Source organism: Orcinus orca, chromosome 9 (assembly GCF_937001465.1).
Source record: "Orcinus orca chromosome 9, mOrcOrc1.1, whole genome shotgun sequence".
Lineage (NCBI taxonomy): Eukaryota > Metazoa > Chordata > Mammalia > Artiodactyla > Delphinidae > Orcinus > Orcinus orca.
In genome coordinates this window covers 39,401,490-39,545,668 of record NC_064567.1, presented here as the reverse complement: position 1 = coordinate 39,545,668, position 144,179 = coordinate 39,401,490, and the positions used below count along the sequence as shown (strand labels likewise).

At 37.0% G+C, this 144,179-nt stretch overlaps 1 long non-coding RNA gene across 1 annotated transcript; it reads left to right on the top strand.

Moving 5' to 3' along the window:
* Positions 1 to 45,802: 45,802 nt before the first annotated feature.
* Positions 45,803 to 121,781, top strand: LOC117201344 (uncharacterized). Its single transcript, XR_007479438.1, has 4 exons — positions 45,803 to 45,900; positions 47,005 to 47,171; positions 58,382 to 58,469; positions 121,707 to 121,781. It is a non-coding gene; the product is annotated as an uncharacterized LOC117201344 (long non-coding RNA).
* Positions 121,782 to 144,179: the final 22,398 nt, after the last annotated feature.

The window sequence follows — 144,179 nt, the reverse complement described above, 5'->3', positions numbered from 1 at the left end:
AGTCTTCTGTCATGATAATTAACAAAGTCCATAAAAAAGAGAAAAAAAGGTACGAATTGCATTCTCTTAATAGGTAAGAATGAAGTCTTACAACATGTGACCCTGAGACTAATGGGAAATTGTATAAAAGATGTCAGCTCTGTTTCAGTTCAAGCTAATTTGCCAAAGTTGACAGATTCAGTGCAATTGAATTGTTCATAATCAATAAGACATGAAAAATGTTTTGAGGTCTATTGCTTAGCCAATTGGAAAATAATTAAAATGATTTTGCATTCATTCCACAGATATTTACTGGTTGCTTAGCAAGGTGCTAGGCTTTCTGATAACCATTCAAGATCTAGCTGGAAACAAATGGTCTTTGCCTTCATGGTCATGAAAACAAACAGAAATATAAAATGAACTACACTGCTAAATTTGCATGAGTTTTAAAAAAGAAATTGTTTTTAAAGAAATTTTAAGCATTGCTTTAGGCTATATCTCCAGATTCATAAATTGCCCATCTTCACTTTGCTCTGTGTTAAGCACACTAAATTAATACCCCATGAACTCAAACACAGTGAAACACTGCTTCTCTATTAGTTGTCACTAGTATTCTCTATGGTCCCATACCATTCACATAGAGTAGAAGCCCAGATCTCTTGAGTTTCTGAAGAAATAGAAGTCCCCACTAGTTGTTCAGTTCCTATCCCTGACTCTTTTTTTTAAATCTTTTTTTCCTCATTATCTTGTATTTTTGATGTCTAGTGTTAGTAACATGTATAACATCTACAGTGTTTTGTATCATATAAGAAAATACTGATGTAAGTACTGACAGATAATTCATCCTGTAAACAGACAATGCAAATTCTCAGTATCAATAATTACAGTACCGTACTTAAAATGTATTTTCTCTTCCTTATGACTTTTCTTAATAACATTTTCTTTTCTCTAACTTACTTTGTTGTAAGAATATGTATATAGCACAAACAACATACACAATAAGTGTTAATTGACTTTTTTTAACATCTTTATTAAAGTATAATTGCTTTACAATGGTGTGTCAGTTTCTGCTTTATAACAAAGTGTATCAGTTATACATATACATATGTCCCCATATCTCTTCCCTCTTGCATCTCCCTCCCTCCCACTCTCCCTATTCCACCCCTCCAGGCGGTCACAAAGCACTGAGCTGATCTCCCTGTGCTATGCGGCTGCTTCCCACTAGCTATCTATTTTACGTTTGGTAGTGTTTATATGTCCATGACACTCTATCACTTTGTCCCAGCTTACCCTTCCCCCTCCCCATATCCTCAAGTCCATTCTCTAGTAGGTCTGTGTCTTTATTCCCATCTTGCCTCTAGGTTCTTCATGACCACTGTTGTTTTTTTTTTTAGATTCCATATATATGTGTTAGCATACGGTATTTGTTTTTCTCTTTCTGACTTACTTCACTCTGTATGACAGTCTCTAGATCCATCCACCTCACTACAAATAACTCAGTTTCATTCCTTTTTATGGCTGAGTAATATTCCACTGTATATATGTGCCACATCTTCTTTATCCATTCATCTGTCGATGGACACTTAGGTTGCTTCCATGTCCTGGCTATTGTACATAGAGCTGCAATGAACATTTTGGTACATGACTCTTTTTGAATTATGGTTTTCTCAGGGTATATGCCCAGTAGTGGGATTGCTGGGTCGTATGGTAGTTCTCTTTTTAGTTTTTAAGGAACCTCCATACTGTTCTCCATAGTGGCTGTATCAATTTACATTCCCACCAACAATGTAAGAGGGTTCCCTTTTCTCCACACCCTCTCCAGCAATTATTGTTTGTAGATTTTTTGATGATGGCCATTCTGACCGGTGTGAGATGATACCTCATTGTAGTTTTGATTTGCATTTCTGTAATGATTAATCATATTGAGCATTCTTTCATGTATTTGTTGGCTATCTGTATGTCTTCTTTGGAGAAATGTCTATTTAGGTCTTCTGCCCGTTTTTGGATTGGGTTGTTTGTTTTGTTTGCTTTTTTTTTGCGGTACGCGGGCCTCTCACTGTTGTGGTCTCTCCCGTTGCGGAGCACAGGCTCCGGACATGCAGGCTCGTCGGCCATGGCTCACGGGCCTAGCCGCTCCGCGGCATGTGGGATCTTCCCGGACCGGGGCATGAACCAGCGTCCCCTGCATCGGCAGGTGGACTCTCATCCACTGCGCCACCAGGGAAGCCTGGGTTGTTTGTGTTTTTGATATTGAGCTGCATGAGTTTCTTGTATGTTTTGGAGATTAATCCTTTGTCAGTTGCTTCATTTGCAAATACTTTCTCCCATCCTGAGGGTTGTCTTTTGGTCTTGTTTATGGTTTCCTTTGCTGTGCAAAAGCTTTGAAGTTTCATTAGGTCCTATTTGTTTATTTTTGTTTTTATTTCCATTCCTCTAGGAGGTGGGTCAAAAAGGATCTTGCTGTGATTTATGTCATAGAGTGTTCTGCCTATGTTTTCCTCTAAGAGTTTGGTGGTGTCTGGCCTTACATTTAGGTCTTTAACCATTTTGAGTTTATTTTTGTGTATGGTGTTAGGGAGTGTTCTAATTTCATTCTTTTACATGTAGCTGTCCAATTTTCGCAGCACCACTAATTGAAGAGGCTGTCTTTTCTCCATTGTATATTCTTGCCTCCTTTATCAAAGATAAGGTGACCATATGTGCGTGGGTTTATCTCTGGGCTTTCTATCCTGTTCCATTGATCTATCTTTCTGTTTTTGTTCCAGTACCATACTCTCTTGATTACTGTAGCTTTATAGTATAGTTTGAAGTCAGGGAGCCTGATTCCTCCAGCTCCGTTTTTCTTTCTCAAGATTGCTTTGGCTATTTGGGGTCGTTTGTGTTTCCATACAAATTATGAATTTTTTTGTTCTAGTTCTGTGAAAAATGCCAGTGGTAGTTTGATAGGGATTGCATTGAATCTGTAGATTGCTTTGCCTATCCCTGACTCTTGGGCAAGGGGAACATCTATCATTTTTTCTGAGACAGTAATTAAAATCTCTACATTAGTGTCAACTTTTAGAAGATCCATCTTCAATGTCTTGCTTTTCTATTGGCCTAACTGCTCTCTGTCTTTCACATTTAGTCTGCAGTATTACTTGCCTTGACCAAGTATTGAGTTAAGAATTAGTATCAATGAATCTAATCACTCATTCACAAAAGTTATTCATCAAATTTTGTTGAGCATATACTACTTGTGAGTCAACAAAATATACTCTTTGACCTCATGGGATTTAAAATTTTGAGAAGGGATATAAAGAGTCATTCAATTACTTGAAGAGTCATTTAGCATATATGTTTAGGTAGTATCATGCCGTAGGGTTTTTTTTTAAGAGCTTATATTTTTTCTAATCATCAGAAGTTGGGAACTTTGAGACTGTGTTCATTTCCTCTTACTCCTATTAGGTATAACAGTTTCTTCCCAGTTTCCTTAAACAATATGGGAGACAAACCAACCTAATATTTTCCTTAATCTTTCATTTCTCCTGACTTCAGTTTTTAGCCTGTGTCTCTAGTTTCTGAAATCTTACTTCAATAAAGCACCTTTCTACATTCCATACCAGATAATAAGTCATTGACTGTATCTTTTATTTCTGATTTTCCAGTACCAATACCAGGCAACTGTCAGTTGTATTAATAGGTACATATAAATGTATGTATATTTACTAAAAAATAAAGCATGTCATTTCAAATGGGTCTTATATAGCTTGCTTTTCCAATTAGTTTAGGAACTCCTAGAAGGAGAGACCCGTGCCTTAGGAATCCTTCAATGTGTAGTGTATTTTGAGGCATTTTCATTGAGGAATTATAGCTCAATTTGTAAAAAAGTTTATACACTCAACTTCTTCTTGGAGGAAAAAATTTTTCCCCCAAATTATAGAGTAAATTATAGGTTAGACTCTGAAGTAAGCACTATTGTCAGTGTAGACAGATGAGATTAAAAACAAGATGAGGAAGGAAAGCTATTTTGTGGGAGGACATGAATCTTCAGCAGAGAAAATGTCAGTGCATCATATGAAAATGCCCTCGATGGTGTGTAACAGGAGTTAACAGAGTGACTGGGGTCATGGCAGCATCACTGAAATGAGGGCATTGTTTCTGCAGAGACTCTAAAATATTTGGATGTAAAAGATCTGTTAGGTTAAAAAATATCCCATCACTCTCATTGCTTTTGTTAGCACAATTCAGCTGTAGCACAGTGTTCCATTAGGTGTCTAAAATGAATAAGTGCTGAAGAGGAATTACAAAAAGGAAAGGTCAGTGTGTGGGATAATCAGATGAGGTTTCTTGGGAGAGGTGATGCTTGTCTGCAGACCCAGTAAAGTTGGAGTTCAGATATAGACTGGGATACTCCTGAGAAGAAGGTTCAAATTTCTTCCTTGCCTAACAGAAACAGTAAACTAGGTTATGCTGAAGTAGTATGAATGCTGCTTATACATTAGCCCATTTCAAGAGATTTGCATACTGTCATAATTACTCAGTACACCTATATTATGTTGACTGAATTCAATAACTTATGATATACTAGTGCATTCACATTTCTACAATCTCAAAAATGCAGCACAGTACAAGGTGGCATTATGAATTTATATTTAACTGACTCTTCAAGAACTGAACTTCAAAATGTGCCTATTAAAATTTTTAATTATACTATTACCAGGAGAGAAATTCACTTGATAAATAAACCATTCTTTTTAATGGAAAACTTTTCATGTTGATTACTACTTAAAGTTAACCTGAAGTAGAGAGCAGTGAAGGAAACACTTCTTTTGCCTTCCAAATTGTATTTGTTCAAGTCTATCTATGTGAACACTCTCACTTATGTTAATAATTATAATTTAAAAACAAGTGTTAAGTAGTGATTGTCAAGGGATGAGGAGAGAGGGAAATTGGGACTGAGTACAAATAGGTACACGATTTCTTTTGGGGTGATGAAAATGTTCTAGAATTAGGTAGTGGTGATGATGTACGACATAGTGAATATAATAAAAATCATATGAATCATATAAGGTTGGTAAAATTCTTTAAATCTACCAGGGCCTCATCCTTTTGTAATTAATAGAATTTTGCTGCTTCCTCAATTTTTTAATGGTTATAGTTTAATTCTGGCCTTCTATTTGCTCAAGTCAATTTGCTAATAATTTTGAAAATTGTTCTTTCAATATAATTTTCAATTTTATTTGCATAATTTTTCCATATATTTTCTTTTGATGCTTTTAAATCTCTGCTGTTTATACGTATGTCTCCTTCAACTTTCCAAAACCTAAAAAAATTGTTAATACTGTTGATCAATCTTGCCTCTTTTATTTTTTATTATTTTTAAAGCTTATTTATTTTTTTGATCTTCTCTAGCCTTCCCATTAAAAAAATAGTTTCTACTCTTACTATTATAATCTCTTCATTCTCAGGGTTTTCTCTCTTGTTCTGTCTCTAGCTTCTTGATTTGGCCACTTAGTTCATTAATTTTTAGTCTTCATTATATGTGTATCAAAGTTAAACATTTTTTCTTTGTACTGCTTTAGAGACATTTACACATTTTAATCTCTATTGCTTTCATTTTTATGTAGATCCAATTCATAAGTTTCATTCTAATTTAGCCTTTGGGCAGTGGATTATTCAGAAGTGTATTTTCAGTATTTTATGTGTGTGTGTGTGTCTGTGTCCTATTTTGACTCTTTATAACATTGTGGTGAGAGAAAATAGTTTATATAAGATATTCTTTTGTACATAGGCATACTCTGTGACTAAAAGGATTTATTTTCTCTTTTTTTTTCCATGAAGGTGGTCTACGTGTTTATAAGGTACAGCTTAATAATTTCACCTTTTATATTTTCAACAATCTCATTATTGTTTTGTCTGTTTGATGTTCAGTTTCTGAGGAATATATCTGTAAAATCCCTAACTGTATTTACAGAGTTGTCAATTTCTTTTTTTGCTTATGTTAATTTTTGCCTAAAATCCATTTTAGAAAATGGAGAGCCTTATATTTTAAACCACATTCTAGTCTTAAAGATACCTAAAGCTAGTTAACGTCTCTATGCTCTTGCATAATAATGCAAGGGACTAAAAATATGGAAACACTAATCTCTTTCTATTATTTTCATGCTATTGTTATGTTACCAGGTCTGTTAGCTCTATCCTCTCCTATTAATCCTCATTATTAATTTGTTTTTAGAGTCTATAATTAAATAGATTCACCAACATGTTTACCAATGTCTATATTCACTACTTTTTCTTGTATTTTACTTTTGTGGTTACCTTCCTTCTTTTTTCTTTCTTCTTTTCTTCAAAAATGTTAACTTAAGGCAGTATATAAATACATATATATATTATACTGTGGTCTGGGTGACAGACAATAAACATTAACATAATAGCTAAATTATAGTAAGTTAGTAAATTATAAATATTCTGGAAAAGTGAGAGCAGAAGGACAGAGATTTGGGCAGGTTACATTTTTAGACATGGTAATCAGCCATCAGGCATGATTCACTAAGAACATGTTTAAGCAAAAACGTTAAAGAAGTGAGAGAGTGAGCTATGCAAATATTAGAAAGAAAAACATTCCAGGCAGAGGGATTATAGCTAATGGAAATATCCAAGACGCAAACATGACTGCAGTATTTGAAAAAACAATACAAAACAAAACATGGTGGGTAGTGTGGCTGGAGCAGATAGAGGGAAGGAGAGAGAAGGAGATGAGGTCAGAGAAGACACAGGTCAAATCACGTAGGCTTTGTAAGCCATTATATGCACTGTGGGCTTTTGCTGTGAGTGAGATGGGAAGTCATTGTGGGATTCAGCAGATCTCATAATACCTTTTAAATGTTGACTCTGGCTGTTGTGTGGAGAATTGGCTTGTAGGAAGGCAAGAATAAAAACAGGGAAAGTAGTTAGAAGACTGCTATGGTCTGACTGTTTGTGTCCCCAAAGTTCAAATGTTGAAATCCTAACCACCAAAATGATAGTGTTAGGAGCGGGGGGCTTTGGGTGGTGCTTAAGTCATGAGGGTGGAGTCTTCATGAATAGCATTAGTGCCTTATAATTGAAACACCCCAGAAATCCCTAGCCTTTCCACCATGTGAGGACACAGTGAGAAGTAACCAGCTATGAACCAGGAAGAGCACCCTCACCAGAATGCAGCCATGTTACCCCTCAGTCTTGGACTTCCAGCCTCCAGAACTGTGAGAAATAAACTTCTGTTGTTTATAAGCTACCCCATCTGTTTTATTTTGTTATAGCAGCCTGAATGGACTAAGACAAGGATAATTATCACGATCTAAATAAGAGACGTTGGCTGGACCAGATCTGTAGCTGTGGGGTTGATGAGAGTTTCTGGATAACTTTTGAAAACACACACACACACACACGCGTGCACACACACACACACAAACACACACGTGCACACACACACACAGAGCAGGTTTGCTTCTTCATTTAATAAGGAAATCACTATGGCTATAAGAAGAGATCCTGGTGATAACCAGCATGTGGTAGTTAATTACAGTAATGCAAGTTTTTAGAGAATAATTATGCTACCAAATCTCTACTATAAATATACTTCATATATAAACAATTTTATTGAAACTCCTTAAATAAACTCAAAGAGCTGGAACTTTGTAGCTTACAATTTTGACTGATTCCAGGAATGACAGATTTGTTTTCTTTGTTGCTGTTACTAATTAGAAATGACCCTATAATATTATGTAGTAACTAAAAATAATAATAAAGGTCAAGAAATAAGAATATAAAAATTAGGGTAGGATAAAGCAAATAATATGAATTCTTTAAAAAATTACTTTAAAATTAACTTTGGGGCTCCTTTATTTTTTGTATTGTTTTGTATTGTTTGACCCCACAGGAGATAGAGTTTGTTAAATTAAGAGAGTTTGCAATAATATGCATAACATGAAGAAATGAGGTTTTAAAATTTAATTGTCATATAGATCACACGAAGAGCCATGACTATGGCTAATACTGTGTAGCAGTGTTAAAAATATAGTCACAGTGTCTAGACATTAAATAAAGGTAATTGCTTTCTTGTGACAAACAATTTGAGATAGAGAAACTAGGCATCCATCTTTTTCAAAGATCACCAGGACCCATAATTACTATGGGTATATAAACCTGCTTTTCATTAACAGTGCATATGAGTGAATATAACTTCTGAAGAAACATTATGTACAAAGTCCAGGTCAGATTGAGGAGGATAAAACATTATATAAGAAAATTAGTTCAGCAGCTTTGATCTTCATGATAAAGATGTACAACCAGTGCATAGCAGATAGGGAACAAGAGATCAGAAAGACTAGTGTTGTGCTGGTGAATGTTTAATAATTAGCACACTGGAAAAAAAAAACAACAACACTGGTTTGTAATGCTTGCAGACTTCCATGATGTAAATACTCCTATTGTGGCCAATTTCAAGCTACCATCCTGATGCCACTGAAAGTGGTGTTAGGAAGACTTCTCACAGTTAAGCCTTGCAAGCCCATGCGAGTCAGTTTCAGCATGTCACTTCCTAGACTTATTATTATCAAATAGCTGTGACAGTTTAAATAACCCTGAGTTTCCTCACTTACAAAATCAAGAGGTTGGACTAGTTATTTTCTTATTCCCTTTCCAGATTTATCATTCTTTTTAAAGGAAAGTGGTGAGATGATTTTTGTCTCCATAAATAAAATAAAATGTATATAGAATATCCCCATTTAAAAATCTTACATACAACTACAGGTGGAAGTAATGGTACAAACACACTTTTTCCATTAATTGCTGTTTTAATACCCTTATCTTTAAATGGAGTGACCGATTTGGGAACATCATATAGATGAACTGGCATTAAAAAAATAAAGTTCCAATTCGATGAAATTCTCTAATTCCAATTGTTATACCAATGGTAACAATGCAAAGAGATACCTTCTTGGCAGTAGAAAATACATTTTCTATTATATTCTTCATACAACCTAATTCTGTGCAAAGCTGTGGTAAACCTGTAAGATTCCAGCTCGTGATATTCATATATTTATACAATTTCCTTTCTTTGAGTGTGGGCTGGATCTTGTGACTCATATCTAGTGGATGGAATTCGGCAATATTGTTGAATATTACTTCCCTGATTAGGTTACGAAAAGACTATGATTTCTGTCTTGCATGCCCTTCCTTGCTCTCTTGCTGGCTGGCTCAGAGAGGCATTCAGATGACTGCAGCCTCAGCCATTTTAACTGAAACTTTAAGAGTGACCTGAGACCATCATGTGGCTTGGCCTCTCCCAGATTCTCAACACTCTGAAACTAAGATAATAAATCTATTTATTTTAAGTTGCAGATTGTTGTTTAGATGGGATCATTTCTATTGATCTATTTTCAACACTGTCTTCTCTGTCATCTTCATTCTGTTATTGACATTCCCAGTGAATTTTCTGTCTTGTGTATTGTATATTTCAGTTACAAAACTTCTGTTTGTTTTTTCTTTATGTCTTCTATTTCTTTGCTGAAAATTTATATTTTTTCATCATTTCTGGAGTGTCCGTGATTGCTGGAGCATTTATCTACTAACTACTTTAAAGTCTTTTCAGATATTTTCAACAGCTGTGTCATTTTGTTGTTGGAAACTGTTGATTGTCTTTTCTCCTGCAAGTTGAAATTTTCCTAGTTTTCCACATGGAAAACCATTTTGGCCTGTATCTTGCAAATTTTGAATGTTATGCTATAACCTTCCTGATTCACTTTAAATCCCAAGAAAAAGATTTGACATTTTTGTTCTAGCAAGCAGTCAACCTGGTTAGGTTTATGCTGAGAGTTCCAACATACTTTTTGTGGGCTGTGGTTCCAATTTCAGTTTAGTTTTCAAAGCCTTTGTAGTGCTATTTGAATCTGTCCCTTGTGTGTACCACCCAGTAGTAGTTTGGGACCTAGTTGGTAGTTTATGTGTTAGCTCCGTTCCCAATAGCTTTGATACACTGATCAGGGGTGGATCTACGTGTGCACAACTTGGTGATGAGCCCAGGAACTCATAACCAACTTTATAGGGTTTCTTTACCAAACCCTGCCCTCCGTCTGATCTCCCTCGTACTTTTAGGTTCCCTGGGACTTCCTTTTTCAGTCTTCGCCCAGAAAGCTGAGGCTTTAATTACTCCTCTCTGCCACTCACTTTTACAACTGTGCAGCATTCAGGGCCAAATGGTGAGAGTCCAAAGGGGAAAAAATGGTCACCTCAGTACAGATCTGGTGGTTACTCAAATGCTCATCTTCTTACCTATTGTACCTGCTACCGTATACTTTCCAGTGTCTTTGAATAGTTGCTTCATACATTCTGTCCATTTTTATAGTTGCAGTTAGTGTGAGAGATAGAGTGGCGTGTGCTTTGCCATCTTATGCAGAACAAGAATTCCTGTTCATTTATTTTTAGCATAATTATTGATATGGATTTGTTTAAATTTATCAAGTACAGGGATATGAGTTAAGGGGTACATACATGTTCCTCCTGGGTGTTAGTTATCTGGAATAATTCTTTTTCTATTGTATATTAACACTCTACATTAAATTTTTCTTTGAGAATTAGCACATGTTGATTGCAGAAAATTTGGAAATATAGAAAGGTGTAAGTTTGATTAGAAACTACTCCAACCAGTCAGTGATAATAATAGATTGTTTAATTTTTCCTTTTACCTTTACAATACATGTATGTGTGCATCTGCTTATAGAAAATAAAATAGTACCGTATTGATAAGTTCTTTTCATTTTATAATACATTATAATCAGTTTTGTATTGTAAAAGTTTAATAGCTGCATAATATTCCACTATGTGGAAGTGTATTAACTTTATAATACACCCACAGTTTCTAAATTTTCTTCCACAAAGTTTATACTTTCTAGAACCTGCAGTTCCTTACAGAGTATTCTTCACACAGGTGTATATGTCAGGTTGTTAAAAATGAATAGATAAATATTATACGAACAGTCTAATAAGAGATGTCAAAACAGTTTTCTTTTGGACACTAGTATGTTATCATTAACTTGTCTTAATTACTTTGAAACTTTCTTTTTAGTCTAAAACCTTTTGATTTTATGATTCCTTTATCTTTTTTCTTTCCAAGTGTTTAGGGAACAGTGGGCTAAGGACAAGGTAAGTTTTTTTCTGTGCATGTTTTGATGGCACTAGGAGAATAAAATTTATTACTTTGTCCATTTAAAAAAAATCACCTACCTGGTATATCACAGTTTGATTTTACACACAGATACATACACACACACTAACACACACTTAAAGAAAATAAAGGTTTCTTTAGTACGCATGTGGGAGAGATTATACACTATGATTTGTATTTATGTGCAAAAGGAAATGGAGCAAAAGAAAAATCTCTCTGAGTCAAATATATTTATTTATACTTGTAGTTTCTATTAGATGATTATCAGAACTATAAGGATATATAGCAAGTGTGGATAATCCTAAGTATGTCTAGCAAAATTGTAACTAAGAAATAACAAACCACTTATTAATTTGATAGATTCCTCAATAACATTATTCATAGCCCATTTTCATAATCATAGCTTTATTTGACTTTTTTTAGGAGAGCTATTTCAAAGACATTCTATTATAGCAACACTGTAAGTTTAACAAAGATATTGTTGCTTATGAAATGATTTAACTCTTTGAACTATAGTACCATATTCCATTTTGGACCTTACATAACTTTGCCCTAACTAACATAGCATATTATTATTTTAAAGAATTGTTATCGATTTTACTAAATAATTTTATTTCAATTTTCTATGGTTTTTGAAAAAGGTAACCACATTTAACAGGGAGTATTATTCATCATATTGAAAGGAGTTATATCTTTTCATGATATTTAGGTCACAATATAAAGGCCTTTATATATAAAATAAATAATAGAAAGAAATAAAATGTAACATATATCCCTGTAAAATAGTTAATAGTTAAAATAAAATTTTATACTGTTCAAAACAACCACACAAGATTAACAAAATTTATATCACAATTCAGGTAAATTAGATTTCTTATTCATTTTTAGACTGTCCAACAAGCCCTGTGGTGAGAAATTTTAAGTTGTCAGCTTCAGAGTAAACGTTACAATTTATATTTGGTGACTTTTGTCAAGTTCTGCTAAGGCCCTTTACACCTCCCTAATGTAAAGTGGTATTTTTGCATTTTTATACACCCTGATTCACTTATAACTGACAAGTGACATATCTTAGATTGACAAAGATATGCATGAAGCAGATGTCAGAAGATGGAAATGATTACAGTATGGAGCACTTCTTTTGTAAAATATATGAGTTAATCCGCCAGGCATGACAGCGAAGGACTGAGAAAAGCTTTCTTTGTGTGTAGTGTTGGCAGGTGTCATGAAACCTCCACCAAGCAAGATTATTAATTCATGACCTATTTTCCTTATTGCCATTACAGTAGCACCTTTTTCAGAAAGGACAGCCAATTCCAACAGGCAGACCTTCAAATTATGCATGGGGTATGAAGTAAATGCAAATCTGCATCACAAATTTAAAAGCAAAGAGCGCTCTTGACAATCCAGTGCTTATCTTCCCAGGTTAAAACTTTCCAAGTTCTGATGGATGGTTTCCGCAACCCTGCATTTACCTTAAAACCCATGTTTCTCCAAGACTTGGTTGGCAACTCATGGAAGAGAAACATACTTTTCTTGAGAATGAATTGTATCTTTTACAGAGCTAGGGTTAAAAGAAATTGTAAGGGCTATGTCCACAAGCTGATATATGAAACTATTCCAAAGGTCCTGTATTTTGTCTACCAAGAGGGGGTCTGGAGGAAGTCTTACAGCAGATGTCTGCCTTTAAATATGTAGCTGTCCTGTTTCAAAGTCTCTCATGACTTTTAACCTCATATTCTTGTGTTGAGTCAGGCAATCAATGTAAAACATATCTGGGCAGAATCATCCCTCAAAGACATTACTCCACTGTGCTTTAGAATCTGTCATTGACCTATGTTAGGGGAATTTCTGGAAAATTGTTCTGTCAAATTTTTTGCTGTGTTGTTGAGGATATTATTTGTTTATCATATTATTCACTGACTTCTTTTTGAGGTCTTTGGTCTTAGCATCAGTTGTGATTTTCCTGAGCATTTGGTTTACTTGTGCCATATAATACTAAATCTTTCATCTGATTTTCCCTATTCGTGTGGGAAAACAATCTTGTCTATCGCTTTGAACAAATGTATAACTTGTTATAGCATGCTTCTTAAAAACTCAACTTCTTTCCTAGGTACACTGCACTAATTTAAATCTTAATTTTTATTTTGACTCATTTTTTTCCTGAAGTGTAAATTAGGTTATTTTTCTTGGTTTTGCTGCATCTTTGTAAACTACCTCAAATCATTTCAGACCAAGGTAGGATGCAACTTAATAATACTAAAATTTATAGCTCAAGATGAAATTCAAGTCACTTTGCAATCTAAATCCAATTTACTTTTCAAATGTTAACTCTAAGAACATCTTTATATACCACTAGTTGTAATCAGCTTTCTCACCTCCATGTCCCTATACAAACCAGGTTCATTTTCATTAGGCCCACATTGAAAATGCCTTCTTCTTTAACCTCTATTCATCCAAATATTATCTTTCAAGATCCATTCTTTATTATACCTGATCATGACATTTTCCTAACGGTGAATTCATGGCGTTTATTTACTTAACTGTTCATATAGATCTTGACTTTGTTCTCTCTACTGGTGATTCTCATATTGCTTGATATGTCATGTACCTTCTTAATATATTTAGTACCAAGATCTTGGCTTTCAGGTAAACAATGAGTTCCTAAAAGTGAGGAGATGAGTCTTGTCTAGAACTCATAATATTTGCATTCTGGTGCATTTATTGAAGGCATAAACATTTATAAAATAATAAATCAATTTATATGACGAAATAAAAGTATTAACTAAGACTGAGAGGCCAAAGGAGATTTTAACACAACATCATAAGTTCACTGGAAATTCTAAAGTATTGCGTTGGCCAAAAAGATCATTTGGGTTTTTCCGTGACATCTTATGGAAAAACCCAAACGAACTTTTTGGCCAACCCAATATTTACAATTGTCGCAATATTTAAGATTTCTATGTACCGAGCACTAACTTGGGTCTTGAACAGAAGTCGCCAGTTTTTCCTTATATTTTGTTATTCCATTCCATCTCTTTGTAAAATTTGGGATGGCTATGTGACTCTGAGTTTTTTCTGGAGTGAAGAAACTTAGGCAAGAATCCTATCTGAATTCAGCAGTGACATTAGGGTTTCTATTGAGCAAAGGGTCAATCTATTGATCTGTGACAATTTACTAGGGTCACAGATTGTCATGGCTTGGTGACATTGAGAGATGAGTCATTATGATTTTTCTGGATGATGACCTGTGGTGAAGTCAACAAGGCTCAGACTAGGCAACCCAAATGAAACAGTTGTTTTCCAGTGTATTCTTATACCTTACACACAGGTAGAATAAAGTATAGGGCGTATTTGGAAGCTCAGAAAGGCACAAAGATAATTTCTCTGCCATTCTGAATGACTGCCATCTTCTTGAATGCTGTGACAATTTTCTATTCTAAACACTTAGTTCACTAAACATTCATACTACATTCCTTAAAGGGTTTTGTTTTTGAGGGCTTTCTTTTCTTTATTTTTCTTCAGAGTAGATAGTAGCATGCTGTTGATAAAACACTTGAACTCCTGCTGTTAAAATTGTTGAGTTCTGTTCAGAGGAGTGAAAAAATGTTCTGCCATTTGTTCCCAGGTACTGAGACTGCTGCGGAAATGTACAAATAAGTGCTGTAATGTGTGTAGAGAATAGTTCTTTGTAGGCTTTAAGGCAGTGCAGAAGCGGGGTGTCTCACCTCTTTCCTTGTGGGAGGTTGAACTGCTTGTTTCCCCTGCTGGGACTCCCATCCCTCAAAAATTCTTATGTACTAACACATGGATCACTAGAGGTTTGTTTTTTTTTTAATTTGCTTTATTTATTTTTCCCCCAAAACAACTCAAAGTTTGCATTGTCAATGACAAGGTAACTCCCGAGGTTGCTAGATCAGACTTCTGAGAAGAGTTTAAAGTGCTTTAATCTATCATTTAATTAATATGGATATTCTGAATGATCAGTGTTCAAAGTGTTTCATTTTTATTTCAGAGAAGTAAACCTCTTTCTTGACTTTTTACTTTGTTACATTTTGAAAGCAAGTTCTTCTCTGTACCAAAATAAACTTAACTAATGTCATAATTTTTTATCAATTCATGTTACCTAGATGATTCGATACTCTGAGTTTATTGGAGCCAGGGATGGATGATCTGTTCTAAGCGGACTGTACACATTCACACATGCCCACTCACTGGAACACATTCACTGTTTACTGCACAATCTTTTAAGATAGTTATTTTCCATCTGGTTCATGCTCCCCCACTACCAACTACCATTACTAAATTTTTTTAACAAAATAATCCTCTTGTGGGTAACGTCTCATTTTGCACATCCAAAGATATTCCCCGTATCTTTACAATAACGTTTGCTTTTCTCTCAGTTATCATATGTCTATTAGGCACCTAGTACTTGCCAACAGTTCTGATAAGCCTTAATGTTACAAATTCAAAACAAACAAAATCTGTGCTTCCAATAAGTTAACAATGTGGAGTATAAAGTCACAAATGCCAATAGACCACTACTGTGTGCTGCATGCTGTGATGACTGTATTCTATGTGTTCTACAAGGGGTCAATGAGTATGTTCTCATTTGCATAGTTTATAGGGCTAGGCCCTATACAAATTTCATATCTCTGGGTACATTTTAAAGAAAATAAGATATATAATACCACTGTAATATATTATAAATATTACATGAAATGAAATTTTGGTGCTATATTGCTGATGAGTTTCTGCTCTAATTGATTGGATTGAATTGAAATCAGAAGTTCAAAGACCAAGGTTACAGAGCTACTTTACTCCACTTATATCAGTCACAAGTACCTACTGTCTCAACAGACAGATACACAAATCAGAAATGAGTTTCCAGGTGTTGGTAGAAAATGTGACCACTTTTTATATCTTTGGAGGCCTAAGAGTTGGGTAGAGGACTTGATTCTAAATGTCAGTTCCAAGAAGGGATTATATACAGTCTTTTTAAAGTGCTTATGTTGGTGCAAATCCCCATGAATATGACCTATTCATGAGTGAAAGAAATCCTCTTTGAGCATTTCTTACAATGATGCTTTTCCACTTAAGGATTACCCATCCGTTTTTATCTTTGCTGCTTATTGCATATCGAGATCGCCCTTCTCTGTGATTTACTTTTTTCCAAATGCTCTTATTTTAAAGACCTAAGGATGAGACTGCAGATGAGAATTGAATTGATATTGAAACTACAAAAAAAAAAAAAAAACACCCCAGGTTTTATTGTAACTCTAAAAGCGCATTTTAAACCCTGGAACACATTAAGAATAAAAGTTCAAACTCACACTTGTCAAGGCATTTATAGTTAAGTATCATCTATTGTTAATGTTTCCTAATTTGCCATTACTTTCTAACAGTTATGTGTTAATAAGAGAGGCCTAAATTTTTTATCATGTGTCTCCTTACTGGGTTTTATGACCTACCTCCAAAGATGAGGCCGCTGGAACTCCTGCTCAGACAGACAGAAAGGCAGCACATAGCTCAGGAAATTGGTGCTGATCTGGACATCAAAAATCCCCTCTCCTCATTTTGGCCTTTTTCTCTTTAAAGACATAGGCTGGGTCAATCGTAGAGATAGAGAATAATAACAAGAAAAAATTTAAGAGGAAGTTTTAAACTTTTCTTCCCCCAAAAGCTACTTTGAAGAAAAAGTTTCTTTCCCATTCCTATTCCAGAATAATATTTCTTCAGTTGCCTTTTAAACACAGGTTCTTCATGTCTCAAAAACACACTCTAGCATGATGGTTTAGATGAACGACTTGGTAGATGGTGTTTGTGGTCACTGTGCATAGGGTGAAATTTTGGTGCTGTATTGCTGATCAGTTTCTGCTCCAATTGATTGGATTGAATTGAAATCAGAAGTTCAAAGATGACGGTTACGGGTTCAAAGAACCACCAGACAGCATTACTAAAACAATGGTCAGAATGAGTCACTGCAAATTGTGTCCACTGAATCTTCTGGTCAGTACAGTTCTCCACAATCATACCAGTCCATTTCAGAAGCAAATTTTCTACTCTTGTCAAAAAGAATTTGCCTCATGAAGTCCAGCCCACTTTGGGGAGTGGAGCCATAGTCCCATATAGTAAGACTGCGGCCTTGCGTGCTTTGCTTACTTTATCCATCCATCTCTCATCCAGGAGCTTCTCAAAACGAGTGGCTGGATCATGGTAAGATGTTAGTATTCCTGGATACATTCTAGTATCTTATCCGCATAATAAGGTTTCTCATCAAAACCTCAGTGTGTCTGTCTCTGGAAAACCGTATATAATTACTTTAGGGCTGAAGATGTATAAATAAAGCCATAATAATCATGCTTTGTTTGCATTGCGTCTTTTCATTTACAAAACATTTCACCACACGTTTTAAAATTGGTCCTCCCAATCATTTCATTAGCTAACTAGGGATGTATTATTTATATCCATTTTCCAGATGACACTAGAGGTGTGACAAGTATAAGGTCATGAAACTTGTAAGCAGAAGAGCCAACACCGGCACCTAGTAAAGAGGTTATTTTACAATACAGACTGAATCTAACAAATAGCCCCATGAAGACGGGTGGGCAGTTCGTATCAAATTACTTTTTAGTCTCCCCTAAAATCTGCATCAGTAGCCATTGTAAATGAGTGTTGATGAAATGAAGAAGCTGTGCTTCATCTCATTTTCCTGAGTCTGGGAGAAGCTTCTTTTTATGGTGGGACTGTGAAACATGCAGCCCCTGAACAAATACTTGAATGCTATTGATTTAGAGATAAAGGAAACAAGAAAAGGACCTTGTAGAGGATGAGAGAGGAAGATGCTTGTATAACATTTTACACAAAATACAAAGTAAGCCAAAAAACCCCCAAATAACCCAAAAAACCTAGAGGAGAAAGAAAGGATAAAAAGAAGAGTAATACTAGGCACACGTTTATCCCATCAGAATTGTAGTGTGATTAGTGCACAAATATAGTCCCTCTTCACTCTGGGCTTGTTTCCACAGAGTGTAGGGTCATCAGGATGATCAGGACGAATAAACATCACATTCTGCATCGCACAGCCCAGTAAGCCTCTGTGGCATCAGGTAGCAGGAACTAAGTGAGGTTCTATCAACCTCTGGGGAAGAATATGCGCGGGGAGGGAGGAATAACAACAAGGGCCAGAAAATTACTTGGTAGTCTCTTATCTAGATGAAACCGTGCTACACAGAGGATGCAGTGTCTTGAGGGAGCTTTGAGCCTCTGTTAACACTTAGACTTCTCTGCCCATGATTCTTGCTGGCTTGGTCAGCACTGGATTCCTAGGATAGAGCATCCCTTAGATTTGAGTCAGCATCCTGGATGGAGAAAGGATACTAATAGATGTTGCTGCTTCCTACACTTTGGCTCTAAAGAGAACAAAAAGTAGTGCTTTAGAATAATAATTTAAAAAGTAATCTTTTTTCTGATGGTTTTTGTTATTCTCCTCAAAACAGGCAGATTATAAAAATATATTCAGAAAAATTTCAGCTAAGTTTGTATGTTAGCTGCAAAATGACTGATAAGGAAAATGAGGCATGTTTGAAATTTTTTTTTTGAAATTGACTTAATTAAGAGCAGCTATCGCAGCACCTTCCCAAAGCTCCTAGATGCCAAGGGTGGCAATGCTGAATTGAGCTGGATGGCATCTTTGATTGATAAAAGGAGAATGGGTAGAAAGCTAAGAAGACAAAAGAAAAAAAAGGGAAGAAAATATATATTCACTGAGCATAATATGCAGTGGGTTCCAGTGTTGTGCTGTAGCCAGCTACTACTGGCTCACCTGAAAGAGCTCATTGTTAAATTTTTAAGAATTTTTCAAAGCAGTTGTTAGAAACATCCATTATTAAAAATTAAATTGTGTAAACCTCCACTTAACTAAAAATTAAAAGCAAAATTAAAACACTCAAAGCTCAATCACTTCCAAATTATTTTTCATTTTACTATTATTTATGTTCTCGAGGTTATCCATACCTATTGTATCTGTGGTGGAAATCCTGTATAACAGTGCACTATTACACATATCTTTTCAGCCCTGTATTTAGTGACATCATATTGGCGGCTCAAATTACCCATGGCTGGCAAATGCTACAAATCAGGTATTGATTTATTGTTTTGTTGATTGTCTAATGTTGAGAAATGTTAATGATGAAAATTAAAATGGAAAGTGTGTCATGCAGTTACATTATGAAGAATATAAAATTAAGGAAATATTCATTTATCATTTGAAAACTATTATCTGATTCAGCAAAGATGTGATGCACATCATTCATGAGCAAATAAGCTTCTGACACACATCTTAGTTGTTTCACTTTCCTCCTAACTTGTTATAGTAAACAAAAATATCAACCAGCTTTGATGTCGCATATCAGATTTAATGATGAGGCATTTATTGGGAAAAGAGATGGCAGATTGGGACCTGACTCTTTTTGCCAAATCCTGGTTGAATTGAAGCCATAATTTGTCTATCACTACAAGAGTTTGGAAAATATCAGTGGAAGCATTGGTAGAACCAATTGGTTATGTAGAATTTACAATAAGTATTGTGTATTTTACCATTAATTGCTAATTGTGTGCTACACATTCATGTCAATAACATTTATAATAAACTTATATACGTACTTTTTTCTTCAGAGAGCCTGTTGTTTATTTGTCAGCATACTACTGATAATTATTAAATTTTTCTCTTATTCCCTTATTTAATTCTGTAACAATTTCTTGAAGTAGGTAGTATCCATATTTGTAGCTATGGAAAATGAGGCCCAGAAGAGTTTGGAAATAGTACCAATGTCACATAGCTGTCAGAGAATATAGTTGGGTTGGGGTCTCAGGTATATTCTGGCCAGGGCCTGGGCTTTTGTACTGACACCACTCTGACACTGACATTTACTAGTTAAAGACCTCAGTTGTCACTTGTGTTACATTCTGGCCTCAGCATCCTCTTCCATAAAAGGAGAATGACACTATCTATTCATTCCTCCTCAGAATTGTTGTGAGGATCAAATGTGAAAATAATTTGTAAACTTAAGGTGCTAAAATATTACCTAATTATTTACTTAAGAGCTAGACATTTAAGATAGCATTTTGCTTGCAGAGCTTTACTATTTCCAGTCTGACTCAGGCTCCTTGAAAATTAACTTTTCCATATACTACCTGAAAAACAGAACATGCACTTCATTTTCTTTGGGAAATACTTTCTGTTATAAATTTCTAGATATTTTCCTGTTCTGGGCTTCTTTGCAGGTCTCCAACATCTTTTCTGTAAATTTAAGCACTGTTCATTTTTTACAGTAATAGATTGATGGTTTCTTAAAGTGTTTGGCAGCTCTGTATGCCCACGTTTTTATCAGCCTAGAGCATCCCTGAGGGTAGTGTGTGACCAGAGGATCTGGAGAAGCAGCCAAAAGCTAAAACCAATGCATAAGTGAAAAGAAAGAAAAACAAATTATTTCTTTGAAAAGCAATCAAGTTGTTTGCATTAGAGCATTGTTACTTATAACCTTGGATAATTTAAAGTTATTGGAGAATGTAAGTACATTTTAATACCCTCTGATACCTCAGTATTAGATCGAGGTATGGATAATAGATAATTTTGCCCTGTATCTGTCTCCCAATGCCAAAGCACTTCCAGGTGATGACATTTTCTATTGCAATTCTGAGTGTTTACAGGCCTTGATTCTGCTAGGTAATTATAAAATCTACCATGGCAGTAAGACTCACTGCATGAGCTAATGCCATGATATAGAATTAATCAAACCTAAATGAAAAGGTCATTAGAGAGCTAAATTATTTCAGTGATACCAGAGTAACACCACATAAACAAGAATTATCCTCCATTTTGATATAATAGATTCTGAAATTTAGTCATTAGTTTCACCTCACTAAGCCTATTTAATTACTGATGTGGTTAATTACTTAAGCCCATTGACCACTGTTTAGTATTCTGTTACTTATATTTTTGGCTCTTTGAAAAAAATGGTATGTCACATTCTTAACTTATCGTTATGCTTCACCTTAATTACTTCCTATGAGCTAACAGAGATGATCTAATAAAACACTAACAGTACAGGGCATGACTATTTCTTAAAAAAAAAAAAACACTAACAGTTATTTATTAAACTTTTACTATATAGGGGATTGTGCATAGGTATAAAGGGAAATTGTTCTTTTCATGGTAAAATAAGTGAATTTCCTAACACATTAGAATGGTATTTAGTTTCTTAGGGGAGCTTTAATGGCCTCCTTTGCCATTGTCCCTGACCAGAACAGAGCAGATTAAGAATCTGTGTAGAAATGTGCTTTAAGGAATTCTGGATGATTCGAGGCAGAGAAATGGTGCAGTGTCACTTAACAGCTGAATGTCCATTTTCTCTGGCAGGTTAATGTAGTTTGCTGATGTAAATGTGTAGTAGTCAGGGTAGGCTAGATTATGTTGCACTAACATACATTCCCAGTATCTCATTGACAACAAAGATTTATTTCTTGCTTATGCCACATGTCCCCTGTAAGTTAGCTCAGTCTTACATCCTCTCTGTTAGGGGCTAAGGCTGACAGAGGCGTCATCTTAATTTCCATAACCATCAGGGTAGGGGGAAGAGCACGTAGTGAATTACACACATATTTTCCCCAGAATTACAATCTTACCACGTGCCCCAAAGAAACAGGACCAGAATATTCATGTCCAGCAATAATGACTATCACACACCACCACTAAGGACTTCAATGGAGGGAGCAAGAAATGGAGCAAGTCTCAAGAAACTCTGTTGTAGTTCTTCTTGCTCTGTATGGTCACGTCACTCCAGCTAAAATTCTATAACCTTTGAGCAGTACTAGATGAATTCAACTGAGCAGTTTGGGTTACGTGTGTGCTCTTCTTTTTTCTGTGTAATCTGTAATCTTTCAGAGATGCTTCAGTCCTCCTTTTACAATCTCACTGCATCCTGATGTTCTCATATAGAATTGATCAAAAGCAAAGATTTAATTATTTGAATAATTATTTTCCTATGTACAATGAGGGAAGGAACTGTAATCACTGCTTTTCCAAAGCATCTCACTCAGTACCAATGTCAGAGTGTTGCAAAATAAATGTAGGTTGTGTGAACAAATGAATGAATGAGAAGATAGAAATTCCAGCCAATTTGAAGGCGGTTGTCAGCTGGAAATATTTAATATCTATTTCTATTTCAGTTCTTATCTTTATCATTTCTTCATTCTACATCCTTTGTGCTTAATTTATTCATTTTCATGTTTTTTCATTTTCTTAAATGAAAACTTAGTTCTATTTACACCTTTCTTTTTTAATATAAGCACATAAGCATTTAAAGTTATATGTTTCCCTTTAATCAGTACTCTTTCTGTGCTCCACAAATTTAGATATGTTGTATTTTAATTATTATTGAGTTCAAAATATTTTCTAGTTTCTGCTGTAATACATTTTTTGATCCACATGTTATTTAGAAGTGATTATTTAATATGCAAATATTTGAGGGTTTTTTGGGTATATCATTGCAAATGAAGATAATTTAATATCATTTCATAATTAATGAAGACTTACCTTCTGGTTAAGCATATGGTATCTTTGTGAATATTCCTTGTGCACTTGAAATAGATGTGTAGTTTTTGCTATTGTGTTCTGTAATTTGCAATTAGTCAAGTTGATTGACAGTGTTGTTCATATCTTTTATCTCTTTACTGACTTTTTTCTACTTGTTTTATCAATTTATGAGATATAGGCGTTGAAGTCTCCAAATATCACTGTTTCTTTCCTAGTTCTGATTTTAATATTTGTTCATAAAATTTTAAAAATTATTTATTACATTGTTAATTGCAAAATGGTGAATTTGTCCATTTCTTTTATTCTGTAAGGAAGTTCTCTCTCTCACACATAGCCTCTTGTCTTTCTTAAAAAGTGTCTTTCTGGTTGTATTGATTCATTTTTTTGGTCAATGTATTATAAGCCATTATGATTATTATTTTTTAATTTTTAATTTGTCCTAAATATCACCAGGAAAGTCCTTTCAGGTAATCTCTGTACCCTTTTAATGTATCCCTTTTAGTATATGAACACATCTTTGATTTCTGATGCAACAAAATGTTTCGGGCTCACCTTTTACTTTCCCAGTCCCAAACCTCATATCTTTTAGTTGGAAGTGACATTTAAAAACCAACATCTGGGGGCTTCCCTGGTGGCACAGTAGTTAAGAACCTGTCTGCCAATGCAGGGGACCAAGGTTTGAGCCCTGGTCCAGGAAGATCCCACATGCCGTGGAGCAACTAAGCCTGTGTGCCACAACTCCTGAGCCTGCGCTCTAGAGCCTGCGAGCCACAACTACTGAGCCTGTGTGCCACAACTACTGAAGCCCGCGCATCTAGAGCCCGTGCTCCGCAACAAGAGAAGCCACCACAGTAAGAAGCCTGTGCACCGCAACGAAGAGTAGCTCCCACTTGCCGCAACTAGAGAAAGCTCATGTGCAGCAAGGAAGACCCAACGCAGCCAAAAATAAATAAATAAAAAAAATAAAAAAAGATATTAGTGATATCAAACTTAGCAATGCCATTATAAGAAAGGAAATTTAGAGAGCAATATACCTTATAAACAAAAACACAACATTTGTTAACTAAGAATATCAAATCAATCTAGCAATATATAACAAAAGATAACGAATTTATACTATGACAAATTCAGTTTTATCTCAAGAAATTAAGGTTAATTTATTATGCAAAACTAAGTCAATCTAATGGAATACTAAATAATTAAAAAAGAACAAACTATTGCTATGTACAGCAGCATGGATGAATCACAAATTCATTGTGCTAAATTAAGGAACCCAATATTAAAATGTTATACCACATAATTTCATTCATTTGGCATTTTGGAAAAGGCGATAATATAGGAGGACAGAACAGATGAGTGGTTTCCAGGAGTTTGATTGGGAATATGTTGTGAATACAAATGAAATGAATGAGATAATTCTTTGGGATATAGGAATATTTCTGTATCCTACTCTGGTTGTAGTTATGAGAATACATGCACATGTAAAAACTTACTGAACTTCACACCAAAAAGTGTGACCTTTGCTCTATGTAAATTAAAACAAATCCAAAAACAATTTTATTTTTTATATTAATAGAAAAAAGCAGATAAACTGTCATCTTAATAAAATTCAGACAATGCTTTTGACAAAAGTCAATATCCCTTTATGATAAAATATCCTAGCAAATTAGGAGTAGAAAAAAATTTTCTTACTGTGACAAAGGGTATTTGCAACAAACCTAGAGTTAACATTATACTGACTCATGAAATAATGAATACTTTCGCCCTAAGATTGAGAATAAATACACCCACTCTCACTATGTCTGTTCAATGCTGTATTGGGCAACAAGGCTAAAAAAACCCTCCCAATTCCAGAATATGTTTTCATATTTCAGTATCTACAGAGGAGAAAGGCCCACTAGAAGGATATTGGAATGGAGACCTAGTACCCAACAGAGGTAGGTACCGTTATTATTTACATTTTGCAAATACCAAGTCTTAGAAATGCTATTTAGTTTGTTGTTAAGGCTGAAAATTGAACACTAAATTTTATGTTTCTAACCACTAAGCCGTACTTAATAAGTTACACTCAATTTCTCTTTGCATCTTGTTACTTCACCTCAACATTTTGTATAATCTTTGGTCCAAGGTCTATGATCCAGAGAATAATGACATCGGAAGTCTTGTTTGGAATATTTGAGAAAACTTTCGCCATCTGAGGCTTACTGTTTTTTTTAATCCAAACATTTTTAGCTACTCATTTTTAATTAAATGGAACATAATTATATGATTAGACTCAGATGAGCTACAGGGAAATTTACCAATGTATTCGAAACTAAAAGATAATTGGAAAGTCTATCTGTGATGCCCAAAATTTTAAGAAATACATACTTTAGTTTTATCAGTGGCTTTGCACTGAAAATTATTCTGGGCCTGCAAAGTCAAAGCTCATTCTGGAGAACCGTATTGCAGAATTTCGTGACACATTCTGAGTTCATATGGCAAATTAATAAAGGACATCATTCTGGGTCCCTTAATGTTATGTTTTGCGTTTTACTTTACAAGTTACTTAGAAATTCATTCTTCTATCTTGGCATGAGATTAGTTCAGCCTCCTAAAGGCTATCAGCATTGTCTTTGAGTGACAGGCTCTATATTGGAATTTAAGACTTCTTAGTTTTAATTTGTATTTCAGAGTACTAGTTTGTAGGTGGGAGAAGCCAAAGTCCCTTCCAGAACCCATTCTACCTTGTTGGAGATAGTTTCTGGACACTGCAGTGCTTGAATGGTGCTTGTGTTCACTGCCAGCTTTTATGGAGGATCTTTATTTCCTTCTGACCCATTTAAGCCTGTTAGGTGATGAGAGGAAAATGAAGGAAGCTCTTCCTTCATTATGTACTGCTATTATGTACATTATGTACTTCTGTTATGTACTGCTTCCTCACTGTCACCTTTACTGGGTCCCAGAAGGGAGAGTATAAAATCCCACAGGAGAGTGTTAAATCACAGGTAGAGATTAGTATATTCACAGAATGAGTTTCCTGCTGGTATCCTGTTTTGTGTTACATTTTGGTTTTTAGAACAGAGTTCCACTTAATTTTTTAAGAGAATTATTTTTTCTATGATAAGATTTGGAATTACCCTCAGGCAATTACTTAATTCAGGAACTATCTGCTGAATACCTAAACCAGTGATGGGAAAGGAATTTTGTTGAGAAGGAAAATAGTGCAAGTAAAATATTTATGGCTAGTAAAGTATTAATAATTAAGTTTATGGAATATAAAAAATGAGAAATAATATTCAGTACATTTTATTAAGTGGCCTTGTAAAAGAGAAGTGAAGATGAAAGGACATGAGTAATTGTTTATTAATTTGAAAAATAAGTAGGGAGGTGTGGACTTGTGTGGACATTCTGTTTCTTCTATTAAGTTTATTTCTGTCAATAGGCATAGTTGTTTTCATTTTTTAAATATCGTATTAGCAGAAATCAGTGTATAGAGAGAGCAGATAGCAGTGAGCCAGAAAGTTACCAAAAAAATGTAGGAAGTATAATGATTAAAAAAAAATACCAGATGGAATGGATCACCAATGATATGTTGTCAGATGCCAATATAGCCAAATGTCTTCAGAAGATAACTGACCAGTTAGGCTTCATCTCCTATCTCCTAGAATACTAATACCCTTATGGTCCCACCAAATGCAACAGGAGGCCAAACAGTCAAGAAAGCAAATCATAAACTATGGAAGCTTAATAAATTAGTAAAATAGATGTTAAAGGATGTATATGTGATAAGAACTAGGGTCATGTGAGGAATTAGAAATGTGGAAGGTTAGAGAGAAAAAAGGAAAATCTGTCTATATATCTTATTAATTTACTGATTTTTGTATAAGCCAAACTTTTCCCTGTGTTTTTGAGTTAAAGTAGGCTATAGTTAATTAAACTGAAACTTGTATAGGGTTTAAGATTGACTTACAAAACATTTTATCTCTCATTAAAAACTCCAATCAATTAGTAACGGCTACTTCAATTGCTCTATGGGGTTGTATCGTGAAGCCGTATTCAAGTTCTGTGAGAGTGTCATAATCAATTACTTATGTCTACAGTGATCATGAGAATGTCTGCAGTGATTATGACTTCTTACCCTGAATGAGACCTTTCAAAACGGATGGCTCTTATGTAAAGCAGGGCTCAAATCAGACTAGGATTGAAAATTTGTCAGACTTCTAATGTCAAGCAGATATGGAGTTTGATGAGGAATAGATGGCCAGTGACTGTATGTTCTAGAGACTGACTAGAGCCTAAATATAAAAGACAATTTAAACCCAGACATGAAGAAGAAACTGGACTCACATTACAACACATGATTCTTGGCTTGGAATCAAAGATTTGAGGAGAAAGATTCAGCCAATAGACTTCAGAATGTTCTTGGTTAAGGAAGGCTGAGATTGGCTGATACGAGGTTTTGTTTTCTTGAGTGATCCCTGGTTTATGGATAGTGCTTTTCCATCTTTCTTGGACTTTGGAATATAATCCATAAGGATTCCATATGCTTAGGGTATATCATTGAATATGTTCACTTGGGTTCTGATAATATAGTACATCCCAGCCTTAAGAGAACTGGTTGGCAGTTCTTAAGGAGATAACAATTCCTGTAATGGTTTGTTTGCTTTTTTAAAGATAGGCTTGTAGGAAAAACAGGCACAGTAATAGAATGCTTAAGAATATTGGACAAAGTTGGATGCATTTTGAGTGTATGTAGACCAAATTCAGTGATTCAATAGGAACTTCTGTCTCTGAGGCTATAATGGATTTAGAAAACCAAAAGACACATCAGTGAGAAGAATGATTAACGCAACATTACTCTTAGCAATGTCAGTCAGAATCCAAGATCCTAGCTATCTGCTGGAACAGGTAACTGACAAATTCTAACATACAGACATTGACTTTGCTATTAAAAAGCTAGGAAACCAAGCAGGGTAATTGTGAATGAGGTAGGGACCCAGTTATCAGTGAACTCTAATCAGTGGATTGGTGGCATTGGACTGATAAAGCAATATCATGAGATTCCTTCTACTTCTCTACCAGGGCCTAGTTATAAGGCTAGTTAAAACCTATGGAAGGGAGCTATGACCAGGCTTAGAATCAAGGGCTACAGTTCTGGATATGAAGAAAAGAATCTGTCAGGTGCTTCAAGTTTTATTCAATTTTTGAAGTTCTCTGTGGATGTAATTTTACAGTCTCTTTGTAGGTCTATTCTATTGATTAAGGGAGTGAAAAATAATTTTATAGTTATATATAATAATTGACTGCTCTCCTGGAGATAAAATTCTTCCTACTCTATAGCTGTGAGTGTGGAAAACGGTGTCCTTTTGAGACAATAAAACCAAACCAGGGAATTCCTTGCAGTCCAGTGGTTAGTACTTGGACCTTTCACTGCTGTGGCCCGGGTTCAATCCCTGGTTGGGGAACTAAGATCCCGCAAGCTGTGAGGAGTGGCCAAAAAATAAAAAATAAATCAAACCAAACCAAACCAAATGTACAATTAATTGAAAGTAAGAACTTTCCCTGAGGTCCATGGATCCTTAGGGTTTACGAGTGGAGTTTGAAAAACCACTGAACTGTTGAAGCTCTATCATATATATATATGTATATATTTGTGTGTGGTAACGCAGGCCTCTCACTGTTGTGGCCTCTCCCGTTGCGGAACACAGGCTCCGGACGCGCAGGCTCAGCGGCCATGGCTCATGGGCCCAGCCGCTCCACGGCATGTGGGATCTTCCCAGACCGGGGCACGAACCCGTGTCCCCTGCATCGGCAGGCGGACTCTCAACCACTGCGCCACCAGGGAAGCCCCTATCATATATTTTTTAAAAATTTTTCATTGTAGTATAAAATATTTTATAACATATCATATAGGTGTACAACTTGATGAATTTTCTCAAAGTAAACACATCTCTGAAATCAGTGCCTGGAACAAGAAACATTGTCAGCATCCCTGAAGGCCAGTATCCCTTCCATTCACTAATCCTGTAACAAAGGTAATTGCTGTCCTGACTTCTAACCCCATAGGTTTATTCTAGTATTGATCTAAGTGGAATTCTATAGAAAGTGCTTTATTCGTCTGTCTCCTTTCTCTTGACATTTTACTTGTGAAGTTTATTCATGTTATTATGACTAGGTGTAGATTGTTCATTCTCATTACTAAATAATGTCCCACTGTGTGACACTGCCATGATTTACTTATCTATTTACTGCTGATGGGTATTTAGATAGCTTCTAGTTTGGAGCTATTGTAAATAGTATGTCTATGAATGTTTCAGTACATGTCTTTTGGTAAATATATTTTGGCATTTCTGTTGTATAAATCTAGTAGTGAAATTTCTGGGTCATAACTGTAGACCCTCTACTTTCATCAGTCTGATTATCTCTCTAATTTCAATGTTCACTATTCCGTCTTTTCAAAATGGCATAGTAAAGTTTATGGTTTGAATCTCTCCACTTTTTTTTTGCAACAAAAACATGGAGTAATAGATTAAGCATTGAAAATTAAATTTAAAAAGATAAAAAAAAAAAGATGTATCAGTGCTCCAAAGAAAGATATTTCCATAAACTAGAAATGAAAACACACACTCATTGTGCATTGTGATAGATAATAATAAAACCACACCAAAATATTATCCTCGAACTAGAAAATATCAAGGATAAAAATGAAATTTTACGTGCAAGTAGGTTGGAAAAAACAAGTTATTTACACAACAACTATAATCATAGTCGACTTATCAGCAATGCTAAATACTAGAAGATGAGGAAATGCTATCTAAAAATGCTGTTTAAAAAAGATGAGGAAATGCTGTTTAATACTGAAAACTATCATTCAAAGAAGAGAGGTAAATTCAGGTATTGCCAGGGATACAAAAAGCAAGGAGTCTTTCCTCCTGCAGATACTTCTCAGAAAGAATTATTAAAAACGTAGTTCAAAAGGAAGCACATTCATAAAACCTTGACCACACTTTAGATCAGGTGTCATCAAACTTTTTCTGTGAAGGGTTGGATAGAAAATATTTTAGGCTTTACGAGCTACATCATCTCTGTGGCAACTACTCAGTGAGGCTGTTGCATTGTGAAAGCAGCCATGGACGGGATGTAAAGGATGGTGTGGCTGAGTTCCAATAAAACTTTTTTTCTTTTTACAAAAACAGATGGCAGAGCATCTATGGCTCACAGACTGTAGTTTGCTGACCACTACTCTAGATCACAAAGAGAGACTCAAAAAAATTAGAAAATGTAATTATCTCTCTCTGTGCCACATCTGGTCTGGTCCTATTCGGTATCAGAATTAGTATAGAAATGGCATAAAGTTCTTAATCCCTGTATTTGCAACATTTCTTTCTTTAGATTTTATATTACAAGATAATATAATTACAATTCTGTTTTAGAATCCAACAACAACATATCTTGGATCATTTTTATTTCTCATAGTTATCACCAATGCACACGAACCTTGGCTTTTCAGAAGAAGGGCTCTCTTGTGGAGAGAGCCCCATCATGCCCTGAAATGCTGGGGTCAGATGGGTCTCCACAGATTTTTGTGCCGTTGGACAGAACAAAAGTGTCTTCTGGGCTGAGTGCCACTTGGAAGACTTTGTACGATTATTCAGATGCTTTTTCCTTCATTGCTGTTTCCATGTGTCATTTCAGAAGAACCTCACTACAGAGGCACAACCTTCTCTCAGGGCTGGATTTAGCAGAATGTGTTTGATCATTTAATTTCTTCACGCCCTCAGTGCAGAAGGGTTACATTCATATTACTGGTTATTGGCAGAGTTGGCAATTTTTTAAGTCAATTGATTTCCTGGCACTAAAGATTACACATTTAAAAGCAGTTTTATCAGAAGAAATATGAAGGAAATGCTTAAGTTAAGTCTCTAAATCACTCTCAGGCTTCAATGTAGCTTGGTTATTCATACAATTTGAGTTAGAAACTGGGGACCCAGACAAGCAGTGCATGCCTGCTAACGTTGACAAAAAGGATACAATATAGAAAGTTTTTATTCAGTCTATTCCTAAAAATGTAATTTTTTCCTGGCTCTGTATTCTTCTGCATACTCCTGACTGAGAAATGCATGTTTCTTTTAATTCTTTTGCTGACTTTATTTTTTTTTCTGATAATATTAACGATGTACTTTTTTTAAGTAATAGATTTAAGGATTTCAGAGGTAGAAGAGACTCAAGATATCCAATGTGTTACCTGATATCAAAACCCTTCTACAGTATTCTTGCTAAATAGTCACTTAGCTTTTGCTTGATTACTTCCTATAATGGATAATTCACTATATCCCATGATTGCCCAGGCCATTCTCAGTCATGTCCTATTGATTAGAAAATTTGTTTCTTATTATAAGTGTAATGTTAAATATTGAATTTCTATAGTAGAGATTTTACATAGAGGGTTGAAAGATAAAATTTGTACGAGTTATATCCAGTGTGATTTTGAATAGTTATGACTATGAAACTCTGATCGTTTAGTATAATAAAGGTTTATTTATGACCTCCATTATTCCAAAAATGATTCAAGAAGCCTCAGACAAAAAGCATGACAAGCAAGATAAAGATTAAAGTAGGTGAAGAAAACAGGCCCAAAAGAAATTAAGAAAGGGAAATGACATCAGCTAATATTACGGTTTATCATAAAATTTGTGATATTAAATACTTCATACTTACTAGTCTAAGCAGCCAAAGCAAAGAGAGATACAAGATAATTTATGGTTAAGGCAGAGCTATTGTTTTCCTTGGTAGGCAAACCGTGGGTCTTCATAACGGATATATACAGGGATGTACTGAACAAAGTCCTCAACCATATCTTCCCAATATATATTTCAGAGGAAGCTTGCTGATAACATGCTACACAGCAATCCAAGTGTGGTTTTGTAAAAGTAGTTCTGTTGCCCTATCAGAGACCTATGGCCTAGTAGTCTGGTTTGACTCAAGGATAATTTGGAATATAAATGGGAAGAGATAATTTGAACATCTACAAAAATTCCATAATTGAACTTTTTATATGAATAGCATAACAGAAAATAAAATGTTATATTCTTTGGCATGATTTAGAAGTACAGAATTTTTAAGTGTTTTCTTAAAGACATGTTCAAATACTTTGACAATGAACTGAGTAACAGAGAGTTGATGTCATTTTAAAATAAAAGTAACCTAATGAAGACAAGCAGCTATGTAGATAATTCTCCTTGAATGAGTTTACATTTATGCACGGCAGGTGGGCGTGTAATTCCCGAGTTCACTATGCAATCCTGAAATGCCATCTGGAAACTAACCAGTAAACTCTAGACTAGTGGTTCTCAAACTTTAGTATATTGAAGAATCACTTGGGAACCTTGTCAGACATGCAGATCTCCCCACAGCCAAATATTCTGTGTGGAATATAGGAATCTGCATTTTGCATGTGATGTGGACACATTTTGCAAAACATTGCTCTAGACCTGGTAAATCTCTACTCTGGGGCTGAGATTACTATAGAGTTAGCCAAAATTATCAGTAGGTCATTATTCACAAATTTTGTTTCATTTAATTTTCCCCCTTTGGAGTTGGAAGATTATGCCTCTTTTTTCACAAGATTTCTATAAGACTGCCTTCATTCATTTAAAGTTCCAGGGACTTCCCTGGGGGCACAGTGGTTAAGAATCCGCCTGGCAATTCAGGGGACATGGATTTGAGCCCTGGTCCGGGAAGATCCCACATGCCGCAGAGCAACTAAGCCTGTGCGCCACAACTACTGAGCCTGTGCTCTAGAGCCCGCGAGCCACAACTACTGAGCCCACATGCCACAACTACTGAAGCCCACACGCCTTGAGCCAGTGCTCCGCAATGGGACCAGCCACCAAACTGAGAAGACTGCGCACCGCAACAAGGAGTAGCCCTGACTCGCTGCAACTAGAGAAAGCCTGTGTGCAGCAACGAAGACCCAATGCAGCCAAAAAAAAAAAAAGTTCCAGGTTCAGAGAAAGATAAAGGAGATTTCCAGAGCTAATATAAAAATCTCTTCTGGTTAAGAATTTTCAGTGAACCTCTACACTGTACCACCAAGTTGCCAGGTAACAACTTTGTTTTTATACTGTATTAATATAGTTCATCGACTTTTAGTATTATTATTCTTGGAAACTTCTTTTTATTGTTCACAGGATGCCTGAGGGAGACCATGTTATTTATAGTTGTGTGGTTATAAACACATTGAGAGACACAATCTGTGTCACTAAGTATACGGGGCATAGCAGGATGGAAGAGGCAGTTTTGCTTCTGGTAATCCACTTATCTTCCTGTATGTGATGGTGAAAAATGAATTATCTGGCTACCTGCTTGAGTAGCTCAGGTGAAAAATTTGCATATTTCAGCTCTTGTACAATCTGGTTATTTGCCTTCTTAAAAACAGAGCTGCTAAAAACAATGTCATGCTTAAATTCACACTAAGAGCAATGACAGAGAATGAAGTTCTCTTTGTCTTAAACTCGGGCTTCATTTACCTAATCACTTTCAGCATTTTCAGAGTCAAACACTGAAGAATGTAAAGCTCTTTGACTAAAGCAACAAAGCTGACATGTGTTCTTTCTACTATTTGTCAGGCACTGTGTTAGGTTATGGGAAAAAGGGAACGAATAGGACAGATGATATCCCCAAGGAGTTCACATTGAATCCCCTCACCTCCTTTTTGGGCTTTTCACTGCTGTACCTCACCCTTGATCCACCAGGGGAATTTCTCACTGTGAGACAGGTCACTAGGTGAAGAAATCACTTCACCAGGTTATTTTCTATTATCAGGGATTTAAAAATATTATGTTTTGACAATAAAGTGTTATTGTGTTTCTAAGCTTAGAGAGTAGAAGTAACAAATGAAATCAGTTTTTTGCTTTTTTGTTTTTGTTTGTTTGTTTTTAAGTATCAGGAGGGAAAAAAGGAGAAACATAGAGTAGGTAATGAAGTGGCTGTGATTTCTGATTTTCTTTTCATCTAGGGAAAACATAATCACAGGGGTTTTGTGCTGCTTATATTGATGTGCTATGCTTTCTTTCAACGTGAGTGAGATGCTAGCAGTTATATACAGATGATAAGAAATTCTGAGAATATTGAATGAAAGGATTTCTTTCCTTAGTGAATGGGCAATCTTCCTTGCTTGAAAGAATGCCCTCAAATAAAAGCCCCTGAAATGGCTTTAGATGCAAACTTGGTTACAGCTTCTGTAGAAAAGCCAAGTTTAAGAAACACTGAGCAATCAAGAAGATATTTGATGAGTTAAAAGGGGTTTTCTATTCTAGTTGAGTGGCAGGAAGTTAAGTTAGGCCAAGTAGTAACTAATAAATGATTTCAACAGGTAGTATTAGTGAGAAAATTAGATGTGTATCCTCAGAGTATTTAAATCTTTTTTTTTCTAATTTGTGTATCATGTACTTTAGTATTTTCAGTGACTTTTTGGTATAATTTTTTTTTTTCTGTTTTTGATGTTTTCTGTTCTTTTGATGAAATTCTTTCATCAAAAGCCAACCAAACTGGGGCTTCCCTGGTGGTGCAGTGGTTGAGAGTCAGCCTGCCGATGCAGGGGACAGGAGTTCGTGCCCCAGTCCGGGAAGATCCCACATGCCACGGAGCGGCTGGGCTGGTGAGCCATGGCCGCTGAGCCTTCACGTCCGGAGCCTGTGCTCCGCAACGGGAGAGGCCACAATAGTGAGAGGGCCGCATACCGCAAAAAAAAAAAAAAAAAAAAAAAAAAAAAAAAAGGCAACCAAACAAACAGAAACCTGAGTTTTGAAACATGCCATATATATATATATACACCTGTATTAATTCCATCTATGGGATGTTTGGTTATTTATTTATTAATTTTTAATGGCAGTTTTCATTTAAATTATATTATAAACAACATTCCATTTGGCTAATTTATAAGATAACAGCATAATTATTCTAGCATAATTTCTAAAGAACAAATTAGTTCAAATCACTAACAGATTTGCTGAAATTGGTTATGTAATGTAGTATTTTAGCAGAATAAATGATTTAAACTAACATAACTTGTGGAGGTTAATAGTAACAAACTTGAGAATAATTCATAGAAAAGGTTAGAAATATACTAATATTAATGTTAATGACATTAACATGATTCTTCTATATTTTACTGATGTAACTAGTCCAGAAAACACATAGTAAGCAACAACAAGAAAAAATTAGAACCTCCAATAGCGACCAATGCTGTTGAATATAATTATAAGAAATTATAAATTGGCAGGTAAAACTCTAATCCTAAATATTATATCCATGTGATATCCCTGTAGTTTGTTTTTTTTATTTTTTACATCTTTATTGGAGTATAATTGCTTTATAATGGTGTGTTAGTTTCTGCTTTATAACAAAGTGAATCAGTTATACATATACATATGATCCCATATCTCTTCCCTCTTGCGTCTCCCTCCCTCCCACCCTCCCTATCCCACCCCTCTAGATGGTCACAAAACACGGAGCTGATCTCCCTGTGCTATGCGGCTGCTTCCCACTAGCTATCTACCTTACTACGTTTGTTAGTGTGTATATGCCCATGACTCTCTCTCGCCCTGTCACAGCGCACCCTTCCCCCTCCCCATAACCTCAAGTCCGTTCTCTAGGAGGTCTGCGTCTTTATTCCTGCTTTACCCCTAGGTTCTTCATGACATTTTTTTTCTTAAATTCCATATATATGTGTTAGCATATGGTATTTGTCTTTTTCTTTCTGACTTACTTCACTCTGTATGACAGACTCTAGGTCCATCCACCTCATTACAAATAGCTCAATTTCGTTTCTTTTTATGGCTGAGTAATATTCCATTGTATATATGTGCCACATCTTCTTTATCCATTCATCCGATGATGGGCACTTAGGTTGTTTCCATCTCCGGGCTATTGTAAATGAACATTTTGGTACATGACTCTTTTTGAATTATGGTTTTCTCAGGGTATAGGCCCAGTAGTGGGATTGCTGGGTCATATGGTAGTTCTATTTGTAGTTTCTTAAGGAACCTCCATACTGTTCTCCATAATGACTATACCAATTCACATTTCGACCAACAGTGCAAGAGTGTTCCCTTTTCTCCACACCCTCTCCAGCATTTATTGTTTCTAGATTTTTTGATGATGGCCATTCTGACTGGTGTGAGATGATATCTCATTGTAGTTTTGATTTGCATTTCTCTAATGATTAATGATGTTGAGCATTCTTTCATGTGTTTGTTGGCAGTCTGTATATCTTCTTTGGAGAAATGTCTATTTAGGTCTTCTGCCCATTTTTGGACTGGGTTTGTTTTTTTATTATTGAGCTGCATGACCTGCTTATAAATTTTGGAGATTAGTCCTTTGTCAGTTGCTTCATTTGAAAATATTTTCTCCCATTCTGAGGGTTGTCTGTTGGTCTTGTTTATGGTTTCCTTTGCTGTGTAAAAACTTTGAAGTTTCATTAGGTCCTATTTGTTTATTTTTGTTTTTATTTCCATTTCTCTAGGAGATGGGTCAAAAAGGATCTTGCTGTGATGTATGTCATAGAGTGTTCTCCCTATATTTCCTCTAAGAGTTTGATAGTTTCTGGCCTTACATTTAAGTCTTTAATCCATTTTGAGCTTATTTAGTGTATGGTGTTAGGGATTGATCTAATCTCATAGTTTTATATGTACCTGTCCAGTTTTCCCAGCACCACTTATTGAAGAGGCTGTCCTTTCTCCACTGTACATTCCTGCCTCCTTTATCAAAGATAAGGTGACCATATGTGCGTGGGTTTATCTCTGGGCTTTCTATCCTGTTCCATTGATCTATATTTCTGTTTTTGTGCCAGTACCATACTGTCTTGATTACTGTAGCTTTATAGTATAGTTGGAAGTCAGGGAGCCTGATTCCTCCAGCTCCATTTTTCGTTTTCAAGATTGCTTTGGCTTTTCGGGGTCTTTTGTGTTTCCATACAAATTGTGAATTTTTTTGTTCTAGTTCTGTGAAAAATGCCAGTGGTAGTTTGTTAGGGATTGCATTGAATCTGTAGATTGCTTTGGGTAGTAGAGTCATTTTCACATTGTTGATTCTTCCAATCCAAGAACATGGTATATCTCTCCATCTATTTGTATCATCTTTAATTTCTTTCATCAGTGTCTTATAATTTTCTGCATACAGGTCTTTTGTCTCCTTAGGTAGGTTTATTCCTAGATATTTTATTCTTTTTGTTGCAATGGTAAATGGGAGTGTTTTCTTGATTTCACTTTCAGATTTTTCATCATTAGTGTATAGGAATGCCAGAGATTTCTGTGCATTAATTTTGTGTCCTGCTATTTTACCAAATTCATTGATTAGCTCTAGTAGTTTTATGGTAGCATCTTTAGGATTCTCTTTGTATAGTATCATGTCATCTGCAAACAGTGACAGCTTTACTTCTTTTCCGATTTGGATTCCTTTTATTTTCTTTTCTTCTCTGATTGCTGTGGCTAAAAGTTCCAAAACTATGTTGAATAAGAGTGGTGAGAGTGGGCAACCTTGTCTTGTTCCTGATCTTAGTGAAAATGCTTTCAGTTTTTCTCCATTGAGGACGATGTTGGCTGTGCGTTTGTCACATATGGCCTTTATTATGTTGAGGAAAGTTCCCTCTATGCCTACTTTCTGCAGGGTTTTTATCATAAATCGGTGTTGAATTTTGTTGAAAGCTTTCTCTGCATCTACTGAGATGACCATATGGTTTTTCTCCTTCAATTTGTTAATATGGTGTATCACATTGATTGATTTGCACGTATTGAAGAATCCTTGCATTCGTGGGATAAACCCCACTTGATCATGATGTATGATCCTTTTAACATGCTGTTGGATTCTGTTTGCTAGTATTTTGTTGAGGATTTTTGCATCTATGTTCAACAGTGATACTGACCTGTAGTTTTCTTTCTTTGTGACATCCTTGTCTGGTTTTGGTATCAGGGTGATGGTGGCCTCGTAGAATGAGTTTGGGAGGGTTCCTCCTTCTGCTATATTTTGGAAGAGTTTGAGAGGGATAGGTGTTAGCTCTTCTCTAAATGATAGAATTCGCCTGTGAAGCCACCTGGTCCTGGGCTTTTGTTTGTTGGAAGATTTTTAATCACAGTTTCAATGTCAGTGCTTGAGATTGGTCTGTTCATATTTTCTATTTCTTCCTGATTCAGTCTTGGCAGGTTGTGCATTTCTCAGAATTTGTCCATTTCTTCCAGATTGTCCATTTTATTGGCACAGAGTTGCTTGTAGTAATTTCTCATGGTCTTTTGTATTTCTGCAGTTCAGTTGTTACTTCTCCTTTTTCGTTTCTAAATCTATTGATTTGAGTCTTCTCCCTTTTTTTCTTGATGAGTCTGGCTAATGGTTTATCAATTGTGTTTATCTTCTCAAAGAACCAGCTTTTAATTTTATTGATCTTTGCTATTGTTTCCTTCATTTCTTCTTCATTTATTTCTGATCTCATCTTTATGATTTCTTTCCTTCTGCTAACTTTGGGGTTTTCTGTTCTTCTTTCTCTAATTGCTTTAGGTGCAAGGTTAGGTTGTTTATTTGAGGTGTTTCCTGTTTCTTAAGGTAGGATTGTATTGCTATAAACTTCCCATTTAGAACTGCTTTTGCTGCATCCCATAGGTTTTGGGTCATCGTGTCTCCATTGTCATTTGTTTCTAGGTATTTTTTGATATCCTCTTTGATTTCTTTAGTGATCACTTCGTTATTAAGTAGCGTATTGTTTAGCCTCCATGTGTTTGTATTTTTTACAGATCTTTTCTTGTAATTTATATCTAGTCTCATAGTGTTGTGGTCGGAAAAGATACTTGATACAATTTAAATTCTCTAAATTTACCAAGGCTTGATTTGTGTCCCAAGATATGATCTATCCTTGAGAATGTTCCATGAGCACTTGGGAAAAATGTGTATTCTGTTGTTTTTGGATGGAATGTCCTATAAATATCAATTAAGTCCATCTTGTTTAATGTATTATTTAAAGCTTGTATTTATTTATTTTCATTTTGGATGGTCTGTCCATTGGTGAAAGTGGGGTCTTAAAGTCCCCTACTATGAATGTGTTACTGTCGATTTCCCCTTTTTATGGCTGTTAGTATTTGCCTTATGTATTGAGGTGCTCCTATGTTAGGTGCATAAATATTTACAATTGTTATATCTTCTTCTTGGATTGATCCCTTGATCATTATGTAGTGTCCTTCTTTGTTTCTTCTAATAGTCTTTATTTTAACATCTGTTTTGTCTGATATGTGAATTGCTACTCCAGCTTTCTTTTGGTTTCCATTTGCATGGAATACCTTTTTCCATCCCCTCACTTTCAGTCTGTATGTGTCTCTAGGTCTGAAGTGGGTCTCCTGTAGACAGCATATATATGGATCTTGTTTTTGTATCCATTCAGCCAGTCTGTGTCTTTTGGTGGGAGCATTTAATCCACTTACATTTAAGGTAATTATCGATATGTATGTTCCTATTCCCATTTAGGTATTTTCCTTCTCATGTGTTTCTTGCCTAGAGAAGATCCTTTAGCATTTGTTGTAAAGCTGGTTTGGTGGTGCTGAACTCTCTCAGCTTTTGCTTCTCTGTAAAGGTTTTAATTTCTCCATCAAATCTGAATGAGATCCTTGCTGGGTAGAGTAATCTTGGTTGCAGGTTTTTCTCCTTCATCACTTTAAATATGTCCTGCCAGTCCCTTCTGGCTTGCAGAGTTTCTGCTGAAAGATCAGCTGTTAACCTTATGGGGATTCCCTTGTGTGTTATTTGTTGTTTTTCCCTTGCTGCTTTCAATATGTTTTCTTTGTATTTAATTTTTGACAGTGTGATTAATATGTGTCTTGGCATATTTCTCCTTGGATTTATCCTGTATGGGACTCTTTGTGCTTCCTGGACTTGATTAACTATTTCCTTTCCCATATTAGGGAAGTTTTCAACTATAATCTCTTCAAAGATTTTCTCAGTCCCTTTCTTTTTCTCTTCTTCTTCTGGAACCCCTATAATTCGAATGTTGGTGCATTTAATGTTGCCCCAGAGGTCTGTGAGACTGTCCTCAGTTCTTTTCGTTCTTTTTTCTTTATTCTGCTCTGCAGTAGTTATTTCCACTATTTTATCTTCCAGGTCACTTATCCGTTCTTCTGCCTCAGTTATTCTGCTATTGATCCCATCTAGAGTACTTTTAATTTCATTTATTGTGTTGTTCATGGTTGCTTGTTTCATCTTTAGTTCTTCTAGGTCCTTGTTAAATGTTTCTTGCATTTTCTCTATTCTATTTCCAAGATTTTGATCATCTTTACTATCATTATTCTGAATTCCTTTTCAGGTAGAGTGCCTATTTTCTCTTCATTTGTTAGGTCTGGTGGGTTTTTATCTTGCTCCTTCATCTGCTGTGTGTTTTTCTGTCTTCTCATTTTGTTTATCTTACTGTGTTTGGGGTCTCCTTTTTGCAGGCTTCAGATTTGTAGTTCCCTTTGTTTTTGGTGTCTGTCCCCAGTGGTTAAAGTTGGTTCAGTGGGTTGTGTAGGCTACCTGGTGGAGGGTACTAGTGCCTGTGTTCTGGTGGATGAGGCTGGATCTTGTCTTTCTGGTGGGCAGGTCCACGTCTGGTGTTGTATTTTCGGGTGTCTGTGGACTTATTATGATTTTAGGCAGCCTCTCTGCTAATGGGTGGGGTTGTGTTCCTGTCTTGCTAGTTGTTTGGCATAGGGTGTCCAGCACTGTAGCTTGCTGGTCGTTGAGTGAAGCTGGGTTTTGGTGTTGAGATGGAGATCTCTGGGAGATTTTCACCATTTGATATTATGTGGAGCTGGGAAGTCTCTTGTGGACCAGTGTCCTAAAGTTGGCTCTCCCTCCTCAGAGGCACAGCACTGACTCCTGGCTGCAGTACCAAGAGCCTTTCATCCACACGGCTCAGAATATAGGGGAGAAAAAGTATAAAGAAAGACAGAAAGAGAATAAAAGAAAATAAAGTAAGGTAAAATAAAATTATTAAAATAAAAAATAATTATTAAGAACAAAAAAAATTTTTTTAAGTAAAAACAAAAACGGACGGAAAGAACCCTAGGAGAAATGGTGAAAGCAAAGCTATACAGGCAAAATCTCACACAGAATCATACACATATACACTCACAGAAAGAGGAAAAGGGGGAAAAATAATGAATCTTTCTCTCAAAGTCCACCTCCTCAATTTGGGATGATTCGTTTTCTATTCAGGTATTCCACAGATGCAGGGTACATCATGTTGATTGTGGAGATTTAATCCGGTGCTCCTGAGGCTGCTGGGAGAGATTTCCCTTTCTCTTCTTTGTTCACACAGCTCCCGGGGTTCAGGTTTGGATTTGGCCCCGCCTCTGCGTGTGGGTCGCTGGAGGGCGTCTGTTCATCGCTCAGACAGGACGGGGTTAAAGGAGCCGCTGATTCGGGGGCCCCGCCTCACTCAGGCCAGAGGGAGGGAGGGGCACAGAGTGCGGGGCGAGCCTGCGGCGTCAGAGGCTGGCATGACGTTGCACCAGCCTGGGACGCGCCGTGCGTTCTCCCGGGGAAGTTGTCCCTGGATCCTGGGACCCTGGCAGTGGCGGGCTGCACAGGTTCCCCGGAAGGGAGGTGTGGTGAGTGCCCTGTGCTCGCACCCAGGCTTCTTGGTGGCGGTAGCAGCAGCCTTAGCGTCTCATTCCCGTCTCTGGGGTCTGCGCTGTTAGCTGCGGCTGGCGCTCTGGAGCTCCTTTTAAGCAGCGCTCTTAATCCGCTCTCATAGCGCACCAGGAAACAAAGAGGGAAGAAAAAGTCTTTTGCTTCTTCGGCAGGTCCAGACTTTTTCCCGGACTCCCTCCCGGCCAGCCGTGGCGCACTAGTCCCCTGCAGGCTGCGTTCTCGCCGCCAGTCCTCTCCCTGCGCTCCGACCGAATCCCGAGCCTCAGCTACCAGCCCCGCCCACCCCGGCGAGTGAGCAGACAAGCCTCTCAGATTGGTGAGTGCTGGTTGGCACCGACCCTGTGTGCGGAAATCTCTCCGCTTTTTCCTCTGCACCCCTGTTGCTGTGCTCTCCTCCGCGGCCCCGAAGCTTTCCCCCTCTGCCACCCACAGTCTCCGCCCGTGAAGGGGCTTCCTAGTGTGTGGAAACGTTTCCTCCTTCACAGCTCCCTCCCTGGTGTAGGTCGCGTCCCTATCCTTTTGTCTCTGTTTATTCTTTTTTCTTTTGCCCTACCCAGGTACGTGGGGAGTTTCTTTTTTTTTTTCCCTTTTGCGGTACGCGGGCCTCTCACTGCTGCGGCCTCTCCCGCTGCGGAGCAACAGGCTCCGGACGCGCAGGCTCAGCGGCCATGGCTCACGGGCCCAGCCGCTCCGCGGCACCTGGGATCCTCCCGGAATGGGGCACGAACCCGTGTCCCCTGCATCGGCAGGCGGACTCTCAACCACTGCGCCACCAGGCAAGCCCCGTGGGGAGTTTCTTGCCTTTTGGGAGGTCTGAGGTCTTCTGCCAGCGTTCAGTAGGTGTTCTGTAGGAGTTGTTACACGTGTAGATGTATTTCTGATGTATCTGTGGGGAGGAAGGTTGTCTCCGCGTCTTACTCTTCCGCCATCTTCTCCTAGATTCGGGATGTTTGTTTTTTAGAACAAAGGAGTATAGAAGGAGACCACTGATTTAACTAGGTAAATGATGGAGGGTAATGGCTTTAAGCAGATTGGTTGTAAAATTAAATTAAAGAAATTTATGCCAAAGACGGCATCTTCAGCCGACACTTCATGTAGGCATGCAAATCGTGACCTTCCCATACTACTCCGATTTCTCTGTTCGTTCTCACTTGCTTTTCTTGGAGACGACATTTCTTCACACAGGTTTTGCCTCTACTCAGTATTCACTTTGAATCCTCCCTCAAAGCCTCTGTCCTCCTGGGAGACTTCAGAGTGGCTTCTCCTGACTCTGATCATCTCTTTCCTTTAACCCTTCTGCCACTAACATATCCCATGTACCATAACCCGTGGCTTTTTCTGTCTCTGGGATTGCACAGAAAACGCACCCAAAGGACAGGACAAGTGTAGCCTCTCCCTTTGCAGTCTGACAGCTCTTCTCAGAGGGGAAAGGTCATTGAGAAAGGATCTAACTAGAGACCAGGATGCTCACTTCTAGTCCACATTCCACCCTCAGTTAGCCACGGAACTTGGGCTCATCAGGCATCTCTCTAGTCTGTAAGAGGTGTTAAAAGATAACCTGAAACATATTAAACATGTGAAGAATTTATTTGAGCAAAAATAGATTTGAAACGGGCAGCGCCAATCAGGAAGTGGCTAGGTGGCCAGGGGAAGGACGGGAGCCAGGGTTAAGCAAGTTCAGAGAAAGTGGAGGAGTGTGCCTGGCTATAGCTTAAAGCCTAGTTTGCTCTTTGTGATTGATTGTTTCTTAGCGCTTCAATTTCATAACTTTGGCGCGTTTACAGGCTTAGATTTTGGTTTATGTTTGCCGTGCTGGCATTAGAGCTGCCTCAGTCTAATGGTTTCCTTGTTTAATTAATTGAACAGCAGATATCAGCTGCTCACCTGCAGTCGGAACTGATGTGACAGGTGAGGTAAATGAGATGTGCTTTGTAAACTGTAAAGTGCTCTGTGAACGTGGCGACTCTGCATCCTGTTCAGTCTCTCTGGCCGGCCGCGACCATTTCCTGGGCATCTGACCTGTGCCACTGCGCAGGGCCTTGCTCTGGGAAAGCCTGGCGCCTGGTTAAATGTCCTGCTGTCGCCCGCTGAAATTCTTAACCGCTTTGTCTTTTCACTTGTGGTTTATAAGTCAAGGCTGAGGGAAAATGGAGCACAGGAAGAGATGCTTGGAAATAAGCATAATATGCACCTCCTCTGCTCCTTGCTGCCTTATTTGAATATGACGCAGAATTCCAAGATATTTGGGGGTTAAGTATTGCTCAAATCCACTAGGAGGTAAGATGTTAAGACTATGACTGAGTAAGGGGTGGGAGGCATTTACTGACTGCTCCTAGAGACCACACATTCCCGGTTGAACCAAGACTTGTCTCTAATGCAGAAAGAAGGCCATGATGGCATTCTGAAAAATAAAAACAGCCACAGAGCTCTACCAGGCCCTTTCTTACTTGTGTTACTTCCTTGCATTAGCCAACCACTTACACTGAAAGTAAGGACATGAAAAGGAAAAATAGGGCTTCCAGTTCCTTCTCCTTTTAGTTCTTCCTTACACATCAGTCAGCCAGTGTAGAGTGTCAGTAGAATGTATGCTTATCAAGAAAGGAAATAAAGATGGTGGTGATGATTGTACAATATAGATGTACCTAATACCACTGAACTATCCACTTAAAAATGGTTAAGGTGGTAAATTTTATGTTATGCTTATTTTACCACAATTAAAAATATTAAAAATTAATTTTAAAAAGAAGTAAAATAAAACCAGTTGAATTAATTTTATGGAATGTTTCTGCTATTCTGGTGAGAATGAAATATACATGTACTAACCAAGACATATGAATTACATAATTTTGTGATACTGCAACTGAGTTAAATTCTCTCATATTTTCATTTAAAATGACATTGCATAATATAAAGTGAATGATAAAATTTCTTCCATTTAAAATTTTAATTTAAAAAAGTTTGAATTATGTTAAATAGCAAATATTAAACAATATGACAAGTTGAGAGAAAGACTACAAAAGAAAGGAAAAAAATTATATTTTAGTACTATTAGAGGCATTGTTTTTTCTTGCTTTTTAAACGAGGGGCCCCAGATTTTCATTTTGTATTAGACCCTGAAAATTATGTATCTTGCCCTGTTCATCTGTACTGTATTTATATTGGTGAGGAATGTATTTGGAAAATGTAAAGAATGCATGTAACCCCACATATGTAGCTTTGTGAGCACAAAGTTCCCAGTGGGATGCTAAAATAGAGATGTACACTTTTTTAAAAAAATTTATTGGAGTATAGCTGATTTACAATGTTGTGTTAGTTTCAGGTTTACAGCAAAGTGAATTGGTTATATATATATACATGTATCCACTCTTTTTAATTTTTTTTTAGATTCTTTTCCCATATAGGCCATTACAGAATATTGAGTAGAGTTCCCTGTACTATATAGCAGGTCTTATTAGTTATCTATTTTGTATATAGTAGTGTGTATATGTCAATCCCAGTCTCCCAATTCATCCCTGCCCTGCCCCCATCCCCTGGTAACCGAGACATACACTTTTAACCTGAGCTTTTTACCCATGTCATGTTGTTAATAAGCTTATTCTGTGGGTTCTCTTGCTTTACTTTTGTCTTCAATTCATTTCTTGATATATATGCTATTTGAGAGACTATTCAATGTCTCAGCCTGGCATTCATCAGTGACAACATTTAACAATGAAAAGTTAATGAAGCAGAAAGGATTTTAATTGTTCATAACCATCTTTTCACTTTTACTAATTGCTTTTTGGGTTTTCCATACATCTTCTTTAGGTTAAAAGAATTCTCAAAAATAAAGAAAGAAAGAAAGACTTTTAAATTCTCACATGCATTTTCAAGTCCTTCTTACCAATTCCATAGTAATAAAAAGAAAAAAGGAATGTTCCCTGCAGCTCTGAAGACCCCTGAGTGCTAAGTTAGACATTGAAAGTTGGTCTGCCTCGCTTTTAATCACTCTTTACATCTGTTGTTCCTTTTTATAACTTTTCTTATTTGCCTTGTGCTGATATTTTCATATTATTGATTACTGACAAGAAGAAGAAAAGAGCACTTAATAAGTTCCTTTCTTCACTATATTTCACTGATTCCATTTTATCCCCTCCTCTTCTCCCTTTCTGTACCTATATCATCACTGACTCAAATGCCTGTCATCTTCAAAGCATGCTTGAGGCCTGTGTCTCGGCTGCAGGGAACCAGGCAGGTATTAAACCTTAGCATCTTGCTGTTCTTTTAAAAGTGAAAGGGTCAAGAAAATCCACCCTGTTGCCCACTTGGTAGATCATTCTAAACTGAAGCTGTTACTTTTGTTTTTAAGGGATATAAAATATGCTGCCTTTCATATTAAGAAAGACCCTATTGTCCTCCTTTCCATAGAGCCTGCACTTTGAATTGTATTTCCAGTTGGAGCAATGATCCATCCACGTCCCGTTTCAGGATCGGCTCTGCGACCAACAGCCTACCGTGAGAGGTACATTTACTGGGGTGATTGGTGCAGTCCAGTTTGTATCTGAGAAACAGATTATCTGCAAGCCAGGTTTATTAGAACCTGTTTTCTGTTTCACTAATATGCTCTACTTTGATATCACCAAACTTAATGGACCCTTTCCTGTGCTTTGGTTAGCTCTACTTTGTAGCATTTGAACACTGACACCTACTTTTTCCTCTTTTGGTTTCTAGGTCATCCTTTTCTCTTTTTTATTCTTTTTCCTTATAGTCATATATCTTTTTCCAGCAGCTTCTTTCCTCTAGCAGTTGTTCTTAAGTGCCAGTGTTCTCCAACGCTTGTTCTTAGCCCTGTTTTCCTTTTACTGTATAATATTCTCACTTGGTGATCTCATTCAAACCGTGGCTTCAACTGCTATGTCTACCCTGTTGACTTCTTTCCTGCCTAGATCTTTCTTGAGTTGTTTTCTATATATTTATGGTATCAATTAGGAAAATATCAGTTATTACACAAAATCTGACAAACAGCTAAAAAAATAGTGCATATTTTTTCCCACTTACTGAATAATAAATCCAGAGATAGTCCATCTATGGCTTTTGCAGAAGACCTTCTAGTCAGTAATGATCCAAATTCCACCTGCCTTTTTGCTCCAGCATTGTTAGCATATTGGCTTTTGTCTTCATGCTTATTGCTTCCTAGTCATGCAATGGATGCTACATCTCCTGGCATCACATCCAGAAAGGGAACATGGAGGAAGGAATAAACAGCTGAGTCTATTTTTTTAAATTAGAAAGCAAAATATTCACTAGAAAGCCCACCCAACATATGTTCAGATGCATCTCTGATAAAGTTTCACTTGGCTGTCCATAATTTTAAGGTGGACTATAAAGTTGATTATTGAACTTTCTTCTTCAATAATGGATAAAGGCAAGGGAGAATTTAGTTATGAAAAATTCCTCCATAGTTTGAGGTACCCAATCCAGCTTTGGCCCATCTATTTTCAAACTTGACATCTCCAACTGAATATTCCACAGATACTTTAAACTCAGTCTATAGATTTTTTGGAGTGGGGCAAAAATTAGAAAAAAGGAATGGCAAATGGTGAGTTCCCTGTTTTTGTGGTTTTAGCCTGGGGATGAAAATCATGTCTTGATATAAGGCAGCTGAAACATCCATAGAAAACCTACTAGCTTCATGACCAGAGGAATCAGAGGACAGAACTTATGGCAGCTATAGCTGAAGGAAAGTGAGGGGACCATCCCAGAAAGGAGAGAGCCAGAAAATGGAAACCCCAGGTATGTGTAAACTCATACTTATAAAATTATAAAAGATAATGGTACATATGATTTTGTACATTGGTTGATATGAAACGTTTCCAGAAAGGTTCAGAGAAATTCATGGAAGCCTGAGGGTGATTATAAGAGAGTCAGGTAGACTTTCCTGGAAATTGTACCACTTTAACTAGATCCTGAAGGATCCACTTTGTTCTTCCAAGGAAGGATGACAAAGATGCATGACCAATGAGCCATCAGAATCAATAAAATTCTTGGCCCCTATAGTTTAAATCTTAGGGAAAGGAATATCCGTAATCCTATAGATATTCCTGCAGGGAAAATTTGAGTCCCAAGTGATTTAGGGAAGCTCTTTAGAACTAAAATATATATGAAGCCTATACCTGGACTTCTAGATGGAGAATGATAGAAGCATCTGATTAACTCTCTCTTCCTTAATTAGGGATAAAGTAAGTGCATGTAACATTAACAGGTTGCTGCAAGCTGGAAGAATGTCAAGATAAGGCCAAAGGAGAGAGAGAAATTCAGAGCATTTCATTTCTTTGTCAAAAAGCATGGGTACCCATAGTAATGTGTAAACTCTGCCCAATGTCTAGCTGGCTTAGATCACACCTGTAAGGATAGATTCAGTGATGCTAAAAATGAAAGAACTTAATTGAGATTTGAATTGCCATCCACTGCAGTTGAAACAGTTGTTAAAGTTTGTTTCTAACCAAGTTAATTGCCTATATTTTCTGCTAAAACAAAAACAACATTCTTCAGAACAATGTAACAAAATCTAGAGACTCCACAAGATAAATTTTGTGATGTTCAGGATAAAATCTATTTTTACTTGAAATATGAAGAGACAGGAAAATGTGACCATTTTCAGGGGGAAAAACAATCAGCTGAAATGAACCCTTGGATGATCCATATTTTTATTTTTCGGAAAAGAACTTTAAAGTAGCTTTTATAAGTATGTTCAAGTAAGTAATGAAGGGAAAGATTGTCTCAGAAGATGAATGGAAAATATAAAAAGATCAAAACAAAAATTCTACAACTGAAAAGTATAATATCTGAAATTTAAAAATATTGCACTAGTTAGTAGCATAATAAATTTGACAGAGAGAATCATTGGATTTGGGGAAAAATCTAAAAATGAGACAGAAACTATATCAAAAATAGAAAAATCTTAGAGACTTGTGGAAAATTTTCAACAAATTTAAAATATAGTCAATCAGAATGTGGCAAGAAAGAAGAGAACAGATCAGAAAAAAAAATACTTAAAGAAATATTGGCTCAAACTTCCCAAAGTTCTTGAATGAACATGGCATCCCTAGGGACAAAATAGGTAGGCAACTAAATACTCTCGTACAATACTGGTACATAATTCAAAATGTAGCAAGGATAGATGAGCTGAGGATGATTTCCTCAACAAAAAGCCATGAACTTTTTCCCAGGTGCCTGAGACATGTTTTAGACCCAGAGACCACTGACTAATGAGGTGACAGTGTCCACAGGAGGAAGGATTCTATATAACCATGGCAAAAATATATCAATGTTTTAATGATGCCTTCAGTCCTTCCCCGAAAGAACCTATATCCATTTACTTGGGTAAATGTCCCCTGGGGAAAGGGGAATACCCAGACATTTTGAGGATTATTAGACAGAAGTCTTAAGTTGACATTAATAACGGAAGACTGGGAAAGACATCATTGAGCCATGTTAGAGTAGGAAGCTATGGAGACCAGGTAATAAATGGAGTCTTGGGCCAAATTTGGCTTACAGTTGGCTGGGTCCATATACTTGGCCAATGGTCATTTCTTTATTCTATGAATGTATAAATGGGGCTGACATAATTGACAGAATAACTCCTACTTTCAGTCCTTGACCTATAGGGAAATAACAGTCATAGTGGGGAAGGCCGCCCTACCTACATGTGCTAAGGGAGAAATAAAACACAATATCTCATCCTGCTATATGTGTATGGAAGAGGGGATGGCAGAAACTGGTGCCATCTTTAAGGATCTCAAAAATGTAGGGGTGGTATTACCTATTGTGTTTTCGTTTAATTCATCAGTCTGCCTCCTGCAGAAACCGGAAGGACCTTGGAGAATGAACATAGACTTAACTACCCGCTTAATCAAGTGGTAGCCCTGATCACACCTACTATGTTAGACATGTTATCTATTTTTAGAGCAAATTAATATGGCTAAGGGATTATGGTATGCATTCTTTTCTATCCCAACCAGTTAAGAAGAGGGTAAACAGTTTACATGCACATGGAATAGACAAAAATATACATTTAGGATTTTCTCCCAGGGTTGTGTTAATTCTTTTATGTCTAAGCTTTCTTGAATAGGGCACAAAAACATGAACCATAGAGAAAAAAAATAAGATAAATTGGATGTTATCAAAATTAAAAATGTTCATTCTTTGAAAGACACCATTAAGAAAATGAAATTCAAAATGTAGAATGGGAGAAAATATTCACAATAGTATATTTAACGGAGGACTTAGGTCCAGAATATATGCAGAAATCCTATAACTCAATAATTATGACCAACAACTCCTTCCCCCAACAACAAAAAATTGGTTAAAATATTTGAACAAATACTTCACCAAAGAAGATATATAAATGGACAAAAAAACACATGAAGAGATGTTCAACATCATTAGTCATCAGAGAAATGCTGATTAAAACTACAATGAGGGGCTTCTCTGGTGGCACAGTGGTTGAGAGTCCGCCTGCCGATGCAGGGGACACGGGTTCGAGCCCCGGTCCGGGAAGATCCCACATGCCGCGGAGCAACTAGGCCCGTGAGCCACAACTACTGAGCCTGCGCGTCTGGAGCCTGTGCTCCGCAACGGGAGAGGCCGCGACAGTGAGAGGCCCGCGCACCGCGATGAAGAGTGGCCCCCGCTCGCCACAACTAGAGAAAGCCCTCGCACAGAAACGAAGACCCAACACAGCAAAAATAAATAAATAAATGAATAAACTCCTACCCCCAACATCTTAAAAAAAAAAAAAAAAAACTACAATGAGATGCTACTATAAGCCTGTTAGAAAATTGATAATACCAATCGTTGGAGATGATGTAGAGCAACTGGAATTGTCATACATGTTTGGCGCAAATATAAAATCATATGGCCACTTTGGAAAACTTGAAGTTTCTTAAAATGTTAAATATATGCCTACCATATGAGCCAGATATTCCACTCCTAGGTATTTTTATAACAGCTTTATTCATGTGAGCCTCAAACTGGGAACAACCTCTTATTCCACACCTGCAAATCCAACTCATCTGTAGAGACAAGTAGCTTAATGGTTGCCTGGGGCTGGGTTGGGAGGGAGGGATAAGTTACAAAGGGATTTGAGGAAATTTGGGTGGGTAGTAGAAATGTTCTGACCTTAATTATGGTTGTATTTATACATCTTTAAATGTCTGTCAAAACTCATTGAACTATATGCTTCAGATGAGTGTACTTTCTTGTACATAAATTATACCTCAAAATTAATTTTAAAAAATCTACAGTGATTTTCAGTATACCCAGGATAAAGAACAGATTTGCTGGTTAGCCTGAAAATTCTTTCTTTATTCCGCCCCATAGGTAATTGCTCTTGCCTTAACTGCTGGCACTCCTCCATCTAAACCATAATCACTTATACTTTCCGAGTGCATCACACTCCTGCAGTCTAGGGTCCCTGTCCCTCTTTCTCTACAGGGATAACTTTTACTGATTCTTTAACAGTCAGCTTATGCATACTCTTCTCCAGGAAGTCTTCACTGGTTCCCTGGTGTGAGTTGATGACGCTCTTCTGTGTTCCCATGGGACCCTGCACTCACCTCTCATGTAAGAGGCTGTGTTTTACTCTCACCTTTTTTCTTAGTCTCCTCACTAGGTTTAAAATTCTGTAAGGAGAGAGACCACACTTGTGGTCACCTTTCTATCTCCAGTATCAAGCCTAGAGTAGATATTCAGGTGCTTATTACATTTTTGCTAAGTTATTATATGTAAAAATCAACGTTTTGACATTTTACATTGCTATTATTTGCAAGTTTGAGGAAATGGGACCATATAAGAAACTTCTGGAGGAGAGGCTCATGTGTGAATATTACGGAAAGTAAGAGGATAACTTTCAATGAACTCGGCTTTTTTCTCCCATACACTTTCTTCTTGTGCTTCAGAACTACTCTGTTGGTAAAAATGGAAGATAGAACTTACCTGTGGTCTCCTTCTTAGAGGTTCTGTTCTTTCTCACAGCGAGTGCTCACTCTCAGTGGTCTCTGGTTCTCAGAGTAACCTTTCACCATATCGAAAGGTGCCTGCCTTCTGTATCTCCTCTCCCCAGGTGTTACTCTTTTTTCTCCTGGTTCTTGTCTATCACATTATGCACAGTCATTTCCACTCTTATTTGAAACCTCATGCTCTTTTTAAAAATCATGGTAGCTTAATAAAACATAATGGTAGGATTTCAGGCTTGATACATAGGAAGAGTGATGCCTGATTAGGCTGAGAATTGCTGTGTTTTGGAAGGTATTGTTGATATCATTTTTAGGAACTTAAGAGTTGCATGAAACTAGTAGCATGTGATCTTTGGCTTAGCCAAGGTCTCTCTGTTATTGGACATGACAAACTCTAGGCTTCCAGGCTTTATCCTAGAGGAGAAGATTGTTGTAGAAGGAAAAAGTGCTAGGATTATATCTTTCTTGTGCCTTTTTCCCATAAGCTGAAAATGGTATTTCTCCTTTTTCTTGACACACATATGATTTGTCTCTTTCTCTACCTGTATCCAAATTTTTAATAGTATTTAATAATATTTTTCTCTCTCTTTTCACACTTCTCTGTCTTTGCCTCTTTCTTTCCTACTCCTTCTCTCACCCTCTCCGACATGGCATCCTCATGAAGTGCTCTGAAAGGTTTTGATGTATTCCACTTTCTCTTGTGTGGCTCATTTTTAATAGTGTTTTCTGAAGGGTGAAAAGAAACGACCATTATTACAGTTGTTAGAGTAATACCAATAGTAGTGATTGTTAACAATCAAAACAATAATAATGAATGTTGGCATTATTTACATTCTTGAGGGGATGATGTGAATACTAGAGTCCGTTATGTTTTAAAATGCTCCTTCGAGGGAATGCTCCACATAAAATATAGTAATTGTTCCTAGCATTTTGATTAGTATTTGGGTAAAACACTCTTTGGAACGAACAGTGTGACTGTTCGTTCCAAACTGACTGATGTGTGACTGTTTCTGTCTTTTTTTTTTTTTTTTTTTGGTATTGAGAATATAATCTCTGTGAATTGATTGTAGAATATTACTGTGTTAAAATCATATCAACATATCAATGACTCAACTTTCCCCTTTAAAAAAATAGTTTCAGATGGAAAGTTCAAAGCCTTTACTTTCTAGGGTTGTTTCTTAAACAACTCAATTCACTGTATTGTAAATATGCACAAAAGGATCTCGTATTGTTTTGGGCAATATTTAGTGCAGGACCACTTTGTGAATCCATCACTCCCACTTGTGACAGAGATGGAAAGGTCACTGGAGTGGACATTTTTATGGCCAACTCAAATGATGCTCTTGCATTAATTAAATTTAGAATCTCCCCAGCCACTAAAAACATAAACTCCTGGGCTTCCCTGGTGGCGCAGTGGTTGGGAGTCCGCCTGCCGATGCAGGGGACGCGGGTTCGTGCCCTGGTCCGGGAGGATCCCGCGTGCCGCGGAGCGGCTGAGCCTGCGCGTCCGGAGCCTGTGCTCCGCAGCGGGAGAGGCTGCAGCAGTGAGAGGCCCGCGTACCGCAAAAAAACAAAACAAAACATAAACTCCTTTTGCAGAAAGGATAAAATGTGCAACAGAAGTAGCTTCACTTACACTACACATTTTCAGGATGCTTAGAGTTGTGTACATATGCTCTATGGAAGATTTCTGTTTTCTTGAAAATACAATTTGACTCCATGACAGAGTTATAAAAGGTGACCATATAACCTGCTCATGTTCATAAATATGCCAGGTTTGTTTGCAGGAGTGAAATTGTTTCTAGATTAAGCCAAAGATGAAAATGTAGCACTAAAATGAAAGTACTTTCCTTGTCAACTTTAACACAGAAGCTGAAAAATCCTCATACATAGGAAAAAAATGAAAACGAAATGAGCTTTACCTGAACCATTGATTACTCAGCTAACCTGAAGATTAAACTGAGGGTGCCTTTAAAGGAGGAGAAGGCTGTCATTGATGAGCTCAGATGAGAGGGTTTTAGGAGCCCTCTCACGTAAACGTGAGATTACGTGGGTTAGGTCACAGGCAAATAGATGGGATGGCCTGGTTCGGGCCTAACAGTAGGAGCTTATTCAGGACAGAGAGGAAGAAACGTAGCCAGAAATTCAGTCGGCTTATCGGGAAACAAGGGAAATAAATTTATTAAAGGCAAGAAAATACAGCGCAAATGACACTTTAATACTAAAGGTTACTGACACACTTGTTAAGCTTCCTTCAAGTGTGCATATTTGAAGGTGGGTTATTCCTAGTTGGAGGTGAAATTTTATGATCCATTAATGCATATTATAAGTAGTTTGTATTTAATTGGAGTAACATGTACATACTCATTTATATCACAGGTTTTTTTAAATGTTAAAATAAAAGGAATCACCTGTTACTTCCAGGGATTCTTCCTTTTACATCAATGAGTGATAACTGAAAGTATCTTAGGATTGATACATTCACCATGTTTTATTTTATTTATTTACATAATTATCCCACTATCTTGGATTTTCACTGACATTTTCTGTTTCAACGTGTAGGGGACAAATAATAATGATAGCTTCTGAATCTTGGAAGAGTGTCAGCAGCCTCTATAGCTTTCCAGGAGAAATTAACTTTCTCCTCCTGTCCTTGTTTTAAATTCAGCCCCTTGTTCTTGTCTTGGGACTTCGGTGGCTGAGAACTGAGAAACGGTGTTGCTTCTGCTCCTAGGACTTTACTTAGCAATATACACTAAGCACCTGTGCTGCACCAGGAGCTGAGAGGAGAGAATAGACCAGGGAGATTCTGTTCTAAAGAGGAGAAGCCAAAAATAAACACTAAGTGAATTTTAAATATTGCTCTCTACCGTGGAGACAGGAAAGCAGGGTGATGTGAAAGAGTGACTGACACTGGGGGATACAAAGACTCTAGACTGAGAAACAAACTTTTCTCTGAAGAAATGAAATTTGAGCCAAGTTTTCCAGGTACCCCAAACAGCAAGTGAAACGGCCCAAAGGTTGAATAAGCTGGGTATGATCAAGGACAGAAGGAAGGCTGATAGAGTTGAACAAAAGGGTTAGTAAAGCTGCAGTGATGCCAGGAAGATAGGCAGGAGCCAGATCATGGAAGTGCTCATAGGCCATCAGGACTTGAATTTTAAGTGCAGAGAGAGGCCATGCTTTGTTACTATTGTGGAGGTGGTGCTTAGCTTAATCAAGGGTGTGACATATTCTGAATTTTTTTCTTTAAAGATGGATTGAAGAAGGGCAAGGCTAGATGCAGGGAGATAGGTCGGATGTGCCTGAAGGATTCGAGGGCAATATGATAACAGAGAAGGTAACATGAGATAAAACTGAACCAGGTGGAGTAACCTTGAGTTGGCCTCTGCCACCTGTAGGCCAAGCAGGTGTAAACCTCCAGGATTTAGTTTCAATGCTCACAGTTATGTTCAATGAGTATTTTCCTCTTCCCCTTGTAGACTGCAAGTAATAAAACAAAATCTATCATTAGTCATTTATTGCTTGGACTAAATTCTCCCTTTCCAAATGCAAGTACTTTTCTGAAAGATGCTATATTCAGACATTAAAAGCAAATTCAATAATCATAATGTTACCCAGCCAAACTTGGGTCTGCTTGCCTGCCTGCGGTAAAACTGATCTACTGACACTGGGCTGTGGTGACGGAAAGTGCAGCATTTATTGCAGGGAGCCAAGCAAGGATTCTGGGGCAGGTTGTACTTAAAAGACCCGAACTCCCTGAAGGCTTTCAGGGAAAGGTTTTTAAAGACAGGGTGAGGGAGGAGGGTTGTGGGGTGTGTGACCAGCTCAGAAGAATGCCAACCAGACGTTCTCCTGATTGTTTGGTGGTAACGTAATTGGGAGTCAACATCATCAACCTTCTGGTTCCAATCAGTCTGAGGTTTACGTGCTTGTGGGCATCATACAGTTAACTTCTACCTGGTGGGGGTTTCAGTATCTGCAAAACAACTCAAGGGACAAGGCTCAGAATATTGTCTACAGCCCTTAAGGAGGAACTAAAGGTCCTTAACATTGTTTAATGGTTATTTTTTTTGTCTTGCTTGACTGATTTCCTTTTTTTCTCCATTTCCTCACTTCTCTGATTAAATTTATTCTTGGACTAAAGTTTTTCTACAGACAAAAGGCAGGCAGAGGACATGGGCAGGGGTGGGGTTGGGGGGGCGGAAACATCTGCTCCTGAAAGGCCACACAAGGTCTTGCTTGGTTAAAATAACATTTCTTATGTACCATGGAAGATTCTCTTCACCAGAAAAAAACCGCTTGGTTAGAAGGGCAAGACAGACACAGAAGAAAACGTAAAAAAATATAGCATTGCATGTTCTTGATCTGTTGATTTGCAGGGACTACCGTATTGGATTTTTCTGTATCCTCTCTATTACAGCACTACATTTTAGCTACCGAGAAAATGTTTGTTGACAAATATTGTTGCACTCTCCAGCATTCGCATCTTAGTTTAATAGTCTAATTCTCCCATATGATAAACACATGTGGCTTTTTCAAGAAGCCTACTTTTGGATATTCAACTTCACACATGATGAAGCACTAGATTCTTTTTTCTGAAGGGTAATCAAGGATGATGTTTTTTGGGGGGAGAAGAGTTTAAATTGAATTCCTTTGAGTTTCATCACATAATATTTGGCCATCCTGCCATGTTTTGAGCAAGATAGCATATGTTTTGTGAGGCACAGCTTGAAAGAAGAACAAATTCAATGATGAGAGACAAACACCAGTCAAAAGCAGGGATTCAGCCAGCGCATCAAATAATATTTTTAAGAATTCGTCATGGGCAAACATATTAGGTACCTTGTGGGACATAAGGCCTTAGGGAAACTACATATATACTTATAAAAGATAGCGGCACATATAATTTTGTAAATTGGCTGTTACAAAGCATTGCTATAAGGGGTCAGAGTAATTCAGAGGAGTCTGAGGGTGATAGTAAGAGAGTTTGGCAGACTTTTTAAGAAGTCGTAGCAATTTAAGTGGATTCTGAAGGATCCACATTGTTCTTCCAGGAAAGAATGACAAAGATGCATGACCAACGAGCCATCAGAATAATAAAGCTCTTGGCCCCTACAGCTTAAATTTTAGGGAAAGGAATATGCGTAATCCTATAGTAGACATTTATGGATGGAAAGATTGAGTCCCAAGTGTTTTGGGGAAGCTCTTTAGAACTAAAATATATATAAAGTCTATACCTGGACTTCTAGACAGAGAATGATGGAAGCATCTGATTAACCCTTTCATTCTTAATTCATGACAAAGTAAATGCATATAACATCAACAAGTTGCTGCAAGCTGGACGTCTAGAGAAGAGAGAAACATGGAGTGTTGTGTTTCTTTGTCAAAATATATGGGTACTGACAGTAATGGCTTATCTTTGTTTTTCTTTTCTTGTTACTCATTTGGATTCTGTAAGTTCTTTTCAAAGAAATAGACAGTCTATGTAGTTACACTATTAAAAGAAGTTAAAAAAAGGTTTTAGCTTGGGGCACAATTATTCAAGTATAGTTGCAAAACACAAAAAGAGTACATATTTAAAATTGTGCTCTGGTGAGTATGTTTGGTGGCACACTTTTAATCTGGCCTAAATTACTTTTTTTTCATAGTGGCTTCTTGTTGTAGTCTATAGTAGGGAATGGGGTGACAAGTAGGTCAGTTTTTTCCATATCTGGATGAATACTTCTCATTCTGTAAGCCTTTCACAGATTTTTTATTTTATTTTATTTTTTTAGTGGAGCTACTCAGCTGGCGGGATCTTAGTTCCCTGACCAGGGATTGAACCTGGGCCCACTACAGTGGAAATGCAGAGTCCTAACCACTGGACTGGCAGGGAATTCCCATCATAGATTTTATTTTTGTTTTCTTATTTGAAAGGAACACATATAATCAGGTACTTACTCTATTCTCTTTAAAAAAAAATGAAAAACTGTATATTGGTACAATTTAAACAAAAGAATTATATTCTGATGAAAAGAAAACATATAATAATGTTATGTTAATATTTTGGAAATAGAAGTATTAATTGCTATTTTAGAAAACATTTCAAAATTTCCTCTATTCTAAGCCAAAAGTAAATGTTTATTGATTTTACCGTGTGCGCGTCAACTGGGAAAACTGTTCTGGTTAACAAAAAACAGCTCATTATGATTCTTGACTTTATAAAAGCATACATTACTAAAGAGAATGTTAAGCCCATAGAGTAATAGTGACAAGGAACAAGTGGATATAATACAGATAATTAATATTTTTTTTATATTATCAAGTATTATATATATATATTTTTGATTTTGCCCAAGCCAAAGTGAAATAAAACTCTCCTTTAGGAGCAGCAAGTATTCTTATTAAAGGAAACATAAAAAGGAAAAATAAATTTACAGAGATTGTCTAGTTCCAAGGGATAAAAAAAATATACATTTTTTTGTTGTTTATTTAGATTCATACTTCAATGGTGAGAGTTATAGAATTCAGTGTATTTTATCTTTATTTTTTTATAGAAAGAACCTGAGTTCTATTTTTAAAATTACGGCATGCGATAATTTAGGCTTTCTTGAAAAACAAGAATGTATTGTGTTGAACATTGAATTAAATATGGTCCCTACTGAATGAATGAATCTTGAAAAATTGCTAAGTGGAGTGAGTCATGAAGGAAAAGAAACCTATTTTAGAGCAACCATGTTTATCATTTAATATATGTTTACTGTCCCTATTATTTCAACAAAGAAAATACATATTCCAGTAAAAACCAAAATTTGCCTGAAGTTAGCCAATATAATCTTTCCCTTTTGCTTTTTTAGCTGCTATAATCATATATGTAATATATAATTATAGTATAGGTATGATATATATATCATATTATATATATATATTGAGCAATATTTTTCTCTTCTTCCTATAAGCTCTCCTCTCTCTAACTGTTTTCATTTTATACCTGGTATAAAATAGCTGATGACACTGAAACAGATGTGGAACAACAACATACTAGGAAAACTGTACCAACGGGATCCTCTAAAGAGAATTGGATCTCCTAAACGTAAGTGACCATCCATGGTTCTACATGAGCTGGTGGGATCTCCCTAATGAAATGGCCACATGTGAGCTGAATGGCATGGGCTCACGTAGGAGCTGAGAGTTGGAGTAAATAATAGTAGTAGTAGCTAACATTTACTGGGTATTTAATATGTATTAAATATACTACTGACTGTTATAAGATATATATATATATGCATATTTATATATTCTTATTTAACGTAAACAATTCTTACAGTGTAGGTATCATTACTAACACTACAGGTGAGAAATCCAACTTTAGTAACATTAAGTAACTTGCCCAGTTCACACAAGTGTCAATACTAAATAGCAGAAAATAGCAGACTGAATTCAAATTCAGGCCATCTGGCTGCAGAGCCCATACTGCTAGCAATGATGCCATTCTACCACCACAGGTGAGCTCCTAGGCTACTTTTATCTCTGAGATTATAAAATTATGATTTATGTCTTCTCCTTCAAGAACTCAGTAAGGAGATATCACTCAACAACATATTCCTTGGGAATATAGCTTTATGTATGAAGGCCTGGAAATATATCTAGCTAATGATTATGGTTTGAATAGTAGAAAAGAGATGACATTACAACTTATTTTTAGTGAATTACTTTAGTTAGATGTGTTGTTGTTGTTGTTGTTGTTTTTGCGGTACGCGGGCCCCTCACTGTTGTGGCCTCTCCCGTTGCGGAGCACAGGCTCCAGACGCACAGGCTCAGCAGCCATGGCTCACGGGCCTAGCCGCTCCACGGCATTTGGGATCTTCCCGGACCGGGGCCCGAACCTGTGTCCCCTACATCGGCAGGCGGACTCTCAACCACTGCGCCACCAGGGAAGCCCAGATGTGTTGGTTTTTAGTAACCGAAAATAATGATTCATTATCACAGGCCAGGACAACCTTTGCTAAGAGAGTATTTATATGTTTGTTAGTATTTGATGTGAATCGAAACAACCATAAAATGAAAGAAATACTTTAGGGTAAATGCCTCTAAATTTAAAACTAAAAACTCACTTTACAACTGTGAGCATTGCCAAATTATAATGTCATATAATGACATTAGAGATTAAAAAAATATTTGCGAGCTATGGCTACAATAACATTTTCATTTATTGGTGCTTACATAACACATTCTCAGAGGCTTTAAAAAACAATTTGCAGACATCTTGGAAATGTTCTAGCATTTCAGTAAGGTAAAAAGCAAATATATACTAATTTGGAAGATAGAAAAAACATAACCAAAAATAGATTAAGTAGTATGTTCAGTGTCACTGAATAAATTGGAATTAGCATGCTGTATAACTCTTCTCATGCAAATGATTTTCATATCACTCCTCTTGAACCGCAGTAAAAGCCTATCTCAGAACTCTGCTCAAGTTAGCTCCTCTGTTTATCTTGTTAGCTAGGATGACACAGATTTGCATTAAAAAATCAGTAGCTTGAGAACATCCTCATTTAAATGACAGGCAGAGAAAAATATGCCACAAGCAATAATGCTGGAAAGTAACTAAAGAGAGAGAGGAGGAAGACTATGAGAGTATATGTTATGAAATTGGTTTTCGTAGCATTGAAAGAGTCATGAAAAGAAGCAAGAAGTCAATGGTATAAATAGCTTCCAAGCCATCGAATGAGATGAAGACTGAATAGTGCTCACTAATTTGTGAAAACAGGAGCTATTTGTCAATCATGCTGAGTTTGAGATTCAGTTGAGTAGAAGAGATGGAATCTAGATTGTGATAGTTTGAGAAGTGAGGAGACAGAGTGTAGATAACCTAGATTTTAATTAGTTTGACTGCAAAAAAGGTAGAGATAAGTAATAGCCAGAGGAAGTTTTGAACTAAGAAGATAACTTATAGAATTTGGAAATAGTGTTAATTTCTGACAGTGAAACCAAAAATATAAAATTAACTATTTGTAGAGGAACCTAACCCATGCACTGGTTTGTATAGATGAAAACCTAGGAAATATACATGATCAATCAAGGCAACTAATGCATTTCTTTGTAACGGGAATGCTACTAAGAAGCTGTAATATGCCCTGCCTTATTTTATAACCTAATCTAACTTATGTGCTAATGGAAAGAAAAAAAAAGAATACCTCACAGCAGTGTGCTATGGAAATTTGCTCAACAAAGAAGTGCAGTGCTTATGGGAAAGATGGATTTAGAGCACAATATATAATGTAATATATCAGCGACATAAGGAACGATAGAAACCTAGTAAAAATAATAGTACAGTTTTACACATGTTAAATGGATATGAAAAAATAATACAATAAATAAGACACTTTAATTTGAAAAATACTCATGTTTGCTTCTGGAAATGGGCTTCAGAAGGGTTTCAGCTTATGAGTTATTGTGAAGTGGTAGAAGATGGGTGTATTAGTTTTGTAGGGCTGCTGTAACAAATTACCACAAACTGGGTGGCTTAAAGCAAGGGAAGTTTATTCTCTCACAGTTCTGGAGGCTAGAAGTTTGAAATCAAGGTGTAGGCAGGTCTGTGCTTTCTCTGATGGTTCTAGGGAAGAATTCTCCCTTGCCTCTTCTAGCTTCTGTTGGTTGATGGCAGAATCCTTAGGATTACATAGGTACATCACTTCAGTCTCTGCCACTGTCTTCACATAGCCTTCTCCCCTGTGTATCTGTTTCTTTGTGTCCAAATCTCCCTCTTATAAAGACATCGGTCTTACTGGAGTTAGGGTTCACCCAATGTAGTTCACCTCAGTTTGACTTGCTTACATCTACAAAGACCCTATTTACAAGTAAGGTCACATTTATAGGTTCCAAATGGACATGGATTTTTGAAGGTCATTATTTAATCCAGTACAATGGATCATATGAAATTAGAAAGCTGTAACACTAGATGTGGATGGGACTGGCTTATAACACATGTGGTGAACTCAGACAGCTGGTAGGTGTTTGAAGTATGTTCATTTTTTGCATTATTTGGCTCAGTTAAATTGGGTGCTGTTTTCGATGTTCAGCTAGTGTTTTTCATGCATAAGCTAACACGAAGTTCCTTTCCTATTATTCCCTAATACATCAGTCATGTTGGAACAAATTCATGCTATCAAAACTAGTGTTATAGATCTGATTATACAATGAAATACATAATTCTTAATCACATTGTTTGTTCAGCTTTGAAAAATGCATAAACTGTGTAATCTGTGCCTTTCTCAAGATGTCAGACATTTTCATCACTCCAGAATGTTCCCTTTGTGCTTCATACCAGTTATTCTTCCCAACCAACCATTGCTCTGATTTCTGTCATCATGTTTGTTTTGCCTGTTCTAGAACTTCATGTAAATGGGATTATACAATAGGTACTCTTTTGTATCAGGCTTCCTTTATACAGTATCGTGTTAGGTTCATCCATGCTGTTGTATATACATCACTACTTCACTCCATTATTTTAAATTGAGGTAAAATTTATGTAAAATAAATTTCACCATTTTAACCATTTAAAATTATACAGTTCAGTGGGGTTTTTTTACATACACAATGTTGTACAATCATCATCATTGTCTCATTTCAGAATATTTTTGTCTCTCCCAAAAGATATCTCCTGCCCATTAACAGTTACTCCCTATTCCCTTCCCCCTTTCTCCTAGACCCTGAAAACCACTAATCTACTTTCTATCTATATGAGTTTGCTCATTCTATATGTTTCATGTAAAAGGAATCACACAATATGTGACCTTTGTGTCCGGCTTCTTTCGGTTAGTATAATGTTTTCTATATTCATCCAAGTTGTAGCTGTTTTAGTACTTCATTTCTTTTTATAACTGAATAACATTCCATTGTACGAATATACCACATTTTGTTTATCAATTTACCAGTTGACAGACATTGGATTGTTTTTACTTTTTGGCTATTATGAATAATGCTGTTATGAATATTTGTGTTTAATATTTTTACTTGAACATGTCTTTAATTTCCTTGGGTGAATACTTAAAAGAGTAAAATTGCTTGGTCATATGGTAATTCTATATTTAGCTTTTTGAAGAAATGCCAGACTGTTTTCTAAAGTAGCTGTACCATTTTAAATTCCTACCAGCAATGTATGAGGACTCGTTTCTCTGCATCATCATCATCATTCTTTTAAAATTATGGCCATACTAGTGGGTCTGAAATTGTCTCATGGGTTTTGATTTGGAATAAATGGCTAATGACATTGAGCATCTCATTGCTCATGGTCATGTGTCTATCCTCTTTGAAGAAATGTCTATTCAAATCCTTTGCCCGTTTTAAAATTGCATTGTTTGTCTTTTAGCTGTTGAGTTTTCAGTTCTTTATATATTCTGGATACTAGACCCTTATTAGATTTAAGATTTGTAAATATTTTCTCCTGTTTTGTGGATTTTCTTTTCACTCTGTTGTTAGTGTCCTTTGAAGTACAAAAAAAATTAATTTTGATTTGATGAAGTTCAATTTTTTTTTCTCTTTTTGCTTGTGTTTTGGTGTCAGGTATAAGTATCCATGGTCATGAAGATTTATTCTTATATTCTCTTTTATGATTTGTACAATTTTAACTCTTAGATATAGATGTTTTTATCCATTTTGAGTTATCTTTTGTGTTATGATATGAGGTAAGTGTCCAAAGTCCTACATTTTCATGTGGATATCCTGTATTCCCAGCATTTGTTAAATGCTTTCCCTCATTGAATGGTCTTGGCATCTTGAGAAGATCAATTGACCATATATTATGTATTTATTTTGGGGTTCTCAATTTTATTCCATTAATCTGTATGTCTGTCATTATGCTAGTATGGCATTGTTTTGATTATAGTAGCTGTATAATAAGTTTTGAAATCAAGAAGTGTAAGTCCTTCAACTTTGTTCTTCCTTTTCAATATTGTTTTTCATATTCAGGGTCTTTTGCAATTCCATATGGTCTTTAGGATTAGCCTTTACATTTCTGCAAAATGGCAGATGGAAATTTAATAAGGAATGCATTAAATTTCTTGAACATTTTGAGTATTACTGCCACCTTAAAATTAAGGCTTCTGATTCATTAACACGGATTGTCTTTCCATTTATTTAGGTCCTCTTTAATTTATTTCAATAATGTTTTATAGTTTTCAAAATATTATTGTAGTACAGTATGCAAGTCTTGAACCTCTTTTGTTAATTTATTTCTAAGTATTTTCTTCTTTTTTATAGTCTTGTAAATGAATTTTTTTCCTTAATTTCCTCTTGGATTGTAATTTTCAGTACGTAGAAATACACATGATCGTTAGAACTCAAATTAATAGACATTTTCCAGTACTCTGGCATATGGATGATAACATACTTTTAAGATCATGGGAGCATTTTATCAAACACGGTTAGAACTTGTCACCTTAACTGGGATGTTTTGAGGAGTGGAATGGGGAATACATCTAGTTTACATCTAAAATCATCTTTTATAGCCAAATTGTACAAATGATGTTGACTTGACATATTTCATGGGTACTATGTCAAACGCTTCAAAAGAGTGTAGACATATGTTTGCATGCATCTACTAAAACCAATGAAGGGTGAAAAATTCAGACAATCAAATGGAGTTTACATCAGATAGGTTTTTTTTTCTTCACTAAATTACTTAAATTTTTCAGTTTTCAAGAAAGTCATTGGTAATTTTCACAAAAGTAACACTTCGAAATATATTTCAATTTGATATTTGAGTGATAGGAAGGAGTATAACAAGTTCTCAAATGCGGAAAACATTGAAATCACATTTCTAAAGAAATGTTTTGGAACTTTCTCTAAAAGAAACACTTTTCCATTTATTGTATGTAATTCAGGCATATATAACACTCTCAGAGGAAAATGAGAGCAATCAGGGAAAAATCCCTTGAAAATGCTATAATTTTAGTTTATCTCAAATTACTTTGAAAGGCACACTTTTTGCAACAAAAAATTTTCACCATCGCTGAATTTAAAATAGCCTATGAAATGTATGTCTTCTCCCATGACAGTTTTGTAGAACACCACTCTTATTACTTATTGCTCAAGTGAGTTTAAAAAACAAAACAAGAACAAAAAATCATTCCTATGAAATGTCTTGTAGAACTCTTATACTAAAAAAATAATTTAAAATTATATCATATGGCAGTTTTAGATTTCAGTGTAGAATATTATGCTTTGTAGTAAGTATATTCTGTCTTTTAAGTTTCACATACTTTTTGGTAATCATATTTCTGTAAAGTAACCACATTGCAGTCAAATAGAATTTATCTTTGTCTTGATTATTCAGTATAAAACAGTACCCACACAACCAAGATGTATGCTTACGGTTATTTAATAATTGTTAAAGAGACAATTTTGATGCGTAAATCTGGAATGCCATCTACCAACCTAACGAAAAGAAATACTATTATCTTGCGTTTTCCTTTTCTGTTATTGACTTGTGATGCCCCAAGACCATTTTTAAATTGATCAGTGTAGTCTTTATCTGTCATGGAAGCAAATTCATTCTTTGGGTGGCTGAGCAAGATGAGGGAAAATAAATTTCTCAGAAATGTATCCCCTGAAGGTTGCTGTCCGTTATTGTTACAAGTTTGCAATGGAAATGACTTCATTGCTATACAGAGAATATGATAAAATTTAAAGCTTGTGTAAAATGATTAGAAAAGAAATATACATACATATTACTATATATCACCACAATATGATACATTTATTTATTAGACAATGTTTTGAGTATATCAAAGCAAACATAGAACAACTCAAATCTGAATGTTAATCCAAAGAATAATAAAAATGAAAAATTAATGCCTGCAGGGAATAGGGGATTGAAATCTTCTCCCTTTTTCAACATAGAGGACTTAACATTTTCTGCTTGGATGGCATGTGTGCGCTCTGTAAATCAGATTTCATCATATCAGTGTTTCACTTAACTTTACCCCTTCCACATTGCTCCTAGTCTGATTTAGCATGGTTTCATGAGTCTTTCTAAGAGATCATCTCAACAGAAAAATAGAGCAAAACTTAATGAAGCTAATTCTATCACTTGAGTTTAGACTTAGCTCTATGTCATCTGTGCCCACTTTTATATAAACCACATCACATGAGTTACAATATATTATTTTTATTTTACTATATTTAAGTATAATCCTTATCTACACATCTGTACACAGGTAAACACATACATTTATTTAAAATATTAATATATATTTTGACCTGTGTGTGGTATATCAGCAAGGATATTAAAGTTTCCATATATTTATAAAAACAAATAACTGGAAAAACTTTGATGTTCCACTAAGTGTACTAATATCATTCTCTCTGGATACTGATCTTGCATAATTTTAATTTAAGTTGCTTTTACATATAGTTTTGAAAAAAGATTTTCCCAAATGGCTTTGTTTTCCTTGTGTGATTACAATTAGCAAAGCTAGATAATTGCATCCATTATACATATTACCTACTTTTTTGGTAACATCTTGTCTTTTGGCATGATTCTTGGAGGTATGCAGATAGAAAGAAGGACATTTTCATTAGAATAAACAAAGATTTAAGAAAATAATATATAATAGTGTTAGAAGATTTACTGTCATATCAACAAATGCAGTTCTTTATATCAGCACAAGTTTCTAAATTCACATGTAAATCTGTATTTGATACCTTGTTGCCAAAGTTGCTAACACTTGGATTTTCTTTTAGAATTATCTAATGGATCTAGTTTAAGAATTCCCCATTAAAGATCATTGCAGTAAAAAAAAAGACTATTATTATTGTGACTATCATAAGTCTCTTTATCATTTTAATGTCTGGTTTCAGTGATCCAGCATTGAGAAACCAATACCTTTAAATTGTTATTAAACACACTGTATTGTACAGTCTAAAATTCTAAGTGCTATCTTGATATCTTGAGCCTCACAGGACCCCAAAAAGCCTAACCGTGAGCTCCCCTGCTCTTGCCAAATATGCATTCCTCCTCCAATCTCCCCAGCAGGAAAGGTTCTCCACCTGGCTAGCCTGCTATGAGCCAGATGAACTATACTCCAACTGGTCATCAACCTAACTTTTCCAGCCTGTGGAATTAAACAAATCAATCACATCCTCCCGCAAGACACCTCATCCTCTTGTTACTATAGAATCTGCTTCCACAGTCCTGTTCATGCTGTCCTCAAGTGCAAACCCTGTGTGGCCTCGAATAGCATGCAGTGTCCTTCTCCCCTAGACTGTGAGTATATGTGACTAACAGTCTGCTATCAAGTTCATTTGACCAATGTTGGGTATTATGTGTTTGGCTATCTAGTACTGTTTAGTGTAGGGCACTCCTTCATCAGTGGGGTGAATAGGAGGTGATCAGAATATATATGTGATGAAAATGAATAATACATTAAATGGTTTTTCATATCTTTGTGAAATTTAAATATCTTCCACATAAATGAAAACTTTGCTGTTCTTTATCTTTTGTTGTTCTGAGCCATTCAAAGAGAGTAACATAATTTTACTTATATCATAAAAATGTTATTTCCAGAAGAATATGAAGTGCATTTTAGCAAAGTGTGATGACCCTTTTTCTTATTTTTGGAAATAATAATTTATCAACTTTATTTAATTCAGGAATAAATAACTCGTAGACATGATGAATGAATGGCATTTTTGCTTCATACATTAATTGTAAATTTATCTAACATGGCAGCAAAAATATTTGAGAATTAAATTGTATTCATGTTGATAGATCCCTGTGTGATTATTACTATTGACTAGATTCCATATACTTTGTAGGGATTAGCAAAGCAGCCTCACCTTCTCTAATTTGATTATAGTTCCTCAAACTTTAACAAGTTTTTTGCATATTCATGAATTTTAAAAAAAATAATAGTTTCTTTACCTGATGGTAAATTCCACCATTAGCATTAGCCAATTAAATGGCTAACCGGGAAGTCTAAACCACATATATGCACACACACACACACACACACACACATACACCCAAACACGTATACACATATTTGCTTAAAGAGGGTTGCAAAATACAAGCTTCCTAGGGGTAATATTTTGGGTTTCTCCATGACCATCAAGTTATTGACTCTACTTCTCTGTTTACTTTTATAATGTGAATCTTAACATGAAACTTGGAAAAACCTACATGATTTTTCTAAACCTACACCAACCCACACCTACAATAATAAATCATAATTTAATTACTAATTAATTACCGTACTTTAGAAATTAGAACATTTTTATCTACCTTGCGTTACTCCAAAAAAAGATTTGAAATGTTACATTAAAGTCCATTCTCCACAAGGAATCTTCAGTCGTCTAGTTAAGAGTCTGTTGATTTGTAACTGCTGCTCAATTATAATCAGCTCAGAGCAATGGCATATTAAATGGCATCACGTGATGTCATGGCATAATTGCCTAAAAGTCTGGTTTTTTAACTGTCTTCATAACACTTATATTTTTAGCTCCTGGGTTTTCTCATGTGTGAAATAAAATAATCTCAAAGCCCTCTTCAAAACTAGAATATTGTTATTCAGCATGTGTGGAAGCTATGATAGAGAAAAAGCAAGGATTGATTTTATTTTATGGAGGTTTTCTTTGGGAAAAAGATTCTGAGCATCTACTGAGTCAAAAGGTAAAAGGGAGATCTTGGATTCTTCTGGGTCTTAGTAAAGTCAACTGGTATTGGAATTTCTCCCGTCTTAGCTAAGTGAGCATCTTGTGAGCATCTGGGATGAGGACCAGAAAGCAGTAGATCTTTGTCCTCAAAAATAATCTGAGGAATGGCTGATAGTAATGCTGCATTATTGCACCTGGCATTCCTGATTCCTAAGAAGCCATGAAAGAAATTTGTGTGTGAATGGAGTCTTCCAATTTCATAAGGTGGGGAGAGGACAGAGGGACCAGAAAGTGGGGCAACTTCTTTTAGATGCCTCTGCAGGGATCTGGGAGTCTTTAATTTTATCAAAATCCTTAAGGGAAAAAAGCACCTTGCCTTCCACCACTTGTGGGCCTGCCACCTCTGAATATACTCCAGCAATAAGACTTGAACCTCAAAGAGCTGGCAAAGAAGAGTATAACCCAAATAACTTGAACCCATCAGCCAGAGAGAAGAAGATGAGTTGGCACAGACAGAGATACCCAGAAATATAGACATACACAGAGGTACAGAGTTTCTGAAAAAGAAACACTGGAACTAGACAACAATTAAAATAACTTGATATAGATACAATGGCACCTACAAAACAAACAAAAAAAAGAAATTAAGCAACAAAATCTCATGATCTATCAACTAAACAATGTATTAGATGAATTAAAGGATGTTGAGACTAAAATATTTTGCACTAGGGGATCAAGAATAATACATATCAAACTACAAAGTAGAAAGACAAGAAAATAGAAATCATAATGGAAAAGTTAAGAGTCTTGAAGGATAACTCTGGGAGCACTAATGTACAAAACAATAGGCCTTCAAAAAAGAGAAAGTGACACTTGGAGGAGAAGAAGTACAACAACAAACAATAGAAAAATTTTTCTTAAGGTGAGAGCAAGTTTACAGCTTAATTGCTTGTACTGAATTCTAGTATGGAATGATAAGCAAAAAAAAAAAAGATCGAGAAACATTCTGATAAAATTGCTGAGAAAGAGAAAATCTTATAGTTTCATAAATTTCCAGGGAGAAAAAACAAGTTACCTACAATTGGCTCAGAAAGAGGTTACAGTGATATTGGACTTATCTAAGATTTGAAGCCAGAAGACAATAAAAAATCATCTACAGACTACTGGGAGGAAAGAACTAGAACTCAGGATTACCATGCTCAACCTAGATGTCATTCAGCCATCACAGCGAATGAATGAGGAGGAGATGCAAGAACTCGGAGTATTTAACATTTGCTCCCTTCTGAGGAAAATACCCATAAAACATATCAAGTAAGAAATAATCCATAGTAGATCTCTCTCTCTCTGTGTCTCTCTCTCTACACTCACACACCTCTTACACACAATTTTCTGCACATAATTAAATGTGAGCTAATAAGGAAGAGTCAGGGTAGATCTTTTGCCAGTGTAAATATAGTGCTTCTCTAGGATTCTTGGAGAAAAAGCATAGTTTAAGGAAAATATATAGAGTGTACAACTAAAAGTTTAACCATATCAGCAAAATCACCAGCATTCAGAATGGTGAGGGACGAGGGAGAAGTAAAAAAGTAAAAACATTCAAAGTGTGTGTCTTACTAATGATAGAAATGAAGAATAAATAAGAGGAAAAGGGGATAATGTGAAAATGTTTTAAAGATCCCATCTGATTGGAGTGAAGCAGTTTCACATGAGGTCTAGGAGTTCTTGACATAGAAAAGAGTGAATCTTGGTAGGAGAAGTATTTGGTATATTATTTTTAAATACTTATAGAGAAATTTGTGCTTGCCTATACCAGCAATAAAAGAAAGGTAATTACTCATGTTATCAAAAAGTGGGGCAAAACTTCCAAGTTAATAGATAATTAGTAATAACTCTGCCAAATCAACAAAAATTTGGAAAATGAAAATGAAGAAAGAATAACACAAAATATGTGATAGGTATAAATAAGTTGGGCATAAAGAAATTATATATGTCAGTCATTATGTTACATGCAAATGAACTGATAACAGATTTAATTAAAAACAGGTATATTTCTGCAAAAAACACGTTTTATTAGAGTTGAAAATAAGGCATGGGTAGAGAAATACTAGAAAAATTCAAACAACAGGAAAATAGGTACTGCAATATTATGTTAAAGAGGAGTCAAAGCACTAAACATAATACAGAGGGAAATTGCATAATGAAAAAAAGACAAAAAAGGTACAATATATGATAAGGATGGAACAGAGTAGTGCACACACACGCACAGACACACACACACACACACAAACCAACAACAAATCAGAAACCAGCAACTAAATACATGCAAAAAATCTCTTTGAAGAGCAAAGAGAAGGTGACTAAAAATAAGTCACAAGTATAATAATAGATTTCATGTTACTGTTAGAACTAGACTGTTCTAATAGGGAAAAAGACTTGGATGAATAGAATTGTACATGAACACATATTAAGTATGGCTAGTGTAGTGTATCATTATTACAAGATTTTTAGAGCTATATATAAAGAGAGAGCGAGAACTTTGTCTTCATCAAATAAAGAATATATGTTTGTTTTGAATATTTATTGAAGATTTTGAAAAATTGGTCCTGCCCTCGGGCATTAAGAAAAACATTTTAAAATGAGCTTTAATATTTTACATTTTTCTGCAAAATTAAAAACTATAAAATGCTGACAAAATTTTAACTTCTTGAAATTAATATTATATCAAAAGGTATAATAAAATGAAAGGAAGATTAAAAACCACATGGAAATTAAAGGGGATACAGTGATACCTATACAACAGGATGAGCACTATATTTAGAAACAAATTTATAGGCTCTGAAGAAAGAAGGAAAATAAAGGTTCTAAGGACTAACAGTAAGAAATTAAGGAAAAAACAAGAGAAAAGAAACTGTGAGTAGAAGTGCTATGATTTCAGTGTGTACCAGCAGAATTCATATGCTGATATCCTAATGCCCAACGTGACGGTATTAGGAGGTGGGGCCTTTGAGATGTGATTAGGTCTTGAAGGCAGAGCCCTCATGTATCGGATGTTATGTGTTAATTTCATAAAAAAATGTCAACCTTGTAGTTTGAAATCCATTGACTGAGTTATTTTCAATATTTGCTGATTGTTAGAATTTTGTAGATAAAGCCTTAGTTGTTTTCCTTCAAGAAACAAAAGTAGGCAACTGAATTTTCTCTCCACGTATGAAGCATTGGGAATAGGCTGTAAAAGTTACCTAGAAAAATGCTTAGTTTTTTTCTTAGAAATTAGGAGAGCCCAAAGGCAATTTAATAAAGACTTTCAAACAACTCTTCTCAGTAGAAAGTCCTAGCAGGAATTGGTATAGATAAAGGAAAAGAGACTAAATTATAGAAAATATTAAACTTAAAAGTGGTGAAAACTGTGAATTATTTGGCATATCTATTTTTGACACAAATGGTTATCTAAATTATTTTTATCAATTACAGTAAAAGTGCTTTCTTTAGTCTTCTTAGGTCTCCCTTAAGAACATTAAACTAAGGTTTCTGGTGGCACAGTGGTAAAGAATCCCTCTGCCAATGCAGGAGACACGGGTTCAAGCCCTGGTCTGGGAAGATCCCACCTGCCGCAGAGCACCTAAGCCCGTGTGCCACAACTACCGAGCCCTCATGCCACAACTACTGAAGCCCGCGCGCCTAGAGCCTATGCTCCGCAACAAGAGAAGCCACCACAATGAGAAGGCCGTGCACTGCAGCGAAGAGTAGCCCCTGCTCACCGCAACTAGAGAAAGCCTGCGTGCAGCAATGAAGACCCAATGCAGCCAAAATAAATAAATAAATAAATAAAATAAATTTATAAGAAAAAAACCCAAACATTAAACTATGAGTTATAAAAAAAAAAAGAAAAAGAACATTAAACGATGAGCTAGAAGAGTGGTGCTCAAGGTCTGTCTCTAACAGTAATATTGTGACTCTGAGCAATTCACTCAAACTCTTTTAGCTTTAGTTTTATTCTCTTTTAGCTTTAATTTAATTTTCTATTATTATGATAAATTATCTCATAATTTATAATTTATTATGAGATCAAATAATTATTTGCATGAAAGTGCATTATAAATCTAAGGACTATGTCAATATCACTATCAGTTTAGAACTATACCCTACAATTCTAATGAGCAAATATCAAGTTGAGCATATGGGACAAAGGAGTGGGCAAAAGATAAGATGGACCAATCATGTTATGGAAGTGGGAGAATGATGTTACCACATTCAGGATCATACATTTGGTGAAGAAATATTCCTCTCCTCAACATGGAACTTTGGTTGAACCTCAGCTTGTTTGGTCCATAAAGGACCTTAAAGAAAAAGAGTCTTTCACAAAGAAATACTTATTCTTGAATGTTCTTTCTCTTTGAGGCATTGGAGCCAAAGAATGCCTCTTCCAGACAAGTCAATTATCCCTTTGATTTTCCCATATTTGCTTCTGGGCTTCACTACTTCATAGTTTTGTATGAATTTGAATAGGTTAATTCACTCTGTAAGCTTCTGTTTCTCTGCTATGGAGTGCTACCGACTGCTACCTTTAAGTTGAAAGAGCAGAACTCAATAGGGTACAATCATTAAACATTATTTTTCTCCCACTTCCATTGAGATCACCTTGGTGAATTAGTTGTTGGTCTCTCCTAGCATGAAATCTCAGAGAATTCCCATGACTTTTCCAGTCACTCTTGGATTAAAAAAAATAGTCTTGTAAGCACTTCCAGTCATTTTCATTTTATTAAAATGTTATTGCAGTTGAACAGTCAGAATTCCAACCTTCATGTGAGCTTAAGACACTTTCTCTCCTCCCATGCCTTGAGTATACTGCAGTGTGGAAACCAACAAAGGGAAGGCAAGTATGGGCAGCTTTTCGATTTCTCTTTCTTCTGCTAAACCTTCTCTTTCTCTTCCCCCACATTCCATCTCCTCATTCATTAGTTTGCTTCTGGCTCCTCCAGTATTGGGGTGGGTCAAGGCAGAGAGGAGAGATGTGAGAAAATACCTACTTATGAAATGGTATTTGCATTTTCTAGGCTTGGTGGACTTTGAAAGTTGACTCTCACCTTGGGCATTTTTGGCTTCTCAGTGATTCCCTCCCTGTGAACCTCTGACTGTACTCAGGATAATGCAGCCAAAGCATCTTTTCTAACTGGTCACTTCAGATCTCTCCTTGAGTCCTTGTTTATTCTCTTCTACTGGACTTTTCTCCAACCCCGCCCCCCCACCCCCCGCCCTTCATGGCTTTTTATCCAAAGCACTTTTCACAATTTGACATATTTGTTTATTATCTGTCTTTCCTCAATAGAATATAAGGTTTTAAAAGGCAAAGATTACCTATTTTATTCATTACTGTATCTCCTGTGCCAAGAATAATGCCTGGCTTGCAGTAAGTGTTCAGTAAATATTGTTGAAAAGATGAATGAATAAATGGAGGAATGAATCTTGGAGGAAGAGCCCCTATATTGGAGTCCCATTGTTTCTCTACACAGCCCTATTTGGTGTGATCCAAAACAAGCCCTCGATGGCTTCTATCAAAATATACAAAATTAATTCCTTTAAACACTAACGTTTGACAACTGAAAGTGCTGCTACTTCTCAACTCAGCCCTCTATACTCTTGGGGCAACTAGATAACCGCAAACTCACATATTTGGACCTGTTACGATATCAGTCTGGCACCAGTTCCTATATCACATAAGGTACAAATTCAAGTTCTCTGAGTCTTGAAGTGCCTTCTCACTGGCTTAAAATGTGGAGGGTTTATCTCCCTTCTCATGGCTCTTCACCACCCTTCTTCAAAGAAATTCTCTCTGAAACTCCTCTCTTTTCTCTCTTCACCTCTCCCCTCCTCTCTCCTTACTCCCTTTAATCACTTACATATTAGATGTTGAAGTAAGATTTGGAAAACAGAATGGCAGATGCCTCCTTTGCTGGTCCTGTGTAGGTGTGCTCAAGCAATTTGCAATTTGCTTCAGACCTATTGCTTTGCTTTGTGCCATCAGAGCCTCAGTCAAATTTGAGACAAGGGGAGTTCAGTTTTAGAATCCTGTTACATCTACCTTGAAAAGCTGTTGTAAATGTGTAATGAGATAAAGTGAATCAATCATTTAACAAAATGCTTACCGTAAAGCAAATGTTTATTTTTTCTTGATATTCTTCCCTAAACTCACTTCTTGCTGTTCCTACTAAAATGATAGGTAGAATCCTAGCCCGCAATTACCTTTCCTTGGAAATTTTTGAGCAAAGAAAAAGAGTAAAAGGACCAATAAATTCCTTTGAAAATCTGAAGAAGGAAAAAAAAAGACAAACAAGAAAAAACCCCACCATCATCATAAATATTTCATGTGTAATTTAGAATTGCAGTATTTTTTCCTCACAGGAGTATATCTCCTATTGCTAATTTTTGAATTTCACTTTAGAGGCACAAGCTAGGCAATTTAAAATTGTCAGAGTCATATAAATTACTGACTGACTTTAGAAGCAAGGGCTATTTTCTGGTATTCAGTGATTAGACCTGAAATATATTTTATAGCAAAGTATGAAATTAGTTTCACCTCTAAATGTGGTATGCATATGCTTCTTGTATCCCCCTTGAAAATTAACTATTCATGTTTAGCAGAGAGTGAAATTCATCAGGGACAAAACCCTGCAGGTGAGCTCATTCCCTTGTTACCTTGGTGCATGGAATTATTCCCCCAGGTCCAAACCTAATCAAATGTGACCACAACTCATCTCATACTTTCTTCCAGATTTGTGCAGCCTTAGTGATATTACCAACTAATGAATTCTTCTACAGAGACACTGATAGTAAAATCCTTCTGTAACCAAGTAATTCTTCAGAGAATTATATTTTATTTTGAGGCTAGGAGTAGCTTTATTTGAGTTATCAGTACTTTGGGAATTTAGCAGATTACCAGTGTGTAATGAAAGATGAATTAGAACATTTCCCCCAAATGCTATGAACATTTACAAAAAGTTGAAATAAATAGTTTGGATTAGAACAAAAATACAGTATGACTTAAGTTATTTGGATATACTATTTGGGAAATCTCTTCCTTGTTTGAGAACAGTCTTACTAATAAGAATTAGGCACCTGTATAAATCCTATATCTGAAATGTCCTTATGACAAAGGCACTCTTGGAGGTATTCCTATTCCATGTGTTTTGAGCATGTGCTTGAAGACCTGACACAAACAGACTTTTCATGAGTCCTAATGATTCTTCTAGATCACTGAATTACAATAGTCTACAATTGTAATCCACAATGTCCCACAGTGCACATTCCTTAAAACCCCTTTGGAGTCTTTGTGAAGGTTTAGGTAAATTGAATTTCAAACTCTATGCGCAACCAGCCATGACCTGGGGGCATTTGCTAACCTCAGTCTGGTGATCATTAATGTGGAAGATACCCAGTTACTAAAGGGGCTGCGTTGGTAGGGTTGACATAGTGAGTCTCTTGATGTCCTGGAATACCTTGAATTGGTCAAGGAAAGACCCTGAGTTTCAGATGGGGGCATCTGAACTCCATGTGTGTCACATGGAGTAAGACCATTGATCATAATTTTAAGAAAAGCATAACTGTGAGGGCAGTTCTAACACTAACCTTGTTATATTGCTTTATAGCTCCCAAGGTCTAGAACAGTGATAAAGAACAGGTGATCAATATTTTTTTAATTAAATATGGATATCAAATATCTGCTTCCCCTAATAGACTGATCTTATTGACATAATATGAGCCAGGGCACAGAATTCAGCCTTGACACCAGTTTTCAAAAGGAATCCAAATTTACCAGGAAACTTGTGATTTTTTACAGTCTTTAGAAAAGACAAAAGTATTATAAGGTCATGGTAAAAGAATATATTGCATGGGTCATGCAGCAATTTCCTAATTTCTCTTTCCCTGGTCCTTCTTCTTCCCTAGTACTTTAATTTTACAATTATTTCTTTTTATGGTGATAAAATACACATAATACACAATTTACCATTAGTGCATTTAGTACAATGTTGTACAGCCATCACCACTGTCTAATTCCAGAACATTTTCGTCACCCCCCAAAGAAACCCATTAAACAATCGCTCCCCACTTCCCATCCTTAACTTCTGGCAACCAATAATTTTTTTCTCTCTGTAAAATTGCCTGCTCTGGGTTTTTCACAATGGAACCATACAATATACAGCCTTTTGTTTCTGGCTTCTTTCACGTAGCTTATTGTTTTCAAGATTTATCCATGCTGTAGCATGTATAAATACTTGGTTCTTTTATGTCTGAATAATATTCCATTGTTTATATATACTACATTTTATTTGTTAATTGATGAACATTTAGGTTGTTTTCATCTTCTGGAAATTATAAATACTGCTATGAACATTTGTGTGCAGGTTTGTTTGAACACCTGATTTAAAATCTTCTGGATACATACCCAGAAGAGGAATTTCTGGATCATATGGTAATTCTATGTTTAACTTATTGAGGAACTGCCAACTGTTTTCCACAGCATCTGTACCATTTTACATTCCCATCAGCAATGTACAAGGGTTCCAATTTCTCCATTTCTTTACGAACACTTGCTATTTTCTGTTTTGGTTTTTGTTTTTTAGTTAAAGCCATCCTACTGTGAGGCTGTATTTCATTTTGGCTTTGATTTGCATTTTCCAAATGGTGAATTATGTTGAGCTTATTATCCATTTGTATATAATCCTTGGAAAGATGTGTATTCAATTCTTTGCACATTTTTCAATTGGGTTGTTTGGTTTTATGTTGTTGAAGTATAAGTGCTTTTTATGTATTATACTAGATCCTTATTGGATATATAGTTTGTGAATATTTTCCACCATTCTGTGTGTTGTCTTTTCCCAATCTTGATAGTTTCCTTTGATCCTTTCCTTGTTACTTTGCCTCCAATATCTTCTTCCCCTACTGTCTCTCAGGAGTAAATATGTCCCTTTCTCATGTGCAGATGAGGAGTTCTTCCGTAGATTCTCTCTAACTCAGGCACCAATCTCAGTACAATCAGGCCCTGGGGCCTCAGGCTTCATTAGAGATGGTCTATTCTCTTAACAAAGACAGGTCTCCACAAAGAGACATTTCATACCAGCAGCTAAGAAAATAAAGTGTACTCCATATATTTTTCAGGAATAAGTTTTATATGCAGAAAAATGATTATTTTCTTTTAAAACATTACACAGAATGGTAAGTTCTGCTATTGTAAAATAGTTATTTCTAGCAAAATGGGGTGCAATAGTTGTTTGAGGGTTTTAAATAATAGGTAACTTGTCCTGAGAGCATTAAGAACCTGATACAGGTGTGCCAGATATAATCCTCACAAGGTCTATACTACAGATAAGTCCTCTCTGTGGGAGAGTAGTTCTATTACACAATAATTGTCTAGAAGTCTTCAGTCACATGGTAGAATTAGGCCAAGTGTGAAATATTGGATACCTAGATTACTGAAAACAGGAGTGAATTGAAAATGTATACTACTTGTGCATTTACTTTCAACCACGATAAATACAAACCAAAAAAAACATGTTGACTTTATGATTCAAGGCAGCAGCATCGGTAAACTTTTTTTTTTTTTTTTTTTTTTACCATCAAGACATTCCCTCTAGTTTCAGAATATATTTAGGTCCATCCTTATCCCTGTGATATTAAAAAAAAAAAGTTCTTTTTGACATGTTCTGACTTTACTTTAACATTGTCTGTCTCTCAAAACTGGTTTGACGACAGTACCTAAAGAACAAATATCTGATAGCTTTTATAGACAGTGACAGAGCAGTGAATGCAAATATAAACTCACTACTCCGTTAAGGATCAGCTGTTCCCAGTAGGTTTTATATCTGCATTCAGTTTGACAGCCACTCCCCAACAATTTTGGTGGAAGACTTCTTTACTCTTATTAAACTTATTTTATTGATAGACTGTTTTCATCAGATTTAAAATGTTATATCATAGGGCTTCCCTGGTGGCGCAGTGGTTGAGAGTCCGCCTGCCGATGCAGGGGTCATGGGTTCGTGCCCTGGTCTGGGAAGATCCCACATGCCGCGGAGTGGCTGGGCCCGTAAGCCATGGCCGCTGAGCCTGTGCGTCCGGAGCCTGTGCTCCGCAACGGGAGAGGCCACAACAGTAAGAGGCCCGCGTACCGCAGAAAAAAAAAAAAAAAAAGTTATATCATACATGTACTGAATTTTAGCACCATTAATAAGATAAATTTTGCTTCACACTTTTCAATCCTATGAAATTGTAATTAGATTTATGTAGCTATAGACTTTTATAGACTTATGTATTATGTATTATGTAGTCATATATATATATGTATACACACACACACACACACACACACACACACACACACATAGAGATACAGAGTACACACATACACTTAAGGATCTGGAGATGAGATCATCCTGGATTGCCTGAGTGGGCCTGAAATCCAAGCATAGGTGTCATTACAAGAGTGAGTTAGAAGTAGATTATACAGACAGAAGAGGAGAAGATACAGAGAAGATGATATAAAGAAAGAGGCACAGATTGCAGTAATGCATCTACTAGCCAAGGAAGGCCAAGGATTGCCAGTAGCCACCAGAAGCTGGAAGAAACTAGAAAGTATTGGTCCCTAGAGACTTTGGAGAGACTGTGGCACTGTTAGTACCTTGATTTAAGACTTCTTGCCTCCATAATTGTGAGAGAATACATTTTTGTTTAAAGCCACTAAGTGGGCTTCCCTGGTGGCGCAGTGGTTGAGAGCCCGCCTGCCGATGCAGGGGACACGGGTTCGTGCCCCGGTCCTTGAAGATCCCGCATGCCGCGGAGCGGCTGGGTCCGTGAGCCATGGCCGCTGAGCCTGCACGTCCGTAGCCTATGCTCCGCAATGGGAGAGGCCACACAGTGAGAGGCCCGCGTACCGGAAAAAAGAATAAAAGCCACTAAGTGTGTGGGCTGTTCATTATGGCAGCACTAAGAAACCAATATAGATTTTGGTACTGAGAGTGGGGTATTGCTGTAAAAATACCTAAAATTACGGAAGTGGCTCTAGAATTGGATAATAGCTAGAGACTGGAAGAATCTTGACATACTTAACAGTAAAAAGCCTAGATTTCCTTGAAGAGACTTTTGGTTGAAATAAGGACCTTAAAGGTGCTTCTGGTGAGGTCTCAGAAAGAAATAAGGAACATGGTATAAGGAAACTGGAGGAAAACTGTTCCATGTCATAAAGTGACAGAGAACATGACTAAATTGTTTTCTATTTTGGAATGGAAAGCAGATCTTGGATATTTAGCTGAAGAGATTTCCAAACAAAGTGCTAAAGGTGTGAGAGGAAAGAGATAAATTAAGGAAAGAACTGTTAAGCAATATGGAACCAGAACTTGATTATTTTGGGAGTATCTAGTGTAACCAGATTGCAAATGATGCTAAAGTTGGGTTCTTTACTAATGGGAAAGCACTCGCTGGAGAGAGGTTCAAGGGTGTGGCTGGAAAACTTTTGCTGATGTATATGACTCCACTTTTGCTGGATATATGACTCATGGATCCAATCAACTATCATCTCAGCAGAAGCCAGGAATAGATAGGGGTTATCCAGGAATGGTCTATGGAGAACCCTCTTGTCTAATGTTATAGATCCTTATGACATACATGGGAGACAGAGAATGTTTTTGAGACTGCTGTACCAGCAGAAACAATGCCAACGTGGACAGAAGAATACAGACAAGATGAAATAAAGGATGGTCGTTGGGCTTCTGGGATTCTACACGAGGGAAATGAGCTGATAGAGCTCATTGACTTAAGAAATATGCAGCCCTTCAAGAAAAAGGAGAATGGCTCCAAGCGCAGAGCTGCAAATGCAGAAGCACAAGCCAGAGAGGTGGGGGCAGAGTAAGATGGAGACACTGATATTGCCAGAGCCTCTGTGAGAGAACACATTTCTGTTGTTTTAGGCTTCCACATTTGTAGTAATTTGTATGGCAGCCTAGGAAACAAATACATTCACATTTTCTGAAATTTGCTGGTATCATTTGCATTCTATTTTAGGTAATAAACCATCTTCCCCAACAGATGTGTCTGGATTTTTTTTTTTTTTTACTCTCTCTTTTAAACCTTTTTTTATGTACACGTAAAAGCTAGACAAAAGCAAAGTAGATGAGAAGACAGAATGGAGTAATGGAAATCATATTAGGATTTGAGTCAAACTAAGTTTAAGGTCTACTCCTCCACTAACTATGTGACATTGAGCAAATGAATTAACGCCTCTGAATCTACTTTCTTTAACTATAAGATGGAGATAATAACAATACAGTTAACAAGAGAATTAAAGTAGAAAATATATTTAATTTGGCAGGCACAGTGTATGCTAGTTTTCTCCCTTCCCTGTATCCCAGTAGGAATATTATGAATAAGCAATAGGAGGAGGTTACACTGTAGTCATGACTTTAATGCTTGCAAATTTTGAACATCTAGAATGATTTTAATCCATGTGGCAATTTAGAAAGACTGATCAGAAAGTTAGATCTTTTGCAGTCGTTGTAAAACCTGCTTTTACATAGATATATATCTTTATGGCCCCAGGGAATTCATTTAAGAATATTTTTTGCATGACTACTTGTTAAACTTATGTGTACAAAAAAATGTTACACAGGCAGAGGAAAAGAAATAACTCAATCAGTGGTAAAAGAAAGGCTGTAGTCTGAGTTTTCTGTTACGTTATTCTATCTGCTATATCTGATCCTCATTATTAAAACATACTGACAAGCTCATAGATTCCCAAAGTGATCTTAATGGTGGATAAATATCTGTATTTATACTCTCTGCTCACATTTGAGGTTTCATTTTTGAAGACACTTGCAGAAGACACATGCAGAAGTTTTCATCTCTCCTGAGTTAAGTCCTCATTAGCCTCACAGGAAGCATGATAAGAATGCTTTGAAAAGTTGTATCTATTTGTATCGATTGCTTCTCCAACTTTTATGTTCTTATCTTGAGCATGTACCAAAATTCTGAAATTGAAAAATTGATTCCTCAAAGTTACATTTATAATAAAACCTCAAATAAATTTGAAGTAATTGTGCAGTAAAATTTCCTAAAGGGGAAGGAAGAGGCCTCTCCCACTTTATACAATGTCTTTTAAATATTTCTGTTCTCACTTAGAGCTCTTCCTAAAAAGTTGAGTATATTTTTCCTCATCCTCAAGGACCTCAACTCTAGATGTACATTAGAATTGGAATGTCTGGAGTTGGAACATTGTTGTTTAAAAAAATATGTGAGCGTGTGGAAATTTTCTAGCATGTTCAATAGTAAAGAGTATAGTATGATGTGTTCCCACATGTCTATCACCAGCTTCAACAGTGAACTTATTATCAGCCTTGTTTCATCTATTCCTTGTTTTACCTGTACTCTCACCCAGCCTTGGATCACGCTGAACCAAATCTAAACCATCATTACAGTAAATTTCATCTTTAAATATCTTCATAAGTATTTCTGATGGAAACTATATTTAAACATAACTGTAACATCCTTATCATATACTAAATAACACTCCTTAATATCATCAAATATAAATGCTCACATTTCCCCCAATGTTTTGTAATATAATTGCATACAATTTCTTTTAATAAAATTCCAAATAACATGTATATATTATAATCGGAAGATATATATATATATTTAAAACTAATAATACATTTTATTTTTGAAGTAAAGTAAAACACAATAGAGCAATTTTTCATAGCATCTGGTATGTATCTATCTATACATCTAGATATGTTAATACATATGAATGTTTATTTAAAAATCATAACAAAATTATGAGGTTGATTGATATGATACACAATTGTCTCAATTTTACAGAAGAAACAAATATAAGCCCAGAATTTTCTCAGGTCGCATATTGATGAGACAGATCTAGGACTGAACATAGATTGTTCACTCTGATAGCTGAAATATGAAGCATCATAATGTAGACTACCTTTGGCTGTACTGGCAGTAGGAGGTATAAAAGAAATGACAGGTTTCGAAATAAGATAGGCTCACATAATGTGTTTAATGCAGGAGGGTAAGGTATAGAAATTTATAAAATATTCCATTATCTAATGTATATTTTGAGGTCCTAGGAAGGTCGTGTCACTCTGTTAGATATAAGAAGTATAACTCTACAACTGAGACAATTAATCATTAATCAAATTAGACTGCCTTACCATCCATACCTGAAAAGTAATCATCAATCATCAATTCTTCACAGCAACATTTAATATTTGCCAACTGCATGGTGTTTTATTGTTTTTTAACATCTTTGTGGGAGTAAAATTGCATTACAATGGTGTGTTAGTTCCTGCTTTATAACAAAGTGAATCAGCTATACATATATATGTATATCCCCATATCTCCTCCCTCTTGCGTCTCCCTCCCACCATCCCTATCCCACCCTTCTAGGTGGACAAAAAGCACCAAGCTGATCTCCCTGTGCTCTGCAGCTGCTTCCCACTAGCTACCAGTTTTACATTTGGTAGTGCATATATATCAATGTCACTCTCTCACTTCATCCCAGCTTACCCTTCCCCCTCCCTATATCCTCAAGTCCATTCTCTGAGACTGTTCTTTATACCTGTCCTGCCCCTAGGTTCTTCAGAACCATTCTTTTTTTTTTTTAGATTCCATATATATGTGTTAGCATACGGTATTTGTTTTTCTCTTTCTGACTTAGTTCACTCTGTATGACAGTCTCTAGGTCCATCCACCTCACTACAAATAACTCAATTTCATTTCTTTTTATGGCTGAGTAATATTCCATTGTATATATGTGCCACATCTTCATTATCCATTCATCTGTTGATGGACACTTAGGTTGCTTCCATGTCCTGGCTATTGTAAATAGAGCTGCAGTGAACACTGCAATACATGACTCTTTTTGAATTATGGTTTTCTCAGGGTATATGCCCAGTAGTGGGATTTCTGGGTCGTATGGTAGTTCTAATTTTAGATTTTTTTTTTTTTTTTTTTTTTTGGCAGTACATGGGCCTCCCACTGCTGTGGCCTCTCCTGTCACAGAGCACAGGCTCCGGACGCGCAGGCTCAGCGGCCATGGCTCACGGGCCCAGCCGCTCCGCGGCATGTGGGATCCTCCTGTACCGGGGCACAAACCCGCGTCCCCCGCATCGGCAAGCAGACTCCCAACCACTGCACCTAATTTTAGATTTTTAAGGAACCTTCATACTGTTCTCCATAGTGGCTGTATCAATTTACATTCCCACCAGCAGTGCAAAGGGTTCCCTTTTCACCACATCCTCTTCAGCATTTATTGTTTGTAGATTTTTTGATGATGGCCATTCTAACGGGAGTGAGGTGAAACCTCATTGCAGTTTTGATTTGCATTGCTCTATTGATTAGTGATGTTGAGCATCCTTTCATGTGTTTGTTGGCAGTCTGTATATCTTCTTTGGAGAAATGTCTATTTAGGTCTTCTGCCCATTTTTGTATTGGGTTGTTTGTATTTTTGAGATTGATCTGCATAGCTGCTTCTAAAGTTTGGAGATTAATCCTTTGTCAGTTGCTTTGTTTGCAAATATTTTCTCCCATTCTGAGGGTTGTCTTTTGGTCTTGTTTATGGTTTTCTTTGCTGTGCAAAAGCTTTGAAGTTTAATTATGTCCCATTTCTTTATTTTTTTTTTATTTCTATTTCTCTAGGAGGTGGGTAATAAAGGATCGTTCTGTGATTTATATCATAGAGTGTTCTGCCTATGTTTTCCTATAAGAGTTTTATAGTGTCTGGCCTTACATTTAGGTCTTTAATCCATTTTGAGTTTATTTTTGTGTATGGTGTTAGGGAGTGTTCTAATTTCATTCTTTTACATGGAGCTCTCCAGTTTTCCCAGGACCACTTATTGAAGAGGCTATCTTTTCTCCATTGTATATTCTTGCCTTCTTTATCAAAAATAGGGTGACCATAGGTGTATGGGTTGATCTCTGGGCTTTCTATCCTGTTCCATTGATCTATATTTCAGTTTTTGTGCCAGTACCATACTGTCTTAATTACTGTAGCTTTGTAGTATAGTCTGAAGTCCAGGAGCCTGATTTCTCCAGCTCCATTTTTCTTTCTCAAGATTTCTTTGCTATTTGGGGTCTTTTGTATGTCCATACAAATTGTGAAATTTTTTGTTCTAGTTCTGTGAAAAATGACATTGGTAGTTTTATAGGTATTGCATTGAATCTGTAGATTGCTTTGGGTAGTAGAGTCATTTTCACAATGTTGATTCTTCCAATCCAAGAACATGATATATCTCTCCATCTGTTTGTATCATCTTTAATTTCTTTCATCAGTGTCTTTTAGTTTTCTGCATACAGGTCTTTTGCCTCCTTAGGTAGATTTATTCCTAGATATTTTATTCTTTTTGTTGCACTGGTAAATGGGAGTGTTCCCTTAATTTCTCTTTCAGATTTTTTATCATTGTTGTATAGGAATGCAAGAGATTTCTGTGCATTAATTTTGTATCCTACTACTTTACCAAATTCATTGATTAGCTCTAGTAGTTTTATGGTAGCATCTTTAGGATTCTCGGTATAGTATCATGTCATCTGCAAACAATGACAGTTTTACTTCTTCTTTTCCAATTTGGATTCCTTTTATTTCTTGTTCTTCTCTGCTTGCTATGGCTAAAACTTCCAAAACTATGTTGAATAAGTGTGGTGAGAGTGGACAACCTTGTCTGGTTCCTGATCTTAGTGGAAATGGTTTCAGATTTTCAACATTGAGAATGATGTTGGCTGTGGGTTTGCCATATCTGACCTTTATTATGTTGAGGTAAGTTCCCTCTATGCCTACTTTCTGGAGAATTTTTATCATAAATGGGTGTTGAATTTGTTGAAAGCTTTCTCTGCGTCTATTGAGATGATCATATGTTTTTTCTCCTTCAATTTGTTAATTTGGTTTATCACATTGATTGATATATGTATACTGAAGAATCCTTGCATTCCTGGGATAAACCCCACTTGATCATGGTGTACAATCCTTTTGATGTGCTGTTGGATTCTGTTTCCTAGTATTTTGTTGAGGACTTTTGCATCTATATTTATCATTGATATTGGCCGGTTTCTTTTTTTCGTGACATCTTTGTCTGGTTTTGGTATCAGAGTGATGGTGGCTTTGTAGAATGAGTTTGGGAGTGTTCCTCCCTCTGCTATATTTTGGAAGAGTTTGAGAAGGATAGGTGTTAGCTCTTCACTAAATGTTTGATAGAATTTGCCTGTGAAGCCATCTGGTCCTGGGCTTTTGTTTGCTGGAAGATTTTTAATCACACTTTCAATTTCAGTGCTTGTGATTGGTCTATTCATATTTTCTATTTCTTCCTGGTTCAGTCTTGGAATGTTGTGCATTTCTAAGAATTTGTCCATTTCTTCCAGGTTGTCCATTTTATTGGCATAGAGTTGCTTGTAGTAATCTCTCATGATCCTTTGTATTTCTGCAGTGTCAGTTGTTACTTCTCCTTTTTCATTTTTAATTCTATTGAATTGAGTCTTCTCCCATTTTTTCTTGATCAGTCTGGCTAATGGTTTATCAATTTTGTTTATCTTCTCAAAGAACCACCTTTTATTTATTGATATTTGCTATCATTTCCTTCATTTCTTCTTCAATTATTTCTGATCTGATCTTTATGATTTCTTTTCGTCTGTTAACTTTGTTTTTTTTGTGTTGTTCTTCTTCTTTCTCTAATTGCTTTAGGTGTAAGATTAGGTTGTTAGTTTGAGATGTTTCTTGTTTCTTGACATAGGATTGTGTTGCTATAAACTTCCCTCTTAGAACTGGTTTTGCTGCATCCCATAGGTTTTGGGTCATTGTGTTTTCTTTGTCATTTGTTTCAAGGTATTTCCTGATTTCCTCTTTGATTTTTTCCTTGATCTGTTGGTTTCGTAGTGTATTGTTTAGCTTCCTTGTGTTTGTATTTTGTACAGATTTTTCCCTGTAATTGGTATCTCATCTCATAGCATTGTGGTCAGAAAAGAAACTTGATATGATTTCAATTTTCTTAAATTTACCAAGGCTTGATTTGTGACCCAAGATATGATCTATCTTGGAGAATGTTCTATGAGCTCTGGAGAAGAAAGTGTATTCTGTTGTTTTTGGATGGAATGTCCTATAAATATCAATGAAGTCTATCTTGTTTAGTGTATCATTTAAAGCTTGTGTCTCCTTATTTATTTTCATTTTGGATGATCTGTCCATTGGTGAAAGTGGGGTGTTAAAAGTCCCCTACTATGAATGTGTTACTGTCGATTTCCCCTTTTATGGCTGTTGGCATTTGCCTTATGTACTGAGGTGCTCCTATGTTGGGTCATAAATATTTACAATTGTTATATTTTCTTCTCAAATTGATCCCTTGATCATTATGTAGTGCCCTTCTTTGTTTCTTGTAATAGTCTTTATTTTAAAGTCTATTTTGTCTGATATGAGAATTGCTACTCTAGCTTTCTTTCATTTCCATTTGCATAGAATATCTTTTTCCATCCCCTCATTTTCAGTCTGTATGTGTCCCTAGGTCTGAAGTGGGTCTGTTGTAGACAGCATATAGATGGGTCTTGTTTTTGTATCCATTCAGCCAGTCTTTGTCTTTTGGTGGGAGCATTTAATCCATTCACATTTAAGGTGATTATCATTATGTATGTTCCTATTCCCATTTTCTTAATTGTTTTGGGTTTGTTATTGTAGGTTTTTTCCTTTTCTTGTGTTTCCTGCCTAGAAAAGTTCCTTTAGCATATGCTGTAAAGCTGGTTTGGTGGTGCTCAATTCTTTTAGTTTTTGCTTGTCTGTAAAGTTTTTAATTTCCTGTTGAATCTGAATTAGATCCTTGCTGGGTAGAGTAATCTTGCTTGTAGGTTTTTCCCTTTCATCACTTTAAATATGTTTTGCCACTCCCTTCTGGCTTGCAGAGTTGTTGCTGAAAGATCAGCTGTTAACCTTATGGGGATTCCCTTATATATTATTTGTTGCTTTTCCCTTGCTACTTTTAATAGTTATTCATTGTATTTAATTTTTGATAGTTTGATTAATATGTGTCTTGGTGTGTTTCTCATTGGTTTTATCTTATATGGGACTCTCTGTTCTTCCTGGAGTTGACTGACAATTTGCTTTCACATATTAGGGAAGTTTTCAACTATAATCTCTTCAGAGATTTTCTCAGCGTTTTTTTTTCTCTTCTTCTGGACCGCTATATTTCAAATGTTGGTTCGTTTAATGTTGACCCAGAGGTCCCTGAGACTGTCCTCAATTCTTTTCTCTGTTTTTTCTTTATTCTGCTCTGTGGTAGTTACTTCCACTATTTTATCTTCGAGGCCACTTATCCATTCTTCTGCCTCAGTATTTTGCTATTGATTCCTTCTGGAGAATTTTTAATTTCATTTTTTGTGTTGTTTATCACTGTTTGTTTGCTCTTTAGTTCTTCTGGGTCCTTGTTAAACATTTCTTGTATTTTCTCCATTCTCTTTCCAAGATTTTGGATCATGTTTACTATCATTACTTTGAATTCTTTTTCAGGTAGACTGCATATTTCTTCTTCATTTGTTTGGTCTGGTTGGTTTTTGCCTTGCTCCTTCATCTGCTGTGTGTTTCTCTGTCTAGTAATTTTGCTTAACTTACTGTGTTTGGAGCCTTCTTTTCATAGGCTGCAGATTCATAGTTCCCGTTGTTTTTGGTGTCTGTCCCCAGTGGCTAAGGTTGGTCCAGTGGTTGTGTAGGCTTTCTGGTGGAGGGGACTTGTGCCTGTGTTCTGGTGGATGCGGCTGGATCTTGTCTTTCTGATGGGCAGGTCTACATCCAGTGGTGTGTTTTGGGGTGTCTGTGACCTTATTATGATTCTAGACAGCCTCTCTGCTAATGGGTGGGGTTGTGTTCCTGTTTTGTTAGTTGTTTGGCATAGGGTGTCCAGCATTGTAGCTTGCTGGTCGTTGAGTTGGTCTTAGCATTGAGATGGAGATTTCTTGGAGAGCTTTCATAATTTGATATTAAGTGGAGCTGGGAGGTCTCTGGTGGACCAGTGTCATGAACTCGGCTCTCCGACCTCAGAGGCTGAGGCCTGACACCTGGCTGGAGCACCAAGAACCTGTCAGCCACGGGGCTCAGAAGAAAAGGGAGAAAAAATAAAAAGAAAGAAAGCAAAGAGTAAAATAAAGTTATTAAAATAAAACAAAGAAAATTATTAAGGATAAAAATATTAAAAAGTAATTAAAAAAAGAAAGAAAGAAGAGAGCAACCAAACCTAAAAAAAAAAAAAAATGCAGCAATGATAACAAGCACTAAAAACTATACAAGAAAAAAAAAACAAAATGGACACACAGAACCCTAGGATAAATGGTAAAACCATTGCTATACAGACAAAATCCCACAAAGAAGCATAGACATATACACTCACAAAAATAAAAAAGTAAAAAATATATATATATATAAAAAAAGAAGAGAGCAACCAAATCAATAAACAAATCTACCAATGATAATAAGTTCTAAATACTAAAGTAAGATAAACATAAAACCAGAAACAAATTAGATGCAGAAAGCAACCCCCAAGTCTACAGTTGCTTCCGAAGGCCACCGCCTCAATTTTGGGATGATTCGTTGTCTATTCAGGTATTCCACAGATGCAGGGTACATCAGGTTGATTGTGGAGATTTAATCCACTGCTTCTGAGGCTGCTGGGAGAGATTTCCGTTTCTCTTCTTTGTTCGCACAGCTCCTGGGGTTCAGCTTTGGATTTGGCCCTGCCTCTGCATGTACGTCGCCGGAAGGCATCTGTTCGCCTCCCAGAGAGGACGGGGTTAAAGTAGCACCTGATTAAGGGGCTGTGGCTCACTCAGGCTGAGGGGAGAGAGTGGTACAGGATTCAGGGCGAACCTGCGGGGGCAGAGGCCAGCGTGATGTTGCAACAGCCTGAGGTACGCTTTGTGTTCTCCTGGGGAAGTTGTCCCTGGATCACGGGACACTGACAGTGGTGGGCTGCACAGGCTCCCGGGAGGGGAGGTGTGGATAGTGACCTGTGCTTGCACACAGGTTTCTTGGTGGCTGTAGCAGCAGCGTTAGTGTCTCATGTCCGTCTCTGGGGTCTGTGCTGATAGCCATGGCTTGCACCCATCTCTGGCACTCGTTTAGGTGGTGCTCTGAATCCCCTCTCCTCATGCACCTCGAAACAATGGTCTCTTGCCTCTTAGGCAGTTCCAGGCTTTTTCCCGGACTCCCAGCTAGCTGTGGCACACCAGCGCCCTTCAGTCTGTGTTCACGCAGCCAACCCCACTCCTCTCCCTGGCATCTGACCTCCGAATCTCGAGCCTCAACTCCCAGTCTCCACCAGCCCCGGCGGGTGAGCAGACAAGCCACTCTCGGGCTGGTGAGTGCTGGTCGGCACCGATCCTCTGTGCAGGAATCTCTCAGCTCTGCCCTCTGCACCCCTGTTGCTGTGCTCTCCTCCGTGGCTCCGGAGCTTCCCCTCCTCCCACCCCCATCTCTGCCAGTGAAGCGGCTTCCCAGTGTGTGGAAATTTTTCCTCCTTCACAGTTCCCTCCCGGAGGTGCAGGTCCTATCCCTCTTCTTTTATCTCTGTTTTTTCTTTTGCCCTACCCAAATACGTGGGGGATTTCTTGCCTTTTGGGAAGTCTGACGTCTTCTGCCAGCATTCCGTAGGTGTTCTTTAGGAGTTGTTCCACATGTAGATGTATTTCTGATGTATTTGTGGTGAGGAAGGTGATCTCCACATCTTACTCCTCTGCCATCTTGAAGGTCCCTGTATTGGAAGATATATTTTTGAGTCTTTTTTGTAAGGTGTCCTTTTCTCTCTTGTTTTCTTTGTTATTTATTGAAGAAATGTCTTAATATATGACTTGATATGGTAGCCCCTAGACACATGTAGTTATTTATATTTTAGTTAATTAAAATTAAAGAAAAATTTAGCATAGATAAATAAAATTTAAAATATTACATTAAACATATTTCAAATGTTCGTTAGGCCTATGTAGGTATGTATTGAATAATGCAGATACAGAACAGTTCCACTGTTGTTGAAAGTTCTATCAGAATGTTCTTTTGTAGGGTTTCCCACAGAAAGGTTTTTTGTTTTTTGGGTTTTTTTTTTTGATTATACCCTTATATGTCATTTTAAATGGTCTGGCCTCTGTATTTCTTATAAATTGATAAATATATCTAGAGCCTTGATGTATTTATGTTTAATGTTTTGCCAAAACTGCTATATAATTTTATTGTGCACTTACATCAGGAGGTATATAAAATCTGATGGTCTCTTTTCATGTTAGTAGCCACTGATTATCATTGCCTAATTTTAATAAAATAGTGCATTTGAATTACTCCATAATTTTCATAATTTCTTTTCTGCCCCATGCCATTCTTGCCTGTATAATTGTAGTATATTTATTACAAGTGATGTTGATTATAACTAGATTTTTATCTTAGCCTCTATTACCCCAGACTCTTGGCATCCTTCAGGGAAAATCGTAATCAGCCGAAGATCTTCCATTGTCATAGATCTTAGTCCACATTTTGTATTATTCTGATCACAATAACAGAGAACCTACCTTTCTGGGTTGAAAACTACTTCATTAATTTTTATTCTTTTATGAAATAAAATTTCTTTTGGAGGTTTTATGCTTTAAGAGGACAGATTAAATACATGTATCTAATATTGATCTTTTCAAACTTCACTAAAGCTATAATAAAGGGATAATTTTTTTAAAGACATAGAACCATAAAGACAGGAGAGAAAAACAATTGGAATAGCATTTTGGAAGTCAGGAAGCAGATGGGCAAGGACTACCCACTTAGCAAATGCTAACCTGGAAATAGAAAAAACTGAGAAAGAACCAAAATTAAACTGTAAAATTTTCAAAAAACTTAGGAACTGGCAGTACTTATGGAACTTGCAGTGAAGCAGTTTGCTGTTAAAGATGATATAAAAAGCAAATTCCTAGATAACCTCTCCCATTTCATTTGCCTTCCCCTCCATTACCTAAGTAGTGCTCTGGAGATTTGTATGCTAATGAAGGTTAAACTGTTCCTGGGCTAGACTGTTGAGAATAAATGGATAGTACCATAAAGAGAAGAATGAATAGAATATATATATATATATATATACACACGCCTATATGTATATAAAAGCGTGTGTGTATATATATATATATATACATATAAAAGCGTGTGTATATATATATACACACACATATAAAAGCGTGTGTATCTATATATATATACATATAAAAGCATATATATATATATATATATACACACACACACACAGAAAAGCATATATATATATATGAAAGTGCCAAGGTTTTTGTCCCATACTTAAATTAGCTCTCAGGGCATGGGCAACCAAACTTCTGTTGCCTGATAGACGACTAAAAGATCTGCCTTTGGGAAATTGATATTCCCATAAAATAAGAAAGCAAAGATATTGACATGCAAGTTTTCCTAATACCTGTCCAGATCTCCCTCCAGTGAAGTTCCAGTTTGCCAGTCCTCACTTGGATGCTCAGAGTGTTCAGTCTGGTTTTGAGCCCACCTCCTGCTATTCTTCATCATGAGCAGGCAAATAGATGATCAGATATTTGGGGAAGACTTTAACAAGGAAGGTAGAAAAAAATAAGCACATAGAAAAAGAAAAGTAACTTGGAGAGGACAAGTATTATGCAGAAAGAAAACAATTAACATTAATATCCTAACAGTGATCATAGAGACTATTGTATTCATAAAAGAAAGACTGGACAGTATGAAGAGAAACATTCAGAGAATACCATAAAATTAGAAAAATGATCACAGGAAAAGAATACTTATGAAAGTGTTGTGATATAAAGTTGTAGAAATCTCTCAGAGATTAAAACAAAAAGAGCAAAAAAAAAAAAGAAAGATAACAAAACTAGAGGACCATTTTCTTTCAAGAGCAACATTGGAAGCAAGAAACAATGTACAGTGCCTTCAAATATCTGAAGAAAAATGGTTTCCAACTGACCATTCTATACCTGGCCTGCTATCAGGTTTTATCTTAGACATGTAAGAAAAGGGAAATTTAATTTCCCATTCCCCTTTCTTTAGAAGGTACTGAAAAATGTGTTCCATAAAAATGGAAACATTAACCAGTAAAGATGAATACAAAGGTGGGATGGGGGTAGGAGACAGGAGATCCAATACAAGAAAAAGAAAACGAACCTTTAGGATGTTGATGAAAAGGAAATCCCAGGTTGATTGCTGTGCTCTAGGTTTAGATGACAATCTGTGAACATGGCTGTCGTTTGGAAAGTTGGTGGCCAAGTACAATGTAGAGCTTCATATTCAGAGCAGTTCATCCCACAGAGTGAACTGATAGGCAAGGTGGATGTCAACAAAGCTATCTCTTTTATTAATATGATTCACAATGTTGATATATGACTGAGACTGGAGGAGAAGAAAATCAAGAAGTCACAAATGGTTATATTGAAGCCTGGTGTCTTTTTCCACTAACATTATGATAAGACCCTCATCCCCTCATGCATTAAAATGCAGAAAAAACACAAATATAGCCCAACTTGAACTCTCTTAAAAAGAAAAACCTGTTGTACATGCATAAAATTCTCCCCAAATTCACACCCACCTGGAATCTCAGAATATGACCTTTTTTGGGAACAGGGTCTTTGCAGATGTAATTAGTTAAGATGAGGTCATACTGGATTAGGATGGACCCCAAATTCATATACGAAGAAGAGAGGAGAGGACACAAAGAAATAGAGAAGAAGGTCATGTGAAGACAGAGCCAGATCAGAGTTATGCAGGAACAAGCCAAGAACACCAAGGATTGCTGTCAACTGCCAGAGACTAGGAAGAGGCGAGGCAAGATTCTTCCCTAGAGCCTTCAGAGGGAGCAAGGCGACACCATGATTTCAGAATTTCAGCCTCCAGAGCTGTAAGAGAATAAACTTCTGTTGTTTAAGCCACCCAGTTTGTGGTAATTTACTTTCAATTAATAGGTTTATTTTCTAGAGGTTCAGAATTTCAAGTTCAAAAAATATGATCATTTCTATAAAAGTTGGGCACTGGGCTTTTGGTTCATAAGCATGATTTATTCCCATTGTTTTTTTAGGGGAAAATCAAATCAAGTGGCCTCATTGCAACTCATGGTTCTAGTCCCTCAAATGTAATCCTTACTAAGTGTGAGGACTGCTTGTAGAAAGGTGCCATCTGTCCTTTTGATCAGACTGGCAACGCTGATGGTGAAGGGATGTAGTCTCAGTGAGAACAATTTGGAAAAGATTAATTCTGACTCACTCCTTTCATTGCTCTCAAGGTCCCTCATACCTGCCCCCTACATCCATATTACCTCCTTCATTTCCTTTCTGACTATTCATATGATGCAGCTGAGAAGGTTGCTTTACCTCTAACACTTCCCTTGAGAGTTCACATTCCTTGTTTCTACTGTTCTGAAGACGATTTCACATTAAACACAATCTCTATTCTAAGCTCTTAAAATACTTCTATCTTTTAAAAACAAGGGAAAATAATCCATATACTAAATTGGTCAGAATATTCACAGAGAATGAAAGAAATATTTATATTATTTTAGAATAGAGGATGCTTATGGATTGAATGATTATGATATGAAAATATTTTTGCTTTCCAAGAATATTTATTAAGAAGTAAAAATTTTAGGCACATCAAACCTGATGCAAAAGATAGCTCCTGGGGCTTGCCTGGTGGCGCAGCTGCTGAGAGTCCGCCTGCCGATGCAGGGGACATGGGTTCGTGCCCCGGTCCGGGAGGATCCCACATGCCGCGGAGCGGCTAGGCCCGTGAGCCACGGCCACTGGGCCTGCGCGTCCGGAGCCTGTGCTCCGCAACGGGAGAGGCCACAACAGTGAGAGGTCCGCGTACCGCAAAAAAAAAAAAAAAAAGATAGCTCCTGGGTTTAAGCCAATTTGCTGAATAGCACCCTCATGGGGAATTGAGAAATTCATTCTGAGTCTCTCGTTAGCACTTTTCCTATCCTTAACTCTAAGTACTCCTTGGTGTTCTTTTCAGAATAAGAATATAATAATTTTTTTCCTGCCTTGAGGACCATTAGGGAGTTTTGAAATATGATTCTCTATAAATTCAAAGTGGCATGAGGGGTTTCTGGCAAGCAGAAGCATGTGTTTTGCCAGTTTGGAATTCCACCAAATGCTATAATTGGTGTCTAAAGATGTGCAAGGATGGATTTTCTTTGTTTGTCTGCAGTAGGATATGGATATGACTCATTTTAGTCATGGAACCAATTTGATATGTATAATCCAGGTATAGGTGACAATAAAAGAACAAAAGTAAATATTCTGTGGGAGTGTGAAACCTCAGAGATTGGCATTCCCTTGACTGTCTCCCTGTGTTTGTGGCAGACATCATTACCACTCAGATGGAGTTGCTTCCTTTCTCAGACAAATGGATTTCCTGATAGCACTTTGCCAGGAAGTCAGTTGACCTCATCAACTACAATTTTGTTTTGTTTTTTTCTGAGAAAGATAAGGACACCTGTTCTGTGGAAAAGAGATAAAAGAAGATGTTATCAGTGAAGTCAGTGGATCAATTGGCCATGTGGTCGACCTGTGTAACCTGATAAATCTCTTTAGGAGCATATGGTCCCAGCAAATGCTATGTTAGGTGAAGTGTGCAGAATGAAAGGAGGAATGTAAATGAATAGAGGCACATAGGGGCACCATAGAGAAATTGCAGCACACAGAAGGAATTGAAAAGGACTGTCCAGAGGCATAGGAAGTTAATCAAAGGAGAAAAGTGTCATGGAAACAGAAGGAAGAGAGGAATTCAAGAGAAAGTGATTAGTTATTTGTTCCAGAGATCTTAAATATGATAGCCTGAAGTCTGTCTGTGGAACTTGGTAATAAGGGTGATTTTTGGCACAACGTAAGGTAATAACTAGTGTTGTTAATAAGAGGACTTTTGGTACAATGAGACAGCATAGGTAGACTGCATTGGGTAAGGAGTGAATGGGTTATGGGAAGGTACAGAGCAACTGTCAACTTCTCTTTCAATAAGTTTTTGTGAAGGGAAGAATAGAGGCAAGATAGTAAATAAATAAAAAGTTGTGAGCAATGACCCCTAGTGACTTACAGTGTATAAGAGGGAGAAACATAGTTAGATATTGTGAACGCAGTGTAATAAATGTATCCATAGAGTCTTTTAAGAACACAGAGGAAGAGCACTTAATCATCCTGAAGGAGAACACTTATTGGTCGAGTAAAGCCTTCGGATAGGCACTGGCTTCAGAAAGGGCCACCTGGTGGGTGCAGCTTCAGTTTCTTCTGCATAATACTGTTCTAGGCAATTTGCTTAACTTCTTTGTGGCAAGGTAGTTTAACAGATTAATTTGAACATTTCTCTCAAACTTTTCTTTCTCATATAATTTTCCTTTCTCAATCCCACCCACCACAACCCACATTGAAGTAGAAGCAAAAATTAAAGGAAATTACCAGATTAAGTATGAGGTGATGATTCTCTTCTTAGACACTTTCTTGCAGAGTTGGTATTTGGATGCTACACAGGAGTGGCCTGAGGTAAGGGGAGAGAGAATGCTGAGTAGCAACGAAATTTAAATTGGAGAGGGAATATAGTAGAAGGGGAAGAGAGAATTTTTACTGATTAATTATTAGTAGTAGTATTTTTTTTTTTTCATTGCAGAAGACCAGGTTGGAAAATTGGAAGAGATTCAGGGTGAACTGATCTTAAGTATGAATGTCCCTTATCACAACTCATGTGCATCCTGCCTTTTAGCATTTCTGGATACTTATATGTCCCCCTGTACATTGTGGGGCAAGAGGAACATGGATGGATTGTTACTTCAATAAGAGGGAACTAGACTTAACCAGTGAGAATATTTCTATAAGTAGGAGCAGTAGTGGCTCAACTACTGTTAATCAAACCTCAATGCTTTTACCTATAAAATGGGAGTAATAATATTACCTACTACGTAGTGTCATTGGGAACATTAAATAACATAATATCTAATACATCTGCGTAGAGAAAAAAATGAGTGAATTTTTATTAATTAAAAATTATTTAAATAAATTACATTAGATTATATATTATAATTTAATTAATATTATTAATTAATAATATTAACTGGATAATCTTTAATTATTTTTACTATTTCCAGTATTTATTTAAAACAACAACAACCCTCCCAAGAAAACCTCAAGTATACAAGGGATTTGATTATATAGAAGCCAAGAGAAAAAATAGAAAATAAAAACAAAGCCATAATTGACCTAGATTCTGGAATTACCTATCCAGAACTTTGGAAGAAGTATAATTTATATATTCAAAAAGGAAGGAAGGAAGTGTTAAGAAATTGGATTAATAGATAAAGAATTTCAACAGAAATTTTGAATTTATTAAAATATCAAATAAAAATTGTATGCATGAAAAATGCATTATTTGATATTAAGAATTTAGCAGAATACAAGATCAAGGAACTAGAAGGCAGGCTAATAGATAATATCCACAATGAAGCCCTGAAAGGGTAAAAAAGATACAAAGTAAAGAATAGAGAAAAGTAATGTGAAAAGTAGTGAAAAGGGATTGTAATTGACAGAAGAGTGGCAGCAGTGCCATTCCTAAGTATATGCTCAAAAGAAATGCATAGGTACATATATGACCATCAAAAGGCATGCATGATAAAGTTCATATAAGGAATATTTGTTATAGTCCCAAACTGAAAACAACCCAAATTCTCATCAGTAGCACAATAAATAACACTAAAATGCTTTGAGAATAAACAAACTAAAACTACATACAAAATAATGAATAATTTTCACAAACATTATTTAAACTGTATACTGAATGACTGCATTTCTATGAAGCTCAAAAATACTCAAATCTTGTCTATGCTGTCTTAAGCCCAGATAGTGATTACTCATGGCGAGAAGAAACAGTGTGGACTAGACAGGTGTGCAAAGGGAGGTTTCCAGGGGTGCTGGTGAAATTTTGTTTCTTGGAGTTTTGGTTAAAATGATACGCTTACTTTGTGAATTTATAGGGCTTTATATTTATGAATTGTATACTTTTCTTTTGATGTTAAACTTTATAAGAATTACTAAAAATGTTAATTATACATTAAATACCTTTGTAGTCTAAATGTCAGTATTACCATTATGGTTAATGCTTATGATTATATGTCCTATAAGGAATGGAATTATCAAAAGTTTCTTTTCTTCTTGTTTTAGTAGCAACTTTATTTTTTTTCAATTTCTTGTACTGATACCAAACAAACAAAAACAAAACACCTTAAGCATTAAAATGATGGTGTTGTACCAATTTTACACTTAATTTCAACATTAATATTAACACTGAACAGTAATAACTCAAACAATGTGAAAGCCTGATATATCAAAACAAGAGTTTCAAAACAAAAGGAAACACAGTCTCTTGAATAAAAGAATCATAAGCATAGATGCTAAGAAACAATAATATGTACATGTTACCAAGATGAATGTGCAGTTTTGTAAGAAGAGCAGTCATGTTCATCATTTAACATCCTTCATTTTCAGCTGATGGAGTTGTATTGTAAATTCAGTTAGAGCATGTCATTTCACTTTATCATGAATATAGCATACATGTTTCTGTCCCTTTATTGGAACATATACCTGTAGCAACTCTCCCAGCTTCAAGCTACCAGGAGTATTGGATACAATTTTACATTGAATGCAGGCTAAGTTTAAATAACATAAAGAAAAATCTCTTGACTCCAAATGCAAAGAATGACCTGTAGTAGATAAGCTATATCTAAAGCATGGCTCCCTCAATATGTTTGTTATCTTCTTGACCTAGAGACTGAAATCTTAACAGCCTCTAAGTAAGGGTGGGCATGGAATAGATGGTGAAGGGGCAGTTAAGACTCTGTATCTTCTCAATATGGAGAATTGTGTTCCCAGAGCTCTGCTCTACACTTTTAAGTAAAACAGGAGTAGAAGAAATTTACCAACCTATCAAAGGAAAGGAAGCTGGAAAGTGATTTAATTCAGCCTGCATTCTGGGAATTTAATTTTTTTAAAAAGTTTTCCCCTCAGAAACCTTCTAATCACAGGCCTTCCCCACTGCAAGTTTGCATAGGGGACAAGAGATGGAAACCTCCTATTCTGCCATCTTTCTAACTCTTACTGCAAGTTTAAAGTTCAAATTTATATTACCCACATGGTCTGAAAAATTACAGCCTGAGATATTAATGTAAGCATTCCTAAGTAATACTCCAACCTGTTAGCAAAATATGTGCATCTTTCTTCAAAATGCATCTAGTATCAAATAATTCTCATGGTTTCTCCTTACCATACTATCTTAGCAACCACCATTATCTTACCTGTGCATTGTTGTGATAACTGCATAACAAGTTTCTTTGCTTCTATACTTGACATCTCTATTTATTTACAAAGTCAGATCTTGCCACTCATCTGCTCAAAATTCTCAGTGATTTCCTATATCACATGGAATAAACTACAAGTCCTTACCATGCTTTACCAGGCATCTTGTGCCAGGCTTCTCCTGATCTGGTCCCCTACTGATTTTCTGATCCTATCTCCTTCCACCACCACCACCCCCCTTCACTCTGCATCACACACACTGGATGCTGTTCTTGGGAAATGCCAGGCAAGCTCCCATCTCATACCTTTGACTACTCCCTCTGCCTGGAACACTCTTGCCCAAGAAAGTCTTGTGTTTATCTTTCCCTCCTTATTCAGAGCTCTTCTCAATTAGCATCTGTTATTGGTTGAATTGTTCTCCCACTGCCCCGCCACCTCCCCCCACCAAATTCATATGTTGAAGTCCTAACACCCAGTATCTCAGAATGTGATCTTACTTGGAGATTGGGTTGTTGCAGAAGTAATTAGTTATATTAAGATGAGGTCATTAAGGTGGGGCTTAATCCAATATGACTGGTATCCTTATAAAAAAGTACATTTTGGACACAGACATACATACAGGAAGATTACCTTATGAACTTATAGACACATAGACGGTCCTCTGTGTACCAAGGAGAGAGGCCTAGAACAGATCCTTCCCTCTCAGAAGGAACCAACCTGCTGATACCTTGATTTCAGACAGCTAGCCTCTAGAACTGTACATTTCTGTTGTTTCAAAGCCATCCAGTTTGTGGTACTTTGTTACAATAGCCACAGGAAACTAACAACAGCATTTAGTCAAAGAGGACTTCTCTCTGCAGTTAATATAAAATAACATTATGATTTCATTTCCCTTTATCCCATACCTAGTGTTATTTATTCTTGGGGTCTGAATTCTTTGTCTCCTTGTCACAAAAATGCAAAGTTGGGAGAATTTGTGCATATTGTCTTGTACTATCAAAAACAATGCAAGAAACAGAATCCAACAGCACATTAAAAGGATCATACACCATGATCAAGTGGAGTTTATCCCAGGAATGCAAGGACTCTTCAATATACACAAATCAATCAATGTGATAAACCATATTAACAAATTGAAGGGGAAAAACCGTATGATCGTCTCAATAGATGCAGAAAAACCTTTCAAAAAAATTCAACACCAATTTATGATAAATACGCTCCAGAGAGTAGGCATAGAGGGAACTTACCTCAACATAATAAAGGCCATATATGATAAACGCACAGCCAACATCATTCTCAATGATGAAAAACTGAAACCATTTCCACTAAGATCAGGAACAAGACAAGGTTGTCCACTCTCACAACTGTTATTCAACGTAGTTTTGGAAGTTTTAGCCACAGCAATCAGAGAAGAAAAAGAAATAAAAGGAATCCAAATCAGAAAAGAAGAAGTAAAGCTGTCGCTGTTTGCAGATGACATGATACTATACATAGAGAATCCTAAAGATGCTACCAGAAAACTACTCGAGCTAATCAATGAATTTGGCAAAGTAGCAGGATACAAAATTAATGCACAGAAATCTCTTGCATTCCTATAAACTAATGATAAAATCTGAAAGAGAATTTAAGGAAACACTCTCATTTACCATTGCAAAAAAAGAATAAAATACCTAGGAATAAACCTACCTAAGGAAATAAAAGACCTGCATGCAGAAAACTAAAAGACACTGGTGAAAGAAAATAAAGATGATAAAAACAGATGGAGATATATACCATGTTCTTGGAATGGAAGAATCAGCAGTGTGAAAATGACCATACTATCCAAAGCAATCTACAGATTCAGTGCAATCCCTATCAAACTACCAATGTCATTTTTCACAGAAGTAGAACAAAAAATTTCACAATTTGTATGGAAACACAAAAGACCCCGAACAGCCAAAGCAATCTTGAGAAAGAAAAATAGAGCTGGAGGAATCAGGCTCCCTGACTTCAGACTATACTACAAAGCTACAGCAATCAAGACAGCATGATACTGGCACAAAAACAGAAATATAGATCAATGAAACAGGATAAAAAGCACAGAGATAAACCCACGCACCTATGGTCACCTTATTTTTGATAAAGGAGGCAAGAATATACAATGGAGAAAAGATAGCCTCTTCAATAAGTGGTGCTGGGAAAACTGGAGAGCTCCATGTAAAAGAATGAAATTAGAACACTCCCTAACACCATACACAAAAATAAACTCAAAATGGATTAAAGACCTAAATGTAAGACCAGACACTATGAAACTCTTAGAGGACAACATAGGCAGAACACTCTATGACATAAATCACAGCAAGATCCTTTTTGACCCACCTCCTAGAGAAATGGAAATAAAAAAAATAAATGGGATCTAATGAAACTTAAAAGCTTGGCCACAGCACAGGAAAACATAAACAAGACAAAAAGACAACCCTCAGAATGGGAGAAGATATTTGCAACTGACAAAGGAATAATCTCCAAAATTTGCAAGCGGCTCATGCAGCTCAGTATTAAAAAAGCAAACAATGCAATCCAAAAATGGGCAGAAGACCGAAATAGACATTTCTCCAAAGAAGATATACAGATTGCCAAGAACACATGAAAGGATGCTCAACATCACTAATCATTAGAGAAATGCAAATCAAAACTGTAATGAGGTATCACCTCACACCAGTCAGAATGGCCATCATCAAAAAGTCTACAACCAATAAATGCTGGAGAGGGTGTGGAGAAAAGGGAACCCTCTTGCAGTGTTGGTGGGAATGTAAATTGATACAGCCACTATGGAGAACAGTATGGAGGTTGATTAAAAAACTAAAAATAGAACTATAATACAACCCAGCAATCCCACTACTGGGCATATACCCTGAGAAAACCATAATTCAAAAAGAGTCATGTACCACAGTGTTCATTGCAGCTCTATTTACAATAGCCAGGACATGGAAGCAACCTAAGTGTCCATCGACAGATGAATGGATAACGAAGATGTGGCATATATCTCCAATGGAATATTACTCAGCCATAAAAAGAAACAAAATTGAGTTATTTGTAGTGAGTTGGATATACCTAGAGACTGTCATACAGAGTGAAGTAAGTCAGAAAGTAAAGAACAAATACCATATGCTAACACATATATATGGAATCTAAGAAAAAAAAAAAGGTCATGAAGTACCTAGGGGTAAGACGGGAATAAAGACACAGACCTACTAGAGCATGGAATTGAGGATATGGGGAGGGGAAGGGTAAGCTGGGACAAAGTGAGAGAGTGGCATGGACATATGTACACTGCCAAACGTAAAATAGATAGCTAGTGGGAAGCAGCCGCATAGCACAGGGAGATCAGCTAGGTGGCTTGTGACAAGCTAGAGGGTTGGGATAGGGAGGGTGGGAGGGAGGGAGACGCAAGAGGGAAGAGATATGGGAACATATGTCTATGTATAACTGATTCACTTTGTTATAAAGCAGAAAATAACACACCATCGTAAAGCAATTATACGCCAATAAAGATGTTAAAAAAAAAAAGAAAAAAACAAACCTAAGTAAATTTGGAGTAACTGGGAAAATGTCTCCTAAAATCTCGGCAAATATCAGTCTTATTTTTTGAAAGGTAGAAGTGTTTTCCTTTAAATCAGGAAAATGACAAGAATGCCTGCTGTGGCCATTTTTATCCAACATTGTGCTTGAGGCCCTAAGTAGGGCTGGAACACAAAAATATAATAAAAGTTGTATGATTTTGAAAGTAAGAAAAAATTGTCAGTATCCCCACACAATATATTTGTATTTGTACCTTGAAAATTTGAGAGAAATATTTGGGATTAATGTGAGTTTAGCAGGGTAGCCATATATAAGATCATAAATGCATTATGTTCTTATACACAGCAGCAACAAATAAGATAACACTATAAAAACAATAAAAACTGTAAAGCACTATGTAATAAATATAAAGAAAGTGTGTAAAATGTTTAGGGGAAAATTATAATATCTTCTTGAAAAGCATTAAAGAATTGAACATAGAGGTATTCATATCTATGCCTGAAAAGTCTTAACAATACATGTAGGGTAATTCAGTCCTAATTGATACATGAATTTAATGCATTAGCAATTATGATCCCTTCATGGTTTTTATGGAATGGACAAGTTGATTATATCACTTACAAGGTGATTGAGAGGGCCAAAAATTATTAAGAGAAGATTTGAAAAAGAATAAGCTGAGGGTATTTGCCACATAGATCTCAAAAATAATGTGGTAGTATTTGTGTTAAGAGTTAGATAAATGGAATAATGGCACAAAACAGAGAAAAAAATACATTTTAAACCCTGCTTTAGGACATATGTGGCACCACAGACCAGTGAGGGAAAGAATTAACTCCTACATTTATAATGATGGTGGAAATAGTTATTCATATGAAACAAATAAAATATATGCTTACCTCCTGTCATGCCCAGAAACTAGTTATAGGAGAAATGAAAATCAGGAAAAGTGAAATGTTAAAATGAGCAACATCTATTTTCTAAAAGACAGCATTAAGTGACATGATGATCCTATGGTCCATGGTCCAGGAGAGGGTAACTGCAAGATACATAAATGCCTAACATTAATAACTGAAATACATAAATTAAAAAAAAAACTTTCAAACAAGATTTGCATGTAAAAATGGGCAAAAGATATAGAATGGCAATGATCAGAAGAAAAAAATACTAAATATAGCTATAGACATAGATATGGATGTAGATCTATGCAGACGTACAAACACTTTCCACATTATAGTGGTTACTCTGGAGGAGATGGAGAGGAATGAGATCAAAAGGAGGAACACAGACTATTATATAGATAAGTAATATTTTATTTTTAAGTGATTGCTGGGTGCATGGCATTTATTATATTATTTGCAGATATATTTCATTTAACTGAAATATTTTGTTATAAACTTTAAAAAATATGGAAAAAGGATATTGCATGTTAAAAATGTTGAGTGATTCCCTTGACCACAGGGAGGGTAACCTTTATATCTCCAGACTCTGGTATGAAAAGTCACTCAGATAATTTTTTCATCTGAGACTGAAAGAATGTGATTGAAGCTCTGTTGAACCCTCCAGTTCAGCTCAGCCACTCCCTAAATACTTTATTCAAAAAAATAAAGACAAATTTGTCTTAAAGAGAAAAAAAAAAAAAGGTGAAGATGAAGGAGAAACCCATATCTAAAGACAATGTAAACATTTAAAAAGAAAAGTTGGGGTTTAGGAGACCTGAATCCAAACCCGAGCTACTCTGCTAACTCTGAGTGATCTTGGGCATGCTGCTTGTGATGGATTAAAAATTATCACACATTTTGGGACAGTCTTCCTACTCAGAAGTGGGATCCTTTTATCCACCCTTGCTTCTGGGCTGGCTTGTGACCGATTTGGAAGATAGCAGAATTGACACTCAGCGAGTTACTACCCTAGCCTTTAAGAGGACTAATGGCTTCACCTTGGTCTCTGGGATCCCTGGACTGCAGTATCGGAAGCCCCGCTACCTAGAGAGCAGGAACACATGGCATGTCCCTGAGAGTAAAGGGAGAGGGTGAAGGGCTACTATGAGCCCAGCTAACTGTCACTGTAAAGGTGTAGGGATGTGATTGAAGCTCTGTTGAACCCTCCAGTTCAGCTCAGCCACTCCCTAAATACCACTGAATAATCTCAGTGAATGACACATGAAGCAGAATTGCCTAGCCAGCTAGGCAACTTGGACTATTGCTTACACATAGCTCTTTTCATAGTGAACGTTTTTTATGCTGTCTGAACATTATTCTTTAAACAGGCTGGAATTGCTAGTCAAACTAGCAATTTATTTAATAGAAATCTTTTTCAGAGTTCCACTTCTGCTCAGACTGGCTTTTGCTGACTCACAAAATCATGAGATATAAAAAATAAAGTTTTTGTTTGAAGCCATTAAGTACCCGATAGTTTATGATGCAGCAATAGATAACTGGAACTGAATTTGTTACCTGGAAGTGGGATGCTACCATAACTAAAACCTGAAACATGTGGCATTGGCTTTGGGCCAGCAGTGGATAGACAGAGGACCTCAAGGAGACTGATAGTAAAAGCTTGAAAGTAGATGAGAGCTTGAAGGACAGTAAGGAAGTTGTATTTGATGGCTGGATTAAAAGTGGTCCTTTTTATGTAGTGGTGGAAAATTCAGCAACAGTGTCATCAATAGGGAAGATCAGAAATATACATAATGGTTTAAACTAAGGAGCTTTCCAGGCATAATTTGCAAACGGCCAACTGGGTTCTAGTGGCCTCGCATAGATTTACTAAAGAAGAAACTTTTCATTCTATGTTATGGGTAAATATGGAGGGAAGCATATAACTTATTTCTTTAATTCACAAATCTTTTGATTAAAAGGAATTTTACCCAGGGCATGTTATTCACACCTGGACTTAATTTAGATACTAAGATATTAAACGTGAAGTCGGTGTTGAAATAGGATAAGACTTTCGGGGAATCTTGGGAAGAGCCGAGTGTATTTTGCATGTGGGAGAAATGGAAATAATTAGTGGCCATAGGCAGAACTATGGCATATTTAAAACGGCAAAAATTCTTTGGCACTCATTACAGTGAGTGATGAGGTCTGCTTCCCTACCACTTGAATCTAGGCTGGTGTATGACTACCTTGACAAGTGGAGTAAAGCATCGTCTTTAAAAGAACAGTCAGCTCCTGTCTGGATCTCTGGAATAATATATATTATAAGCCTCCATATATTAAATCTGGCTACCCTACTAGAGAAAATCCAGGAAGAGTCCTTCAGACAACATAAAGAGGAGAAGTACAGCTGTCTCCTGCCTTACCCTCTTCTGCTCTGTTATCAGGCATATGCTTGGAGCCCTCTTAGATTCTTCAGAACAGCTCAGGGACCAACTTGATACCACAAAGTGATCCAGTCAGCTCCATGTATAATAGAAGAAATGCACAAAGGAGCCCTACCAATTTCCTGACCCACAAATCAATGCAATACAAAAAGCTTGTTAAACTCCTAAATTTTGGAGTAGGTTTTTACAGAGCAATAGATAGTAGACAGGCAAATAGATAACAGGTAGATGAGATAGATAGATGATAGATAGATAGATAAAATACTAAGTTAGAGTTCTATTTATCTGTGAAATAAAAAGGGTTTGAACTACATTATCTTTATCCTAACCATCTAATTCTTAAGGCTAAAGATTTATTCCAGCTTATTCTTTCCACTTTTGAAGCATCTTTCCTAAATCTGCAAAATGTCCATGTCAAAGTAATACAGTACAGAATAGATAACTAAATCCTTGCTAGGCATTAACTAGGGTAAATACATTTGGAGAACTGCCTCTCAGTTTAAACCTGTGGAACAGTGACTATACCATGGTTTTAGAGAGACTGTTTCTTCGTGTCATGGCCTGTCTTATAAGACTATGGTTTCAGTTCCCTGACACTTTAAAAATAATCACAGTCAAACAGAAACTAAGCTGCTGGGGTATGTGTTAATTGCTCCACACTAGTGAGTAGAGATAACAGGAGCTGAGGTTCCCTTGAGATCCAGAAGAATTGTGAAGGGTCAGTTTCAAAATGAGTACTACTAGATTGGTTAAAAATAGGTCTTTTCTTGGACAGTATATTTAACATTGTTTGAACATTATTAAATAGGCTGAAGGTGCTAATCATAACAGTAAATTATTCAATAGAAATGCTTTTGAGTATGTATCTTTCTGTCCCCCCGACACCGGCTGCTGGGAACTTTTATTATATACAGGGGCTTTTATACATAGATTTCTCCATGAAATAGAGGGCACACGTTCAACATTCCGGTCCTGTGATGATCTGTATGAGATGAACTGATGATTCTCAATGGCTTACTTGATGTTTGGTGCAGTGCTTGTCTGTGGCTACAATGGTCCCTAAAATTCCAGGCCAGTGTTTTAAGATAAGAATTTAACTCAAGCTTTATATTTTTATTAATTATAATTTTTTGCTGTTTTCATAAATAAGGATCAAATGCACAGTTTCTTTTACTTGAAAACTCTCAACAGTCTACGCATAAATAGTACCAAAATAGATATAAAAAATGAGAGGTGTCAGAGTTGAACTTATGAATTTCTGATCTATGAGATCAACTATATTCACTGGATCAACATTATAAATGCAAGACTGTAAATGACTCACTTCATCTTCTGATAACTGAAGCGACAGATTACTAACTTGGACAGACGAATGCTGTCAGTTCACATTTTGGCATTTGCATTTGAATAAAATTTTTCCTTTCATTCAGAATGAACTAAAATAAAACTGCTTTACACTTTCTTAGAAGAGCATTTTTCATTAATATCAACTATTTGTCTTTCACATTTAAAGGAAACTAAAAAAAAAATGTGTCTACAAAATGTTAAAATCTGGGAGATGTTTGCAGAGAATACATTCTTTATAAGCCACAGAGAGACATTTATTTATTATTTATTTCTGGGTAACATTATTGATAAATTTTCAACTATAATTTATACTTGCAGGAAGAAATGTGTTATATTTTCAAAAGTACTAATTTGATTATATAGAACATTTTAACATTTTAAATTCTAATTGCTTTTCAATTAGTATAGATAATTATATTGTCTGAATATATGCATAAGTTGAATTATCACTGATTAATATTTTTTGAGTAGATACCACTTCACATAGCAAATAAAAATAGTGAAAAATAAGTGATGTGAAAGAAAAGATTCCATCACCCAGAACTTTAAATAAATAATTGTTTTTAAAATTTATATGTATATTTTTCTAGTGCTTATGCATTCTACAAGCGTTATGTCCTCAGTATATGGTTTTAAAGGATAGGTTTGTGAGTTTTTAAATTATCTTCTTTCTTTAACAAAACAGGAACCTGGAGAGAGGAGGAAAAGATGGAAGAAAAAATTACAGAAATGCACTCATATTTTTCATATTAAGTGGACACCTTATAATAAATATTCAAGTAACTGATAATCTGATAGGCATATGGTATAATTTATAAAAGGGACACACATACACACACTCACACATACACTTTTCTCTTTTCTAATCTATAATAGAATTTGAATTTAATATAAACAGAAACAAATGTTCAATATGAGAATTAAAATACATTTTAATTTAATATAAAATTTGTTTAATGTAAACAAATAACTGTTCAAAATGGCATTAAATTCTCAGACTTTATAAGAAATATTAGCTTGCAAGAAAAGATGGTTATATCTAATAGCTTGGATTGTAGGAAGAAGTTCCTGAAGACAATTAGACCAATCACACACATGAAAAAACATTGAAATATGCTTTACTGGGTCAGTGCCACTGTACCAAAGCATTGTAAGGCCACAAAAACTAATTCCCAGAAATAGCTTTCATAATAAGGAGCAATCCAATAGAGTAGATAAATGTAAATAAAATATAATAATACACATTGAATTTGAAAAGTTTTAAGTTAGAGGCAAGTAAAGTCTCAGAGGAGCTCCTGGAAGGAAACTATTATTTCCTCTGTGGAAGATCATACAAACATTAAATCTGTATGAGGGGCTTCCCTGGTGGCGCAGTGGTTGAGAGTCCGCCTGCCGATGCAGGGGACATGGGTTCGTGCCCCGGTCCGGGAAGATCCCATATGCTGTGGAGCAGCTGGGCCCATGAGCCATGGCCCCTGAGCCTGCACGTCCGGAGCCTGTACTCCGCAACGGGAGAGGCCACAACGGTGAGAGGCCCGCATACCGCAAAAAAAAAAAAAAAAAAATCTGTATGAGATTTGGGTTTTGTTCTTTTTTTATGTCTTTATTGGAGTATAATTGCTTTACAATGTTGTGTTTCTGCTTTATAACAAAGTGAATCAGTTATACATATACATATGTTCCCATATCTCTTCCCTCTTGCGTCTCCCTCCCTCCAACACTCCCTATCCCACCCCTCCAGGCGGTCACAAAGCACCGAGCTGATCTCCCTGTGCTATGCGGCTGCTTCCCACTAGCTATCTACCTTACGTTTGGTAGTGTATATACGTCCATGCCTCTCTCTCGCTTTGTCACAGCTTACGCTTCCCCCTACCCATATCCTCAAGTCCATTCTCTAGTAGGTCTGTGTCTTTATTCCTATCTTACCCCTAGGTTCTTCATGACATTTTTTTTTTCTTAAATTCCATATATATGTGTTAGCATACGGTATTTGTCTTTCTCTTTCTGACTTACTTCACTCTGTGTGACAGACTCTAGGTCTATCCACCTCATTACAAATAGCTCAATTTCGTTTCTTTTTCCAGGTTGTTTCCATCTCTGGGCTATTGTAAATAGAGCTGAAATGAACATTTTGGTACATGTCTCTTTTTGAATTATGGTTTTCTCAGGGTATATGCCCAGTAGTGGGATTGCTGGGTCATATGGTACTTTGATTTGTAGTTTTGTTTTGTTTTGTTTTGTTTTGTTGTGGTACGCGGGCCTCACACTGTTGTGGCCTCTCCCGTGCGGAGCAACAGGCTCTGGACGCGCAGACTCAGCGGCTATGGCTCAAAGGCGCAACCGCTCTGCAGCATGTGGGATCTTCCCGAACTGGGGCATGAACCCGTGTCCCCTGCATCGGCAGGCGGACTCTAAAACACTGCACCACCAGGGAAGCCCTATTTGTAGTTTTTTAAGGAACCTCCATACTGTTCTCCACAGTGGCTGTATCAGTTTACATTCCCACCAACAGTGCAAGAGAGTTCCCTTTTCTCCATACCCTCTCCAGCATTTATTGTTTCTAGATTTTGTGATGATGGCCATTCTGACTGGTGTGAGATGATATCTCATAGTAGTTTTGATTTGCATTTCTCTAATGATTAATGAAGTTGAGCATTCTTTCATGTGTTTGTTGGCAGTCTGTATATCTGCTTTGGAGAAATGTCTATTTAGGTCTTCTGCCCATTTTTGGATTGGGTTGTTTGTTTTTTTGTTATTGAGCTGCATGAGCTGCTTATAAATTTTGGAGATTAATCCTTTGTCAGTTGCTTCATTTGCAAATATTTTCTCCCATTCTGAGAGTTTGTTTTGGTCTTGTTTATGGTTTCCTTTGCTGTGCAAAAGACTTGAACTTTCATTAGGTTCCATTTGTTTATTTTTGTTTTTATTTCCATTTTTCTAGGAGGTGGGTCAAAAAGGATCTTGCTGTGATTTATGTCATAGAGTGTTCTGCCTATGTTTTCCTCTAAGAGTTTGAAAGGTTCTGGCCTTACATTTAGGTCTTTAATCCATTTTGACCTTACTTTTGTGTATGGTGTTAGGGAGTGATCTAATCTCATACTTTTACATGTACCTGTCCAGTTTTCTCAGCGCCACTTATTGAAGAGGCTGTCCTTTATCCACTGTACATTCCTGCCTGCTTTATCAAAGATAAGGTGACCATATGTGCGTGGGTTTATCTCTGGGCTTTTTATCCTGTTCCATTGATCTATGTTTCTGTTTTTGTGCCAGTACCATACTGTCTTGATTACTGTAGCTTTGTAGTATAGTCTGAAGTCAGGGAGCCTGATTCCTCCAGCTCCGTTTTTCGTTCTCAAGATTGATTTGGCTATTCGGGGTCTTTTGTGTTTCCATAGAAATTGTGAAATTTTTTGTTATGGTTTTGTGAAAAATACCAGTGGTAGTTTGATAGGGATTGCATTCAATAAGTAGATTGCTTTGGGTGGTAGAGTCATTTTCACAATGTTGATTCTTCCAATCCAAGAACATGGTATATCTCTCCATTTATTTATATCATCTTTAATTTCTTTCATCAGTGTCTTATAACTTTCTGCATACAGGTCTTTTGTCTCCTTAGGTAGGTTTATTCCTAGATATTTTATTCTTTTTGTTGCAATGGTAAATGGGAGTGTTTTCTTGATTTCACTTTCAGATTTTTCATCATTAGTGTATAGGAATGCCAGAGATTTCTGTGCATTAATTTTGTATCCTGCTACTTTTCCAAATTTAGTGATTAGCTCTAGTCGTTTTCTGGTAGCATCTTTAGGATTCTCTATGTATAGTATCATGTCATCTGCAAACAGTGACAGCTTTACTTCTTCTTTCCCGATTTGGGTTCCTTTTATTTCCTTTTCTTCTCTGACTGCTGTGGCTAAAACTTCCAAAACTATGTTGAATAAGATAGGTGAGAGTGGGCAACCTTGTCTTGTTCCTGATCTTATGGAAATGCTTTCAGCTTTTCACCATTGAGGATGATGTTGGCTGTGGGTTTGTCATATATGGCCTTTATTATGTTGAGGAAAGTTCCCTCTATGCCTACTTTCTATAGGGTTTTTATCATAAATGGGTGTTGAATTTTGTTGAAAGCTTTCTCTGCATCTATTGAGATGATCTTATGGTTTTTCTCCTTCTATTTGTTAATATGGTTTATCACGTTGATTGTTTTGTGTATATTGAAGAATCCTTGCATTCCTGGAATAAACCCCACTTGATCATGGTATATGATCCTTTTAATGTGCTTTTGGATTCTGTTTCCTAGTATTTTGTTGAGGAGTTTTGCATCTATGTTCATCAGTGATATTGGCCTGTAGTTTTCTTTCTTTTTGACATCCTTGTCTGGTTTTGGTATCAAGGTGATGGTGGCCTCATAGAATGAGTGTGGGAGTGTTCCTCCCTCTGCTATATTTTGGAAGAGTTTGAGAAGGATAGGTGTTAGCTCTTCTCTAAATGTTTGATAGAATTTGCCTGTGAAGCCATCTGGTCCTGGGCTTTTGCTTGTTGGAAGATTTTTAATCACAGTTTCAATTTCAGTTCTTGTGATTGGTCTGTTCAAATTTTCTATTTCTTCCTGATTCAGTCTTGGCATGTTGTGCATTTCTAAGAATTTGTCCATTTCTTCCAGGTTGTCTATTTTATTGGCATAGAGTTGCTTGTAGTAATCTCTCATGATCTTCTGTATTTCTGCAGTGTCAGTTGTTACTTCTCCTTTTTCATTTTTAATTCTATTGATTTGAGTCTTCTCCCTTTTTTTCTTGATGAGTCTGGCTAATGGTTTATCAGTTTTGTTTATCTTCTTAAAGAACCAGTTTTTAGTTTTATTGATCTTTGCTATCATTTCCTTCATTTCTTTTTCATTTATTTCTGATCTGATTTTTATGATTTCTTTCCTTCTGCTAGCTTTGGGGTTTTTTTGTTCTTTCTGTAATTGCTTTAGGTGCAAGGTTAGGTTCTTTATTCGAGATGTTTCCTGTTTCTTAAGGTAGGATTGTATTGCTATAAACTTCCCTCTTAGAACTGCTTTTGCTCCATCCCATAGATTTTGGGTCGTTGTGTCTCCATTGTCATTTATTTCTAGGTATTTTTTAAACTTCCTCTTTGATTTCTTCAGTGATCACTTTGTTATTAAGTAGTGTATTGTTTAGCCTCCATGTGTTTGTATTTGTTACAGATCTTTTCCTGTAATTGATATCTAGTCTCATAGTGTTGTGGTCGGAAAAGATACTTGAAACAATTTCAATTTTCTTAAATTTACCAAGGCTTGACTGTGACCCAAGATATGATCTATCCTTGAGAATGTTCCATGAGCACTTGAGAAAAATGTGTATTCTGTTGTTTTTGGATGGAATGTCCTATAAATATCAATTAAGTACATCTTGTTTAATGTATCATTTAAAGCTTGTGTCTCCTTATTTATTTTCATTTTGGATGGTCTGTCCATTGGTGAAAGTGGGGTCTTAAAGTCCCGTACTATGAATGTGTTACTGTCGATTTCCCCTTTTATGGCTGTTAGTATTTGCCTTATATATTGAGATGCTCCTATGTTGGGTGCATAAATATTTACAGTTGTTATATCTTCTTCTTGGATCGATCCCTTGATCATTCTGTAGTGTCCTTCTTTGTCTCCTCTAATAGTCTTTATTTTAAAGTCTATTTTGTCTGATATGAGAATTGCTACTCTAGCTTTCTTTTGGTTTCCATTTGCATGAAATATCTTCTTCCATCCCCTTACTTTCAGTCTTTATGTATCTCTAGGTCTGAAGTGGGTCTCTTGTAGACAGCAAATATATGGGTCTTATTTTTGTATCCATTCAGCCAATCTTTGTCTTTTGGTGGGATCATTTAGTCCATTTACATTTAAAGTAATTATCAATATGTATGTTCCTATTCCCATTTTCTTAATTATTTTGGGTTCATTATTGTAGGTCTTTTCCTTCTCTTGTGTTTCTTTCCTAGAGAAGTTTGTTTAGCAGTTGTTGTAAAGCTGGTTTGGTGGTGCTGAACTCTCAGCTTTTGCTTGTCTGTAAAGGTTTTAATTTCTCCATCAAATCTGAATGAGATCCTTGCTGGGTAGAGTAATCTTTGTTGCAGATTTTTCTCTTTCATCACTTTAAATATGTCCTGCCACTCCCTTCTGGCTTGCAGAGTTTCTGCTGAGAGATCAGCTGTTAACCTTATGGGGATTCCCTTGTGTGTTATTTGTTGTTTTTCCCTTGCTGCTTTTAATATGTTTTCTTTGTATTTAATTTTTGACAGTTTGATTAATATGTGTCTTGGCGTGTTTCTCCTTGGATTTATCCTGTATGGGACTCTCTGTGCTTCCTGGACTTGATTAACTATTTCCTTTCCCATATTAGGGAAGTTTTCAACTATAATCTCTTCAAAGATTTTCTCAATCCCTTTCTTTTTCTCTTCTTCTTCTGGAACCCCTATAATTCGAATGTTGGTGCGTTTAGTGTTGTCTCAGAGGTCTCTGAGACTGTTGTCAGTTCTTTTCATTCTTTTTTCTTTATTCTGCTCTTCAGTAGTTATTTCCACTATCTTATCTGTTGTAGTTTATCTTATGACAGGTCCGAAAGTAAGCTCATCACACGAGATGAATTGTGCCGAAATGCAGCAGTAGAGGGCTGCTGCTAGCTCAGGCAAAACAGCGCCTTCTGTCCTGCTGTGGTTGCTTTTATTAAAGCATTATCTATGTTTACATTTTAAGACTTATTTTCTTAACATTCCAGAAATGCCAAAGTAGCAACATATGCTTCTATTGATTATACGAGCAATAATGGGCTTTCTTGAACACATGCCATGCTTCGTCCTTGAGCGCAAAAGCAGCACAAAGTTCCCACCATTATTTTGATTATACCGAAGTAGCACAAGGACATTTCCTTGCGTTCCCACCATTCTGATTATACTGAGGACATCTCATGGATCAGTGCCCAAAGCACTCAATGCTTATTCGCAGGCCCCCAGTTTGCCGGGGGGGAGGGGGGGCTCAATGCATTCAGGCCTGTTTACAGTTCTGGCTTATTCGCATGCCCCCAGTTTGCCCCGGGGGGCTCAAAGCAATCAGGACTGTTTGCAGTTCTGGCTTATTCGCCAGCCCCCAGTTTGCTGGGGGGGGGGGGGGCTCATGGGTCACGTCCCCTTTCCATGTCCTCAGTTATTCCACTACATTTCCCCCTTTTTTTTGCAGCTTGTGCAGCATCAAGGACACGGCAGCTTGTTGCAATGTTGCATGGCGGGTAGCTTTCACTCGTTGTCGGACTACAATTAAACATATGATTATTATTATAATGAGCATTAGCAATCCTGCAGTAGAACCAAATAAAGCATGTAATTTAGACATCGGATTTAGATTATTAAGTCCTTGAATAATTCCAGTCCATACTTCTTGTGAATTAAGTCGTTGTAATTTCTTCTGAAAAGTTTGTTGAATTTTCCCTTGTAAATTCACAATTTCTTCTGTCAAATTTTTGTGATGTAATAGATGCTTTTTTATTTTTGCCCAGGGGAATGCAGACTGATTATATGGAACCGAAGTGACACAAAAGGCACTTTGATTCCAGTCACAACGTAGCTTCATTTGTCTTTGTAAATTTACAAGTTGGTCCCCCAACATAACCACAGCTTGTTGTAAGTCTGCTATTTCCGAATGTATTTCCGAATCAATTTGTCGTTGAGAGGACTAAAGCATTTCAGAATTTTTATGCCAATCAGTTATATAATCAATGGTCTGAATAGATTGTTCTAAAGCAACTCCAGCTACTGCAGCAGTAGCTGTTATGGCTATAATACCCATGACACCTGCAATCAACATTCTTACAAATCTTTTACTTCTTTTTAATGCATCAGCTAAATATTGCAAAACAGCCATAGGAAGAGATTCTTGCCATTCCCTTCCAAGATTGACAGGAAGCCAAAGACCTGTCCGAGCTCATAAGATATACAAACTTTCAGTAGATATGTTAAAAGATATAGTAGAGTTAATGCAGGTATACAGAGAGCAATTTTACACATTATAATACCTTGAGTCTCATTCCATACAGCTGGTCCCTTTAACAATATATAAGGTAATTTCACACAATTATGAGTATACTGAGTAACATTTTTATGAAAAGTTAAACTATGATTTCCAGATTTGTTAACCATATGTCCTAGCCAAGCATTAATCTTTTTCAAAGTTGCCATAAGCTTCCACAAGTCCTTTTGGATAGGATATCCATTTAAATGAGGACCTGGAGGAGAAAACCCTCCAGCATGCCACACTATGGTATCGTTAATAGTATTGCTATAAATAGTGTTATCCTCTCTATGCCAGTGTAAATTCTTCAGACCCCTTTTTCCTCGGGCGGAGCCAAAAGGGCTCCAATCAATGACGCTTCCTCAAGAAGTATTAACAAGAACCCGAGCCATTTCTCCTTGGCATCGAGTCCAATGGACCCAATCCGATAATCGATCCACAAGAGGCACCTGGCATGGAGGCAAGTAAGGTGCGGAAACATTCTCATTAAGAGTGGAATTAGAACTTTTAAAACTATAAGCACTCAAAAGATATAACCCATGATATCTGCTTTCGTTTTTGACAACACTTAACCATGCCTGATAATTCATTTTAAGGCAATGATCTCCCTTTCCCATACAAATAGGAGGTCCATTAACACCCACCGTGTAATTCTCTATTATCCTTCCTTCTTCCAGCTTCAAAGGGCCTCTATCATCAAAAGGACCAGGCAATGATCCAGACTCATTTACATATACAAGAATTGGGGCATCCCACCAGGTAACCCCCATGTTAAGAAGAGGGTTAGGAATATAAGTCCAATAAGTATGGTTAGTACAATTTATCTCATTGGCTGATATGCTTATTACCTGTGCAGACAACACTGCCAACGTGGCTACAAAAAGATTGGTGCTAGTGAGGGGTTTACCCTGTGAAATGACAAAATTTTTAGCAGTGCCTTTAAACTTTTTCATTTGCCCCCAGGTCAGTGGAGGCGCCTTCTTCTTTTCCACCAAGTCTTAAACTGCATATATTGTCCAGGTTCAAGAACAGTCTTGGCAAGCGCCTCCCAATCCTGAGGAATTAATATGTTTTTGGAAGCATACCTAGACAAAAGACCTTGAACATAATTAGAATGCATCCCATATGCATTAATGGCTTCTTCTAGCATTTAAAACATTTTTACATCATGAGGGTTATACTCAACTTTTACATATCCATTCGGAAATTGATCATTAGCAGGCATAGCTTGTCTAACAATAGGGAAAGCAAAAAATGATTCAGAATATTGCTTTTCTTCCTTATTCATCTCTTCTTCCAACAATGGTCTATTAGATTCAGGTTTTAGAGGAAAGTGAAACTGATGAGAGGCTCCAACAGGATAAGCTGCTAATTCTAAAGGAGTAGCCAAAGGAATAGTAGGACATGGCTCCTGATATAAAGGAGTGGTACCATTGTTTTTATTTTCTTCCAATTTAACCATCAAATTTTTTAACTTTGAAAGTATATCAGAAATCTCATTCTGTTGAGAAAGTGGCATCTCATTTTGTTTGCTAGTCTGCTCCTAACCTTTATCATCATCAGAAAAAGCCCCTTAATCACTGGAACCTGAAAAATCCTCTCCTGTGTCAGACACAAGGGGAGGAGGAGGCGGAGGAAGGTCCTCTATAGGAGACTCACGAAACAGAGTACGAAAAGCAGCAGAATGATCGGGAGCAGAATTCGGACGCTGAGGGCACGCCGCATTTTCACTTTCCGTTTCAGATTGTAATGGTTCCAGGGCAAGGGAAATTAATTTACAAAGAGACCAAACTCGGACAGATATAGGGTCTCCATGCTGATGAGCTCTTCTTAAGTCTTGCATTAACCTGTTTCCAAACTTTTAAATTCAACTGGTTATGACCAGTAGGTTGAAACCAGTTACAATGTTTACGAACCAGCACAAACAATTCATCAAAAGATTCTGGTTTCACTTTCACTCCTGAACTCCATAATAACTGTTTCAGGAATCTAATGTATTGAAATTCTACTGAATGGGAATTCCCCATTACAGTTACTCTGCTGCTCCCGAAGGTTTCGCTTACTCTTGAGCAGACCAATTTCCCCTTCAGTCCCACGATCACGCGATTACTTACCTTCAGGTCCCTGTTCGGGCGCCAAATGCTGTAGTTTATCTTATGACAGGGCCGAAAGTAAGCTCATCACACGAGATGAATTGTGCCGAAACACAGCAGTAGAAGGCTGCCGCTAGCTCAGGCAAAACAGCGCCGTCTGTCCTGCTGTGGTAGCTTTTATTAAATCATTATCTATGTTTACATTTTAAGACTTATTTTCTTAACATTCCAGAAATGCCAAAGCAGCAACATATGCTTCTATTGATTATACAAGCAATAATGGGCTTTCTTGAAAACATGCCATGCTTCGTCCTTGAGCGCAAAAGCAGCACAAAGTTCCCACCATTATTTTGATTATACTGAAGTAGCACAAGGATATTTCCTTGCGTTCCCACCATTCTGATTATACTGAGGACATCTCATGGATCAGTGCCCAAAGCACTCAATGCTTATTCGCAGGCCCCCGGTTTGCCGCGGGGGGTGGGGGGGCGCTCAAAGCAATCAGGACTGTTTGCAGTTCTGGCTTATTCGCCAGCCCCCAGTTTGCTGGGCAGAGGGGGGCTCCTGGGTCACGTCTCCTTTCCATGTCCTCAGTTATTCCATTACATTATCTTCCAGGTCACTTATCCGTTCTTCTGCCTCAGTTATTCTGCTGTTGATCCCATCTAGAGTATTTTTCATTTCATTTATTGTGTTGTTCATCATTGTTTGTTTCATCTTTAGTTCTTCTAGGTCCTTGTTAAATGTTTCTTGCATTTTGTCCATTCTATTTCCAAGATTTTGGATCACCTTTACTATCATTATTCTGAATTCTTTTTCAGGTAGACTGCCTATTTACTCTTCATTTGTTAGGTCTGGTGGGTTTTTATCTTACTCCTTCATCTGCAGTGTGTTTTTCTGTATTCTCATTTTGCTTATCTTACTGTGTTTGGGGTCTCCTTTTTGCAGGCTGCAGGTTCATAGTTCCCGTTGTTTTTGGTGTCTGTCCCCAGTGGCTAAGGTTGGTTCAGTGGGTTCAGTTGTGTAGGCTTCCTGGTGGAGGGGACTAGTGCCTGTGTTCTGGTGGATGAGGCTGGATCTTGTCTTTCTGGTGGGCTGGTCCACGTCTGGTGGTGTGTTTTGGGGTGTCTGTGGACTTATTATGATTTTAGGCAGCCTCTCTACTAATGGGTGGGGTTGTGTTCCTGTCTTGCTAGTTGTTTGGCATAGGATGTCCAGCACTGTAGCTTGCTGGTCATTGAGTGAAGCTGTATGCTGGTTTTGAGATGGAGATCTCTGGGAGGTTTTCGCCGTTTGATATTATATGGAGCTGGGAGGTCTCTTGTGGACCAGTGTCCTGAAGTTGGCTCTCCCACCTCAGAGGCACAGCACTGACTCCTGGCTGCAGCCCCAAGAGCCTTTCATCTACACGGCTCAGAATAAAAGGGAGAAAAAGTAGAAAGAAAGAATTACTAGAAGTACAAAGAAAGAAAAAAAGAAGGGAGGGAGGGAGGGAGGAAGGAAGGAGGGAAGGAAGGAATAAAAGAAAGAAAGAAGATAAAGTAAAATAAAGTAAGATAAAATATAATAAAGTTATTAAAATAAAAAAAATAATTATTAAGAAAAAAATTTAAAAAAAAAAGGAAGGATAGAACCCTAGGACAAATGGTGGAAGCAAAGCTATACAGACAAAATCTCACACAGAAGCACACACACACTCACAAAAAGAGGAAAAGGGGAAAAAATCATAAATCTTGCTCTCAAAGTCCACCTCCTCAATTTGGGATGATTCGTTTTCTATTCAGGTATTCCACAGATGCAGGGTACATCAAGTTGATGGTGGAGATTTAATCCGCTGCACCTGAGGCTGCTGGAAGAGATTTCCCTTTCTCTTCTTTGTTCGCACAGCTGCCGGGGTTCAGCTTTGGATTGGGCCCCGCCTCTGCGTGTACGTCGCCGGAGGGCGTCTGTTCTCTGCTCAGACAGGACGGGGTTAAAGGAGCCGCTGATTGGAGGCTCTGGCTCACTCAGGCCGTGGGGAGGGAGGGGCACGGAGTGCGGGGCGGGCCTGCGGCGGCAGAGGCCGGCGTGACGTTGCACCAGCGTAAGGCGCGCCGTGCGTTCTCCCAGGGGAGTTGTCCCAGGATCCCGGGACCCGGGCAGTGGCGGGCTGCATAGGCTCCCCAGAAAGGGGGTGTGGATAGTGACGTATGCTCGCACACAGGCTTCTTGGTGGCGGCAGCAGCAGCCTTAGCGTCTCATGCCCGTCTCTGGGGTCTGCGCTGATAGCCGTGGCTCGCGCCCGTCTCTGGAGCTCCTTCAAGCAGCGCTCTTAATCCCCTCTCCTCGCGCACCAGGAAACAAAGAGGGAAGAAAAAGTCTCTTGCCACTTCAGCAGGTCCAGGCTTTTCCCCGGACTCCCTCCCAGCTAGCCGTGTTGCACCAACCCCCTGCAGGCTGTGTTCACGCCGCCAACCCCAGTCCTTTCCCTGCGCTCCAACCGAAGCCCGAGCCTCAGCTCCCAGCCGCGCCCGCCCCGGCGGGTGAGCAGACAAGCCTCTCAGGCTGGTGAGTGCCGGTCGGCCCTGATCCTCTGTGCGGGAATCTCTCTGCTTTGCCCTCCGCACGCCTGTTGCTGTGCTCTCCTCCGGGGCTCCGAAGCTTTCCCCCTCCGCCACCGGCAGTCTCCGCCCGCGAAGGGGCTTCTAGTGTGTGGAAACGTTTCCTCCTTCACAGCTCTCTCCCACTGGTGCAGGACCTGTCCCTATCCTTTTGTCTCTGTTTATTCTTTTTTCTTTTGCCCTACCCAGGTATGTGGGGGCGGGGGGGCGGGTTCTTGCCTTTTGGGAGGTCTGAGGTCTTCTACCAGCGTTCAGTAGGTGTTCTGTAGGAGTTGTTCCACGTGTAGATGTATTTCAGGTGTATCTGTGGGGAGGAAGGTGATCTCAGCGTCTTTCTCTTCCGCCATCTTCCCGGAAGGCTAATCTGTCTTTTGATCTGGGTTTTGTTTTTGTTGTTTTTTGTTTTGGTTTTGGTGATGGGTGTGAGTGGGGTGCAAAGGCTGCCAGAGATTTTGAAGATATTTGGGTGAAGGCCACACATGCACGCTGTGGAGGAAACTACAGCAGGGGGCCTGCATTATAAAGTCCAGCAGTGAAGGCCACGCAAGGATGCTTCTCTTCTCCGTGTTGCCAGTACTCTTGCTCTCCTTGTGTTTCAGAAGGTAGCTGTCTGGAATTCAGGTCCCTAAGTTCAGATAAGGAGAGTTTGTGTAGTGTGAGTTTGGATAGGTAGCGGTACTTGCATAGCATTTTCAAATTCTCCACTATATGAGATATAATTTAGACACAATATAATTCAAAAATTGGCGAAAGCCTAAGAACATTGCATCACCCAGTTCCATGTCCCCATTTACAGTTCATCCTCTCCTCCATCCACGGAACAGTCAACCACTGACCTTTCCATCTTTATAGTTTTGCCTTGTCTAGAATTTTACATAAATTGGAGTCATACAGTATCTACTTTTTGGTGATTCTGACTTTTCATTTAGTATAATGCTTTTAAGATTCATCTATGCAAAAAATCATGTATTTATGTGAATATCAGTAGTTTGTTACTTTTGATTGCTTATCCTATTATATTGGTCTGTCACCCATTGTTTACCCACTCACCAGTTCATAAGGATTGGGTTTTTTTCCAGTTTTATCCTATTATGAATAAAGCTGCTAAGACCATTCAAATATAATTTTTTTGTGTAGAGAGATGTTTCTATTTCTCCTGGGAGTGCAATAGCTGGGTTGTATGTTGAGTGCATGTTTATCTTTATAAGACACTGCCAAACTGCTTTCCAACATGGCTATACCAGTTTGCATTCCTGCCAGCAATGTATAAGAGTTCCACTTTCTGTACATTCTTTCCAAAACTTCGTCTTTTTATTCTTTTAACTATTTTAAATTGTTTGTAATGGTATCTCATTGTGATTTTAATTTTCATTTCTCTAATGATAATTGATGTGGAGCACAATTTCATGTGCTTATTTGCCACATATAAGTATATGCTTTTACTTTGCTGAAGGTGTCTATTCACATATTTTGCCCAATTTTTGAAATAGTTTTAGTTCTTATATTGTCTATGATCCAGTTTGAGTTAATCTTTGCATATGTTGTGAGTTAAGAGGCTAGATTTATCTTTCATATGTAGTTATACACTGGTGTGAGTATCATTTGTTGAAAAGACTATCCTTTATTCATTGGGTTCTTGGGCATCTTTGTTAAAACTGAATTTACCATGAATGTAAGAATTAATTTCTGGATTCTCAGTTCTGTTCCATTGATCTATGTGTTTCTTCTCTTGCTAGAACCACAATTCTTGATTGTAATAGCTTTATAATAATTTTGAAACTGGGCAGTATAAGTGCTACAGTTTATTTCAATATTATTTTGGCTATTCTGGGTTACTCATCTTTTCATGTATATTTTAGAATCAGCTTGCCAGTTTCTGCACAGAAGCCTGCTGTGATTTTGAAAGGATTTGCAATAAATTTGTATATCAATTTGGGGAGAATTGCCATTTTAATTTATTCTCCTGATCAGGGGATATACTGTATCTCTATGTTGGTCTTTTAAAATTTCTTTCAACAATGTTCTATAGTTTTCAGTGTACAGTCCTTCCCCGTATTTTGTTAAAGTTATCTGTAAGTAGTATATAATTTTGATGTAATTAGTAAAATAGTATTTTTGTTTTCAATTCCCAATTTTGTTGTTAGTATTTAGAAATAAAATTTCATACTGACCTTGAATATTTGATGTCCCTAAACTTATTACTTTATAGCTGTTTTTGCACATCCCTTATAATTTACTTCATGTAAGATCATATTTATCTCTGAATTAAGACAGTTTCATTTTTTCCTTTCTGATATTTATGATTTTTCTTCCCCTTCCCTTTTTTCCCTTATTGCAGGGTCTAGGACCTCTATTATTAAGATGAATTCAAGTGGTGAGAGCAGATATCCCTGCCTTGTTCATGAAGTTATAGGTAAGCATTCAGTGTTTCAACATTAAATATAATGTTAGCATTGGGTTTTCATAGATGTTCTTGCTTGGTTTGGGAAAGTTCCCTTCTGTTATTAGATTGGTGAGAGATTTTATAATCAGGAATGGATGTTGGGTTTGGTAAATGCTCTTTTCTACAGTTATTGAAATCATTGTGTTTTTTTCTTTTTTAGTCTGAAAATACAGTGGATTATATTCATTGCTATTTGAATGCTATACTAACCTGTATTCTGAGATAAATCTGATATGGTCATGTTGCATAATATTTTTAATATATTGTTAAATTTAATTTGCCAACGTTTGGTTATGAAATTTTCTACCTGTGTTCATGAGGGATATCTATCTATAGCTTTCTTTTTATGTAATGTCTTTTGCTGGCTTTGATGTAAACGTAATGCTGGCTTCAAAAAATGAGAGGGATATCCTCTCTCCTTTGTTATTTTCTGAAAGAGTTCTGGTACTATTTGTTTTGTTTTGCTTTGTAACATTCTTTGTAACATCTTTCATTTTCTCTTGCTTTGTAACATTCTTTTCTGCCTTTTCTTCAGTTCTCTTTCAGTGGAGCTGCCATACTAGATATTCAATTTGGTCTTCCTCTCTTAGGTAAGTGAGTGCCTTTAAATGAGGTGCATTTTTCATTTGTTGTCATAATTTTGTGATTCTTTAGAAGTCACTAAGATCAGATTGCTGACATATCTCCTATAGCAGCCAACCAGCATATGGTGGAAAGCAAAGCAGCTTCTTTTTTGGACTAACAGCCAGTGAGTAGGAAATCCAGCTCCTCTTCTGTCTATTCAGCTCACCAGAGTAGCTTGAAATCCACAGCAGGCAGGCAGATGCAGGCTCCTAGTTCCTCAAAGACTCCATAAGGGGGCTTGTTTGTTTGTTTGCTGATCCAGGCAACAAGGAGTAGCAAGCACTTTTCTCTGTAGCTGGTCATTTATTCATTCATTCACAAATATTTAGTGAGTGTCAACTATGTGTCAGACAGTATTCCTAACACATAGGATACAGGAAGAAACAAACAGAAAGAGATATCTGCATTCACAGAGTTTATCAGGGTGATAAAAATAGAAATAGAATAAATTATAAAACCATATAATATTTTAAAATGTGGAAAATGCAACTTTAAGAAGAAAAAATTAGGGAGTATAAGGGAGACCTCAAATGCTAGGAGGAGAGGGACAGTTTGCTGTATTGAATTTGCAGTTAGATTTCTTCTTATAAAGAAGAGATTTGAGAAAAGACTTGAAGGAGATGAGAGATTGAGGCAAGAGACTCTCTAGGGAAGAGCGTTCCAGGAGAGGGAACAGCAGGAGCTAAGGCTTCAAGGACAAGACAAGAGCCCTTCTCCGTTCCCTGGCACGAGGGATGAGGTCCAGACCCCGCTCCCCGGGAGATCCAGGTTGTGACAGCATTCCTGGCCTGGTTTTATTACATCCCAGGGGGAGCTGGGAAGAAGAGGGAGTCACAGATATACAAATATAAGCCTTGGCTTATCAGAACTTTTCTACAAAATATGCATGAGAGGTACTACCAGAGAACCCATACTAGGATATCTAGCTCAGCGTAGCACTTTAAATATTCTGAAATGAGACACAGAGAAAACCAATTAATCTGTCACTGACAGAGATTATTTTATGATAGGGCAGTCCTGATGACAAATAGCAAAATACAAGCAAAATGATGATTAGTGTTTGATTTGTTGCAAAAACACCTACACAGAATAGCTGCTGCTGCTTCTTTTTTAAAAAAACGTTAAAATAGCCAAACAGAATATCTTATCTAAATGCAAAAATGCATTATTTATGATTGGCTTTCATCTATTTAAAGATTTCAAAATTCAGTTTTCTGCAGTATCCTTAGGATCCATCAGGAACATTAGGAAGTAAGATAAACCTGAAGGCAGTATCATTTATAGAAGAAATATAACACTGAGACTTCGAATATTAAACAATTTATATACCAGGCATTTTCGTTATTGAAAATTTCTTCTTAGTAGCTGATTAATATAATCCAGTACTAGTAGGTTGAATTTTTTTCCCCTCTTTCGGTAACAAGCTGGAATTATTTGTAAATCTTTCTAATTCAGAATATGGAATAAAAATTAGATTACATCATGAAAAATGCAGTGGTTGATTTGACAGTTATTTTAAAGGTAAACCTGTATTTTTCAATAAATTTCCATGCCTTTGTTTATTAAGTATAATTTTTATTTTTTGAGTTTTAAATATACAGGTGTGTGTATAAACATGTACACAAATGAATTGAATATTTGTATATATTCATGGTAAAGTAACTGACAACACTTCATACCTAAGCTTACTTTGGTTCTCAATAATGATAAGTATTTAAATGTACAAATATGAATCTCCAGGACTATAGTTTTCACATTTGGAAGAGGAATTGTGTTTGGCTTTTTGTATAACATGATAGAAAAGTTAATTATTTTCTATGGACCTGGGCATATTTATTGTTCACCAAAGATTTAGAGGTGTGTGTGTGTGTGTTTGTGTGTTACCAAGTTCTTCTTGAGCCAGTTAAAAAGGATTTAAGATTCTGACTCAACAGGCCACTTTGATTTAGTAAAGATTTATTTACACAAAGATTAAAGAATCATCACAGGTTCATTTTTAGAAACCAAATTCAAGTAAAATTGCTTTGAAAAAACAGCTGAATGAATCAAACTAAATGAACATTAAAACATGGCACAAAGGTCAATAAAAGTGAGAAACATAACATTTTTTTTAAAACTACAGTTGAGTAAGAAGACAGTAACCCCCAAATTTTAAAAAATACTTTCTAATTTTTTTTAGTCCTAGCACTCTTGTATTAGTTTGCTAGTGCTACCACTAAAAAAGTACTACACATTGAGTGGCTTAAACAAGAGACATTTATTGTCTCACAGTTCTGACGGCTAGAAGTCTGGAATCAAGATATCAGCAGGCTTGGTTCCTCCTGCAGGCTGTTTGTTCTGAGGAAAGTATCGATTGCGGGCCCCTCTTCTTGGCTTGTAGATGGCTATCTTCCCTCTATGCCTGTCTGTATCCATGTCCAAGTTTCCCTCACCAGCCATATTGTATTAGGGACCACCCTAATGACCTCATTTTAACTTGATTACCTCTGTAAAGACTCTATCTCCAAATAAGGTCACATTCTGAGGTACTGGGGTTTAGGACTGCAGCATACCTTTTTTTGAGGGGACACAATTCAACCCATAACAACTGTCTTGGGAAATGAAAATAAAACATTAAAGTATTAATATTGTCTGCTGTTACAAAGTACAAAAATCTTGAAGTTAGCTATTAGCTTGAAGTAGCATTGTCACTAATTTTGATAGCAGTAGATGGTTCCCTCACATAAAGCTATAACTACCTTTGTCTAGTTGGTTTATTTGCTTCTTTGTGACAGCCTCACTATCCAAATCATTTCTGCTCATTTAGAGCTGAGACAGAACACACATGATTAGATGGAGAAAATCACTCCAATAATTAGAAAAGATTATGTCAAATAACTGTTTCTGCCTCAGGGACACAGGGAAAAACTTGTCTCCTTATTAGAACAGAGTGCCAGGCTTTGCATATTTCTGAAGCTTGCTTCAGTCTGAAGTCTTTCAAGATGAATTAGCAGCTATAAAATTCATAAATTGAAAATCAGGAGATCGTTTGTTTTTCCTGTTGGCATTCATCTTTCTCATTACTATAAAAAGGAATGTGTTTTTATTTACCTTATGCTGTTTTACTACTGCAGCTAAACACAAAATTGGCAGTTACATTATTTATATTCATAAGGTCTTATTCCAGGCATCTTATTTTGCTTTTAGCCTCTAGTTCTTGAGTGTTTTGACTAAGATGGCCTTATTCTTCCTCTCATGACCTCTGACTATAGGTTCATGACCTCCCTTTTCTTAGAGCCTTTACTTTAGAAAACTTGCAGTTGTAAATTCTTTCTCTGCTCTTTTGAGGTGTAAGTCTTCTGCAACCCAGAAATGTGTTTCTCAAGGACCTGGGAGCCATCTTTTTGCAGTGCAGTCATCAAGAAAGATAGGGCCTCTGTTTCCTAGTTTCTGTGCAAGGGTAGGAGCCTAACAAGTAGCAAACACAAATGGCCCAATCACTGTGGGCAAACTCCTCACCCCCTTCTCAGAGTCCTCCAGTACTTTTTCATTCACTCATCCCAGCAAATCCTTCTGTCTTTTGTTTCAGGGAAGTTGAGTTCAGTCTCTCTCCCCTATTGCAATAGTCTTGAATAGTCTTCCTTGTCAATTTTAACAAGTGTCTGGTGCAATTTTCTCCCTAACAGTTCCGTCTGGTCCTTCATTTGGGGGTACTTCTATGAATAATAGAAACTACATGACTGTGTACTTCAATTGTACATATTCTGTACTTAAATTAACTGCAATCTTACTATTCATTTTTATGTTAAAGTTTTGAATAAACCTGAAATTATTTAGTGCCACAAATATAATATCTATGACCTACTCAGAAATTCTTTTTTTTTTAACATCTTTATTGGAGTATAATTGCTTTATAATGGTGTGTTAGTTTCTGCTTTATAACAAAGTGAATCAGTTATACATATACATATGTTCCCATATCTCTTCCCTCTTGCATCTCCCTCCCTCCCACCCTCCCTATCCCACCCCTCTAGGTGGTCACAAAGCACCAAGCTGATCTCCCTGTGCTATGTGGCTGCTTCCCACTAGGTATCTATTTTATGCTTAGTAGTGTATATATGTCCATGCCACTCTCTTACTTTGTCCCAGCTTACCCTTCCCCCTCCCCACATCCTCAAGTCCATTCTGTAGTAGGTCTGCATACCGTATGCTAACACATATATATGGAAACTAAAAAAAATAAATTTGAAAAAATGGTCATGAAGAACCAAGGGGCAAGACGGGAATAAAGATGCAGACCTACTCAGAAATTCTGCTTTAGTTTATTCCATGCAATATTTGGATTGTTTTTGTTTCATTAGAAAGGCAGGGAGATGTTTGATGTCAACTTCAAATATAAAGATTTTTGCTTGTAGAAATCTGGGATTTCTATCCATTTACCATCTAAATATTTCTTGCATTCTCTCTGTCCAATTTCTACAACTACTCATGTACTCAAGACCTGCATCATCTTCATTTGGGCTAAGTATATTTTACTTGAATCTGTCCTATCTGTCTAAACATACTCAAATCTGTTTTCCACACTGCAAAAAGGTGGTCTTCCTAAAATGGAAATCAGCATATATAACTGTTCAGACAATCACTGCCCTACAAGGTACACTTATGTGAATTAGATAAAGGTCCTCTTCTTCAAGTAAAATAGACTTTAGGTTAGTAGACCACAATCTACACAACTATACTTGGGCTGATCTGGGGAAATGGGAGCTTGGGCAGTTCTCCCTTGCAGGACATGGCCTCCTGGTAAAGGATAGGGAGGGAATAGATAGCTTGTTGGTTGCCATGGGACACCTGGACAGTGCTGGCTGTTCCCATCTTAATGCACTGGCCAACTATAGCATCACTAATAGCAGAACTGCTGGCTTTAGATGCTTTCTGACATCATGCACGTGAGGTACACAGTTTCGTCCATGAAGTAGTCTTGCTGAAATGATTATAATTAAGACTTACTTTTAGGTCTAACTTTCAGTTTACAGAAAGGACAGACAATGGAGAAAAAACTAAACAGCCTCACAAGAGCACAAATATAAAACATCAGACATTCTTTTTTTTTTTTTTACAAAGACCTTATTTTTATTTATTCATTTTTCTCTTTTTGTAATTTATTTTTATTTTTTTAACATCTTTATTGGAGTATAATTACTTTACATTGTTCTGTTAGTTTCTGCTGTATAACAAAGTGAATCAGCTATATGTATACATGCATCCCCATATCCCTCCCTCTTGGATCTCCCTCCCATCCTCCCTATCCCACCCCTCTAGGTGGTCACAGAGCAACAAGCTGATCTCCCTGTGCTATGCAGCTGCTTCCCACTAGCTATCTATTTTACATTTGGTAGTGTATATTTGTCAATGCTACTCTCTCAGTTGGTCCCAGCTTACTTTTCCCCTCCCTGTGTCCTCAAGTCCATTCTCTACATCTGCATCTTTATTCCTGTCCTACCCCTAGGTTCTTCAGAACCATTTTCTAAAAAAAATATTCCATATGTATGTGTTAGCATACAGAATCTGTTTTTCTCTTTCTGACTGACTTCACTCTGTATGACAGTCTCTGGGTCCATCCACCTCACTACAAATAACTCAATTTCATTTCTTTTTATGGCTGAGTAATATTCCATTGTGTATATGTGCCATATCTTCTTTATCCATTCATCTGTTGATGGACACTTAGGTTGCTTCCATGTCCTGGCTATTGTAAATAGTGCTGCAGTGAACATTGTGGTACATGACTCTTTTTGAATTATGGTTTTCTCAGGGTATATGCCCAGTAGTCGGATTGGTGGATTATATGGTAGTACGATTTTTAGTTTTTTAAGGAACCTCCAAACTGTTCTCCATAGTGGCTGTATCAATTTACATTCCCACCAACAGTGCAAGAGGGTTCCCTTTTCTTCACAGCCTTTCCAACATTTATTGGTTGTAGATTTTTTTGATGATGGGCATTCGGACTGGTGTCAGGTGATACTTCACTGTGGTTTTGATTTGCATTTCTCTAATGATTAGTGATGTTGAGCATCCTTTCATGTGTTTGTTGGCAATCTGTATATCTTCTTTGGAGAAATGTCTATTTAGGTCTTCTGCCCTTTTTTGGATTAGGTTGTTCATTTTTTTGATATTGAGCTGCATGAGCTGCTTATATGTCTTGTAGATTAATCCTTTGTTAGTTGCTTTATTTTCAAATATTTTCTCCCATTCTGAGGGTTGTCTTTTCATCTTGTTTATGGTTACCTTTGCTGTGCTAAAGCTTTAAAGTTTCTTTAGGTCCCATTTGTTTATTTTATTTTATTATTATTATTTTTAACAACCATTTGCTTATTTTTGTTTTTATTTCCATTTCTCTAGGAGGTGGGTCAAAAAGGATCTTGCTGTGATTTATGTCATAGAGTGTTCTGCCTATGTTTTCCTCTAAGAGTTTGATAGTTTCTGGCCTTACATTTAGGTCTTTAATCCATTTTGAGTTTATTTTCGTGTATGGCATTAGGAAGTGTTCTAGAATCCAACACCACATTAAAAGAATCATACACCGTGATCAAGTGGGGTTTATCCCAGGAATGCAAGGATTCTTCAATATATGCAAATCAATCATTTTGATACACAGTATTAAGAAATTGAAGGAGAAAAAACATTTGATCATCTCAATAGATGCAGAAAAAGCTTTCAACAAAATTCAACACCAATTTATGATAAAAACCCTAAAGAAAGTAGGCATAGAAGGAACTTACCTCAACATAATAAAGGTCTTTTATGACAAACCCACAGCCAACATCATTCTCAATGGTGAAGAACTGAAACCATTTCCTTTAAGATCAGGAACAAGACAAGGCTGCCCACTCTCACCACTATTATTCAACATAGTTTTGGAAGTTTTAGCCACAGCAATCAGAGAAGAAAAAGAAATATAAGAAATCCAAGTTGGAAAAGAAGAAGTAAAACTGTCACTGTTTGCAGATAACATGATCCTATACAAAGAGAATCCTAAAGATGCTACCAGAAAACTACTAGAGCTAATCAATGAAGTTGGTAAAGTAACAGGATGCAAAATTAATGCACAGAAATCTCTTGCATTCCTATACGCTAATGATGAAATATCTGAAAGAGAAATTAAGGAAACACTCCCATTTACCATTGCAATAAAAAGAATAAAATACCTAGGAATAAACCTACCTAAGGAGACAAAAGACCTATATGCAGAAAATGATAAGACACTGATGAAAGAAATTAAAGATGATACAAACAGATGGAGAGATATTCCATGTTCCCAGATTGGAAGAATCAACATTGTGAAAATGACTATACTGCCAAAGCAATCTACAGATCCAGTGCAATCCCTATCAAACTACCAGTGGCATTTTTCGCAGAACTAGAACAAAAATTTCACAATTTGTATGGAAACACAAAAGACCCTAAATAGCCAAAGCAATCCTGAGAAAGAAAAACAGAGCTGGAGGAATCAGGCTCCCTGACTTCAGACTATACGACAAAGCCACAGTAATCAAGACAGTATGGTACTGGCACAAAAACAGAAATATAGATCAATGGAACAGGATAGAATGCCCAGAGATAAAAACACGCACCTGTGGTCGCCTTATCTTTGATAAAGGAGGCAAGAATATACGTTGGAGAAACGACAGCCTCTCTTCAGTAAGTGGTGCTGGGAAAACTGGACAGTTACGTATAAAAGAATGAAATTAGAACATCAGACATTCTAAAGGATAACTGGTCTTTTATGTTCAACAATGGATGCTATGAAAAAAAAAAAAAGGTAGTCTGTTCTAAACTAAAATGCATTTAAAAGCTAAAACAGCCAAACAGAAGTCATAGTTCATGATTGATTACTGGTTTAAACTAATAAGCTATACTGATTGGGGCTCTTGGGAATATCTGAATATGGGCTGGTAATTAGATGTTATTTTGGGATTATTGTCAGTTTTGTTAAGTAAGATAGTAGTGTTTCCAGTATGTAAGAAAATATACTTATTTGGGGTAAAATATCATAATATAGTTTCAGTTTATTAAAAAAAAACACAAAATGTGTGAAAAAATAACTGAAACCAATATGACAGTGTGTAAGTAGTTGTTAAAGTTAAGTGCTCTCTATAGGCATGTAATTGTATTATATTGTTCTTTTGACTTTTCCTTAGTTTTGGATTTTTATAGCAAAAAGTTAAATACTACAATATTAAAAAATAGAAAGAATGGACATCTAGTTTTAGCTCTGACATGTAAAGAACTTGAAGCTGTCACTTCCATCCTTATAACAAGAAATAGTTGGAAATACTGAAAATCAATGAGTTTTGTTGGAGCCATCAGAGAACTAAGTTTGAAAGGCAAATAGCCTGTCAAGTCTAGACAGACAGGTAATATTCAGAGAGATACAGATGAAATTTGGTTATTGCATCTAAAGCCAGTGAAGCCATAAACTGGTAGCCATAAAATGTTAGTTTTGGCAAACTTCTGGAGGTTGATTGTGGACTAGCATGACAGTGAGAAACTCCTAGGTTTGCAATCATGGAGTCAGGGCACACTTTCTGGACTTTACCTCCAGGATCCCTACCAGCTTTTCATAAGGAAGACCTGAAAATATTGCTTTATGACACTGGCAAGGAGAATGGAGGAGTAATCATTGAGGAATGATTCTCCTTAACAAAGAACCTTCTCCTTCACAAACTCTACACCAGGGGAAAGGATTTTGCCAGAGCCTTATCCCAGTAGAAGGGAATCATCCCACTCCAGGCCCTCCAGCTTCCCTGTCTAATATAAGGGAAGGGTTAGAGAATATATAATATAATATATATGTAATATTATAATATAATATATTGGGAATGTTGCAGCTAGGGAATGGAATAGGAAGCAAAGAGGAAAAAGCTATATCATTGAAGAAAGCTACAGGTCCACTAAATACTGAGATTTAATCAGAAAATTACAGAATTCTCCCCATGTCCATTTCTCACCAGCACATCAACAAGACTATAGTATAATAACTGAATTACAGCTAGAAGAGTTGTAAGGACCAGACTCTATTTAAGGAGGAGTTCTTGGGAAACCCAAGGCACAAAGGCATTAGAGGAATTTGAAGCCTCTGGAACAAACATTAAACACAGCCCAACTCTCAGCCGGATTAACATAAAACCTCACACTAAAGTCCTGTCAATCTTAGTTCCTGTTACCTAATCTATCATGCCTGGGTTTCATCAAAACATTACGAGGCAAAACAAAAGGCAAAATACCCCTCATTCTGAAGAGGTGAAACAATCGTCAGATCCAGACTCAGATATGACAAAGATATTATAATTATCAGACAGGGAATTTAAAATAAGTATGATTAATATCCTATAAGAAACATGTAAAAGCAGATGGGTAATTTGAGCAGAGAGATGTATAGTCAAAAAACAATCAAAAGGAAATGCTAGAAATAATAATTAAAAAGAAAACTGTAACAGAAATAAAGAATGCTTTGATGGATGTTTCGGTAGATAAATCACACATGACTGCATAAACCACATGACTGAAGAAAGAATCACTCTTACTGTACCTGGTTAATACTCATTCATTTCTCACATGTAGATCAATCATCATTCCCTCAAACATACATCTTTTTCTTTTTTTTTTTTTTCTTTTTTTTTTTCTTTTTTATTTTTTTAAACATCTTTATTGGAGCATAATTGCTTTACAATGGTATGTTAGTTTCAGCTTCACAACAAAATGAATCAGTTATATATATACATATGTTCCCATATCTCTTCCTGCTTGCGTCACCCTCCCTCCCACCCTCCCTATCCCACCCCTCCAGGCGGTCACAAAGCACCGAGCTGATCTCCCTGTGCTATGCGGCTGCTTCCCACTAGCTATCTACCTTACGTTTGGTAGTGTATACATGTCCATGCCTCTTTATTGCTTTGTCACCGTTTACCCTTCCCCCTCCCCATAGCCTCAAGTCCATTCTCTAGTAAGTCTGTGTCTTTATTCCTGTTTCACCCCTAGGTTTTTCATGACATTTTTTTTTTCTTAAATTCCATATATATGTGTTAGCATACGGTATTTGTCTCTCTCTTTCTGACTTACTTCACTCTGTATGACAGACTCTAGGTCTATCCACCTCATTACAAATAGCTCAATTTCGTCTCTTTTTATGGCTGAGTAATATTCCATTGTATATATGTGCCACATCTTCTTTATCCATTCATCCGATGATGGACACTTAGGTTGTTTCCATCTCTGGGCTATTGTAAATAGAGCTGCAATGAACATTTTGGTACATGACTCTTTTTGAATTATGGTTTTCTCAGGGTATATGCCCAGTAGTGGGATTGCTGGGTCATATGGTAGTTCTATTTGTAGCTTTTTAAGGAACCTCCATACTGTTCTCCACAGTGGCTGTATCAATTTACATTCCCACCAACAGTGTAAGAGGGTTCCCTTTTCTCCACACCCTCTCCAGCATTTATTGTTTCTAGATTTTTTGATGATGGCCATTCTGACTGGTGTGAGATGATATCTCATTGTAGTTTTGATTTGCATTTCTCTAATGATTAGTGATGTTGAGCATTCTTTCATGTGTTTGTTGGCACTCTGTATATCTTCTTTGGAGAAATGTCTATTTAGGTCTTCTGCCCATTTTTGGATTGGGTTGTTTGTTCTTTTGTTATTAAGCTGCATGAGCTGCTTATAAATTTTGGAGATTAATCCTTTGTCAGTTGCTTCATTTGCAAATATTTTCTCCCATTCTGAGGGTTGTCTTTTGGTCTTCTTTATGGTTTCCTTTGCTGCGCAAAAGCTTTTAAGTTTCATTAGGTCCCATTTGTTTACTTTTGTTTTTATTTCCATTTCTCTAGGAGGTGGGTCAAAAAGGATCTTGCTGTGATTTATGTCATAGAGTGTTCTGCCTATGTTTTCCTCTAAGAGTTTGATAGTTTCTGGCCTTACATTTAGGTCTTTAATCCATTTTGAGCTTATTTTTGTGTATGGTGTTAGGGAGTGATCTAATCTCATACTTTTACATGTAGCTGTCCAGTTTTCCCAGCACCACTTATTGAATAGGCTGTCCTTTCTCCACTGTACATTTCTGCCTCCTTTGTCAAAGATAAGGTGACCATATGTGCGTGGGTTTATCTCTGGGCTTTCTATCCTGTTCCATTGATCTATATTTCTGTTTTTGTGCCAGTACCATACTGTCTTGATTACTGTAGCTTTGTAGTATAGTCTGAAGTCAGGAAGCCTGATTCCTCCAGCTCCATTTTTCGTTCTCAAGATTGCTTTGGCTATTCGGGGTCTTTTGTGTTTCCATACAAATTGTGAGATTTTTTGTTCTAGTTCTGTGAAAAATGCCAGTGGTAGTTTCATAGGGATTGCATTGAATCTGTAGATTGCTTTGGGTAGTAGAGTCATTTTCACAATGTTGATTCTTCCAATCCAAGAACATGGAATATCTCTCCATCTATTTGTATCATTTTTAATTTCTTTCATCAGTGTCTTATAATTTTCTGCATACAGGTCTTTTGTCTCCTTAGGTAGGTTTATTCCTAGGTATTTTATTCTTTTTGTTGCAATGGTAAATGGGAGTGTTTTCTTGATTTCACTTTCAGATTTTTCATCCTTAGTGTATAGGAATGCCAGAGATTTCTGTGCATTAATTTTGTATCCTGCTACTTTACCAAATTCATTGATTAGCTCTAGTAGTTTTCTGGTAGCATCTTTAGGATTCTGTATGTATAGTATCATGTCATCTGCAAACAGTGACAGCTTTACTTCTTCTTTTCCGATTTGGATTCCTTTTATTTCCTTTTCTTCTCTGATTGCTGTGGCTAAAACTTCCAAAACTATGTTGAATAAGAGTGGTGAGAGTGGGCAACCTTGTCTTGTTCCTGATCTTAGTGGAAATGCTTTCAGTTTTTCACCATTGAGGACGATGTTGGCTGTGGGTTTGTTATATATGGCCTTTATTATGTTGAGGAAAGTTCCCTCTATGCCTACTTTCTGCAGGGTTTTTATCATAAATGGGTGTTGAATTTTGTCAAAAGCTTTCTCTGCATCTATTGAGATGATCATATGGTTTTTCTCCTTCAATTTGTTAATATGGTGTATCACGTTGATTGATTTGCGTATATTGAAGAATCCTTGCATTCCTGGAATAAACCCCACTTGATCATGGTGTATGATCCGTTTAATGTGCTGTTGGATTCTGTTTGCTAGTATTTTGTTGAGGATCTTTGCATCTATGTTCATCAGTGATATTGGCCTGTAGTTTTCTTTCTTTGTGACATCCTTGTCTGGTTTTGGTATCAGGGTGATGGTGGCCTCGTAGAATGAGTTTGGGAGTGTTCCTCCCTCTGCTATATTTTGGAAGAGTCTGAGAAGGATAGTTGATAGCTCTTCTCTAAATGTTTGATAGAATTCGCCTGTGAAGCCATCTGGTCCTGGGCTTTTGCTTGTTGGAAGATTTTTAATCACAGTTTCAATTTCAGTGCTTGTGATTGGTCTGTTCATATTTTCTATTTCTTCCTGATTCAGTCTTGGCAGGTTGTGCCTTTCTAAGAATTTGTCCATTTCTTCCACGTTGTCCATTTTATTGGCATAGAGTTGCTTGTAGTAATCTCTCATGATCTTTTGTATTTCTGCAGTGTCAGTTGTTACTTCTCCTTTTTCATTTCTAATTCTATTGATTTGAGTCTTCTCCCTTTTTTTCTTGATGAGTCTGGCTAATGGTTTATCAATTTTGTTTATCCTTTCAAAGAACCAGCTTTTAGTTTTATTGATCTTTGCTATCGTTTCCTTCATTTCTTTTTCATTTATTTCTGATCTGATTTTTATGATTTCTTTCCTCCTGCTAACTTTGGGGTTTTTTTGTTCTTCTTTCTCTAATTGCTTTAGGTGCAAGGTTAGGTTGTTTATTCGAGATGTTTCCTGTTTCTTAAGGTAAGATTGTATTGCTATAAACTTCCCTCTTAGAACTGCTTTTGCTGCATCCCATAGATTTTGAGTCGTCGTGTCTCCATTGTCATTTTTTTCTAGGTATTTTTTGATTTCCCCTTTGATTTCTTCAGTGATCACTTCGTTATTAAGTAGTGTATTGTTTAGCCTCCATGTGTTTGTATTTTTTACAGATCTTCTCCTGTGATTGATATCGAGTCTCATAGCGTTGTGGTCGGAAAAGATACTTGATACAATTTCAATTTTCTTAAATTTACCAAGGCTTGATTTGTGACCCAAGATATGATCTATCCTGGAGAATGTTCCATGAGCACTTGAGAAAAATGTGTATTCTGTTGTTTTTGGATGGAATGTCCTATAAATATCAATTAACTCCATCTCATTTAATGTATCATTTAAAGCTTGTGTTTCCTTATTTATTTTCATTTTGGATGATCTGTCCATGGGTGAAAGTGGGGTGTTAAAGTCCCCTACTATGAATGTGTTACTGTCGATTTCCCCTTTAATGGTTGTCAGTATTTGCCTTATGTATTGAGGTGCACCTATGTTGGGTGCATAAATATTTACAATTGTTATATCTTCCTCTTGGATCGATCCCTTGATCATTATGTAGTGTCCTTCTTTGTCTCTTCTAATAGTCTTTGTTTTAAAGTCTATTTTGTCTGATATGAGAATTGCTACTCCAGCTTTCTTTTGGTTTCCATTTGCATGAAATACCTTTTTCCATCCCCTTACTTTCAGTCTGTATGTGTCTCTAGGTCTGAGGTGGGTCTCTTGTAGACAGCAAATATATGGGTCTTGTTTTTGTATCCATTCAGCCAATCTGTTTCTTTTGGTGGGAGCATTTAGTCCATTTACATTTAAGGTAATTATCGATATGTGTGTTCCCATTCCCATTTTCTTAATTGTTTTGGGTTTGTTATTGTAGGTCTTTTCCTTCTTTTGTGTTTCTTGCCTAGAGAAGTTCCTTTAGCAGTTGTTGTAGAGCTGGTTTGGTGGTGCTGAACTCTCTCAGCTTTTGCTTGTCTGTAAAGGTTTTAATTTCTCCATCAAATCTGAATGAGATCCTTGCTGGGTAGAGTAATCTTGGTTGCAGGTTTTTCTCCTTCAACACTTTCAATATGTCCTGCCACTCCCTTCTGGCTTGCAGAGTTTCTGCTGAAAGATCAGCTGTTAACCTTATGGGGATTCCCTTGTGTGTTATTTGTTGTTTTTCCCTTGCTGCTTTTAATATGTTTTCTTTGTATTTAATTTTTGACAGTTTGATTAATATGTGTCTTGGCGTATTTCTCCTTGGATTTATCCTGTATGGGACTCTCTGTGCTTCCTGGACTTGATTAACTATTTCCTTTCCCATATTAGGGAAGTTTTCAACTATAATCTCTTCAAATATTTTCTCAGTCCCTTTCTTTTTCTCTTCTTCTTCTGGAACCCCTATAATTCGAATGTTGGTACGTTTAATGTTGTCCCAGAGGTCTCTGAGACTGTCCTCAGTTCTTTTCATTCTTTTTTCTTTATTCTGCTCTGCAGTAGTTATTTCCACTATTTTATCTTCCAGGTCACTTATCCGTTCTTCTGCCTCAGTTATTCTGCTATTGATCCCATCTAGAGTACTTTTAATTTCATTTATTGTGTTGTTCATCATTGCTTGTTTCATCTTTATTTCTTCTAGGTCCTTGTTAACTGATTCTTGCATTTTGTCCATTCTATTGTCCATTCTATCTCCAAGATTTCGGATCAACTTTACTATCATTATTCTGAATTCTTTTTCAGGTAGACTGCCTATTTCCTCTTCATTTGTTAGGTCTGATGGGTTTTTATCTTGCTCCTTCATCTGCTGTGTGTTTTTCTGTCTTTTCATTTTGCTTATCTTACTGTGTTTGTGGTCTCCTTTTTTGCAGGCTGAAGGTTCGTAGTTCCTGTTGTTTTTTGTGTCTGTCCCCAGTGGCTAAGGTTGGTTCAGTGGGTTGTGTAGGCTTCCTGGTGGAGGGTACTAGTGCCTGTGTTCTGGTGGATGAGGCTAGATCTTGTCTTTCTGGTGGGCAGGTCCACGTCTGGTGGTGTGTTTTGGGGTGTCTGTAGACTTATTATGATTTTGGGCCGCCTCTCTGCTAATGGGTGGGGTTGTGTTCCTGTCTTGCTAGTTGTTTGGCATAGGGTGTCCAGCACTGTAGCTTGCTGGTCGTTGAGTGAAGCTGGGTGCTGGCGTTGAGATGGAGATCTCTCGGAGATTTTTGCTGTTTGATATTATGTGCAGCTGGGAGGTCTCTTGTGGATCAGTGTCCTGAAGTTGGCTCTCCCACCTCAGAGGCACAGCACTGACTCCTGGCTGCAGCACCAAGCGCCTTTCATCCACAGGGCTCCTTAATTTGGGATGATTCGTTGTCTATTCAGGTATTCCACAGATGCAGGGTGTATCAAGTTGATTGTGGAGCTTTAATCCGCTGCTTCTGAGGCTGCTGGGAGAGATTTCCCTTTCTCTTCTTTGTTCTCACAGTTCCCAGGGGCTCAGCTTTGGATTTAGCCCCGCCTGTGCGTGTAGGTCGCCGGAGGGCGTCTGTTCTTTGCTCAGACAGGACGGGGTTAAAGGAGCCGCTGATTCGGAGGCGCTGGCTCACTCAGGCCCGGGGGTAGGGAGGGGCACAGAGTGTGGGGTGGGCCTGCGGCGGCAGAGGCCGGCGAGACGTTGCAGCCTGAGGCGCGCCTGTGCGTTCTCCCGGGGGAGTTGTCCCTGGATCCCGGGACCCTGGCAGTGGCGGGCTGCACAGGCTCCCCGGAAGGGCGTGTGGCTAGTGACCTGTGTTCGCACACAGGCCTCCCGGTGGCGGCAGCGGCAGCAGCGGCCCTAGCGTCTCATGTCTGTCTCTGGGCTCCGCACTTTTAGCCGCGGCTCGCGCCCGTCCCTGGAGCTCTCTCAAGCAGCGTTCTTAATCCCCTCTCCTCGTTCACCAGGAAACAAAGAGGGACGTAAAAGTCTCTTGCCTCTTCGGCAGGTCCAGACTTCTCCCCGGACTCTCTCCCGGCCAGCCGCGGTGCACTAACGCCCTGCAGGCTGTGTTCACGCCGCCAACCTCAGTCCTCTCCCGGCGCTCCGACAAAAGCCGGAGCCTCAGCTCCCAGTCCCGCCCGCCCCGGCGGGCGAGCAGACAAGCCTCTCGGCTGGCGAGTTCCGGTCGGCCCGAACTTCTGCTCTGGAATCTGTCCGCTTTGCCCTCCGCACCCCTGTTGCTGTGCTCTCCTCCGCGGCTCCCAAGCTCCCCCACTCCGCCTCCCGAAGTCTCCACCCGCGAAGGGGCTTCCTAGTGTGTGGACACTTTTCCTCCTTCACAGCTCTCTCCCGCTGGTGCAGGACCCGTCCCTGTCCTTTTGTCTCTGTTTAGTTTTTTCTTTTGCCCTACCCAGGTACGTGGGGGGTTTCTTGCCTTTTGGGAGGTCTGAGGTCTTCTGCCAGCGTTCAGTAGATGCTCTGTAGGAGTTGTTCCACGCGTAGATGTATTTCTGGTGTATCTGTGGGGAGGAAGGTGATCTCCGCGTCTTACTCTTCCGCCATCTTCCCGGAAGTGCTCTACATCTTTTTCTTAATGTTTTCGTGACATATTGACTCCCTGTCTACATGGACATCATACATTATCTTTTAGACAGCAGTTTACTCTAGTAGTCTCTAGCCATGGTGCATGCAATATGGATCACTTTGTTGTTATCAATTTCAATGAGTCAAGACTAACTTAGCTTAATGTCAAACAGATGCTGAAGAATTAAGTCAGTGAGTTGGGTATTTTATTTTCCAAAAACCTTAGTAGTCTATATTATAAAGACCAAACATCTGAGATATATAACTTATATTTAATCATTGTTTGGCATCCAGAGATCAATAATTGGAAGGTTTTGTAAAACCATGCTAAGTTGTAATAAGTTGAGATGTGGTGTAAATAATATGAAATTTGATTAGAAAGATGTAAATATTGAATGCACATCTAATTATTTTCCCCAAAGAAATCACCTCTTTGGAGGAGTTACTTTATGTGCAAAAACAGCTTAAAATTGTGGACTCAATTCCTTGCCCTGGCTTTGACCTCAGTGTACTTTGGGTGACAATTCTCCATAGGTCTCTCATGTTTCTGCCTATCTTGTGAGCAGAGACATTGACTATCATTGTCCTGGTCTATATTTTCAGGGACATTTGTATAGTGAAGAACCTTGGAAGATAGAGATAGCATCTTCCTCCAGAGCAAAAAACACATGTAGTTACTTCCCACTATAAAAGATTCAGTATCCGTAAGCTCAGAGTTCCTCCCTATAATATAATCCACTGTGCGTGCAAGTGTCACTTGACCTTCTTTGCATTGTCATGTGGGAATTGGGGCTCAGGAACTCAGAGAAATGCTGAGAGTCTGGATATTGCTACTGCTCCAAGTAGTAAACTGTCCTTTGTCTCTGACTTGTCTTCTGATAGCATTTACGTTTACGATCCTATAGCAGGCTGACTTGTTAGCTTGCAAGGAGGATAAAATATCAGGTCCTTTACAATTCTTCACATACAGTGCCTTCAGGTGGAGAGTGTAGGCTGCTTTTTAAGCAACAGTTATTTAATTGGGGCAAGAATAGGTTCTTCTGGAACTATGCGTCATGGCTCACCTCAAGAAAGAAGTGATCCCACAGTAACTTAGAACGGTCCTGGTTAGGAATATCAAGCACAGTCTATATGACTTCAGTCAGATGCATAAGAATGGCCTCTCTCTTCTTGTAACTCAGAGCCTGGGGTTGGGGGGTGCGGGGTAGGAAAACAGTACACTGGGATGTATTTCTAGGATATCTTACTACTATTTTAGTCAATAAGCTAAATATAGATAAATACATTAAATAATTTAAAGTCATTCTGTTGCTCTTTCTACTATAATAAGAGAAAAATTATACCCTAGTCTTCAAATTAACTCATATCGGGGGGACAAAGGTGAATAACTCTATTTGTTTTCTATTGCTGCATAACAAGTTTACCATACTTTCCCAACTTCCAAACTTACCACAAACTTAATAGCTTGAAACCACACCTACTTTCCTGTGTCTTTAGGTCTGAGGTCCCCATTTTCATGTCTGTTGTGAGCTGGGGACTGGCCCTGCTCCTAGAAGTCGTCAGCATTCCTTCTTGTGTGGTCCCTCCGTCTTCAAACCAGCAATGACAGATTGAGTCCTTCTCACATTGTGAATCTCTCTTACGTTTTCTTCTACCAGCGAGAGGAAATGCCATGCCTTTAAATGGCTTACATGGTTGGGTCAGACCCAACCTCCGTATCTGAAAGTCAACCTACTTGGGATTTTAGTTACATCTATAAACTCCTTTCACAGAACTACATAGATTAATGTTTAATTGAATAACTAGGGGAAGGGAATCTTATGGGTAGGGAATCTCTAGAATGTTCCCCACTATAGTCTCTTTGTAATAACCGAATATTTGAAATGGGTGGTGCAATTGTTTTAAGCAACTGGGATTTATAGCTTTATGCTTTCATCCAATGTCCTTTTAAATCTGCTCTGGTGGGTCTCAGAGTTTTTGCCAGGTCCGTTAACCATTCTAAAAGCTTTCACTGAGTAATTAAATACTCAGTGCAGTTTAATGTAATAGCATAATTCTTAACATCCCAGAACTAATCTTGCTCTTTTCTCCCTGAATAAGGTATATTTTGATATGGAAGCCTGACGTTAGAGGTGGCAGTAGGGAAAATCTGGTTTCTTTTGCATCCCATAATCACTTCCCTTCAACTTCCTGGCTGCTGTTTGTGACTCCTACGGTGTCAGGCTAAGGAATAGAAAGAATTAGGGCAGAATGGACGGATCTAGCATGATATGACCATAGTGCTTTCCAGGTTTAACAGATATTTGAAATCGTTTCCTCTTGTGGAGTTTTTATGAGAGACTTAAAGATTCCTCTGGTTAATTCCACTCTCCTTCTATTTGGTTTCTGTACCCACAGAGAAAAACACGAAGACCATCCTGAGTGTGCTCAGTCTGCATTCCTAACGATTGTTCTTATGTGGGCCCTGAGTGCTGCCCAGTCATCATCCAACATGTCCTTAGTCTTTCTGCCCTCCCAGATGAGGTTTTCATGCGTCAGCCTCACTCTTCAACCTCCAACACCTTTGGGGAAAAAAAAGCCATCAGAACGGACACCCCCAGTTCTACATCAGTCTCCTTCTGTGCCCATATGTGCAACCCCTCTCCTGTCACTATGGAGGAGTTTTCCATGCTTCTCTAAGGACACCTTAGTGTGTTCTATATCCCAATGCTCTCACTTCCTCAAAGAGTTCCCTACCCCTCTCTCTCTTTCCTGCATTATCAGTATTTCACTCTTTACTGTATTTTTTACCGGCCTACAAACATGTTTTTCCCCCCATCTTAAAAAAGAAAATCCTTCCCTCTCAGCTACTGTTTACATGACTGGCCCATTTTACGGGAAACACTCGTCAAGATAATTGTGTATAATCACTTTCTGCAAATGAGCTTTTTTTTTTTTTTTTACACCATCTGTTGAGTCTCTTTGTAAATCATGTTTTCTCTACCTTCACAATTTGTCCAACATCAAGCCACTTTTCCCCGCTTCCACCACCATCAGTGCCTCGTCATCTCTATCTTTGATTACTGAATGACCTTCTTCCTATTAGGACAATCGGCCTGATACAGTTTATTCTAGACACAATTTGTTCTAAATGTAGTTCATATCATGTCATTTCACTTAAAAGCCTCCAATCATTCTGCATTTTACTCACAAAGTTCAGAATGGCCCATAAGACCGTACAAGTTCTAGGCTCCTTGTTCCCTTGATCGCACTTTAAACTTCTCTTCGCCTTGTTTCACCTCTCTTGACAACGGTCCCTTTTATGGTCTGGAACAGCTGAAGTCACTCCTGCCTTAGAGCTTTTGCTGTTTACCCTTCTGGAAAGATCTTTCCTGTATTTCCACAACCCCGTTCCTTACTCCTTTAGGTCTTCTTGGTGAGACCTTGCTTGACACTGTATTTAAAGCTTAAAGGACAACAATGTTCTACAGATTCTGTCTTTCCCCTCTTTTGTTGGTTTGTGTGTTTATTTTTGAGTTATTATTTTTCCAGCTTTATTGACATATAATTGACATATAACATTGTGTAAGTTTAAGGTGTAAATGTTGATTTGATACATTTACATGTGGCAAAATGATTACCACCATAGCTCTAGCTAACATCTTCATTTTGCTACATAACTACCATTTCCTTTTTTGTGGTGAAAATATTTAAGATCTAGTCTCTTAGCAACTTTCAAGTATATAATACAATATTGTTAACTATAATTACCATGTTTTACATTAGATTCCCACAACTAATTCATCTTATAATTGGAAGTTTGTACCCTTTGCCCAACATGTCCCCATTTCCCCCAGCCCACAGCCCCTGGTAACCACCATTCTACCCTGTTTCTTTTAGTTCAACTTTTTAAAAGTCCACATATGAGTGATAGCATACAATATTTGTCTTTCTCTGTCTGACTTATTTCACTTAGCATAATGCTCTCAAGGTCCATCCATGTTGTCACAAATGGAAGGATTTCCTTTTCTCTCATGGCTGAATAATATTCATATCATTGAATAATATATATATTGCATCTTCTTTATTCATTATTTTTGATTGTAGCATTTATCACTTTCTAATTTATGATCATATACATTTTAATTTTTTTTTTGGTCTATATTCCCCAAAAAGCTCTAGAAGGACAGGTAATTTTGTGGGGTTTTTGTTTATTATTATATTCCCAAAAGGGCCTGAAAAAGCATTGGTAGTCATCTGTCTCTCTACCTATCTAAATTTGGATAAATTTTCTTTTAAGCACCAGTTAAGTTGCATTTTCTAAATTTTGATGCAGTGTGTTATATTGTCATTTAGTTCAAAATATTTAAATTTTTTCTTTGTGAGTTTTCTTTGATCCATGAATTATTTAGAATTTATTTTTCTTTTTCTAATTATTTGAGGTTTTCTTAGCGATCTCATTGTTTTTAATTACTATATGTATTCTGTTTCAGTCAGACAATATATTCTATATTATTTAATACTTTAAATTTATCAAGACTTTTTTATGGTTTGGAATGTGGTTTATCTTGGACAATGTTCTATGTACAGTCAAAAAGAATGTATATTCTATACTGAATGTGATTTTCTATAAATGTCTTTTAGGCCGTGGTGGATGATGATATTATTTTCTTATTGATGTATCATTAACAATTTTTGGTCAACTTAACAATAAGAAAGAAATGGATAATTGCTTTTATTTTTTTATTTACTTTTTGTTTTTAACATCTTTACTGGAGTATAATTGCTTTACAATGGTCTATTAGTTTCTGCTTTATAACAAAATGAATCAGCTGTACATATACATATATCTCCATATCTCCGCCCTCTTGCGTCTCCCTCCCACCCTCCCTATCCCGCCCCTCTAGGTGGTCATAAAGCACTGAGCTGATCTCCCTGTGCTATGTGGCTGCTTCCCACTAGCTATCTATTTTACATTTGGTAGTGTATATAAGTCCATGCCACTCTCTCACTTTGTCCCAGCTGACCCTTGCCCATCCCCATGTCCTCAAGTCCATTCTCAATGTCTATGTCTTTATTCCTATCCTGCCACTAGGTTCTTCATCACCATTTTTTTTTTTTAGACTCCATATATATGTGTTAGCATACGGTATTTGTTTTTCTCTTTCTGACTTACTTCACTCTGTATGACAGACTCTAGGTCCATCCACCTCACTACAGATAACTCAATT